Source organism: Somniosus microcephalus, chromosome 24 (assembly GCF_052327205.1).
Source record: "Somniosus microcephalus isolate GS21.2 chromosome 24, FLI_Smic_1.0, whole genome shotgun sequence".
Classification (NCBI taxonomy): Eukaryota; Metazoa; Chordata; class Chondrichthyes; order Squaliformes; family Somniosidae; genus Somniosus; species Somniosus microcephalus.
The window spans coordinates 18,824,129-18,945,772 of record NC_141010.1 but is presented as its reverse complement, the minus strand read 5'-3'; the positions used below and the strand labels follow the sequence as shown (position 1 = coordinate 18,945,772).

Here is a 121,644-nt window from a genome sequence, read left to right as displayed (position 1 = left end):
TAATCTGTGGAGAGGAGCTTGGTCACAGCTGGGAGTCCGGGCTGGCCAGGGTGGAGCGGGGAGGCTGCGCTGGCGGACAAAGAGACTAGGGAGAGGGGTGGGGAAGGGAAGGGGGCTGATGTGTTGCAGCAGTGCTCCGTGGGGGGAGGAGGAGGAGATCGAGTGTTTAACCCCGGCCAACAGCAACAGGGGAAAGAAAAAGAGACGGTGACAAAAAGACAAGGGCGAGGAGCGCCTCTCTTCCCTCCTTCCACCTCCCTCCCAGCCCTCCGGCGCTCTCTGCAAACCGCCCCAATGCACCAAGCACCAGACCGCGGGGGCTCCAAGCTCAGCCTCCGCCCGAGTCTCCCTCTGCAACCCCCCCTCCCTCCCCGGCTCCAGCCCCCGCGGCTCGGCGGACCGACTCGTGTCTCGGCAGCTTGTCCCAGACATGGCGCCCGGGTTCCGGCTGCCCTGGGATCCGCACGGCCATATTACAAGCGAGAGCTCGCTCGGGCTTTCCCCGCACAGCCGAGCCGTCGACAATTAGGAAAAGAAAAGAAAAAGATTTTTTTAATTTTTTTTTTTTTAAATGCAAACAAATGTGAGGAGAAAAAAAAATGCAATTTAAAAAAAAAAAAAAAAAAAAAAAAATTTTCCTCTCCGGATTTTAGAATGCTGCCCGAATTAGGTTACTCTTCGCCCCCTCCCCAAATTGTCCTCGGCCGACTGGCGATGGTATTTTCCCGGAGGCTCCGGCCTGGGTGAAGGACTCGGATCCGCCATGTGAGCGCCGCAGCCCGGGTTACAACGCGGCACAAAACCCCGGCGTAAACACCAAAAAACCCCAGCAAACCACCCGGTTATATATATTTTTTTTTTTTAAAGCAGAAAATGCCTCCGGATACTTAAAAAAATGTACTCACCATTAATAATTTAAAAAAAAAATTTACTCACCACCTTTTTATTTAAAAAAATTCTGGGCGAGCCGAGTTAAAGACGATCCGCAGAGAAAGAAAGAAAGGGAGGTAGAGAGGAAGAGTGGTGGAAGGGGGAAAAAAATAAGATTTTCCTTGCAGCCGAGGGTTGATTGAACGAGCGGCCAAGAAGTCGAAGTCAGCCCCAGCCTTGGACAGCCTTTCGCTCGGAGACAGACAGAGCGAGAGAGAGAGCGAGAGAGAAAATGGGAGCCGAGCTGAGAAGAGCGAGAGAGAGACAAAAGGGGCCGGAACCCAGAGAGAGTGAATCCGACACAAGGAGCCCCTGCACTGGCGCGGCTACTCGAGCCAACCAGCTTCCTGCTGCTGGCGACAAGAGGCGGCTCCACGGCGCAATCGTCTCGGCACAGCCCAGCGCCGAGCCCCCGCTCTCTCTCTCTCTCTCACTCACTCGCTAACCTCTTTCGGGAGGATCTCACGCACTCGGCTCCCTTTGCAATTTTTCTCCCTCCTCCTGCACTTTAATTTTTTTTTTGCAATCATTTATTTTACCCCATTTTTTTTGGTGTCTTACCTTCTAGGAGGTGTCTTTACACACACACAAAAAACACAAGGAGAGTTGAGACTGAACCTTCGCCAGATCCACGGCGCTGGCCCCGGGCGTGGACGCTTTCTAGTCCCCGTTGAGAGCCGGCATGCTTCGCGATACTTCCGACCTCTCCAATCCCCTTTTTCCGGATCAGCTCCTTCCCCCATCCCCCTGCCCGCTCCTCCGACTTTTGCTGTTGGCCAGCCGGCTTGCAGTCAAGCCCGTCTCTCTCCTCCTCTCTCTCGCAAACAGTGTCCCAACCGAGGGTAGCAATTTTTAAGCAGCCGATAAGCAATGCACATTTTATAGGAGGAGGAGACAAGGGGGAAAAAAAAGCAACAAAATATCTTCTGCAAAGTTTGCAGGGGAAGTTTGTTATTCGCGTAGAAAAGTTGCAGTTAAAAATAATTCTTGAAAAGCCGGTGCTTCTCGCCCCGAGAGCGGCGGGCAGACAGTGCTGGTTGTCCTCGGACTAATTGCTAGTGTTGGATAGTTAGTTAGTTGCAGTGAAGTGCGGCTGTTACACATAGAACAGCCAGCCGCAGCTTTCTTCTATAGCTACATTTTTATTTAATTTCCAACTCCACCTTTGTTGTCCTGCACGTCATCCCCTGTCCAACCAATCGAGAGGAAAATTGCCTGAAATAAATTAATGAATTTCTACAGTATGGGGCGGGAAATTTTAAAAGGAGCAATCGGAAGGGGAGTGCTTTTAGCTTCGGGCTGCCTAGGGAGGAGGAGGAAAGAAGGGGGGGAGACACTGACATTGGAATTTACCTCCCTCCCTTTTCAGCTGTACTTAACCTGGGTAATACCCAGTCTATTGACCTGGGAATCCCCCTCACCCCAAGCAAAACTCGGTTTGTAAGTCATCAAGTCCCAGGGCAAGGAGGAGGAGATAGAGCCAGACTGGGTCGTGGTGACCTCCTCCATGGATTTGTGATGCGGACAATTTCAGACTGCAATGTAAAGGGTAAATCATCCCAGCGAAATCCTTTATTTATTTATTTATTTAGTCGAGTTGGGGCAAGTCTTCAGGCTGGGTCTGGTGCACTGATGGCGGTGTCACAGTGTAACCACATCGACAGAACAAGGTGGTGTTGCAATAGTGAACAGAGACCGGGGGGGGGGCGGGGGAATCATGAAACAGGCCTGGGTGTGAGCGGCGGAGGGGGAGTTTCCAGGCACCCGTCCATCACAGTCTTGCTGCCTCCTGCCGTTGTTTAGTGGCTGGGATTCGACTGCTGGTCGACCCCGTGTAAATCTAGTACGCAGTTGACACAATAATGCGTTTTAACCACACAGTTTTACTTCTGAGTTTATTAAATATGCAATGTCAACAATCGAGCCGGATTTACTGCGCGCCAGTGAAAAATAAAAGATTTAATTATTTATTGCTAATTGCGCACTTTCCATGTCGTCAGCAATTTCCGCATGCGATTTTCCGCCGTGCAGACCTAAGAGTCAGCAACCGAGAGAGAGAGGCATTTTAGATAGAGAATGGAGCAGCTTGCATGGAGACAATTGTATTTAATAATCGAGGAGCCGCCAGCAAATTCGTTGCGATGTTAAAATGGTCTGGTTTAAATGTGGTTAAAACAAAAAAAATAATCTTAAGCAGTGTATTTCCTCTTCTCGTGGCGCCTGGAGAAGGCGGGGGCGCAACCTGTTCCTCGGCCTCTGGCAACTGCGGAAGAACAGCCCAGGCTGAGCCGAGCCGAGCTCCACATTTTCCTTCCCAGTGCAGCACCATCTCAAACTCGGTCTCTCTGCCCTTCCCTCCGCCGCCACATTGCGAGCTCTAATATTCTCAAGTGTGGCGTGTCGAAGGAGCTCTTCTGCAGCGCAACCCCAGACTTTGGCCCTTTTCTCCCAACGAAAACAAAATTACATTTTGCCAGTCCCTCAATTTAAGAAGTTTACAATCCAACAACCACCCCTTTAATGCTGTTTTCCGAATCCTCTCCGCTGCATTCAATTATGTTTGACTGTGACGGGTGATCACTGCAGGGTGGAGCATTACAAAGCACAAAACAATTCGTGATTTACTGTGAAAGTTCTCTTAATGTCATGATTTCGTCAGCAACTCCTGACACGGGCTTTTGCTTCCATTACATCCCTTGTACACAGCAGTGGACTTCTCTTAAGAGTTAGCTATGCTCATTCCTATCTGGAAGTGTCCACCCCACTCACTAGGCTCCCTCTTCTCAGCGTTTACATTGCTAACCTCATTTGGAGAATTGTTCCTCCTTGCCACAGTATGTTGGTCCTCTTTTTATTGAGCCAAATTAACTGAAAATTAACAACTTTAAATTAAAATTAAATTAAAATTTGATTGGCTGGGGTGACGATGCACTCCAGTCCCCACGGCGCCCACCGGTCGCGGAGTGCCGGCGGACACCGCGTGTTCCATCTCCAGGGCCACCCGGGCACGAACATGGCCGCGGAAGAGAGGCGGGCAAACGGGCCGGACGAGCGCCTGGACCTATTAATGGTCACTTTGGCCAGGCCCAGGAGCAGTCCTACGAGGAGGTCCTCCGACCCGCCCGCTCCCCTCTGCACCGGGTGACCGAAGATCAGGAGCATAGGCACAATATGTTGGTGCTGCCATTCCATGGCACAGTGTGTTGGTGCCGCCACTCCATGGCACAGTGTGCGGATACTCTTCCTAATCAGTGCAGTGTTTTAATCTTTTAACAAACGTTTTGTTAAATATAGCTGCTTGTAAACTTATGAGGTCAATCAGAGTGCAATTTAACTGATAGTTCTTCTGGCAGGGCCAGAAATGTACACATTTTGAAATGGTTGCCTTAAAATAGTCTTTAATAGAATATATGCAGCTAATAGGATTATTGATTGAGGCATTTAATTTTGCATCTTGTGTGTGTCTGTTATGCTCCAGATGTCACATTTCAAGTGTTACACTTTGTTTTGGATCTTTTTTTAACCGAGGAAGGCGACCATTTCAAAATGAGTTGTTCTGGCGGGGGCCAGAAATTTACAGTCAGTTAAATTGCACTCTGATTGACTTCATAAGTTTACGAGAAGTTATAACCACTGGGGTTCACCTGTTTAAATCAGAGTGCTGACAGGATCACTTGAGCAATGCTTTTCAAAGGATAGGCCAAGATAGCAGTGTTGTGGAGTATTTTAAACCAACACTCGACACAAGGTTTTAGATCGATAGTCAAGTTGTCTTTATTGCACCGGTGGGGAAATAGTCTGCTCTGTCTTAGCCAGATCTTTCCAAATTGTTACAGAAAACACTACATTTTTATACATTACAATAAGCATGGCCACCTCATGTTAAATTAATTCCTGCCACTTGATTGGATCTTGGCCCACATGCACCTTCACGGATTGGTTACGAATCTTAATATAAACATGTATAAGCTGCCTCCTCAGTCAATCACTCAAACTGCTGAATGCTAATTAAAAGATACCTTGGAATGTAACCTAGGTAATAAAGTTCTTCTGGGCAGTTGAAATGCTGGACAGCCTGTCTCCATTTAATTGTTTTATATCTCTCCAAAGGTCAGCTATCTTTGACCGCATCTTTATGGATGTGGTCTTTCATGTTAGTCCCTGTCCTTACACTATTCAGTGAAACTGCCAGCGATGTCAGTTTAACTCTTTCCCCACTGCAGCAGCTACAAATTCCAACCATGTTCCAAACCCCATTCGCACTACCCGAGAGCACTGCCGTGGGAGATTTGCTAATCTATATCTTAGATCTTCTGATAACTGACTGTGAATGGTCACAAAAATCTAGCCCTCTACATGGTTACTATATTTAAAATGGCAGTCTAGTACACTCAGATGTTACACTCCAGATGCAAAACGATCTTAAAATTATGGGGTAGTTCTGAGCTGCTCCCCTGAAACTGACAAGCACATTTCAATCTGTAAAATTACCTGATCAAACAAACAATTTAACTCTGAGCCTATGTTTCCTTAACACCAATTTTACTTTGCGGCCATAGCAGAATAATTTATTAAATATCAGCTTTAATTCAGTGACGGCACTCTTGCCTCTGAGTTAGAAGGTCATCGGTTCAAGCCGCACTCCAGAGACTTAGGCTGCGATTTTCCCGGCACTCAGAGATGGGCCAGGAGTTAAAATCCAAATGATTGATGGTGGGATGCGAACCCGCCGCCATCCCGCCTCCACGCAACTTTACAAAGTGTCGGGTCTGCGAGTCCCGATCAGACCCGACACCAAACGGCGGAGAGGCACTTAAGGCAGTTAACAGCTTGTTAACTGCATGGATAATCCCATTTTAAGAGGCTGTTCCAATTTTAGTACATTTTCAGCGTGTTGCCCATCATGCGACAAACACGCCAGCTGATTGTGCTGGGTTCACAACTAGCTGAATTCTTGACAGCTGCACCTGCAACATAAAAGTGGACCTGTAACATGGTTGACTTAAATGCCAGAACTTTGTGTTTTGAGGTTTTGGAACACATTTTGCAGGTCTATTGAGCTTGCAAGTGTTTAAGCTGAGATCCATATGCACTGTGATCTCCTTGGAAAAACCTCTCCCCACATTGACTGAGCGCTTATAACATCTGTTCCTCAATTGAGATATATACCAACGGAATGGGAACCATTTATATCCTCTCATCCTGGTCCTCAGAATCGGAGGAAGAGCAGCCGCGGCAGCAGCAGAACCAGGCCCAACAGCAGCAACAACAACAGGAGCGCCAACCTTCTCCTCAGCCACCTGATGCTGCACAGGGCAGAGGGTGTCTGTGCAGGGCTGCACCGTGCCGCAGGAGATACCCCCAACACAGGGTTTACAGGCCGAGGATGAGCTTCCTCAACATGACTGAGCAGCAGTGCCAAATGAGACTTCTGCGAGAGGTAGTCGCTGACATCTGCACAATGCTGCACCAACACCTGGAGCCCAGAGGAGCGGGTGGACACTCCTTACCAGTGGCTGTCAAAGTCACCATCGCACTCAACTTCTTTGCTTCAGGGTCCTTCCAGGGATCAGCAGCAGACATCAGCGGCATCTCCCAGTCGGCCGCACATACTTGCATCACGCAGGTTACCGATGCCTTATTTGCAAAGTCGCACAATTATATCCACTTCTCCATGGATGAAGCAAGTGTAACTGCGCGTGTGGTTGGCTTTGCAAATATGGCAGGCTTCCCAAGGGTGCAGGGCATTGTAGACTGCACACATGTGGCCATTAGGGCACCCCATCACAACCCAGTTGTATTTGTCACCCGCAAGGGCTTCCACTCCTTTAACGTCCAGCTGGTGTGTAACCACAGGAAGAACATTATGCATGTTTGCGCCAAGTTCCTTGGCAGTTGCCATGACACGTTCATCTTGCAGCAGTCTACTGTGCCTCAGCTTTCAATCCACCAACCCAACTTTCCAGATGGCTACTTGGAAACAAGGGCTATCCCCTGAAAACGTGGCTAATGACACCGATGAGGAGGCCATTAAACGAAGTTGAGGAGCGCGACAATGTGAGCCACGTTTCCACCAGAAGCATCATAGAGCAAACCATCAGCTTGCTCAAAATGCGATTCAGATGCCTCGTCAGATCTGGTGAAGCCCTACAGTACTCACCAGCCAGGCTCTCCAGAATCATCATGGTCTGCTGTGCCCTGCACAACATCGCACAGCAGCGTGGTTTAGCGCTGCCTGAGGAACAAGTGGCTTAGCGCACAGCCTCCTCCTCCGAGGAGGAGGAGCCAAATGTGGCAGCAGATGAGGAAGACCTTGCGGAGGCGGATGTGCCAGTTTCACCAGCACATGACCACATTGCTGGCCGTGAGGCAAGGGATACACTAATCCATGCCAGATTCGTGTATGTTTACGCAGCAAACACATGTGGCTGGCACATGGAAATGAGTGTCTGGCCAACCTTCTTAACACACCATACAGTATCTGTACAATAAACTGTGGGTTCCTATCACTCTCACCATCATCATTACAGATGAAAAGCGTCCTGACCCCTCACTGTGCAACTTCCTATTCTGAGCAAACATAGGCCAACGCTTTGAATCTTTGCCATTGCATTTCTTTATTACAATTGAAATAATTGCACCTGCTTTGACATCTTTGGCGGGCGTCCTCTGGGTTTGGGAGCCTGGGAGGGCTCGGCAACAGACTGCTCCTCCTGCAGCTGTGCAGGGGCTGAGACGGCCATCTCAGTTGGGTGAGGAATCTGGGGCTCTGACTGAGGGCTCCGCGGTGGCATGGGAGTGTGAGCGCTTGGAGAGGAGCCCACACTTCCTTGTTGTCGACCACCAACATCCCTCTCATGGGTCGCCCGCACTTCACTGCTAGCAAGTGGCTGGAGAACACCTTGCTGCATATCAGTGGGGCCATGAGGACCCATCTCTGTACTGACAGTCCTCATAACGGGGACGTCCATGTACCTCTGGTTCCTCACCTCAATAGCTGCTCATCTATCCTCCATAGCAGACCATCTATTTAGAAGAGTCACCATGTTCTGCTGTGTCTGGCGATTTATGTCCTCCATTGAGGTTGTCATCCTTTCTATGACGGCACCTACATTCGCCATTGCGTCCACCACGGCATTGCTCATGTTTGAGATGGACTCCTCCATTCTCTGCACACTCGCAGTTACAGTAGTTGTAAACCCTGTCAGAGCCTCCTGCACTTGTTCCTGAAGTTCCAGCACTGCTCTCTTTCTGGATGGCCCCAGAGGCATAGCGTCTACATGCAGCTGAGCAGAGCTAGGAGCGTCCAGTGCCCTCCAACGAGGACTCTCCTCTGCTGTCCCTGTCTCCACCATCTGCTGATGCTCACTTGTGAGCTGTGATACACCAGGTGACAACACTAATCTATCTCACAAATGAACCACTGAGGTGTGCGTCTCTGCGCTGGTGCTGGGTGCGCTCAATTCTGCTGACACTGCACCCTCAGAGGCTGAAGCTTCCTTTGAGGAGTCTTCCGGCTCTTCCTCCTGGACAGTGGGGAGGGGGGCTCTCAATGGTCCTGTGGGGAAGTAAAAGCATGAGTTAGACATGTGATATTAACACAGACACATCCCATTGTACAGATGATCAGAACTCAATCTGTATGAACAACAGATGCCATATCAGTCACTCATGAAATCTAAATGAGAGGGTTGCAAATCTATTCTGTCACCAGCTTGTTCTACTACGCCCGTCTCTCCGTCCCCCACTTCCAGCTCCTCAGCACCTCCGACAATGTCGATAGCAGCCTCCTCAGCGGTAGTTAAATGTGCCATGGAAGGTGGTCCTCCTGCAGTCCTCCCCCTCTCCCTCTTATTGTGGGCTCTCTTTTCCTGCAATGAGGGACACAAGTGGAGTTTCAGTGAGAATGTTGGAGTGAATGTAGAGAATCCATAGCATAGATGCTTAGAGGGAGACAAAGATGGAGTGAGGTGCCAATACCAAGGGCCCTCCCTGTGCGTTGTTAGTTGTTGTCATTGCATAACAATGATAGTGAGTGTGAGGGGTGCATAGTAGAATGGTGGAGTGATTCTGTACATAGAGAGAGGGATGGTTAAGGGTGCAAGGGATGTAAGGGTAGTTGGGATATGCAGGAGTAGGTTGACAATGCAGAGTGCTGGTGATGAGAGGAGATGGGAAGCAGATTGAAGGTAAGTGTGATGTTATATTTACTTTTGCTGTGCGTAGCAGGTCATTGAACCTTTTGCGGCACTGAACCCAGATGCGTGCACACAAAGACCTGGCACTAACCTCCTCAGCAATTTTCAGCCTGGCTGCCTTGGTTTGCTGAGGAAGCTTCCTCCGTCCATTGGAGGGGAACAGAACCTCCCTGTGCCCTCTCACTGCCTCCACAAGAGCATGGAGGGAGTCATCATCGAATCTTGGAGAAGCCCTGGCTCTTGAAGCATAGAAACGTAGAAGATAGGAGCAGGAGTAGGCTATTCAGCCCCTCGAGCCTGCTCCGCCATTCAATGCGATCATGGCTGATCATCCAAGTTCAGTACCCTGTCCCTGCTTTCTCCCCATATCCCTTGATCCCTTTAGCCTTAAGAAATATATCCAACTCCTTCTTGAATATATTTAATGAATTGGCCTCAACTGCCTTCTGTGGTAGAGAATTCCACAGGTTCACCACTCTCTGGGTGAAGAAATTCCTCCTCATTTCTGTCCTAAAAGGCCTACCCCTTATCCTTAGACTGTGACCCCTGGTTCTGGATTCCCCGACCATCGGGAACATCCGCCCTGCATCTAGTCTGTCCAGTCCTGCCAGAATTTTATAAGTTTGAATGAGCAGTCATCTCACTATCAGTAACACTGAGTAGCAGCAGAATGTGAATGAAACACCATAAGGCTGCGTGGGCCCCTTAAATGCAACTGAATGGAAGACGTCAGCAGGGGCGAGCAGCAGACCCGAACCCACTGATTGGGCCGGGTAACGCGCACGGCGGGCTTAATAAGCCCAGTTAAGGCAAAATAGTTATTTCAGAGCGGCTGAAACCGGCAGCGGGACCGGAACCCACCGACCAGCCAACCCGACTCCAACTCACCGCCCATGGTAAAATCACGGCCTTAGGAACTGCAAATTGAAGTGGTGGGAAGGCCTGCGTGCTCCTAACAACATTGAAGGCTTTGCTGGTGGGACTATAACTCCTGGTATGGCCACCCAAGCCAGGCAGGTCAAAAGGCAGGAGCCGAACTAAAGGTAGTCCACCAGTTCTCCTGGTAAGGTTAATGACCTATCCACATAAAATGCCTTTATGTATTTTTTAAATGTCTTTTTATGTTACAGATCTTATTTTAACATGAGAAATTTCAGGTACAGGTACTAAAGAAAAATGCCAATACTTGTTCAAAGAGCGTTTCAAATGTATCAATCAGTTTACTTTCTTTTATTGGTAGGTTCTCCTACTTGGTCATGAAAGATTGCTTATTTTCATAAGTCCTTGGTAGTTTCTCATTGACAGTTTCCTAGCCCCCTTCCTTGCTTTTAATTTGTATATTCCTTACCTCTTCAGTTCTGAAGAACTGCTGCCTTACTATGAGCCAATTAACAAAATGTGACTGGAAAAGTCAGGAATGAGTGTGACATTTACAGGAAGTGCTTGTTCTAAGAGAGGCTTTTAATCTATTATATAGATGATGAATAGTCTCAGATGTAGTGCCTGCCACACTTTAAATGTGTCTATGGCACACAAAAAAAACTGTCACTTCCAATTGGTTCTAATCTTCCAAGAGCCAATCAAAAAACACTTCAATACTGACTTCACTGTCTCTGAGCGCATCTCTCAGAATAGACTTTCCAAATCACAGGTCTGAGCAGCACCTCTGATCTCTTTTTATTTCTGTGTACAACATTTGCTGAACTTACACCATATTGCGTGACTTGCAATGAGTTAATACCAAAGATCCACTGTATTTTATTGTTATATCAAGGGGGAATAAAGGATTTCAAAAATACATTTTCAAGATGCGGGCATCACTGGCAAGGCCGGTATTTATTGCCCATTCCCTCGTTGCTCTGAGAAAGTGATGGACTGATGATGGGCCACCTTCTGGAACCGCTGTTTTCCTTTGTATCGGTTTGATGCAAGTAAGCGGCTTGCTAGATCACTTCAGTGGATAGAAACATAGAAACATAGAAATATAGAAGATAGGAGCAGGAGTAGGTCATTCGGCCCCTCGAGCCTGCTCCGCCATTCAATGAGATCATGGCTGATCGTCCAAATTCAGTATCCTGTCCCTGCCTTCTCCCCATATCCCTTGATCCCTTTAGTCTTAAGAAATATATCCAACTCCTTCTTGAATATATTTAATGAATTGGCCTCCACTGCCTTCTGTGGTAGAGAATTCCACAGGTTCACCTCTCTCTGGGTGAAGAAATTCCTCCTCATCTCTGTCCTAAATGGCTTACCCCTTATCCTTAGACTATGACCCCTGGTTCTGGACTCCCCCGCCATCGGGAACATCCTTCTTGCATCTAGTCTGTCTAGTCCTGTTAGAATTTTATAAGTTTCGATGAGATCCCCTCTCAATCTTCTAAACTCCAGTGAGTGTAAGCCCAATCGACCCAATCTCTCCTCATATGTCATTCCTGCCATCCCAGGTATCAGCCTGGTGAATCTTCGCTGCACTCCCTCCATGGCAAGAACATCCTTCCTCGGATAAGACGACCAAAACTGCACACAATACTCAAGATGTGGTCTCACCAAGGCCCTGTACAACTGCAGCAAGACATCCTTGTTCCTGTACTCCAACCCTCTCGCTACGAAGGCCAACATACCATTTGCAGTTAAGAGTCAACCACTTCCGTGCAGGACTGGAGTCACAGAGTGGGTACGACGGCAGGTTTCCTTTCCCACAGGACATGAGTGAACCAGTTGGGTTTTTAGAACAATCTGATAGCTTTTTTTATTTCCAGATTTTTAAAAAAACTGAATTCAAATTCTCAAATAGCCATGGTGGGATTATTAGTCCAGGCCTCCAGATTACAGGGTGTTGTGTCTGTGTATAATAAGACACAGACTGCAGGAGAACGGTACAACAGGTGTTTACTCAACGTGGCTCACACTGGAACTGATCTGTACAGATTACTACTCAGTGCTATATAGAGGTGTGGTCACTGCTGGCACTGCAGTATACATGAGCTGTAAAAGATAGTTCCCCCCTTAAAGGTATATACATTACAATTCCTCCCCTTTTAGATTAACAGTACCATAACACTCATTTAACAATTAAATATCAAACTAATTACAATTAACACTTTTAACACGCAACTTTAGCTGAAAATAGTCTATTTATATATTCAGTCTTTGGGGAGGCTTCCTGATCCTTTCTGGATCGCGCCTTTCCCGAGTGTCTTGCTCTTGGTGCGGAGGCGATTCTGGCCCCCTGTCGTCGGTTGGTTCATCAGCTTCCGATGCTACTGTTTCTGGGGTAGATGCGACCTGTACGTCGGGTTCATCACCAGGTACGTATGGGCGAGGCATGGGGTTGACTTGTTCGTGTGACTCTAGGATCTGGTCAGCATGGCATCTCACGATGCTCTCCCCAACATCCACTGTGTACATTAGTGGGCCCTGCTGTGTGCATATCGTTCCTGGCTGCCATTTTTCTGTTCGGTAGTTGCGGGCCAAGACCGGTTGCCCTACATTGAAGGTCCTTGTTGGCTTCTCATGGATGTGCTGGAATTGCTTACTCTCAACATCTCTTCGTACATTTGGTCTGAGCAAATCCAGGCGAGATCTTAACCTTCGGTTAAAGAACATCATGGCTGGGGCCTGGTTGGTGACTGCATGTGTCGCATTCCGGTAGGCGAACAGAAAATTGTCCACCTTGTGCTGCAGCGGAATGTTGTCATTGTACATAGCCTTTATTGCCTTCTTAAAGGTTTGTACGAACCTCTCAGCCAATCCATTTGTGGCTGGATGATACGGGGCGGATGTGTAATGCCTTACCCCATTCTTTTTCAAGAACCTCCGGAACTCTTCGGACACAAACTGTGGTCCGTTGTCGGAGCAAATCTGTTCTGGCAAGCCATTCCTGGCAAAAATGGTCCGTAGGACTGCAATAGTTTTCTCCGTGGTGGTGGAGGACATTTTGATGACCTCAGGCCATTTCGAGTGCGCATCCACGGCTATTAAAAACATTGAGTCCATGAATGGACCAGCAAAATCAATATGCACCCGTTGCCATGGAGATGAGGGCCACTCCCATGGGTGTAGAGGGGCCTGTGGTGGTGCATTTTGGACTTTCTGGCATCCTGAGCAGCTCTTGGTCAGGTCCTCGATTTGTTTATCGATTCCCAACCACCACACATAAGCCCTGGCTAGGCTTTTCATTTTTACCCCTCCCAGATGACCCTCATGAAGCTCATTGAGCACTCTATCCCTTAACTTGGGTGGAATTACCACTCGGGATCCACACATCAAGGTCCCCCGGCACACTGACAGCTGTTCTCTCCTTGTCGAGAATGCTGGCAACAGTGAGTCGCCATGTGCTGGCCATCCCTTCACCGTCAAATCATATACCCGAGACAGTGTCGGGTCATTTCGGGTTTCCTTTTCAATACAAGCATTAGTTACCGGTAGGTATTCAACTATAGTCGAATGGAATATTTCGACAGGATCCACTGCTGGTGCTTCCTCCGCAGTAGGCAGTGGCAGGCATGATAGCCCATCAGCATTTCCATGCTGTTTCGTGCCCTTATATTCAATCTCATAGTGGTGCGCCCCTAGAAAAAGTGACCATCTTTGTAGTCGTTGCGCAGTCATCACCAGAACGCCCTTCTTCGGATTAAAAATGGAGACAAGAGGCTGGTGATCAGTCAGCAAGGTGAATTTCTGCCCGTGCAGATAGTGATTGAACTTTTTCACTCCCCACACTAGGCTGAGGGCCTCCCTGTCAATCTGGGCGTAGTTACGCTCGGCTGAGGTTAGTGATCGTGACGCAAAGGCTATTGGCCTCTCTGAGCCATCCGAGAATTTGTGCGACAGCACCACTCCAATGCCGTAGGGTGATGCATCACATGCCAACCGAATTGGTAATGCTGGGTTGTAATGGGCCAATACCTCTTTCGATGTGATTAGTGTTTTGCTCTTCTGGAAAGCTCGTCTACATTCGTCACTCCACTTCCATGGCACCCCAGTTTGCAGTAGGGTGTTCAGTGGGTGTAGTATTGTAGACAAATTTGGCAAGAACTTATGGTAGTAGTTTACCAGCCCAAGGAACGACCTCAGTTGTGACACATTTTCCGGTGCTGGAGCCTTGACTACTGCCTCAATCTTCTCTGGGGACTTATGTAACCCCTCTTTATCGATAACGTGGCCACAATACGAGATCTGTTTTCTAAAAAACTCGCATTTGGGGCGGTTAGCTCGGAGTCCATATTCCTGCAATCTCGTGAGCACTTGCTCCAGGTTGGCAAGGTGATCACTGTCATTTTCGCCCGTGACCAGGATGTCGTCCAAATAACACTGGGTCCCTGGGATCCCTTGCAGGACTTGTTCCATTGCCCTCTGCCAAATAGCCGGAGCTGATGCTACCCTGAATACCAGCCGGTTGTATTGGTAGAGACCTTTATGGGTGTTGATTGTGAGGTATTTTTTTGATGCTTCTTCTACCTCCATTTGCAGATACGCCTGGGCCAGATCAATCTTAGTGAAGCGTTTCCCTCCAGATAGCGAGGCGAAAATAGCTTCAATCCGCGGAAGTGGATATTGTACGATGTGAAGGACCGGGTTCACTGTTACCTTAAAGTCCCCACAGATGCGAACCTTCCTTGGTTCCCCAGGCGTGCTGCTCAACGACTTTTTCATCACAGGGACGATGGGTGTAGCCCACTCGCTCCAGTCTACCTTGGACAGTACACCTGAACGTTCCAGACTCTCCAGCTCTGCTTCGACGGCTGGGCGGATCACATAAGGTACCGGTCTGGCCTTAAAAAATTTTGGGCTTGCGTTTTCTTCCATTTTAATCATCGCTGTCATGCCTTTTAGTGTTCCAAGTCCTTGCTGGAACACTTCTTTCGCGTCAGTTAGGATCTTTGACAGTCGCCCAGGTGTGACGTCATCATCCTTTTTGTCAGCCACAGTCAGTGCCTGTATGGAATGCCAATCCAGTTGTATTTTTCGGATCCATTCACGTCCCAGTAATGGTGGTCCTCCATCTTGCAATACATACAGGTCTAGTTTTGGTGTTTCCTTACCGTTATATATAACGGTCACCCTTATTTTTCCTTTGGGGTAGACTTTTTGCCCCGTGTACGTCTTCAAAATAATTTTTGTGTCTCTCAAGGGTATGTGTGAGAATAACCGCTCATAGTCCCGTCGGTTTATGACTGTTAGGGCTGATCCTGTGTCCAAATCCATCTTTACCTGGACTCCTGCTATCTTGAGAGTGACCCAAATGGTTCGGTGATCCTCCGTTGTGATCACATTATGTAGTTTCAGACAACTCAGTTCCCTGCTTTCGGAGTCGTTATCACTCTTTTGTTCATCTGAACTATTCTCCTTCATCTTATGTACCTTCTTGTACTTTTCTTTGGTAGGTTTCTTATTGCTGGTTTTCTTTCCCGACCTGCAGACTCGTGCTATGTGTCCTACTTTTCCACACTGTCTGCACACTTTGTCTTTGAACCAGCAATCATTCTGGTCGTGTGTTGTTCTGCCGCAGCGATAGCACTTCTCTGTTCTATATGACATTTCATTTGTGCCATATTCTTGTGGTCTCTGTTGTATCTCTGCAGCGCCCCGTGCTGCTGCTTCATATGATACCGCAATGCTGAAAGCCTTTTCCAGCGTAAGGTCCTTTTCAGATAAAAGCCGTTTCTGGGTTCCTTCACTTTGAAGCCCACACACAAACTTGTCCCTTAAGGTATCTGCTAGTCCCGCTCCAAACTGGCAGTGTTTCGATAGTTTGCGCAGTTCTGTTAAATAACAGCATTGCTTTCATCCTTATGCTGGTTCCGTTTGTGAAACTTGAATCTTTCTGCTATCAGCAGCGGTGTGGGGTTTAAATGTTCCTGTAGTATCGTTACTATGTCTTCAAAACTCTTTTCCATTGGCTTTGTTGGGGTTACTAGATTTCGTAATAAACCATATGTCTTTGCACCCATTAAATTTAACAATACCGACGCTTTCTTGTCATCTGACACCTCATTTGCCTTGCAGTATACCTCTATTCGTTCGACATATGTAGTCCAATCTTTGACTTCATTGTCAAATGCGGTGATACTGCCACTCTTCGGCATTTTGGGTGTGGTTTAAAATGGCGTCTCCCAATGGCTTAAAATGGTGTCTCCCGCGCTTTCCTTCCTCCCCCGCTGCTGCCAACGCCACTCCCGGCGGTTCTCGTGGCAATGGCGGTGCCCTGTAGGTTTCGCGCGCTTTTCCTGCGCTGCTGCCAACGCCGCTCTCGGCGGTCCTCGTGGCAATGGCGGCGCCTCGCGGATTTCTGCGCGTCTCTCTCTCCCTCTCTTCGACGCTGCTCGGCCCCTGAACACTGGCTGCGCCCTGTGCGCTCTGTCCTCTCGCTCTCTCTCCCCCATCGACGCTGCTCGGCCCTTTGCTGTGCCGCTCGGTCGGGCTCTAGCCCGCCGCTGTCCGGGAAGGGTCTGCGCACTACCTGTTGCCAGCCCGTTTCGCTGGACCACCTCGACTGGAAAGCCAAGCCTGGCTCTCGACAGCCTCCCCCGCAATTCTCAAGTCACTGCTGGATGACTGGGCGGTTGCCCGTGGTCGACGCCCGAGCCTCTGGCCTTGACCTCCAATCCACTGATCTCCAGGAACGAATCCCCGGGAGGTGATGCAGAGTTGCAGGTCGGTTCGCACTTGCCTTGTCGCCAATGTTGTGTCTGTGTATAATAAGACACAGACTGCAGGAGAACGGTACAACAGGTGTTTACTCAACGTGGCTCACACTGGAACTGATCTGTACAGATTACTACTCAGTGCTATATACAGGTGTGGTCACTGCCGGTACTGCAGTATACATGAGCTGTAAAAGATAATTCCCCCCCTTAAAGGTATATACATTACACAGGGAACTTTCGATTTACTGGTACCCAAATAACCGGAAATCTCGGTTAACCAGCAAAATTCAGGAGTAGGTTCAGGTAAGTTTTACTTCATATTGTACTTGCCTTCCTCGATCTGTTGCTGTGCAAGGGTGTGGCTGCAGCTGACAGGGTTTGTTGCTTTATACGGAGCTCTCAGCTCTCCGTACCTTTTACAATAGCTTTCGGTTATCCGGAATTTTTGATGAACCGGCACCACGTCGGTCCCGTCGGTGCTGGATAAAAAAAGGTTTCCTGTACTAGTTTAGCAATGTAACAATTACAATACCATACCCTTATAAAGTATTATTAAGGTAAATGAGGTATATTATGATATAAAGATTCATGTATTGTGACAGAAGTCATGTAATTTGTATGTTAGTATTTGTGCACTGTTTTCTTTTAATTTAAAAGAGTATAGCTATGAGAATAAACTTACTTTATTCTACATATTGTGTACAGTGCTGATAGTGAGAAAGAAAGACTCTACGAGAAGGGTGAACCATCCGTGGCTAACTAAGGAAGTTAAGGAGGGTATCAAATTGAAAGAAAAGCCATACAATGTTGCGAAGATTAGTGGTAGGTAGGGTTGCAAAATTCTGGGAATTTTTAAAAGAGGAAACTTTCCATGGGAATTTTCGGGAATTTATGGGAATTTTGAGTTTTTTTGCACACTGATGGTTTTTGTCTCTGACCCTTATATTATCTTTGTCGTCAAAATAGACATACTGTTCCATACAAATAAAAACAGGCTTTCAAAACTTTATTTAGGTTATAATTTTGAACTTTATTGAACCCCCACAAAAAAGACCCATCTAAAATAAAATAAAAAGAGCGTCAGCTTATTTAGCCTGTAATTTGTCCTTATTTTGTCCCTTTGAGTCTTCTACTCATGAGTCTTCTGAGTCTTCTACTCCTCATTGCTCCTCCTGATTCTCTGACTCTGGCTCTGACGTGTCCATTTCCTCCTCTGTGTCAGTGTCTAGCTGTGTGGTGGACACTTCTGTATCTGGCTCAATAAGTTGTAGGTTCGCCCGGATAGCCACCAGTTTCTCCACTCTCTTGTTAGTCAGCCTGTTGCGCACCTTTGTATGCGTATTCCCAAAAAGTGACCAGTTTCGTTCAGAGGCCGCTGATGAAGGTGGGATTTGGAGTATCACCGATGCAATAGGTGACAGGGCCTCAGATGCACAAAGTCCCTTCCACCAGGTATGTGCACTGATATGCTTGCATGATTCCCATATCCTATCCCCATTCCAAAGACCTTGCTTGGTAGAGAACTTTGCCAGACTTCCCAGAACTTTGCCCACATCCAGATTGAGATGGTGTGAGAGGGTAGAAATCACACTGTAAGCGCTGTTGATCTGTTCTCCAGAAAGTATTGGTCTCCCAACATGCTTTGGGTCCAGCATGTATGCTGCAGCATGAATCGGCTTGACACAAAATTCTTGACGCGTCTGTATGAATTGAACAATTGCCTTCTCCTCTGCTTTGAGCAGCAGGGATGTGGGTAGGGCAATGCTGATTTGTTCTTTTAAATCAGTAAAAAGCCTGAGAACATCTGACAAGACAGCGTCATCTCCTTCAATCTGAGCAATTGCAGATGCTACTGGTGAGAGTAGTTTAAGGCTGCTAACCACTCTCTCCCAAAACACATCATCCAGCAGTATTTTCTTGATGGTGGTTTCCATATCCCCAGACTGGGATATTGCCATTTCTTGCAGCGACTCCTTACCCTCCAGAAGGCTGTTGTACATTATGACAACACCACCCCATCTAGTGTTGCTGGGCAGCTTCAGTGTGGTGTTCTTGTTCTTTGTCATTTGCTTGGAGTTGTAGGTTGCTGCAACTACCTGTTTTCCCCTGACATACTTAACAACTTGCTTGGCTCTCTTGTACAGTGCTTCCATGGTTCTCAAACCCATGATGTCCTTGAGGAGCAGGTTAAGCCCATGAGCTGCGCACCCAATAGACGTAATATGAGGGTAGGCCTCCTCCACTTGAGCCCAAGCAGCCTTCATATTCGCAGCATTGTCAGTAACTACTGCAAAGACCTTTTGTGATCCAAAATCGTTGATGACTGCTTTCAGCTCATCAGCAATGTATGTGCCTGTGTGTCTGTTGTCCTTCGTGTCTGTGCTCTTGAAGAACACTGGGAGAGGAGTGGAGACGATGTAGTTTATGATGCCCTCCCCTCGTACATTTGACCACCCATCTGAGATAACTGCAACACAGTCTGCCATCGCTATCGTTTCTTTGAGCTTTCCTTGGACTCTGTTATACTCAGCCTCCAGCAAATAAGTAGACAAAGCATGTCTGGTGGGAGGACAGTATGCAGGGCGAATAACATTGAAAAATCTCTTCCAGTACACATTGGCTGTGAGCATGAGGGGTGAGCCTGTTGCATATACAGCTCGAGCAAGGCACTCATCTGCATTCTTCTGGCTATGGTTATCCATTGTATCAAAGAACCTTCCAAGTGGGCCAGGAGCTGCTGATGATAAGGAGCCTGATGCTGAATGAGAACCATCATCTTCTTGAATGGAAGCAGAGGAACTCTGGGCTGACTGCTTTGAGTGAAGTTGTTGCATTTGGATAAATGCTGCTGCATCTTTGTGGCATTCTTTACATATGGCTTTCTACAGTGTTTGCACATGTACACAGTCTTTCCATCTTTAATGCCTGGGGTAAAATCCTTCCACACATCCGACGGTAAACGTGGCATTGTTCTATGCAGAGAAATAAAGGGCATTCATCTCTGTGTCGAACTGCGGTCGATCAGCACGATTGCAACAGGGTGAGTACATTTTTGCTGATGCTCCATGTGATAAGTCACACAACACCAGGTTATAGTCCAACAGCTTTATTTGAAATCACAAGCTTTCGGAGCGCTGCTCCTTCTTCAGGTGAAGAAGGAGCAGCGCTCCGAAAGCTTGTGATTTCAAATAAAGCTGTTGGACTATAACCTGGTGTTGTGTGACTTCTTACATTTGTCCACCCCAGTCCAACTCCGGCATCTCCACACCATGGCTCCATGTGATGGAAGCATGACCTGTACACACACGACGCTACATCACCAATAGTGTATTATTTTGTATATTTTAAATTGAAGGACAACAGAGTTCAACAAGTAACTGGTTTATTTGGTATAAAGTCTGATTTACTTACTGCATCATCACAACATCAGCAGAAAACAAAATGACTTCCCTCAGGACCCCTAACCTGGATCTTAAAAAAACTATAGCAGTCTTACAGATGCCTGCAGGCCAATCACAATTCGATATGCAAATATTACAAATAGAGGGAGCTAATCGCTCATCCACTCATCCAACCAATCAGGACACATTTGTTCACAGTCACACACAAAATTTGTAATTATTAAAACAAGCCAAGTAAGAAGATAAACATATATTGATTAAGAAATTCCTTAATAATTAAGATTCCATCTCTGTTAGTAATTTTAAGAGAGGACCTGTGGAAAAAAAAAGAAATACAAAAAAAACAATATTATGCTAGCATGTGCTTTTTTGGGCAAAATTCCCAAGCTAAACTTCCCGTGGAAAATTTCTGGAAATTTACCGGAAACTTTCCACCCCTTTGCAACCCTAGTGGTAGGCCAGAAGATTGGGAAATTTTTAGAAACTTGCAAAGGATGACTAAAAGAAAATAAAGAGGGAGAAAATAGATTATGAGAGTAAACTAGCAAGAAATATAAAAACAGGCAGTAAGTGCTTCTACAGGTATATAAAAAGGAAGAGAGTAGCTAAAGTAAACGTTGGTCTCTTAGAGGATGAGACTGGGGAATTAATAATGGGAAACAAGGAAATGGCAGAGACTTTGAACAAATATTTGGTATCTGTCTTCATGGCAGAAGACACTAAAAGCGTCTCAATAATAGTGGAAAAACAAGGGGCAAAAGGGAGGGAGGAACTTAAAACAATCACTATCATTAGAGAAAAAGTACTAGGCAAACTAATGAGACTAAAGCCCGACAAGTCCTATGGACCTGTAGGCCTGCATCCTAGGGTCTTAGAAGAAGTGGCTGCAGAGATAGTGGATGCATTGGTTGTAATCTTCCAAAATTCCCTAGATTCTGGAAAGGTCCCAGTGGATTGGAAAACCACAAATGTAACGCCCATATTCAAGAAAGGAGGGAGACAGAAAGCAGGAAACTATAGGCCAGTTCGCCTAACATCTGTCATTGGGAAAATGCTGGAATCCATTATTAAGGAAGTAGTAGCAGGACATTTAGAAAATCGTAATACAATCAAGTAGGTTAAGTGAGTGGGCAAAAATTTGGCAGATGAAGTACAATGTAGGAAAATGTGAGGTCATCTACTTTGGTAGGAAGAATAGAAAAGCAAAATGTTATTTAAATGGAGAGAGACTACAGAATGCTGTGGTACAGAGGGATCTGGGTGGCCTCATACATGAAACACAAAAAGTTAGTTTGCAGGTACAGCAAGTAATTAGGAAGGCAAATGGAATGTTGGCCTTTATTGCAAAGGGAATGGAGTATAAAAGTAGGGAAGTCTTGCTACAACTATACAGGACATTGGTGAGACCACACCTAGAGTACTATGTACAGTTTTGATCTCCTTATTTAAGGAGGGACATACTTGCATTGGAGGCAGCTCAGAGAAGGTTCACTAGGTTGATTCCTGGGATGAAGGGGTTGTCTTATGAGGAAAGATTGAGCAGGTTGGGCCTATACTCATTGGAGTTTAGAAGAATGAGAGGTGATCTTATTGAAACACATAAGATTCTGAGGGGGCTTGACAGGGTAGATGCAGAGAGGATGTTTCCCCTTGTGGGGGAATCTAGAGCTAGGGGGCATAGTTTCAGAATAAGGGGTCGCCCATTTAAGACGGAGATGAGGAGGAATTTCTTCTCTCAGAGGATCGTGAATCTTTGCAATTCTCTACCCGAGAGCTGTGGAGGCGGAGTCATTAAATCTATTCAAGGCGGAGATAGACAGATTTTTGAACTACAGGGGAGTCGAGGGGTATGGGGAACAGGCAGAAAAGTGGAGTTGAGGCCAAGATCAGATCAGCCATGATCCTATTGAATGGTGGAGCAGGCTCGAGGGGCCGAATGGCCTACTCCTGCTCCTATTTCTTATGTTTTTATGTTCTTATATCAGTAATTGTGACACATCTTCCAAATAGTTAGTTGGATTCTTTTTCAAAAAAAGTTACGTTGAATTATTTTTTTTGGTTTTGTCTTCAATTTTGTCCCATTTCCCTCCTTCGTCAATGGAAGGCATGTTCTTTTGCTGGGATACTGTTCCAGAGAAGTCAGCAGCCCTCCTGTACCATGTCCAAGTGCCCATTCTTTATATCAGAGTCCAGAGACTTGAGGCCCCGATAACAATATGAAGGCGGCTTCCGAGCGGGGAGTTGGAATTGTGTGGGTGAAACCCGGAGGTCAACTGAGCAGGTCGGAAACTGCGATCTCAACTCAATTGTACCAATTAATTTTGTCTTCCAGGTTTTGCATCTCCAAGCTGCACCGCGGGCGTGATGCACACTCGCATGACGCGATCTCAGCTGTGTTTAAAGAGACAGTGCCCAAATGTAAACTGGAGGTGTTCAGGATGGATGGCGGACAGAGAGCAAGGGCAGCACCCAGATTCAATGATGCACCACTGGAATTACTGCTGGGTGCAGTCAGGAGCAGGAGGGACATACGTTTGCCCATTAAGGGGAGGAAGAAATAAAAACAGAAAATGGTAGAAATATTCAGCAGGTCAATCCGCTCTGGACCCAGAAGACCTAGTTGGAGCTTACAGGACATTATTGACATAAGAAAACTACTAAGCACTTGGTTTGAGTGGAAAACAAGGCTTTAATCAACTGTTTCACAACCATGAGATTCTAGTTACATCACTAGTTCCTGGTTACAAAAACGTCCTGAGCAAGCTGGGCCCACGCCCGAGTATTTATACTTTCTTTGGACGGCGCCACTAGCAGGCCGCCCAGTGTTATCTCATGAGTCATTTCTACATGAATGGTAAGATTCATGACAGTTATTACACATCGCGATCCTACAATCCATAGAACCCCAATTTGAACAACCAAATCAGCTGTCTGTTTCAGGCGGGCACCCTGGGCGAGTGAAAGTTGCCTGATTCAATTTCGTATGAGGCGCACTCCTGGGGTCAATCGGGTGCGGCAGATCATGACCCAATTTTGGACCCCATGTTACCCATTTTACATCTGAATAACAGGCATAGCAATGTCCAATTTTTCGCCCATTGGGTCTGGTGGTGACAAAAGTATGAATGAGGATTTCAGGTGGTGGGATGAAGGTGGAAGGCGTGATGATGGATTGAGTGTGGGATTTGAAGCTCATCTTCGGATTCAGCACCTGTTAGGTTGAGCAGGCATCCGGGAAAGAGGATGAGATCAGGGACTAAGACATGGGGAACTGAACAGAAGGGCTTCAGTCTTGTTACTGATGAGCTGCAGAAAGTTTACATCCACGACTTGATGTCAGATCGACAGTATAGCAACAGCCATAGAGTCAAGGGTGGTGATGAAGAGGTGAAACTGTCAGCATATAGATGAGAGCTGATTGCGTGCTAATGGATAATGCAAACAGCAAATAGATTGAGGAATAGAAGGAGCCAGAGATGGAACCTTGAGCCATACTGGACGTGACCATGTAGGCATGGGAGGAGAAGCCATTGCAGGAGATGCACTGGCTACATTACATAGGATTACACAGGATATACGGCACAGAAACAGGCCATTTGGCCCAACAAGTCCATGCCAGCGTTTATGCTCCACTCGAGCCTCCTCCCGCCTTTCCTCATCTAAATCTATCAGCATTACCCTCTATTCCCTTCTCCCTCATATGCTTGTCTAGCCTCCCCTTAAATGCATCTATACTTTTTCGCTTCAACCACTCCCCTGTGGTAGCGAGTTCCACATTCTCACCACTCTCTGGGTAAAGAAGTTTCTTCTGAATTCCCTGTTAGATTTCTTAGATAGGGATGGAATTAGTTGAGGGAAGTATCGTAGAGGTGGATCATGAAGAAAAGGTGGTGACAGGTCAAAGAAGAGGATAACACAGAATAACCACAGGCATACAGAATGTTGTTGGTGGCTTTGATCACAGTGGTTTCAGTGTTGTGAGTTTCAACTAGGAATGGTGGGAGAGGTAGGCATGGTGACTAGTGATGACACATTCCAGAACCTTAGGGTGGACAGATAGATTGGAGATGTGGTGGTGGTTAGAGGGATCATGGATTTTTTTTTTAGGAACAGTATCATGAGGTGTGCCTGAGGAAAGTAAAGTTAACAATGTCAGTGAGCATTGGGCTGAAGACAGGTGGGGTTGAATGGAGAGAATGAGTTGGGAGGGAGTTAAAGGAACAGGAGATAGGTCTCGTGGAGGAGATGAGTCTGATGAGGGCGAGGGTGGAGAGAACAGAGATGCTATAGAGTGTTGTGTGGTTGGAGCTTGGGTAGTCGATGACATGGGAAAATTAGGAATGGCAGGGGGTGCTGGAGGAAGCTGAGTGGATAGTCTCAATTTTGGATTGAAAAAAATTAAATGATGTCACTCCCTCATTCTGCCCTTGTTTAAATCCTTCTGCTGTGTTGCTGGTGGGACTCTGTGGCAGGGCAAACTGCATATCCAGGCCTTTGTTATTGAGTTGGCTTCTAACTTTGGAAAGTGGCAAGTAACATTCGCACCACACAAGTGCCAGGCAATGACCATCTCCAACAAGCGAGACTCTAACCATCTCCCCTTGACATTCAATGGCATTACCATCGCTGAATCCCCCACTATCAACATCCTGGAGGTTACCATTGATCAGAAACTGAACTGGACCAGCCATATAAATACTGTGGCTACAAGAGCAGGCCAGAGGCTGGGAATTCTGCGGCGAGTGTCTCACCTCCTGACTCCCCAAAGCCTTTCCACCATCTACAAGGCACAAGTCAGGAGTGTGATGGAATACTCTCCACTTGCCTGGATGAGTGCAGCTCCAACAACACTCAAGAAGCTCGACACCATTCAGGATAAAGCAGCCTGCTTGATTGGCACTCCCTCCACCACCGGCGCACTGTGGCTGCAGTGTGTACCATCTACAAGATGCACTGCAGCAACTCACCAAAGCTCCTTCAACAGCACCTTCCAAACCCGCGACCTCTACCACTTAGAAGGACAAGGGCAGCAGACGCATGGGAACATCACCACCTCCAAGTTCCCCTCCAAGCCACACACCATCCTGACTTGGACCTGTATCGCCGTTCCTTCACTGTCGCTGGGCCAAAATCCTGGAACTCCCTTCCTAACAGCATTGTGGGTGTACCTACACCATATGGACTGCTGCGGTTCAAGAAGGCGGCTCACCACCATCTTCTCAAGGACAATTAGGGATGGGCACTAAATGCAGGCCTAGCCAGCCAGCGACGCCCACATTCCATCAATGAATAAAAACGTTATCTTAAAGTAAGCTGGTTGTGATTTTGTGTCAGCTATGTTTGGCTCATCATCTGCTGGCATTTGACCTCAAGACTTACATTTTTCTTTCCAGGATCTTATTCTCAAGACCAGTCTCCTTAATGCCCCCCCAGTGTTGCACCGTTTTCAAAAGTGCACAGTCCTACAGGTCTTATTGCAAAAGTTTAAAATTGTGAAAGGTGATCCTTGAAGATCCCACAGTATTTCTGGATAACAAACATGTCAACAGTTTTGGGGTCTGGCTTTTCCTTGAAGATTAAAAAAAAAAGCTCCAGAGAATATAAGAATCAAATTCAAGGCATTGCAAGAAGCAAACCAAATCTAAAGCACTTGAGAAGTCACATTCCACGTCCATTCTGAGGGCCAAGGAGAAGGTTCCGGGCCCTTTGAGAATCTCCCAGTCTCTTCTAGTCATCTATCTCTCTCGGTTTGCATCATCAATTGAACTGGTATTGGGGAGTTTAACAATTTGATTTTGTCTTCTGTAATTTTTGACAAAGCTGTGCTATTTTCTTCTTGTATTAAATCCTTCTAACACTGTATTGACACTTTTCCAAAGAAAAACACAGATGCTATCTGGCAACTAGTGATTTATCCAGGTCCCAACAGAAGGGACTACTGAGAGGACCTTGAGGGTGAAGGCAGCCAAGCAAGCCCATGGAACCACGGGGACAGTCGCGGATCAGATAATCAAACCTGCAGCAGTCTTGCACTGCGGGGATTAACTATTGAGGGAGTGAAAAGGTAAAAAATCAAATCCCATCACTTGGTCATCTGAATGAGAGAGAGCGAAATGAAAAGCTGTTGGTTTGCATTTTCACCAGACATTGAGCAATCCCAGATTTGGTCAGTGGCGAGCGATCGATCCAGCCACATTCTTGGGTGGAGCAAGACAGCTTGGAAGCCTTATGTGACTATTCCAGGCCCTGAAGCAACAAACTCCTATGCCTTCCCCAGCCATTCACTGAAGGTAGAATTAAAACAAAACAAAGGCACAATAGGATCTCATCCCTCTTCTCCTACACTCCAAAATGATCCAGTTGGTTCACTGTTACCAAAACAAGCGCTCTACTCAGAGCTCCGACACGGCAAGCGAGCCCCAGGTGGGCAGAGGAAACGCTTCAAGGACACCCTCAAAGCCTCCGTGAAAAAGTGCAACATCCCCACCAGCACCTGGGAATCCCTGGCCCAAGGCCGCACAAAATGGAGGAGAAGCATCCGGGAAGGCGCCGAACACCTCAAGTCTCTTTGCCGGGAGCAAGCGGAAGCCAAGCGCAAACAGCGGAAGGAGCGCACGTCAACCCAAGCACCCCACCCACCCCTTCAACCACCGTCTGCCCCACCTGTGACAGAGACTGTAGGTCCCGCATTGGACTCATCAGTCAGCTGAGAACTCATTTTTAATGTGGAAGCAAGTCATCTTCGGTTCCGAGGGACTGCCTAAGAAGAAGAAGACAGAACATTGTCTTACATCTCACTCAAGATAACCCTTTTCCAACTGTCACCTTGGAAACCAGAAAGAGCCTAAGGAAGGAATCTCCTCCCCAATAAGGAGCATATACAAATCAAATCCCACACCACACATTGACCTCATGACCAAAGTAACCTCCATAGTCGGGAGACGCAGATAAATGATCCAACTACAAAAGAAAAAATACTGCGGATGCTGGAAATCTGAAATAAAAACAGAAAATGCTGGAAATACTCAGCAGGTCAGGCAGCACCTGTGGAGAGAGAAACAGAGTTAACGTTTCAGGTTGATGAACTTTCGTCGGAACTGGAAAAGGTTAGAGATGTTAGACGGTTACATCTCTAACCTTTTCCCGTTCTGACGAAAGGAAGAGGGGGAAGGGAGGGAAGAGGAAGGAAGCAGTTAGAACGAAGAATAAGTCAACAGCACCCTCGTGTGGCAAGTACTTGTTTTGGACAACTGTTGTGGTGTTCCTCACCTCCACAACAAAAAAATCAGGACGCTTCATGCAGTCTGTGTTGGAAGCCTGTAAGCAGGGAACTATAAAAAAAACTGTCTGAAATATATATATATATATGGTTGCATTGAATAAACCTATTGGTGCAGGTATTAAACAGTTTGGAAACTTGTCCAGTCTGAAGAAAGTAGGCCATAAACTGGAGGAACGTTTGACGTTTTCAGAGATATTGGATTACCGGGCTGGCAAAAAATGGCAGTTAAAGATTGTTTGAAGGTTTATTTAAATCTTTATTTAAAAAAGACATTGCAAACTGAAAAAAATAATCACATCATTTAGTAATCACAGGATTATCAATTTATCATCAAGAAGATGTCTTCATCTCATCATCTCTTAGCACCACAATATTTTTCACAATATTCACTATGCAATGTGATGGGGGAAATCCTGAACAGTACCATGTCAACAGTGCCTGTATAAATGTTGAACAATTCCAAATTGAACTTTTTAAAGAGTGATGGAACTTTTCTTTGGTTTTTATGGCATGTGTTTTTATTTCTCTGATATGCCATTGTGCAAAGCCGGAAAGTAAATATCATGGATCCAATCAGAAATGAAGTCTAGATATACAAGAGGTGTTTCTATCTTATATATAGTCCAATAACTGGAAGAATGAAATTGTGTTATTTCAATGATGATATTTTGATGTGTGAAGAAGTAGTATTGACCAATCAAAATGTGGGATGAATCATCAAAGCAAATGTGTTGAATGGATTCAGCAGTGGAATGGATAGGTGTCAGTAAGTACACCACAAAATATAAAAAAAACACACCAGGGAATCAGGCAGCTTAACTGGATCTCGACCGAAGCAACTATTTTTTTTAAAAAAAGCATCTCACTTGGTTAAAATATTTGACAGAAAAAAGAAACTGCTTTCCTTTTGAGTCTAGCCACTTATTTAAAACATTATTCAGCATTTCATTCTGTTGAAGGAAGCCCTTCAAAGCAAGGAGGATAGAGTCTGCAATTGGATCTAGGAATAAATCAGTTACTAAACTACCCAGAACGATACAGGTTGAAACCCAGAGAAACTAAGGGGGGGGGGGGGGGGGGGGATTTTAACCCCTCACCCCACGACGGGCGGAAGAGGGCCGGGAAATTTGCAAAAACCCGACCTTAACCATGCCGTGACCATACCTGCTTCCATTTTAACTGCAGCAAGTTTGGGGGCATCCAATTAACCCGCTTTGAAGAGGCGGGCCCGTGATTATAATCTGTAAATGAGGCTCCATTCCTACTATTTTGGCAGCCGTTTAAATTTAACGCTGGTCGGCCGGGTTTCCCTGAGGCGGGAGCAGCTGGATCCAGCAGGAAGGTACTTTTTACAGCACTGCTCGTGGGCCAGGAGGGGCAGCAGTGTGTCTCCTCCAAGCAAATCTTCTGCTGCGATCGCCCCCCCCTCCAAACCCACGTTGTTTCCAGGTCCCCCCTCCCTCCCGATTGCCGTCCGTCTTCTCCCCCCTATACCAACCTTCGATATGTCTGATTACCCCCCATCTCCCCTCCTGATGGCCAGGCCGACTGCTTCCACCACACCAACCTGCGATGTTCCCGGTTGCCAGGGGGACCGTCACCAATGGTTACCCGGCTGCGGCCTTCTACTGGTGGCTTCCCCACTACTGTCAATCTGCCCAGCTACCAGGCGGGAAACAGGGTAAAGAAATAATGAGATCTTGCCATTAAATTCGGCAGGACCTCCATGTTCCCGGCATTGCTGGTTTGCCCCCCACCCCCATAAACAGGCGCCCCCAACTATGGAGGCCTAAGAAACCCTTAAAGGAGTTTCCATCATGCCCTTGAGCACCACCAATCCCCAAACTATAAATTTCACCTGATTTCTCTAAAGTCAAATTTGTAAAATAATTAAGAACAAAATAAAATTATTTTACAAGGTATATGTGATTTCATTGTCCAAAACTTGCAATGGAGAGAATAATTCTACGTTTTGAACTTACCTGATAAAATTATATTGGATGATGTAAAAAGAAATGAACATTCTGCCAGATTTACAATTGTACATTGGAATGTAATGTAATTGGTTTGAGAAGAAGGGGTTAGCAATGTGATCTCTTTAGTATTACTACCTGGAGCTGCAGTAACATTACTCGCTACAGAACTGGAATCAAAATGGGCAATGGCATTATTAGTTTGACTCAAAAGGAGCCAGAAATGAATGTCTTGTAAGTTTAACATTTCATTTGTACCCTTGTCTAAAGACAGAAAACTCTGGGATCTTTGGCAAAAGAGCATAAAGTTGTCCTGCTTGTCAATTAGTCCCTTTTAAACTCAAGGAAGTCTGGTCAAATTTCTGAATCAGGTTACTATGGCCACAATGTGATTTCATTTAGCCCCAACTACTGGGCTGCATCGTATTTTGACAATTGTACATCTCCAAAGCTAAAACTAAGCAACGATTACATAATTACATATATTAGATTAGAGGCACTCATCCTCCCTTTTGGCTATTGCGCAGATTTTTTCATTACTTAACAAAGAGAAATAAGTAAGACACAGGTGAATGTTTCTGTTGTCTCTTAAGCTGCTGCTTGCAAACAGTTATGTCCTGTATATGGGTCTGAGGTCCTTAGGGTGGCATTGCTGTCTCATCGTAAACATCCTGACCTTCCTTCTCCTCAAAGGTAGGCTCCGCCTCGTCGCCATCCAGCTTTATAAAACAAATCAAAGCATTGTTACTTCACTGAATTCCTGGATGGGTATAAATGCCACCATCTTGATGATGGGACTGTGAGTCTATAACATTTACATAGAAACATAGAAGATAGGAGCAGGAGTAGGCCATTCAGCCCCTCGAGCCTGCTCCACCATTCAATGAGATCATGGCTGATCATCCAAATTCAGTACCCTGTCCCTGCTTTCTCCCCATATCCCTTGATCCTTTTAGCCTTAAGAAATATATCCAACTCCTTCTTGAATATATTTAATGAATTGGCCTCTACTGCCTTTTGTGGTAGAGAATTCCACAGGTTCACCACTCTCTGGGTGAAGAAATTCCTCCTCATCTCTGTCCTAAATGGCTTACTCCTTAGACTGTGTCCCCTGGTTCTGGACACCCCCGCCATCAGGAACACCCTTCCTGCATCTAGTCTGTCTAGTCCTGTTAGAATTTTATAAGTTTCAATGAGATCCCCTCACATTCTTCTAAACTCCAGCGAATATAAGCCTAATCAACTCAATCTCTCCTCATATGTCATTCCTGCCATCCCAGGTATCAGTCTGGTGAATCTTCGCTGCACTTTCTCCATGGTAAGAACATCCTTCCTCAGATAAGGCGACCCCTTCCTCAGATAAGGCGACCTTATTTGATTGAAAGACTAATTATTGACTTGTGTTTTACATTAAAAAATATCAAGGGTACATTTTGACGAACATTGATGTCATTCTAAACAACGAGCAGGATAATGCAGTTGCTGGAAATCGAAAATGAAAAACAGAAAACGCTGAAAATACTAACATTTCAGGTGTTAGGCCCTACGTCAGGACCGGAAGATATTACAGATGAACAGCCTTTAAAAAGGAACGGAACAAGGGAAAAGTGAAAGGCAAAGGAGAAGAAAAATACGCGCACAGCAAAAGAAATAAAAATGGTCTGTCAAGTGCTTGTGTGAAGAACAGGAGATGTTTAAATGGCAGAAGGGATATTAGCAGCAGACAAAGGAGGCATAATGAGGCAAAGCAAAGAAATAAAAGACATATACGACACACAAAAAGTGTGTGACTAACTAAAGGGGGATAGGTAGAAAGGGAAGAATGAAAAACTGGTGGATGAGAAAAAGCAGATCGACACCAAGGGTGCAGACCACCGCACCAATAATGTTGCAGCAGGAGGCCCCTATCCCAAGTACCACCTGCTCTCTCCCCAATCCCTAAAAACACTGGCACACCTATCTCTCATTGTCAGCACCTACTGCCAGAGAGACAATGGGAGCTATAGTTAAGGTCCGAAGCTGTAAAAGTCAATGTTAAGGAAAGAGGCTAGAAGGATGACGTGCTGTTCCTTGAACTTGCGTTGAGTTTCTTTGGAACAGTGTTGAAGGGCAAAGGCAGAAGGGTCAGACTAGGAGTGGGATGGTGAATTGAAATGGGAAGTGAACAGGGAGCTCGGGGAGAGGCGGGTGGGGGGCTGCGGGCATTACCCTTGTGGATCGAATGGAGATGTTCAGCAAAACAATCAGCCAACCTGCATTTGGTTTCCTCGATGTAGAAGAAGAGCGTGTGGCGAAGGTGATGGAAGAGTGAGCCAGAGTGTCATGGAGGGAACAGTCCCTTCAAAATGCCCAGAGGGGTGGGGAAGAGGGAAGACGTGTTTGGTGGTAACATTGTGATGGAGGTGGCAGAAATGGTAGAAGATGATCTGCCTATTGCGGAGACCAGTGGGGTGGAAGGCACCCTATCATGATTCTGAGAGGGGAGAGAAGGGAAGAGGGCAGAAGCACGAGAAATGGAGCTAACTTGGTCGAGTATCCTCAGTTGAAGAAAAGGTAGGACATTTCGGAAATTCTGGTGTATAAGACGGCATCATTAGAGCAGATGCAGTGGAGGCAGAGAAACTGGAGATGGGAATGGAGTCCTTGCAGGAAGCAGGGTGGGAAGAAGTATAATCCCGTTAGCTGTGGGAGTCCGTGAACTTGTAATAGACAGCAGTGGATAGCCTATCCCCAGAGATAGAGATAGAGAAGTCTAGGAAAGGAAGGAAAGATTCAGAGATGGACCAAATTAGGTCCTTTGCACACGCAAATGCGGAGCCTTATGCCTGCCTGAGGCCCCCCTCTGCAATATTTGTTTGCCCTGAGGCAGCCAGCACCGGCGGCATTCAGGAAAAAGAGGTCTACATCGGGCCTAGCAGATGGTTCTTAAAGGGACCGCTGAAGGCCGCCACCAAAAATGTAAGTTTGTTAAAAATACTTATCTGAATGTGGAGCTGGGAGAAGCAGCAGCACTCTGTACAAACAGTAATTGGTGAAAGACAGCCTCCTAGAGGGAGCCTCAACATCATAGCTTTAGCACACTTCTAGTCTCCTAAGTTACATTACCACTTTTGTGTAACTTGGACCCCAAACCATTTCATCACATTGAAACAAAAGTGGCCAAAGACATTGCAAATAGCAGATTTGAATCCAATTCAATTAATATTTCTGATAATCGAATGGGATGTCAGTGACTGAATATTTACATGGCAATGTACTGATATGTTAACATTGCCTGCATTTCCAGAACGTCTCTGTATCTGGGCCCGAAAGTTGTTTCAGTTTTATTAATGTCAGCGGTGAATTTTTTTACACGGACTCCAACAGATTGCCAATACTAAAAATAAGTTTTACAAATTAACCTACTTGATAGCCATCACTTAAATACCGCTATGCTGACATTTTGGTTCTCTGACAGTACAGTGACGAGTTGATGTATTGTGTCAAAAACCTGAATGGACCTTGGTAGGAGAAAAAGTGGATAATCCTGTAATATCACTTTATCAGATACACTGACGTTCAGCAAGTTCGTGGATTCTGGGATGATGTACAGGAAACTTTTTTTTATCTGGCACTGACGGGACCGACGTGGTGCCGGTTCATCAAAAATTCCGGATAACCGAACGCTATAGTAAAAGATACAGAGAGCTGAGAGCTCCGTATAAAGCAACAAACCCTGTTGCTTAGCAACAGGTTCAGAACAATGGCCACAAGTTGCAAGCGTCTCTGTAGCTTAGCAACAGCTGCAGCCACACTCTTGCACAGCAACACATGGAGGAAGGCAAGTAATAAAAGTTACCTGAACCTACTCCTGAATTTTGCCGGTTAACCGAGATTTCCGGTTATTTAGGTGCCGGTAAATCGAAAGTTTCCTGTAACAAGGGTTTTATCAACAAGCAAAAGACATTTTCAGGCCATAAAATTGTTATCTTTTAATTATGGAACCATAACATTGAACAACAGTCTCAATGAGAACAAATAGGAGAAGACTGAAGTACTTTCTCCATAAAAAAAGAGACAGAAGGCATGTCTCCATAAGAGCAGACAACAACAGCCAATGGAGGCCTGCCTCATAAACAATGGACAGGAGAGACCTGTCTCCTAGCATTGCCAACTCTGGTTGGACGGGCTCCTGGAAGTTTCATCACATGACCTCCCATCTCCATTTGCCCCACCCCCACGCTCCCGTCATTGGTCGACTGACGTGTCTATCCTCATGGCCCAGCGTCTCCCCACACTAATTGGAAAGCAAACAGACTCTTTGTTACCCAATTAGATGATTCTTATCTGTCAGCTTTTTTCCCATCTCCAATATTTTTATAACTAACAAAGTGTTCAAGGAATTTTTTTTTTAAACTCACATTTTTTTAATGCCCCAATGATTTTTGTCCCTGGTTGCTCTTAATGGTGTCCTGGAGTTTAACCTGGATACTCCAGAACAATCCTGGAGGTTTGGCAAACCTCTGTGTCTCCATGAAAGCAGATACCAAAGTACCGTTATTATGGAGTTAGGCTCAACTTATAATTTCTTATGGAAGAAAAGTTCAGAAAGATTTCTTACTTAGGTATTTAGATACTTACACTTTTCATCTCTAGTGCTGAGAAGATCTTGGTGAGCACAAACATTCTGAGGGGAACAGTAAGAATCAGCACGAAGGGGAAAGCCAAGGATGCAACAGACATGTTGACCGCCCACAGGATCGCAATACATACAAGCTGAATGAAAGTAAAGATGTGCATACGCAAGGTGCGGACCTAGATAAAAAACAGAGAAACCTTCAAAAGTTGTGTTCTGGAAGGATTTAAACACTTTACATTCAGTCTTGGGAGGAATGATCACGCACAAAAGAATATATCTTCTTTTCATTACGTTTTTCTTTCTCTGTTATGCTATGTCAGATTTGCCAATCAGAAAATCATCCCTGCTGGTGACCTACTGCACCTCGAAAGGCGAGGCAATATTCTTTGGGCTGGAGTTTGCTCTCAGCCAGTGAACGAATGGCACCAGCCGTTCATTACACTTACACTTGCCCATAGACTTTCTATGGGATTTTGCACCAGAACTTACTAGTGGGCCAGAAATTCGGGTCGGAGGCTTCCCGCGGGCACAAGCCCCCGACCTGCACTTACCTAGCGCGCCGGCCGTTGTGCTGTGGGCCCGTGTGGGATTCCGATCCTGGGCCTCCTCCAGTTGCCAGCGCGCAGTGCTTGCGTATCCAGGGGCGCAGTTAGTTCGAAGCGTCCCCTGGGATCATTTAGGCCATGGGGAGCCAATCGTAGCAGGGAATCTCTATTCATAGATTTGACAGGAAGACCTGTCAAATCTATGATTAGAGTTCAGCCCCAAAATATAACTAAAACTTCAAATAAATTTTAAAAAAACATCACATTTTAAAAATAACTATAATTTACATAAAATAACTATTTCAAACAATAATTTAAATTTTTGAAAAAATTAATTACTGTTTTTAACGGGGCTAAAAATAAACTTACCTTTCTTTAAAGTATTTAAAAATAATAAACCTGTGGAAAAAATGTTTTAATTTTACTTAATTCACCACTTACCTTGTTAAAAGCAGGCCTTGCGGCTGCTTCTTAAAAGCATAGCTCCTGGAGACTTACCCTCCCGGAGAAACCTGGAAAAAAAACGGAAGTTCCAGGCGTACGCGCTGCCTCTCTGGCGCACGTGTTCGACCTGTGAACCCCTTCCTTCAAGGGAATGGAAGTTCCGGTTTCCAGCGCATGCACAGTGCATGCACGAAACCGGCACTTTCATTGGCCCTACGCGTGAGTACCCAGCGCGTACTCACCCGTGGGGACCTGAATTTCTGGCCCACTGTAATTAGAGAGCCATTTCAGTGCAGAGCACTCTACAGAAGCTGTGGGACCTGTGTGAACTTAACAAATCAGATTGAAGAATCGTTACTGAGGCGTGCAGAGTCTGAATCAGAAAGTGTAAGTTAGAATATTTAATTCAATGACAAATCTTGTACAGAAATCGAAATAGAGAGGGAAAGAAAGATGGAATTAAGAGCGAGAGATAAAAGAGAAAGAAAAAGTAAAAACAAATTTATTTACTGTTTATATTTTTTAAATGGAATGAGACTCCACAATTGTAAAAGTTAATTTTCAGTGTCAGAAAGGTTGTTTAGCAGTAACTAAGACTTATCATGCCATTAAAATTGTACTTACACTGGAATGGACAAGCCCTAGCTTTTTCTGGTGAGTTTAGTGGGTATCTATCACGTAAGTACCGCAACTTCACGCCATTCCATCTATTTTAATGCTGAGTCTTTTGGCGAGATACCCGGTATAGAGCAGCTTGTGGAGGAGCAGGGCAACTCGGACAGCTAGTTCCTGATTTCGGCGTTTAACTGCACATGTGTGGTCGCTGGAAGTTGCTGTCCAATTTACACTTTAATAACAGTGAGCGCTGTTAGCCTCACTGTTATTTCTGCAGCAAAAATCCGGCCCATTGTGACTAACCACTCGCCTCTTCAGTAGATCATACTGTCTCAATGCAAGTTCTTACCTTGCGAACGTAGACACAGTCTGGGTGGTGCTTGGGTGGGATCAGCATTAGGAGTAAACGATCAAACAGCTGGATTCCATTCAAAGATGTCACTCCCATGTACAAGAAGATTCCAAACAGGACAGCAAGTGGGATCATACGCAAAACTTTTCCGATCACAATCGACAGGCCTGGAAAATTAATCCATGCAAATTATTGAGAGGATGGTAATTCAGATGCAATTACAACCAAGCTATGAACAGGTCAGACCTGAGATTGTATTCACAATTCACAATGAATGGTCAGATGATGGAGCTAGACTGCAGGTGTAATGTGAGGGTAGCATTGAGCTATACTGCTGACTCACAGCTCTGGCCAGTCACAGGAAAGTAGTCTTTGTTATGGGGCACTTAGACACGTACATGTTCCCTGCTTGTTGGCGTCTGAATACTGGCAACATTTCTAATATTAGAAAACAGCTATTGGGACTGTTGACTATTTTCTAAGATTAGAAGCTTAAAGGAGATTCAGTAGACTGCCTGGGCTATTATTCATTTTCTAACTTTTTTAAATGCATTAGGCTTAAGTGGGATGTGGTTTCACATCCAATGCAAGGTGCCAAACTGGTGCTGAATGAGCTTGCCTCACTGGATCGCATTCTTGCCTCTAAGTCAGAAGGTTGTAATACTAAGGGAATGCTGCCTGCCGTGAGATGCTAAATTGATGTCTCATCTGCCTGTTTTGGTATTTCAGGTGAATGTTAATGATGTGCTCAAGTCCAGAGATTGAGCACAAAATCTAGGCTGGCACTCCAGCGCAGTACTGAGGGAGTGCTGCACTGTTGGAGGTGCCATCTTTCGGATGAGACGTTACACCGTGGTTCTATTATGAAGAAGTGCAATGGAGTTCTCCCCGGGGTCCTGGGCCAATGTTGATTCCTCAACCAACATCACTAAAACAGATGATCTGGTCATTATCACATTGCTGTTTGTGGGACTTTGCTGTGTGGAAATTTGCTGCCGTGTTTCCTACAGTACAACAGCGACTACACTTCAAAAGTACTTCACTGACTGTAAAGCGCTCTGGAACGTCTTGAGGACATGAACGGTGCTACAGAAATGCAAGTCTTTCTTTCTATTGCACTATGTGAGGAGGAGCATAGTATTCCTCTGGTGCTCTAGCCAACAGTCCTCCTTCACCCAACACAACCATCATCGCACTGCTGATTTTGGCATCATTGCTGTGTGCAAACTGGCTGCCATTTTCACCTACAAGACAACAGCAACTGCAGGCTGAAGCAATTAATTGGATGTGAAGTGCTTTGGATGGTTCTGAGAGATATGATAAGGCACTGCTGTGATGCAAGATGTGCAGCAGAATACTACTATCAGGGTTTGAAACTGGACTGAGAAAGACATTCCTTCGCTTGTTCACAGCTTCCTGTGGAACCCTCTCCCAGGGCAGCTGAAGTTTGCCATAACTCATTAATACATTGAGTTTCCAAATCAATTCTGTTAAACCTTTCTTGAATTTCATCGGTTTTACATATTTTGCACAATATTTCACAGATATATGTTATTAATTAAAAATGTCGAAGCATTCAATGCAAGCTGAAACAAGCATAATATCATCCTGAAAAAAAACTTTGCATCACCACAAAGATGTCAGTTAATTATGGAGCAGCAGTGGGTGAGATTGAGAGGGACAGGGAGGGAGAGAAGGCCAAGGAGAGACTTGGATTCTATCCCATTCTGAGATGCGCAGGGTCACAAACAAATGGCAAACCTCATCAGGAACGCATTTGGGAAAATAAATTTAAAAACGTACAACAAATGTAACGTAAGTATTCCAATGGTTATTAACCATATACTGTTGTGTTATTCATCATACATTAATCAAATTATTACCAAGGAGCCACTGACTGACCTCCCAGGGCATATATGTCTGAGAGTGCTTCTAAGTGATTGTCAATCTGGGATACAACTTACTGAAGAATGCGCCTGAGCGACAGGCTTACTGTACTAAATATCCTTTACCTAAAGTATATCCTTTACCAAAGTATCAAGTATGCAGCCCTACACTGTACACTGACTATTCCGTCCTTACTCACCCACTAGAATAGCGACCGCTAGTCCAGTTATTCTCTGCTCCTTTACTTCTTGAATCTGGGGCTTGTCGCCTGGTGCAACAGATTTGCTCATCACAGTCAGGGCATTGCAATGGGTGACGGTCCTCACAGTGGTGGCACTGAGCCAAGGCACGCCAAAAAGGGCACTGATTCCACCCATTACCACAATCAGCAGCAAGTCCATGTGGAATCCAGAGCCTTTCACCATCTTCCGGTCTGCCTTACTGACAATAAGCCTGAAAGAAACAAAGAACAGGTTAGGCTAATAACAGTTGCACTTTTATTAACAGCAATTTGGGGTCATTATTCACTCCTTTGTTTCATTTATATAGTGACTTTAACATAGATAAACATCCCAAGATACTTACCAGAGGTCTATGTGATGGGACAAAAATGGACCCTGAGATAAAGGAGATAGTAGGAAGGGTGATCAAAAGCTTGGTCAAAGAGTCAGGTTTAGAGAGGTCCTTTGAGGAGGAGAGGAAGGTAAAGAGGTGGAGGGGTTTAGGGAGAGAATTCCAGAGCGTGATGCAAAGTTGAAGACTTAGCTGCCAATGGCAAGGTGAAGAGAGGGGGAGAATGCACAAAAGTACAGAGTCAAGGAACGGAGAGTTCTGGGGTGGTTGGTTGTAAGGCTCTAAGAGCTTACAACAATAGGAAGGTACAAGGCCATGGAGGAATTTACAAACAAGGATAAGAATTTTAAAGTTGAGGCATTAGGGACCTGGGAGTCGATGAAGGTCAGCAAAGGGGTGATGAGTGAGTGGGAATTGTTGGAGGATGGAGTAAGAGCAGAAGAGTTTTGGATGAGCTGAAGTTTACGGAGGATAGAGGATGGGAGACTGGCCAGGAGAGTATTGGAATAGTTGAGTCTGGAGGTGACAAAGGCAGGAATGTAAATCGGATGTGCGACAGAAGTGGGGGGAATTGATAGATAATACCAGATTTTTCATTGGTTACAAACTTTGATTTAAATTACCAATTAATAAACTAGTAGTGCCCAATAAATAATACCTTTGTAATTCTGACTTGTGTACAGGAAACTCTTTTTTATCCGGCACCGACGGGACCGGCGTGGTGCCGGTTTATCAAAAAGTCCGGATTACAGAGAGTTATAGTTAAAAGGTACGAGAGCTCCGTACACAGCAACAAATCCAGGCTTCCCTGTTGCTTAGCAACAGGTGCAAGAAGCCCGGCCACAGACCAAGCGTCCCTGTTGCTTAGCAACAAGTGCAGGAACCCCGATTACACAGCCACAGATCCAGGAACGGCCACTAATATGAAGAAAAACTTACCTGAACCTACTCCTGAATTTTGCCGGTTAACAGAGATTTCCAGTTATTTAGGTGCCGGTAAATCGGAGAGTTTCCTGTACCTCTGTAGATAGTGAGGAGGATAGCCAATCTTCAGGTCTCAGGAAACAACCCTCACAGTACAAAGACATTTGAAAGAAAAGTATATATACTGGATAATTCTCAGCCTGGGTTTCAGCCCTAGAAGGTTCCTCAAAGAACTTTAGAGCTGTGTTTTAAGCAATAGATCATTCAACATGAATACTGCTTTACCAGCACCTCAGGCCTCAGATATTGTCTTCAAAGCACTTACGTTGTGATTTGAGATTCCATGAAGACCAGGATAAAAACCAGGATGGCTGGAACAATTGAGGCAGCCATCATCCAATAGGGGAAGCCTTTAAGAGGGTGGATAAACCAGCCTCTCTTACTGGGGCTCGTCACTTGAAGACCGTCAGGAACAAAGAGTTTCTACAATGAAAAGAATTAGATTGAGATTAAATAGCTTTGTGTAAAATAGACACATAATACCCAACATTATTGACTACATTTTGTTTTTGGTCAGCTGGGTGCCTGACCTGTGCAAAAAGCAACACCATGTTTAAGAGGCTCTGAACCAAATTACTGACAAATTCACCTAAGTATAGCTTTTCTTTGCCTCATATGATGTGCAGACTCTCACCCTATAGAGATATAACACACCTATCTAATGTCAGACAATTTGGGCAAGAACCAAAGCTTAGGATTTCCCCAGGTGTGCACAGGGGTATTGCTGGAGTGTACCTGGCCAAGACCATGCAACTTACAGCACTGGTAACCTTCCAGCTGCTAGTTCAGCTAGGATAATTCTATCTTTAGGGCATTATTTTTTGAAGGTATCTTGAGTCTAGTGGAAGGAACACCAACAGCCTGTAACCGACCTACCCTTCACAGTCCCATCAATAAGCCAGGATATCTGATCAATCATCAATAACATCCTGGAGTGTTGCGGACCTTCCAGCCATCTAGAATCAGATCACCGAGTCTGTCACAGAGCCAAGCTCAGTTTCAATCTCCGACTGCCAGACACGCCATCTGGGAGCCAACCTGCCTCTAGAGAAATCTTGCTTCCCTCCCCTCCAAGGAAGAGAGTCATTATTGACCAGATGGTAATCAGTGAACCTACTAACCTGTGTGTAGGTGTCTTTAATGAAGAAATCTATCAGCACCATGATAAGGATGGCAATGGGAACACCAAAGTCACCAATCACACGCCGGATCTAAAAGGAGGAGAAAGGGGCAGCTTTCACCATAAGGTTCACAACAAATGATAAAATGCCCAGTTAAGCATGTAGTTATCTAAGTGGAGCAATAGCACTGCCTTCGGGTGCAGATGGGAGATTTCTCAGTGAGAGTTTTCTCTATGTATTGTTATGGGGGGCGGGGTGCTCAATGAGTGGCAGAGTTCTTTATGGACTGTCACAGAGGGTGTGGTTGGGGGTGGGGGGCAGTGGTTACAGAATGAGACATCTTAATTCTGTCATTGGGAGGTAGAGTTACCATGTAACAAAGTCCTCAGCAACTGCCACTGGAGCACGTGGTATATCCAATAGTTAGTCATGTGAGTCAAACCCATGACTGAGAGGATACAAAGCATTCATAACAATCCATTATTACCAATCCTTACTGAAACTATAGTAAACATAGGCATGCATTTTTCATTTATCCAGCATGGATGTTGTACAAATCGGGACTGACAGACTACATATACCATATGGTGACACTAATCAAATGCATGTTGTCTAATTCAATCGATGAATTACAGGAGCCCGAAGAATGAATTTGAGCTGCGTCAGGGAGGCTCGGAGAGACAGACTGAATAGGGGAGGCCTGGAAAGTTGACTAGACCAGGAAGATTTAGAGAGTCTAGTCAGGTTGAGATGGGCCAGGGAGACCTGAGAGATCAGCTGGGATCAGACGGGTTTGGAGAATTGGGTTTATACGGGAGGCCTGAAGAGTTGGGTTGGGTGATGTGGCCTGGAGATATGGGTTGGGTCAGGTCAGGAAGCCTGGAGAAACCTGCTTGCATTGTGAGGTACCAAAGGTATTAACATGTATAAAAGATTTGTTGGTTTGTCTGGTGATAGTAATGAACTTTGTATGCATGTTACCATGTTTCATTTGGGCAGACACAGTTTATTTAGTTTACCGTATTGTTCAGTAACAAACCTTGACCGGATAAATGGAGTTGACTATAAACATTTCCCTGAGAAATGTAAAGTTTGTTCAAATTGCAAAAGGTTAATTATTAATAGCATTACTCACGGATCCTGGAAGGAAGCGACTGGTTTTCAATTTTCTTAAGAAAAAGGCAATCAAGAAGGTTCCAAACATTAGCACAAGGGACAGCAGAGCGGTGTTGGGCTGTGCTTGCTTCTCATTTACACTTGTGCCAGTCACAGTTGCGTTGTAAGTCCCAAGCAAGGGGTGTGTCTTAAAAATCTGTTTAAAAGAAAGCAGCAATGAGTGGAAAAAAAACTTCCTTCCATTAAATGTATCTTTTCTTTTCTGAATGGAACATATGTCATCTTTTCAATCATTTTTCCCACCAACCACCGGAGAAGAGGATGGGCGAGTCAATCAGAAGGGAGAATGCTGACGATTGTTGCAACTTACCCCTAATTTCTTCAACTGCGTGCCCTTGCTGACGCCAACAGAGACAATCTAAACCAAGCATTACTTGGAATATGCTGTAATCCTCTCACGGCCTGCACACCAACGCAATCGCATTCTGTGTAGAACAAGACTGCGGGGTACGTATGTGAAAAAGAAAAGATGGACCAAGCAGCTCTATTATCGAACTTCTTCGGCGATGCTTACAGTGGCCAATCCAAAAGATGAAAAGTGTTCTGTACAGGCTTGGTGAACTAATCTGAATGGTTTGGCAATTAGAAACTATGGTGTGGAGATGCTGGAGTTGGACTGGGGTGGACAAATGTAAGAAGTCACACAACACCAGGTTATAGTCCAACAGTTTTATTTGAAATCACATGCTTTCGGAGCGCTGCTCCTTCGTCAGGTGAAGTGGAGAGATGCATAAAGACACAGCTTATATAGTCAGAGAATAATGCCAGATGATTACAGGTAATCTTTCTAACTGCCATTTATCACACCTCGGCAGAGAGATAATCACAGCGATCAAAGGTGTGAATGGTGTCCAAACAGGTTAGTCAGGAAAACATTACATCAAAGAACAATGAGGTGGGGTCACAAGGGGTCAAATGTTGCAGATGATGGGGTCTGTATGAAAAACAAAAAACAGACCAAAAAAAAAAAGTTTTTTTGTCTGTTTTTTGTTTTTCATACAGACCCCAGCATCTGCAACATTTGACCCCTTGTGACCCCACCTCATTGTTCTTTGATGTAATGTTTTCCTGACTAACCTGTTTGGACACCATTCACACCTTTGATCGCTGTGATTATCTCTCTGCCGAGGTATGATAAATGGCAGTTAGAAAGATTACCTGTAATCATCTGACATTATTCTCTGACTATATAAGCTGTGTCTTTATGCATCTCTCCACTTCACCTGACAAAGGAGCAGCGCTCCGAAAGCATGTGATTTCAAATAAAACTGTTGGACTATAACTTGGTGTTGTGTGAATTAGAAACTAGGTCACGATTTTAACTTGGGGCGGGAATTGGGTGAGTGGGGGCCGACGAGGGTGGCAAACCGTCCTGACCTTGGCAACGCGAGTCCCGGGAGATTTTACCACCCGGGCCTCATCTGCATGCCCAAAACCAGCGGGAAGCGCTAGCTGGCCCCACAAGGAAAGTAAAATAAATTAAAATAACGTACCTTTTAGCGCCTCTACTGGCCCTGGCTCCGCATCCCACTAGGTTGGCCTGGCGGGAAAGCCAAAATTAAAGTAACAGTCGGGCCTTGATGATCTGCAGATTTAAAGCAGGACCCCACCGGTTTCCAGCGGGTGTCCTTCTTACCTACTCAGAAGAGTAGGTTAAAATCGTAGCCTGTGGGATTGGTGGGGGATGTCACTGGGTGAGTCAACATGGGCGATTAGAACTGCCCGCTAGCCCAGTCTCTGCCAGATTGGGCCAGATTAAAATCACCCCTAAATATTTCATAGAACATTATTAACCGTTTTTAAAAAATGAAAACAAAGATTAAATTACTCAGTGTTCTTCGATTATTGCCATATCTTCATTCTTATTTGCTCAGGCTATCCTCAATCCATTATTAAATTGTCTCATCTTTAGCTCCTTACTGCTAACGCTATACAAGGATCACAAGCCAGTTATGATTTCAGATCCTCAAAGTATCATAAATCATTGCTGAGTAGGTTCATCACCCCAGCCTCCTCCCAACCTCCTGCTCATTCTTCAGTTTCCTCTCTGTAAAACACCTTGGGATGTTTCACTATGTTAAAGGTGCCACATAAGTTGCTGGTTCTATTGATATCAACAGCAACAGCATTCAGAAATATATCTAACCTGTCAATGGCTGGCCTTTCCATCTGGTTATACAGTCTCATATCTGCGACAACAGGATTGGTGATGTTCAGACTCCAGCAGGATCAGCAATCCCAGTACATGCACTCTCTGTTAGAGTTTCTCCCATGCTTTCCATTAGCGTCCCTCTCATATCACTCCAACACACACTCTGTCAATGTCTTTCTCACACACTCTGTTAATGTTGCTCGCAAGCTCATTCTCTGTTATGTTCCCCCCCTCGGGCTCCCCCTTTGTTACTGTCCCTCTCCGACTCGTCTGTTAGTGCCAGGCTCATTGACTCAGTTAGCCTCTGTCTCACATGGTTGAGTTTGTTTGTACACACCTTGATCAGTTTGAAGAAGGTTTCAAAGATGAAAATGAGGGAGATTAAGATGGAGAAAATTTCCTGCGTGAATCGGGAAATGAACCGAACCAAGAAGCTGCCTTCAAAGGCAACGAGAAGGATGACGATGATAATCAACCAGAATCCGATCCAAACCCGGCCAGTCAGGTAATTCATCTCAATGCTTTTACAGAACTGGAAGAGAAGGATGTAGAGTGACGATTTCAGAGTAACACATTTACTGTTCAATACAGGCACTTTGTGATTAAGCGTCATTCAGTGTAACACAGACGCTGTCTAAGTAACGTGATAGTAACATTCGCTCACTTTAACAGTTAATGTATAGGTGTGCACACCACCTGGCTGAGACTCGATGTTGTACATATTTGCCCATGTGGCGAGGGCTTGATATTTAAGTGCTCACTCTGCACAGCTGTGGCTTGATGTGAATATAGCAACATTATCTGACCGTTCAGTCCGTAAGGGTGGCCCCGAGCTTCCGGTCGCCTGTCACTTTAATTCTCCACTCCTCTCCCACTCTGACCTCTCCGTCCTCGGCCTCTTGCACTGTTCCAATGAAGCTCAACGTAAGCTCGAGGAACAGCACCTCATCTTTCGATTAGGCACTTTACAGCCTTCTGGACTCAACATAGAGTTCAACAATTTCAGACCATAACCTCGGCCTCTATCCTTTTTTTCCTATTTTTTTTTCTCTCTCCCACATGGCAGCTGTCTTTCATTCTGCCAGTGTCATTTACACTTCATCTAGAGCCATCTTTTGTTTCTTAACTTGTCCCATTACCATCTCCTATTGCCTTGCACCATCTCTTAATCTCTCGTAATGGGGGAGAAATTGGGTGAGTAGTGCCACTTATTAGCGCCTAAAGAGGCAGGCAGTGGCTGTAGCGCCACTGGCTGCGCCTCCCGCGATATTGAGTTGGGGCGATAATGGTGGCGTTAGCCTTTTGCGCTGCGCCGCCACCGATGACGTCATCGGTGTGCGCAGTGCCCCATTCGCGCCCCGTTCACGATATTTGGTTGCGAACACCGCAGTTGCGCCATTCGCTACCCGCGCCCGGTTCACGGGGCCTTACTGTGCCGGCAGCGGCGCAAGTTAAGGTGAAGGTGCAGGGTGGCCGCCTTTTTCGGCGGCCGCCTGCCAGCACCTCCGTCCCCGGCCTCCTGACCCCCCCCCCCACCCCCCGCGGCATTGCCGGCTGTTTCCCGAGAGCCCGGCACTTCTCCTCGGTGCTGGGCTCTTTTGCCGGCATTCACGAGCGGGGATCGCGCTGTTGCAGGCCCCTCCCCCTTAACAATGGGAGGAAGGCCTGCAGTACCGCAGTGTGCCGTGCCGCAGCGTGTGGCACTGCGGCACGTTGCGCTGCGATATTCAGTTTCAGCACCCTAAGAGGGACGCAGAGCGCCTTGAGCCTCACCCCGTCTCCCTCTAGGGGCAATGAAACTGAATATCGGATGATCGCTGAAGACTCGAACGCTGCGCTAAATCCTGCGCTCAGGCGAACTTGGCGCCAGTTTGGCGCCTCAACCCAATTTCTAGGCCAATGTCTCTTAATCTCTCCTGCCTTCCATCCTATCACAGACCTTCCTTTTTGTTCTTTCCTCCCCTCACCCCTTTCCCTGCCCCTACACTTGCTTAAAAACCTGTTCCATCTCCAGCTTTTTCCAGTTCTGACGAAAGGTCATCGACCTAAACCATTAACTCTGTTTCTCTCTCCACAGATGCTGCCTGACCTGCTGAGCATTTCCAGCATCTTCTGTTTTTATTTCAGATTTCCAGCATCCGCAGTATTTTGCTTTTGTTTAACATTATACGACAGGTAGCTGGTATCCATTGCACCCTTTCAGGAGCTGGAAGTGTTTACATGTCCACGGTGTGCAGCAGTGTAAGCAATAATGAGGCGCAGAGCTCAATGTTAGCAGTTGGAGTTTCCAAAGTATACATCCCTGGATTGTGACCCAGGCCCCACCAAATAGACAGTGGGACCTGTGCACAGGATATCCTGCTAGCAGTGCCAAAGAGAATGTTTTTTTTTGTCCATCTACATTTCCAATACTGTTTAAGCTGTTAAAGTACTTTTTTTTATCAACATTATCCAATCAAATCGGTTTATAAATAGTTAATTAATGTGCAAGATTGGGCAGCAGACACTGCACGATAAGGTGGAACGGTATTCTGGGTTCAACATAGCTGTGACCCTTTCTCAACTCTTTTGAAAACTGGGGCCTAATGTCACAACAAAAAGAAGACTTAAGACTTACTCTAAAATAAGCTTCTTCAAACACTAATAGAGGACCTGAGAAACCCAATATGAGGAGGGGCTGAGCACCGATTAGGCAGAAGATGATTCCTTGAATTGCCGTAGAAACAATCAGCTCAGAAACGCCCATGTCACCCTCCGTCTTCTCCTCTGGAAACAAAAATGACAGCAGTTAGGCATAGTAACACTGAGTGGCTGGAAAATACAGTTAGAATCACCCAGGAACTGAGCAAGGAACAAGCGTTTGACATCAATATTATGCACAGCTGAATCAAATGCCATCTAGGTGCAATACCTAGTTTCACCCCTCCTACTCAGAGTTTGCGAAACAATTCTTGCTCTTTTTATAAGGTAGATCCCATTCACATTTAAGGTGGTAAGTCTAATCTTAGCATCCCTCATCATATTTCAATCAACTGGAATATATAATTAGTGAACTCCAATAACACCTAGTTCATGTAACAAAACTAAGAGCATACACTATTTTATGAGAGTCTGTGACTCTGGGTGGATATAGTTGGGCTCTATGTGCCACTTTAGTCGATGGTAGTTTGTGATCTATGTTTTTTAGATTGAGAAAGCAAGGTAATGGGCCAAGTCCACAGTGCAGGGAACCAGCAACATGGGGAAAAAAATGTTGCAGGAAGACAAGGTAAATCAAGAAGCAGGTGATGCCAAGCTTGTAATGGAGCCAGAGAGGATAGAGGCTAAAGGTAAAGAAATGGATAGCTTATCGTACAAGCCTCTTCGGGTCCAGGAATGAGAGAGGGGTATTAGAGGAAGCTCCACAGATATAGGAGCAGTATTCAAGTCCTTGACACACTTGGACTTTGTAGAAAGTTAGGACTTGTTGAGGGGAAAAAAGATGCAATCGAGTTCTTAGAAGCACGAGGAGATGTTGGAGTTCCATTTGAGATCAGAGTTATCCTGCTTAGAGGTCGCCTGTGTCATTCTGCGCTGAGACAGTCCATACGTTACTACTTGGAGATTTTTCGTGATACTTCACATTGCATTCTACTTTGATATGCTAGGCCACTTTGCTTTAGGAGACTTCTTTTCCTGTTAACACTTTTGAAGCTCAGTTGGCTGAAACGTTAGGCTTCTCTGCTCTGTTTCATCCTAGGCCACATTCTACAATCACACAGTTATTTGGGGGTGATATGCATAGTTACTCAATCCAACATCATTAAGGGAGTTATCGGTTGAATACATCACCACCAGATGCTTTAAGTAAAGCGCATTCACAAAAATTCATTTGCTTCCATGATTATATATATTTGTTTTTTGAATTCCTGAAGGGATGAAAAGTAATTCTCATGATAACTTCATACCAAGGAGGCCTCCAAAGGTGATGGCAGGAGACAAGGCAGCAAAATAAATGAAAATAATTGCAGCCAGACACTGAGTATTCAGGGCATCCTTGATGTCACTCAGATATTTGGGATAGCGACGCTTGATATCCCGGATGAAACCTCCAAATGGTTTCCCGGTTCTTCTCAGAGGATCATCCTTGTCAGCAGGTGCTGGTTTTCTTGTAGCTGGAATGATAGACACATTGACATCAGTAGAGTTGGACCCAATATCTAAATCAACCCACTTCCCAAGACCATTTTCATGAGCTCTTGGGGTCTATGTGGGATAAAGTCCCACATAAGAGACTGTTATCTAAGGTAGAAGCTGGGTGGCAGGTGACAGGCAGTAGGGATAATGGGTAGGCACTCAAACTGGCAGGATGTGACTAGTGGTGTCCCACAGGGATCTGTGTTGGGGCCTCAACTATTCACAATATTTATTAACGACTTAGATGATGGCATAGAAAGATCATATATCCAAATTTGCCGATGGCACAAAGATAGGCGGCATTAAATTGAAAGCATAAAATTACAAAGGGATATCACCAGATTAAGTGAATGGGCAAAACTGTGGCAAATGGATTTCAATGTAAGCAAATGTGAGGTCATCCACTTTGGACCTAAAAAGTATAGAACAGGGTACTTTCTAAATGGTGAAAAGCTAAAAACAGTGGATGTTCAAAGAGATTTGGGGGTTCAGGTACATAGATCATTAACATGTCATGAACAGGTGCAGAAAATAATCAAAAAGGCTAATGGAATGCTGGCCTTTATATCTAGAGGACTAGAGTACAAGGGGGTAGAAGTTATGCTGCAGCTGTACAAAACTCTGGTTAGACCACACCTGGAGTACTGTGAGCAGTTCTGGGCACCACACCTTAGGAAGGATATACTGGCCTTGGAGAGAGTGCAGCGAAGGTTTACCAGAATGATACCCGGACTTCAAGGGTTACGTTACAAGGAGAGATTACACAAATTAGGGTTGTATTCCCTAGAATTTAGAAGGTTAAGGGGTGATCTGATCGAAGTTTTCAGGATATTAAGGGGAACAGATAAGGTAGATAGAGAGAAACTATTTCTGCTGGTTGGGGATTCAAGGACTCGGAGGGCAAAGTCTAAATTTAGAGCCAGACCTTTCAGGAGTGAAATTAGGAAACACTTCTGCACACAAAGGGTGGTAGAAGTTTGGAACTCTCTTCCGCAAACGGCAACTGATGCTGGATCAATTGTTAATTTTAAATCGGAGATTAATAGATTTTTGTTAACTAAATGTATTAAGGGATATGGGCCAAAGGCGTGTATATGGAGTTAGATCATAGATCAGCCATGATCTCATTGAATGGCGGAACAGGCTTGAGGGACTGAATGGTCTACTCCATATTCTTATGTTCCTATGTTTCTTCAGTAACTGCCCTTGCTCTCCTGGATTAGATTAAATATGATTCTAATCCTTACCCACACTACCTCACAATTAAATCTGTCTACATCACCTCATGCTGTCTACTACCCGCAACATTTTGTTTTCAACATTGTCTCATAGTTCACTCCTCAGTAGTACCTCACACTACCTGCTACACACACTCTCCAATACTGACTGCCATGCCCACTATCTCGCTATCCGCAGCAACTGGCACTGACTGCTAACCGCACCATCCTGTTATCTACACCTCCTTGTAACTGACAGCTTTCTGCCCATCTCAGGTTGAGCACAATCCATATAATCTCATACTTCTTCTACATTCTCTACTACCACTTACTACGCACTATTTACACAGTTCACTGTCCATGCTGCCCAGTATCCATACCGCCTGATGTTCATGCTGTGTGGTATCTGCGCTGACTGTTGTCCCACATTGTCTGCTATCCCCAATGACTGTTGATCAAACTCCCTTGTACTGTCTGTGCCAACTCTTACTGCCGTTCATCTACACCACCCGTACAACAGCATAAAACCGTGGCCGTGTCTCCAGTTGCTGAAGCACAGCTTCAAGAAAGTTTTCTACCGAGAAACCCTCTGGCACAAAGCTGCTGTGACCGCCTGTGTTCATTTTGGATTACTGTATAAATCCTAAAGGTGTCTGGAAGCAGCTGGTAATATAGAAATTAATTGCCACAGTCTTGCTCACAATATCCGCTGCCAAAGTAATCAATACATCTCTAGTAAGCCTGTCTGTAGTCAGCGTGGTGAAGCTGCTTGCTAAAGCAGTGCTATCCAAACTGAGCGAACATTGGTCGCAATCTCAGCCAGATTTAAAACTGGAATTTGTGCTGCAACGTTATACAATCATATGGAACATACGAACAATGACAGACAGGAAAAGGCCCACTGGTCCATCCAGCCTTTCCCACACAACTGCGATGCCTTGTGCATCACAATATAACCAGATACCAGTGAGGATGTCCAGCCTCTCAATTACCAGTTTATTTCTGATTTACTCGGACGGGATATTTTCACCCGTGACTCACAACGCAAAATGCAAAAACAATGCTAAATTTGTCCAAAATGTAAGTACTGCCTCCAGATTCCATTTTTGCATCTGGCCACTGTAAAATACACCATTTATCTGTGCTGATCTTAATCTACGCTGTCTGGACCTATAATTCTTTCCAGCCAATCGCCTTGTTGATATTCTGAGCACTCGCTGTTTAAGCAACATTCAAACAAATCTACAGAAATGGAGAGGAGAAAAAAAATGGATGTTAAGAAGAATTCTTTGCAACTTTTTGATTTCAGAAGGGGTTCCTAATAGTGAGACACCTTGCAGACCAGTCAATTTTGGCTTATACATGTACGGTACATGGCATGGGTTGTGGTTTAGGGATCTTTGGAAAATGCATTTATAGTACATAACATAGAAACATAGAAGATAGGAGCAGGAGTAGGCCATTCGGCCCCTTGAGCCTGCTCCACCATTTAATGAGATCATGGCTGATCATCCAAATTCAGTACCCTGTCCCTGCTTTCTCCCCATATCCCTTGATCCCTTTAGCCTTAAGAAATATATCTAACTCCTTCTTGAATATATTTAATGAATTGGCCTCAACTGCCTTTTATGGTAGAGAATTCCACAGGTGTACTATACCAAGGATGAGACATAAGACATAAGAAATAGGAGCAGGAATAGGCCACTTGACCCCTTGAGCCTGCTCAGCCATTCAATAAGATCATGGCTGATCTTGGGCTCAAAGCAACTTCCCTGCCCGCTCCCCATAACCCTTCACTCCCTTATCTTGCAAAAATCTGTCTATCTGAGAGGCTTTAGTTATGTGGAGAGACTAGAGAAGCTGGGACACTTCCCCTTAGAGTAGAGAAGGTTAAGGGGAGCTTTAATAAAGGTGTTCAAAATCATGAAGGTTTTGATAGAGTAAATAAGGAGAAACTGTTTCCACTGGCAAGAGGGTCAGTAACCAGAGGACCCAAATTTAAGATAATTGGCAAAAGAACCAGAGGTGAGATGAGGAGAATGTTTTTTTACACAGCGAGTTGTGGAATGCGCTGCCTGAAAGGGCGGTGGAAGCAGATTCAATAGTAACTTTCAAAAGGGTCTTGGATACATACTTGAAAAGGAAAACATTTCAGGGCTATGGGAAAAGAGCAGGGTGTGGGACTAAATTGGATAGCTCTTTCAAAGAGCCGGCACAGGCATGATGGGCTGAACGGCCTCCCTCTGTGCAGCAAGGTTCTATGTTTTCTTTGGTGCTCCGGGGATTTTTAAGTGTGGTTGTGGGGTATTTGACTGGGACTGTGTTCCTGGAATTTGTAGGATATGTCGGTTATGTGTCGGGGCAGAGACCAAAACTCCCTTTTCTGCCAGCCTGCTCTTATTAGCTTAGTGCATGAATGTAAAGAGACTCTGGCTTACCTGTCTGGGAATGTTCGTGTTCTTTGGCCAACTTTTCTTCCTGCTGCTTCTGCCTCTTCAACAACAGCTCACGTTGAAAGGGCACCAGAGATCTTAGCAGTTCCTCATTCTGAACCTCCAATGGGGGAATGACAATACTGCAGTCTAGGAACTCACTGATACCGTTCAGCAAATCACCGCGGTCCTCTGCTTCATATGCCACATTGTGAAATGTCTGGAGAAACATGAGAATTGATCCAGAAAGTCATTAAAGCACCTCATGAAGATTTTGCACCACCAAGGAAATATCTGTCTCCAGGCACCCTTAACAATGAACAGCTGAGAGATCCTACTCGGCACTGGAACTGTAGACTCTTTGGAGGAGAAATTCAGTGGTGCCCCACTAACTTTGCCGGGGCGCTACTTTTAGTGCCCCGAAAAAGTTCGCGCCCCCGCGCCATAAATTCAGTGTTAGTGCCCCAAGCAGGAGGCAGGGCGCTACTGGAAATGCTCCCCCTCCTTCCTGGGTCGCTACAACTGAATATCGTGGCGCTACGTGCAACAGCACCACGCACGTCGGCACCTAGCGGCCTCCCTCCCCTGATTAAAGGGGAGGGGCCTAGTGCTGCGCGCACAGGGGCCCCGCTGGATCACCGGGGAGCGGGGTGCTGGGAAAACAGCCTGGCACTCAAGAGGAGTGCTGGGCTGAGCGATCACGGATGGCACCCCAAATAAAAAAGGGGAAGGGGGCAGGTGATGGCAGTCAGCCCCCCAAAAAATGTCCGCCCGACACCTGCCCTTTAAGTAGCGCCGCCGCGGCTGCAAAAGCGCCGCCCTGACCCTGTCGGACATATCGTCCGGCGATAGGTCAGGGGGCGCAACCGAAGTTTGCGGCCGGGTCGCGAGCGGGGTGCTGTGCACGGCAATTATGTCATCACCGGCGGTGCAGCGCCGCGGGGCACTACCGGCTACCGCCGGCGCTAACCTTCCGCTGAATTTCGCAGGAGGAATCAGCGGTGCCGCCTCAGGGGCACTAACGGGAGGTGAAAAAGCAACCAACATATTTTTCCCCATTTCAATTCTAAGGATTTATTAGTATTTCTAGACTGTTTAATAGAGGAGTTTATACCTAGTGGTAACCAAGTAACAAAGGGTTCTCACTATTAATTTCCATTGGGAGACACTGCTGATAGTTGAACTTGGATACTATAATTTTGCCATGCACTGCACTATTTGTGTCTTCAGTATACTATGAAATGGCTTTAAACATATTTGACAATTTCCCGGAGCCAGCAGGGATTCACAAGACTGTCGCAATATAATTATCCGCCAATGGTTAAAGTGTATGTGGAAACCTTTACCCCTCTCGCAAAGGTTTTCCAGTGATGGTGATTGCAATGAACTAGCTCCACATGTGTTTGATGATATTAAGAACATGACCACAGAAATGCTGAGGACTGACTTTTAATTGGAACGTCGATACATTAAGCAGATGTTATTCAGTGTGCCGTTTGGGTACGTCACACCTGACGTTGCACAGCTACCTGGATTACACTTCCTCCCACCCCGCTTCCTGTAAGGACTCTATTCCATTCTCCCAGTTTCTCCGTCTCCGCTGCGTCTGTTCTGACGATGCCACCTTCCATACTAGTGCTTCCGACATGTCTTCCTTTTTCCTCAACCGAGGATTCCCCTCTACCGTGGTTGACACGGCCCTTGACCGTGTCCATTCTATTTCCCGCACTTCTGCCCTCACCCCTGCCCCTCCCTCCCGGAACCACGATAGAGTTCCCCTTGTCCTCACCTTTCACCCCACCAGCCTCCACATTCAACGGATCATCCTCCGCCATTTCCGCCACCTCCAACGTGATCCCACCACCAAACACATCTTCCCCTCACCTCCCCTTTCAGCATTCCGAGGGGACCGCTCCCTCCGCGACACCCTGGTCCACTCCTCAATCACCCCCAACAGCCCTTCTCCTTCACCTGGCACCTTCCCGTGCAAGCGCAGGAGATGCAACACATGCCCTTTTACCTCCTCCCTTCCCACTGTCCAGGGCCCCAAACACCCCTTCCAGGTGAAACAGCGATTTACGTGTACTTCTTGCAATTTAATATACTGTATTCGCTGCTCACGATGCGGTCTCCTCTACATTGGGGAGACCAAACGCAGATTGGGTGACCGCTTTGTGGAACACCTCCGTTCAGTCCGTAAGGGTGACCCTGAGCTTCCGGTCGCCTGTCACTTTAATTCACCGCTTCACTCCCACTCTGATCTCTCTGTCCTTGGGCTATTGCATTGCTGCAATGAAGCTCAACGTAATCTCGAGGAACAGCACCTCATCTTTCGATTGGGCACTTTGCAGCCTGCCGGACTCAACATTGAGTTTAACAATTTCAGATAATTATCCCTGCCCCCATTTTTCATGCAGTATGATTTTTTGCCATTCCCATTTGCAACATTTTATCTTTCCTGCCTCTTACAAAAGCACAGGGTGTTCTTTCTATTCCTTCCTCCCCTCCTAACCACCCCCCCTCTGTCTCTGCACCTGCTTAATATCTGTTACATCTCCAGCTTTTTCCAGTTCTAATGAAGGGTCCCAGACCTGAAACGTTAACTCTGTTTCTCTCTCCATGGATGCTGCCTGGCCTGCTGAGTATTTCCAGCATTTTCTGTTGTTACTTCAGATTTCCAGCATCCGCAGTATTTTGCTATTACAAATCAATTAATCACTGTCAATGGTTGAAACTGACTGAATCCAGATACAACCTGAATCCCTACATATTGGGCCAGTATTCCAGATTTACTTTAGATCTGCAGCAGGAGATATATTGCTGTAGACATTTCTAAACTCACTCGGAGTGAATCTTGTCCAACGTGAATGTCAGTGGCAAGGTAAATCAAAAGGAAAATGAACCATACGATTCTTTAAGAAAATTCCATTGATAGGAGGTGCAGACCTAACGGAATGATTCAGCGAAAGCTATTCCAGCCGATGGCAAATTAGTAGCACGCTGCAGTGTAGCCATGCTTGGCTTGCGGCACTATAGTCTGCTAACCTTGTTTATCATCTACCACATGCAGCAGAAAGCAAGATGTCATCCTGACTGTGCAGATCTTCTATTACTGTAATTAATACAAAACAATTTAATACCTGGCTCTGTAAGACGGTTAAAGCTGCGAATGAATAGAACGGTTGCTCACTCTGCCTTGGTCCCTGCTAAGCTGACCTAGGATAAGCTGACAAGCGCAGGAGATGTAAAACCTGCCCCTATACCTCCCCCCTTCCCACTGTCCAGGGCCCCAAACACCCCTTCCAGGTGAAACAGCGATTTACTTGTACTTCTTGCAATCTAGTATACTGTATTCGCTGCTCATGATGCGGTCTCCTCTACATTGGGGAGACCAAACGCAGATTGGGTGACCGCTTTGTGGAACACCTCCGTTCAGTCCGTAAGGGTGACCCCGAGCTTCCGGTCGCCTGTCATTTTAATTCACCGCTCCATTCCCACTCGGACCTCACCGTCCTTGGCCTCTTGCATTGTTCCACGGAAGCTCAATGTAAACTCGAGGAACAGCACCTCATCTTCCGATTAGGCACTTTGCAGCCTTCCGGACTCAATATCGAGTTCAACAATTTCAGATCATAACCTCGGCCCCTATTACATTTTTACTTATATTTTTTCCCCACCCCTTTGTTTTGGATCTTCTCTTCCCCCCTTTCCTTTTTTGTTCTCTCTCCCACACGGCAGCTGTCTCCCATCCTGCCAGTACACTTCACACCTAATCTTGCCATCATTTGTCTCCACTGTCCTATTACCATCTCGTCTGGTTTTGAATACAGGTACCTCTTAATGTCTCTTTTACTTCTTTTACTTCTTTTGTTCTATCGCAGCCCTGCCTTTGATCTATTTTATTTCCTTTCCAGTTTGAAAAAGGGTTAGACCCGAAACGTCGACTCTAATTTCTCTCCATGGATGTTGCCTGGCCTGCTGAGTTTTTCCAGCATTTTCTGTTGTTATCTAGGAAAAGAAATGTTCATTTGCGGCAGGGTCACCCTTCACCCAGGTAAGCATGTGGATTCAATATTACAAACCCTGATATTACAAACTTCTCAGTGCAACAAGCTCTCTGATTCTGATGGAAGCTCCATCATGGCCAGTAATTGAGCCTCAGTCTTGCTAAGAAGTGCTTTGTTGGTTTCCATGAGCTTGTAACAATAAGGTGTGAATTGTATGTGCTAGAAGTCTCAAAGATTCAGAAAGTTTTCATACCCTGTCTGACATTAAAGTTGAAATTGAACGTCCAATTTCATGGTAGTCCATGCCCGAAGTGCTGGGTCCCAGGAGCACAAAAATAAATCGGATAGGGATGGAAATTTCTAGGATTGACTCCAGCTGAACAGCCTTCTTCAGCCGCACAAAGGCCATAGCTGGACAATGCAGAGACTCCACACAACCTGTCAAAAGGAAAGCATTGAGTGTTCTTCGAGTATTTTCGGTACCTCATTCACATACATTTCAATTCATATCTAAACTAAATCTTGGCAACAAGCTAGGTCAGAGGATCAAGCCTCAACATTGGTCAGCGCATTCACCCATACTACTGGGCCACCGTAGCTTGATGGCATATCTTTTTGTTGCAAGTAATTCCATTTAAAACAGCTTCCTGCAATTTCTTGTAGGTTGAATCCAGTGGTGTTTGGGGCATGGAGAAAATGAGCATTGACAGATAGCGATCTATGGTGAAGATCCAAAACATAAAACTTGAATCACTTTAAATCAGTTTGGTGAACATAAATGATATTGGTGACAGTAAGACTGGAGGAAATAATGGTGGTTCAGAGTTAAGAGAAATGTTTAACAGTAACAAAAGCCCAAGTATAAAGAGTTGGAGTGCAAGATTAAAGACTTTCAATGTAACAGACTGAGTATTAAAAATAAGGTACTGGGATCAGGGGCATGCACAATTGGCAAACATAATGACATTGCAGAAACGTGGCTGTAAACAGGAGATGAATAAAAGAGAAAAATACTTACATTTATGTTATCAAATGCAGCAGCCAGTCTGCGCCAGCAACATCACACAAATAGCAATGAGATGAATGACAAGTTAATTTGTTTTGGTGGTTTTAGTGAAGTGCTGGATATTGGCCAAGACACGGGGAAAACTCTCTGCTTTCCTTTGAATAGTGCCAGCAGATGGGGCCTTGGCTTAACCTCTCTTCCAAGGGATGGCTTCTCCGACAATCCAGCGCTCACTCAATATTTCACTGGGGTGTCGGCCTAGATTATGAGCTCCAGTTCCAGAGAATGGTTTGCAGAGATAGGCCTATCACATTGGCCAAGGGGTGCAAGGGTGGCCATCAAAATAGGGGACAGAAGGGCAGGAAAGGAGATGGCAGAAATAGATTTGGTAGAAATTGGGTAACAAATAACTGACAATGCACTCCCGATGCACCCACCTCAAACTCCATGGTATAGCATGAGACTGACCCGCACACTGCCTATGCAGATCACTCTCACAGGTTGCTACCTTTTTATCAAAACATTTCTACTTATGGTTGGTGTGTGATGGCACAATTTGTCAACCCTCCCCCCCTCCCCCCACCCCGCTCTCAGAAAGATGGAAGGTGACAGTCAACACCGAGGCTTTGTGATTCTAATTCAAACAATTTTCTTTGTTGCTACCTGCATTAGAACACACTGCAAGGAAACACCACACTTACCAACAAGAACTATGGTGGCTTCTGTGTTTTCTGGGATTTTATCCATTATTTCTGAGTGATGCTTCTTCCGGTGCTGTCCCTGTGTCACAATCATAAAGCATCACAATTTACTTATAGGCAAACCTTTTTCCAACTTTCTGGCAAAAAGAAACCCAAGCCCCTTAAAAAAAAATCTGGAGAGAAATTCTCATAAGAACATAAGAAATAGGAGCAGGAGTAGGCCATTTGGTCCTTTGCACCTGCTCCGCCATTCAATAAGATCATGGCTGATCTTCTACCTCAAATCCAACTTCCTGCACTATCCCCATATCCCTTGATTCCCTTAATATCCAAAAATCTATCGCTCTGTGTCTTGAATATACTCAAAGATTGAACATCCACAATCCTCTGGGGTGGAGAATTCCAAAGATTCACCACCCTTGCAGGAAGAAATTTCTCCTCATCTTAGTCCTAAATGGCTGACAGAGACTGTGACCCCTAGTTCCATACTCTCCAGTCAGGGGAAACATCCTCCCAACATGTACCCTGCCAAGCCCCTTAAGAATTTTATGCATTTCAATTAGATCATCTCTCATTCATCTAAACTCTAAGGAATATAGGCCTAGTCTACTCAATCTCTCCTCATAGGACAATCCCCCCATCCCAGGAATCAGTCTAGTGAACCTTCGTTTCACTCCCTCCATGGCAAGTATATCCTTCCTTGGGTAAGGAGACCAAAACTGTGCACAATACTCCAGGTGTGGTCTCACCAAACCCTGTATAATTGCAGTAAGACTTCTTTACTCTTATACTCCAAACATTTCGAAATAAAGGCTAACATGTCATTTGTTTTCCTAATTGTTTGCTGCACCTCCATGTTAACTTTCAGTGATCCGTGTACAAGGACACCCAGGTCCCTCTGAATACCAACATTTCCCAATCTCTCACCATTTAAAAAATATTCTGCTTTTCTATTTTTCCTACCAAAGTGGATAACTTCACATTTCTCCACATTACATCCCATCTGCTATGTTCTTGCCCAATCACTTAACCTGTCTTTGCAGCCTCTTTGCGTCCTCCTCACAACTCACTTTCCCACCTAGCTTTGTATTGTCAGCAAACCCGGATATATTACACTCGGTCCCCTCATCTAAGTCATTGATATTGATTGTAAATAGATAAGGCCCAAGCACTGATGCTTACGGTACCTCACTAGTTACAGCCTGCCAACCCGAAAATGGCCCGTTTATTCCTACTCTCTGTTTTCTAACCAATCCTCAATCCAAACTAATATATTACCCCCATTCCCATGAGCCCTAATTTTGTGTAATAACCTCTTGTGTGGCACCTTATCGAATGCCTTTTGAAAATCCAAATACATTACATCCACTAGGACCATTCTAGAATCTAGCAAATTCTGGAAGAGCAAAACCAATGCATCCACTGTCTCTGTAGTTACTTCTTTTAAGACTCTAGGATGTAGGCCATCAGGTCTAGGGGATTTATTGGCTTTTAGTCCCATTAATTTCTCCAGTACTAGTTCTTTACTAATACTAATTTCTTTAAGCTCCTCATTCGCACTAGACCCTTGGTTCCCCACTATTTCAGGAATGTTTTTTGTGTCTTCTTCTGTGAAGACAGATACAAAGTATTTGTTTAGTATCTCTGCCATTTCCTCCCCATTATAATTTCTCCTGTTTCTTCCTGTAAGGGACATACATTTACTTTCACTAATCTCTTTCTTTTTACATACCTATAGAAGCTTTTACCATCTGTTTTATATCTCTTGCTAGTTTACTCTCATATTCTATTTTCTCTCTCCTTACCAATTTCTTGGTCATCTTTTGCTGAATTCTAAAATCCTTCCCGTCCTCAGGCTTACTACTCATTTTGGCAACATTATAAGCCTCTTCCTTTAACCTAATACTATCTTTAACTTGTCTTGTTAGCCACGGTTGGTCCACTTTTCCCGTGGGGTTTTTATTCCTTAAGGGAATGTATATTCATTCTGAATTAAGATTTATTTATTAAAATTTTTGCCATTGCTTATCTACCATCATATTTTTTAATCTAGTTTCCCAATCTACCTTAGCCAATTCACTTCTCACATCTACATAGTTTGCTTTATACAGATTTAAGACCCTAGTTTCAGACTTAACTAAATCACTCTCAAAATCAATATAAAAGACTATCATATTATGGTCACTCTTCCCCAGAGACTCCTTTAATACAAGGTTGTTAATTAACCCTGTCTCATTGCACAATTCTAGATCTAAAATAGCTTGTTCCCTAGTTGGTTCATTGACATACTGATCTAGAAAACTATCTTGAATGCATTCCATGAACTTGTCCTCTGCACTATTACTGCAAATTTGATTTGCCCAGTCTATATGAAGATTAAAGTCCCCATGATTACTGTATTATGTTTGTTATGTGCACCTCTAATTTCTTGATTTATACTGTGCCCGACACTACAACTACTGTTAGGGGGCCTATAAACTACTCCCACCAATGTGATCATAAATGGATCCTTGTATGGTTGTGTACACCAACACTGTGACTGTCACACCCAATAGCATACATCAACATCATTACCACACAGATCCTGTACAATAGTGTACATCAGCATTATGATTGTGTAGGCTACATATAATAGCTGCACGATCACAGTACTCATGTTCAGTAATGTACATTAGTTCTGCAAAACTCGTATAAGACAGTGTACCTCAGCACAGTGATCAGTTAGATCACCTTCCATAATATATATGTTAATGGAAACAAAATTTACAAACTATTTAGTCACAATATCCCTGATTAACATTTCAAAGCTCTGTTCCCCACCCGCAGCCAGCCAGATGGAGAGGCTGGTTGGCTGCGGGCAGGTAGGCCTGCGGCACTAGGCCGCAGAGAGGAGGGAGGGAGGGATCGGGGAGGTGGTTGGGGGCTGGAGGACGATTGGGACAGGACAATCGGGGGCCAGAGGAGCATCAGGGTGGGGGGATGGTCGGGGGCCAGAGGATGATCAAAGCCGGGTGCGGGGTGGGGGTTGGGGTTGGGGGTGGGGGGAGAGCGGAGGAGCATCAGGGGGGGGGCATGAAGCTTGGTCAAAGGAAGATCGGGCATCGGGGGGGGGAGGGTGAATCGGGGCTGGTGGATGATCTGGGGGTTGGTCAGGGGCCAAAGGAGCATTGGGGGATGTGGCTGGAAGGGGATCGGGGTGGGGGGCAGCGGTGGTCAGGGGCCGGAGGAGAATCGGGGCCAGAGGGCAGAGGTCGGTTCCATTTCCATCTCAAGTATAAAATGCGTTAGCAGTAAGTTATTGCTTTCTCTACACTGCCCCACCAACTTTCCCAATTGTGCCATACCACTGGGACCTAGGTTGAGGCTGTGCCTTTATCTCTGAGTTTTGATTGAGTTTTGACCCATACTTCAATGATGAACCCATTGGTCCATTCATTCTCCCATTGATAAATAGCTCTGAATGTTATTGACTAATGGCTGTGACACCAAAATAGAATCCATCATTTCAATTAGCATAATAACATTTTCTGTTCCTGTTTATTGTTAAGGTCCTTTGGAATGAACTCCATAGGGGAGTTGTGAACATTTCAAAGCACCTGATGAAATGTTGACTTGCCTCTTTGATAAAGGAGTGGAGCTGTATTTCAGCATCTAGGTCACCCGCTAAGTGCTGAGTTCCATCGTCTTCATCAAACTGATAGCTGTGACGATAAAAAATTCAAATCATTTCATTTACATTGATGTATGACGTTGAACAGGAAACCCCCAGAACAACTGGCAGTCACATTTATATTTGCAAAAGCTGTTTCCCATTGTTTGCTATTTGCCATGCTTTCAGATGGAGAATTCCACTCGCCCCTGGTAAGAACCTCCAGATCCTGTACACTGATTTGCTCCATGTTTTGGGAGCATAGCCCCTGCTACTCCATTTCACTCTCTCCCCAGGATGGGGCGCAATGTAGACAGTCCACCTGCTTTACACTTAAACAGTGAAAGGTACAAATGACACTTCTAATCTACTTCCACCTTCCACATGAACACCACACCCATTATTATGTTAAACATTTCTAATATATTATAAACTGTCTTTCTCCCTGCTTATATTCCTTTATAATCTTCCTTTTTCAAGAACACCTGTCTTTATAACTTCACTCCAATAAGGATGGCTTGTGTTCATTCCTTGATTCTGATATTCTTTTCTTTTCACCTTGTAGTTCTATAGTATGTGAGGTGGGTCACATTGTCCCATACATGTTCCATTGAAATTTAACAAATTTATAATGGAGACATAATGGGAAATGTGTACCAGATATGTACCAACGAGCATTTACCAGTGATATATTGGAGATATATAGCCAGAAATACCAGAAGATGCTACAAGAGTAATCTACATTGTGCAAAGAAGATATAACTGTTATAATTGTTTTTAATGGATGTAATTGTAATAAGATCAATAAAAAGTTAATTCAGAAAGAAAAACAATAAATGTATAAAATTTTATTTCAATGTTTATTTTTTTCTGGTGTCTGAATGGCACACAATCAGAAGTTGGATGGGACCATTCAGTGGAGTGTCAGATCTTCCTACCTCCATGTAGTTTTGGCCATTTAATTAACCAGCTCATGGTGGGGTGGCAGTTTTACTGGAGGGAGGGGGGAGTTACCAGAGGGGGAGGGGGAGTTACCGGTAAGCGGTGGTCGGGGTGGTGGGGGGGGGGGGCGGGAGTAGGGGAAATCGCCAAGGTGTTAACAGGGCCCATTATGAAACCGCATTTCCAAAACGTGTGCTGGGGCAGCATGCTGGAGCATCAAGACAGCACTATAGAGTGGGAGAACAGAGGTTTAATTACACACCCCAATGAGTTAAAGTTCTCAGCTATGCTGCTGTGGGGAGGAACTGAATGGAGCCAAACACTGGTCCAAGGGTGTGGGGAATCATGGAGAAAATTACCAACAGGCTAATCGCATGCACCTGCCATTATCCTATTCAGAAGTGTCACCAACAAAGGTCAGTGGGTGGGCCGCTGGCTAATTCTGTTGGCTTCAAGGGACCCATGGTTTGGAGAGGACAAAAAGGCACACAAAATGGAGGAAATATTAGCAGATAATATACGCCCAATAACAAAACTTCTTTCCTAACGTTTCTTGCAAATAACTCAAATATAATAGATGAAGCATGCTGATATCTTTATAAAGAAGCGAGGAGATCCAGCTCGCAAACAATACAGTTCTTCAGTTTTAATAAACGTGTCTACTTAGTCAGTCAGACATGTTACCTAATAGATAGGAGAGCTTAAAACGGATCTTTTCGCCATTGCAGTAATTTTTTTCAGCTTTCACGATACTGGATTCTCCAGCAACTTCCTTATAATGAACCTGCAGGAACCTTATCCTGTATCTGAAGAGATGACAGGGCACACGGTCATTTTACCTGTGTTTCTGGAGCAAGGTATTCAACACACTGGCTCTATTTTCTGCCCTGATCTGATCATCGGCTGCCATCTGTTCGACTACCTGAACACTAATGCCAGGCAATGTGTCATCCTCCAGGTCAAGTAAGATGGTACCTGATAGAGGAAAAAAATCAGTTTTTAATTGGCTTTTGTAAACAACTCTGGTAACTGCATCAGGAATACATCAGTTTTGCAATATTATTATTGGACTCGGGGATTACATTGGCAGTACTGTAGTGTATGTACCTTTAAGAGGAACTATGTTTTTGAAGCCCCTGTATACTGTAGTACCAGTAGTGACCACTCGGGTATATAAGCCTGTGTAGCGTCTTGTGTTGTTAGTTCACCTCCAGACTTTGTTCAGTAAACACTTGTTAAATCAACTCCTGCATTCCGTGTCTCCATTAACACACGGATCTAACAAGTACAATCCCCGATCTTCCAAATTTCTGAAGGATTGAAAAATAGGCACTATACTCACCATTGCTGATGGCCCTTCTGAGTTCCAGGAGACTCCTGAAGGTGAGAGAAGGGACATGTGGTTTACTCCAGCGCTTTGTCTCCTTGTCCAGATCCTCTTCATACTTTAACCATCGTCCAACTTCCTTCCAGTAATAACGTTTCTCTTCGTCCATTCTCAGCTCATTCAGTTCAACAAATACCTGAGGCCAGACCCAGCAAGAAGGGTTGAAGTGACTGTACAATGGCTAACATCATCAACTCCAGGGGCTAAAAATTGAGTAGCGCCCTGGAAAAAGTAGCGACCCGCGCCGGAAATTGAGTGGTTGCGCTCCAAGAGGGAAGCGGGGTGGTACTGGAAGCGCCCCGCATCCCTCTTGGGGCGCTGCGAGTCAATATCCCGGCGCTACGTGCCACGGTATTGCAGGCCTTCCTCCCCTTCTTAAAGGGGAGGGGCCTTGCGCAGCACGACCTGGGGCCCAGCTGGGCCCCCGGGAATTGGGAGTGCCGGCAAAAGAGCCCGGCACTCAAGAGAAGTGCCGGGCTCTTGGAGCACAGCCGGCACTCTGCAGGTGGTGGCGGGGGGGGGGGGGTTCAGGAGGCCGGGGACAGGAGCGCAGGCAGGTGCTGGCAGGCGGCCAGTAACAAAAATGGCCACCCCGCACCTCGCCTTTAAATTGCACCTCCCCGGCCGCAGGTAGGCCCCCCTGACCCCGTCGGACATAGCGTCCAGTGGTAAGTCAGGGGCACTCCCGAGGGTCGCGGCCAGGCCGCTGTGCACGGCGATGACGTCATCGCAGGTGGCGTAGCGCCTCAGGGCACTACCGGTTAGTGCCGCCGCTAACCTCCCACTGAATTTCGCGGGAGGCGTGGGCGGTGCCGCACCCAGGCGCTAGTTGCTTTGTGGCCTCTTAGGGCGCTAACAGGAGGTGCAAAGCAACCCAATGTTTCCCCCCAGGTGTTTTTTTTTCTGAAGTCACATTGATCCTATGAATGCACACAGACACTTATGGGTAGACGAACTCTCATCCCTTTTGGGATGGTTCTCATAATTTTATTGAAAATATTCCAAATCTCTGTTATTTTAAAATCTCCAAGAGATGCTCTAGTCTGTGCTTGAAATGCTGTGCTACATGGATGTATTTTATGATTTTAAGAACATAAAAATTAGGAGCAGGAGTAGGTCGTACGGCCCCTCGAGCCTGCTCCGCCATTCAATAAGATCATGGCTGATCTTCGACCTCATCTCCACTTTACTGCCCGATCCCCATATCACCCGATTCCCCTAAAGTCCATAAATCTATCTATCTCAGCCTTGAATATATTCAATGACTCAGCATCCACAGCCCTTTGGGGCAGAGAATTCCAAAGATTTACAACCCTCTGAGCAAAGAAATTCCTCCTCATCTCAGTCTTAAATGGCTGACCCCTTATTCTGAGACTATGCCCCCTAGTTCTAGACTATTCAGACAGGGGAAACAACTTCTCAGCATCTATCCTGTCAATCCCCCTCAGAATCTTATATGTTTCAATTAGATCACCTCTCATTCTTCTAAGCTCCAGAGAGTACAGGCCCAATCTACTCAATCTCTCCTCATAGGACAATCCTATCATCCCAGGGATCAATCTAGTGAACCTTAGTTGCACCACCTCTAAGGCATGTATGTCCTTTCTCAGATAAGAAGACCAAAACTGTGCACAGTACTCCAGGTTTGGTCTCACCAAGGTCCTGTACAATTGTAGCAAGTCTTTCTTACTCTGGTACTCCAACCCCTGGCAATAAAGGCCAACATGCCATTTGCCTTCCTAATTGAATGGCAGAGCAGGCTCGAGGGGCTGAATGGCCTACTCCTGTTCCTATGTTCTTAACTATGATTGCTGGTGAAAAAGGGAACAATTAATGGAGAATCAGAGGAACCTTGCTAATTGGGAGATAATGGAATTCCTGCACTGGGAGAACAGGAGAACATCTTCAGCAAGAATGGTATAGATGCTGAAACAAAAAAATCAAATTCTGACTGGGCTGTAGACTGTTTCCTTTAAAGGTCAGGCAGTGACAGGAAGTTTGCTGAATAGACAAAACTGCCTGACATTAATTTGCATAATAATTAAAATCCCCACCCACCCCAATCCTAAAGTAGTTATATTTCCCATTTAAGGTCAACTGTTACAGCAATTATGAGGAGACTTTACATTGCTTAATTTTTCCATAAAACTGTACCGTGTCGGGATTGGCTTTTCCTTGCCCGTTGTGATATTTGTCAGATTGAACTGGATGCTCTCTAGGACCTATTGACAAACAGAATTAATATCAGGAGAACAATTTAAAAAAATTGGCAAAATGTTTTTACAATTTTTAATTTCCATTTTTTCCCCGGTTTTATTAGTCAGCTCTCAAACCATAGCGTCCCCCCATATCATGGGCCCAGTACCAAAAGAGGTTTCTCCCAGGTCATGAGCCATTCCACTATACCACACACCACTCTTCCAGGTAGTCCACATGGTGCCAGGTAGCTCTGCACACCATCAGTCAGGTTAAAACATTAGTAAGAATTAAACTTGTGTATAATCAGTGTAAATTACAGAGAGGCTTCACTTCTGCTAAACAGCATTTATTAAAATGAATGGGTTTGGTGGGCCCAATGATTTGTTCCTGTTCCTATAATTCTTCTATTCTTAACATGTTTAGGTATTCAGAATTCTCATCCTTGTTTTCAAATCCCTCCATGGCCTTGCCCCTCCCTATCTCTGTAATCTCCTCCAGCCCCACAACGCCCGCCCCCAACCCCGGGATATCTGCGCTCCTCTAATTCTGCCCTCTTGAGCATCCCTGATTATAATCACTCAACCTTTGGTGGCCGTGCCTTCTGTTGCCTAGGCCCTAAGCTCTGGAATTCCCTGCCTAAACCTCCCCGCCTCGCTACCTCTCTTTCCTCCTTTAAGACGCTCCTTAAAACCTACCTCTTTGACCAAGCTTTTGGTCACCTGCCCTAATTTATCCTTATGTGGCTTGGTGTCAATTTTTTTTGTCTTAAAACACATCTGTGCAGCGCCTTGGGGTGTTTTACTATGTCAGAGGCGCTATATAAATACAAGTTGTTGTTGTTGTATTCCATTTACCATTCTGTTTCCAGTCCAGTAATTATCTGATTGAAATATTCCCATAGGTTGTATTTGGAATTCAAATTCCTGACCTCTGCCCTAATTCTGTCCTCTCCTGTGTATGGTTTTGTGAACATCCCACATTCTCCTCAATCTCAAACAATCCATTCTGTAATGTGTTTGTTTTTCCAGTTTATTGCCGTTCCTTATAGTTAATTAACTGACTAAACAACCAAATAAGCAAATGCTAAGTACTGGATATATCTTAAGTACTTTTGCTGCTTTTCCTCTTTTTTCTCTCATTTTAGTTATCTTCTTGGATTGTTTCCCTTAAATTCTCTGCTCCTTTTCCTTATTAATCATCATCCCTCCCCACATTAACCAGAATATTATTGAGCAGAGACTCCGCAGCTAGAAATAATTGTAACCGATATTAGCAGATGAGAGATTGACTCATTCGCCTGCCGTTCCTTTGTCCACTATTTTAATGCAGGTGTTAGCCCTTTATTTTAATGCCTCTCTGTAGGGATTTCGCAATAATTTCGACATTTCCTACAGTTCCGAAGATTGAATGTTGATTAAAGAATACCTGGGTAATATACCTTTAAAAATCCAGGAATCAAAATGGCCGCCAGACTGCGTGGCAGAAGACAAAAAAAGGACTTGAAAAGGCAGCCTGCTGTGTCTGTGAAAAAGGTTCAATGGAGCAGTCAAACTGCCAATCAATGGCAGTTCAGGGAGTTCCCCTCCCTGCAGCAGACAATCGATGTGTTTACAGAAACTGCTACAATGTTTACCCAAAGGATTACTGCGGTTTCAGTCTGACCACGAGGACAATTACTTTTGTTTACTCAAGCAATCAAGGAAATAGACATGCTTTTTTTCAAACCACGGCAGCTTTATTCAAAGCCCATCACAGACAATGAGGACACATTTAAACTGAAACTTTATTCAAAGCCCATCACAGACAATGAGGACACATTTAAACTACAGCTTTATTCAAAGCCCATCACAGACAATGAGGACACATTTAAACTGAAAAAAACCCCAGTTTAAACAAATGGGTAATTCATCCAAACCCATTACAGACAATGGGGGCAGTTTGGATCCCTTTTGTTCAGCCCAGATGAACCTGGATCTGGGCGGAAAGGTTTCGGCCCCAAATGGGGTATAAAAGATAGCTTCTCAGAAGCCTCTCTCTCTCTGTGGCCTCGCCTCCGTGCCCTCTACAATGTGGGAGCCTGCCTAAAGGAGTGGAACACCAGCAGTTTACTTTTAAAATACTGGGGTGTTTTTACTTCGGGGTAGTGAAGATCAAAGATCGCAGGGCATGGAGCAGGCATTTTTCATTGGTGAGCATATATTTTTCTGGCCCATTACAAGGCAACATAGAATAGGTATAGGGGTGGGAATTAAGTGGGAACTTTGTTAGAACTGTGCTTTTAGTTGATTTTCCCTCGTTGTGTCCATTCTCTCCTCCCCTATTTAAGTAACAGTGTTGCACGAGCAGTTAAGGCTGTGGTGAACACTGAGAGTAGCTGTATTAAAGTGCTGTTTTTAAGTACAAGCCACTAAGCAAAGGTGCTGTAGTGAGCAAGGTGTTTCTATATTGAAAGGGCTATTAAAAAGGGTGTTGCACTAAGCAGCGAAGTGCTTCAGTGGACACTACGGGTTCTGTATTAAAGTGCTGTTTTTAAGTAAAAGCCACTAAGCAAAGGTGCTGTAGTGAGCAAGGTGTTTTTATATTAAAAGTGCTATTAAAAAGGGTGTTGCACTAAGCAGAGAGGTGCTTCAGTGGACACTAAGTAGCTGTATTTAAAAGTGCTGTATTTAAATAAAGGAGTGCTGCACTGAGCAAAGAGCGCTCTAGTGGACACTAAGTGTACTGCGTTACGCAAAAGTGCTGTACCAGGCACAGGTGTGCTGTGTCGATTATTTTAAGTTGTTTCTTTCTTTTTGTTTCAATAAATGCTGGTCTGTTTTGCACCCAAACCATGAGTCACGTTTTCTGTCTACATCGCTACCGAGTAAGTCCGGCGGGCAGAACCAGGAATGGGGAGCGCTTTGAAACTGCACGGGAGTCCCAGGAGCAGCTCAGAGGCTTCTGACTGGCCAGAGACAATAACCCCAACCTCGCTAGCATGTGTGTGTGCTAATTCCTTACAAAATGGCGACCGCGGCAGGACCGTCGGCAACGGTGTGCGATGTGGCAGGCAGTGGCTTGAGTCTGGAGAGAGCAGCAGTTATTGGGTTTCTTTTTATCCCTCTGGTTTGTTTGTGGTTGGGTTGCCGCAGGCTTGGGGAAGTCACCCGCAGGCTTAGGGAAGCCAGGGCAGAGAGTTGGGATAAGGGAAAGGAGGTTGAGGAATACCAGGCCAAGGTAGAGCGCCTGGTAGTTCAGTTTAGTGAGGGCAAAAGCCACACGAGGCACGAGTCAGAGCACCTGAAGTGCCTAGTTGCAGAGGCCAAGAGCAATGAGATGAGGGTGCGGGAGGAGAACGCTCGCCTCATACAAGAAATAAAAGAGCAGGAGGAAAAGTTTAGGGAAGTAAAGGCAGCATATAAGCTGGCCTGTGAGCAAAGGTTTGAGGAAGCAGATCATGGCCCCTGTAGGGCAGAGATAGAAAGCCTGAGTATGGCTTTAAAAAGAGCAAAGGGGATGATATGTCTGATCAGCCCGAAGGCAGGTCAGTCGGATTTTACTGGCAGCCCAAGTAAAACCGCCCCACAGGCAACACCCAGGGAAGGTTGGTCAGGGAATCAGAGGTCCCACGACCACCACCCACAGCTCCGAGAAACAGGAGGGGTATCGAGACGCCCCAACCCAAGGGAAAAGTCCATGAGGTTAAACCTGGGAGCCAGAGTAAGAAAGAGTGGCACCAGGAGGGGAACCATCCCTCCCAGGCTAGGTTAAATTGCTGTGGGTGTGGGAAAGATGGTCACTGGAGAAAAGACTGTAAGAATCCCTGGAAGGATAGCAAGGGAAAGATTACCACAGCCCCAGTCCAAAGGGTAGAGACAGGAATTTCCCCCGCCTCAGTCGAGTCACTACTGGAGGCAGTGCGGTCTCTTCTGACCAACCAGGGAAAAATAGCAGCCACCGTTCCCTCGGCCCTCTCTGCCGCCCCACTATGACTAGAGCCAGCGCAGCCTGTTGACCAGTGTCCCCGCGAAAATGCTGAGGGGAGCAGGCCCTATGTTGAGATGGGGGTGGAGATGGTGCAGGGGAGATATTCAGTGGACACTGGAGCCTCCAGCACGGTGGTCCACTTAGAAGACCTAACCAATTCATCCCGGTCTAATGGGGTCCCATCTAGCTTAATGGGACCCACAGGGAAACAGGCAGCTGGGAGTGAACCTGAGAATAGAAATCCCCAGCCCACAGCAGGTACAAGTTCACAGGCTGCACAGGCAGGCGCTGTGGCTTGTGTTAGGGGAAGAGCTATTCATGATTTTGAACAGGATTACTGGCAGGCAGCCAGTTATATCAAACAATGCGGGTTGTTTAGGCAGGGGGCAGGGGAACAGGCAGCTGGGATTGTAGAAGCTCCCCAGCACTTGGCCTGAGCGATTCCCCCTCTCTTGTGGGACACTGGGGAGGAGCCTGAACCAGGTTTTAGACCTGAAGGGGAAGGCTCTCAGCCACCGGCAGCTGGTGGCAAGGGATTTCCTGTCCCCAGCCCAGGTTTGGGAAGGGAGGAACCCGAAGGAGGAGGTCCCCAGCCAGCAGGGAATGTGACCCGAGCTAAGGGCCTGCTCGCCAGGGTAGCCCCACCAGCGATACTCCCTAGGAGATCTCTTCGGGTACCCCAGCCCAAGAAAGTATGGTTACCCACTTTCCAGTGGAGTAGGGCGGCCTCCCAAGTCAGGGAGAAGCCGAAATGCAGAGGTCCCCAACCAGCAGCCATAAGCTGCGAGGGACTAGAAGCTGGAATCAGTCCAGCCATGCCACAGGAAGCAGCCTGTGGCAGCCCAACCAGGGTTAGGCTGGCCGCCCGGTTGATGGGCGGCGCTTGTATATAGTACTGTGCAAGTAATGTGTGTATAATGTATTAAGGTAGAACGTGTATTAAGGTAGAATGTATTCATTTTGTTTTTATATTGCAATTAATATTAGTGTATAAGTTTTAAGTGTGGTACCGTCCCAGAATTAAATTGTGGATCGAGGTCACGAGACCTGATTACACCCCCCCGAGCCAGGGGACCTGGCGAGATGTTTTTTTTTCAGAGTTCTGGAAGGCACAGAGGACCAGCATGTTGAGGAGTGCTCAAGGAAGGAGCACTCCCAGCCCGCGAAGAAAGGGGTCTGCAGGAAGCGGATGCCCACAACATTTAAACTGTTACTGATAATCCCATTAAGATTAAGAATTTAATTTTACTGCTTGTTTGGAGTTAAGGGAATAAATTGCATATGCCTAGGAATTGTTGTGTTTGCATTGTGAAAATTTAAAATACATTTATGGCTGAAGAATAGTGCCATTCAATAAAGTGCCAGGCAATTGCAATGTAATAAAAAAAAGGGGAAGCTCGTTGTCTTCCATGTGTATTTTTAAGCAGATATGTTGGCTGGGTGACAATCCCATTAAAGATGTTGTAAAATTATGTTACAAGCGGTGCAGGGGCGTCGGACCCCCTCCATGCTTGAGTTATTGTGAATATAAGTGGTGCAGGGGCATTGGACCCCCTCCGTGTATTGATTATTTAATTAACTTTGGTTTTCTGTCGATAGATGCCTACCGTACTGCGATTCTCTCTGGGCAGGGGAGATGGAGGTGTCGGGGGATCAAAGATAGATTTAGATAAGTATAAGGGAAGGTTGTTTGTGGGGGGTCAGAAATTATTGCTCACTTTTGGACAGGATACTACAAGCAAGTTTTAGTATCCGATGGGGGACTGTAGGGATTTCACAATAATTTCAAAATTTCCTACAGTTCCGAAGATTGAATGTTGATTAAAGAATACCTGGGTAATATACCTTTAAAAATCCAGGGATCAAAATGGCTGCCAGACCACGTGGCAGAAGACAAAAAAAGGAATTGAAATGGCAGCCTGCTGTGTCTGTGAAAAAGGTTCAATGGAGCAGTCAAACTGCCAATCAACGGTAGTTCAGGGAGTTCCCCTCCCTGCAGCAGACAATCGATGTGTTTACAGAAACTGCTACAATGTTTACCCAAAGGATTACTGCGGTTTCAGTCTGACCACAAGGACAATGACTTTTGTTTACTCAAGCGATTAAGGAAATAGACATGCTTTTTTTCAAACCACGGCAGCTTTATTGAAAGCCCATCACAGACAATGAGGACACATTTAAACTGAAACTTTATTCAAAGCCCATCACAGACAATGAGGACACATTTAAACTACAGCTTTATTCAAAGCCCATCACAGACAATGAGGACACATTTAAACTGAAAAAAACCCCAGTTTAAACAAATGGGTAATTCATCCAAACCCATTACAGACAATGGGGGCAGTTTGGATCCCTTTTGTTCAGCCCAGATGAACCTGGATCTGGGCGGAAAGGTTTCGGCCCCAAATGGGGTATAAAAGATAGCTTCTCAGAAACCTCTCTCACTCTGTGGCCTCGCCTCCGTGCCCTCTACAATGTGGGTGCCTGCCTAAAGGAGTGGAACACCAGCAGTTTACTTTTAAAATACTGGGGTGTTTTTACTTCGGGGCAGTGAAGATCAAAGATCGCAGGGCACGGAGCAGGTGTTTTTCATTGGTGAGCATATATTTTTCTGGCCCATTACAAAGCAACTTAGAATAGGTATAGGGGTGGGAATTAAGTGGGTACTTTGTTAGAACTGTGCTTTTAGTCGATTTTCCCTCATTGTGTCCGTTCTCTCCTCCCCTATTTAAGTAACAGTGTTACACTAGCAGTTAAGGCTGTAGTGAACACTGAGAGTAGCTGTATTAAAGTGCTGTTTTTAAGTAAAAGCCACTAAGCAAAGGTGCTGTAGTGAGCAAGGTGTTTCTATATTAAAAGTGCTATTAAAAAGGGTGTTGCACTAAGCAGAGAGGTGCTTCAGTGGACACTAAGTGTACTGCGTTAAGTAAAAGTGCTGTACCAGGCACAGGTGTGCTGTGTCGATTATTTTAAGTTGTTTCTTTCTTTTTGTTTCAATAAATGCTGGTCTGTTTTGCACCCAAACCACGAGTCACGTTTTCTGTCTACATCGCTACCGAATAAGTCCGGCGGTCAGAACCAGGAATAGGGGAGCGCTTCGAAACCGCACGGGGGTCCCTGGAGCAGCTCAGAGGCTTCTGTCTGGCCAGAGACAATAACCCCAACCCCGCTAGCGTGTGTGTGTGCTAATTCCTTACATCTCCCAAAATAACGGGCAATGGCATTTCATAAGAACATGTAAGTTCTTGTCAGCTGAAATCGCTGATGGCAATTTCTAGGCTGGTCTGTCGTTAAATGTTACTGAGTGGAGTCTCCCCATAGAGCATTACTGAATGCAGTGTATCTTAATGGAGCTCACCATTATTGACTGGTCTCTCTACAGTGAGTGGCCAAGTGTCCCAGGATTGCTGGCGTCCGTATTTGGATTAGAAAGTTACTGAATGTGAGAAAAACTGTATGGAATAGACCAACACTGTGTGTGCAGCAACTGTAATTGCTCCACACGAAGCAGTCCAATATGGAGAATAAACTCTTTATAGGGAGGCAACTTACTGAGTGTCGTGTTGCAGTCCATAACTAGATTAGGGTATTTTGGTTAATAACTCAATGGATGTTTTCTGTTTCATTTAAATTGTTTTGTGGCAGATATTTTGCTTAAAAGTAAAATAAAAAAAATGTATCTACCAAATCTGGTCTGTTCTCTTTAGCTAAACAGAGAAACATAGAAGATAGGAGCAGGAGTAGGCCATTCAGCCCCTCAAGCCTGTTCCACCATTTACTGAGATCATGGCTGATCATCCAAATTCAGTACCCTGTCCCTGCTTTCTCCCCATATCCCTTGATCCCTTTAGTCTTAAGAAATATATCTAACTCCTTCTTGAATATATTTTAATGTAAAGTAACTCACAGTCAAATTAAACATAGTATACACTAAATAAGTACAAATTACATAGATTACAGCCACATTTAAGATACGTTACGCAAGTTGAGTAGTGCACACCTCTTACCATTCACACAGAGAGATGACCACTATCAAGACTGTCCTGCATGAGAAATAATCTCACTATCAGAACTGTCCTGGGACAAACAAGTTCATAATCCAGACTGAATCAGGAGAAATCCATTTGCAATTGAAATGATCCAGTCTGAGGACAAAGACACTCACAATCCAAAACTGAGGTCCGTCTCTCTCTGCAACTTCACTCTTCATGACTGTGTCAGTTCAGATATTAATGAATTTTCTATCCTGACTGCCCAGGAGAAGTATACTTGGTATCTTGGGCAATCCTGGGAGGTGACACCCTTGGTATCCAGTCTGTCTCGGGAGAGCAAACCATCCTATTCAAACTGATTCTGCTCCACCATCACAGCCAGCTTATGCCCCTGTGCTGTCTTCACTGCGAGGTTGCTGCTGCTGCATTGTTACTGCCAGTTCTGCGCCCTCCTCCTAAGCCATTGTCACAGTCAGCTCTGTGTCCTACTCCATCACCACAGCTCATTTTGCACCTCTGCCTTTGCTTGCTCCGCGTTGCTGCTTCTGCCCATTATCACCGGCAGCTTTTCAGACAAACAGGCAGGGAAAAAGGGGGAAGATTTCTTCTGTGCGCCATGTGTAGTGAAATCGTAAACGTGTTCATTATAAACACATTCATGATTTTGCTGCACATACCTGCACAGAGGCAATCTGCCCCCCTAAGTGTTTCCTGTAAATAGGTTCCATGTTTCCATAAAACAATGCCAATGGCAGAAACTAGTTAAAGAAAGTCAATCAATCAAGAAAGTCCAAAGATGTGCGGGTTAGGATGATTGGCTATGATAAATTGACCCTTAGTGTTAGGGGGATTAAATACGTGGGGTTACGGGGATAGGGTGGGATATGTGTTGGTGTAGGGGTTACGGGGATCGGGTGGGATATGTGTCGGTGCAGGCTCGATGGGCCGAAATGGCCTCTATCTGCACTGTGGGGTTTCTGTGATTCTGTGATTCTGTGAATCAGTGGGATTTTGCCTGAGTTGCTTGCTAAACAGCTTAATTATTGGATTGTTCAAAACACCATATAAAGTGGATTGATACGAAATCATTAAATATAAGCCCTTGATCGTTCTGTTTTACTCACATGGTGGAGAGGTCCCAGTGGATTGGAAAACCGCAAATGTAACACCCCTATTTAAGAAAGGAGGGAGACAGAAAGCAGGAAACTATAGACCAGTTAGCCTAATATCTGTCGTTGGGAAAATGCTGGAGTCCTTCATTAAGGAAGCAGTAGCAGGGCATTTGGAAAATCATAATGCAGTCAAGCAGAGTCAGCATGTTATTATGAAAGGGAAATCATGTTTAACAAATTTGCTGGAGTTCTTTGAGGAGGTAACGAGCAGGGTGGACAAAGGTGAACCAGTGGATGTGGTGTATTTGGATTTCCAGAAGGCATTCGATAAGGTGCCACATAAAAGGTTACTGCATAAGATAAGAGCTCACGGAATTGGGGGTAATATATTAGCATGGATAGAGAATTGGCTAACCAACAGAAAGCAGATAGTCGAGATAAATGGGCCATATTCCAGTGGGCAAACGGTAACTAGTGGGGTGCCACAGGGATTGGTGCTGGGGCCTCAACTATTTACAATCTACATTAATGACTTGGATGAAAGGACCGAGTGTAATGTAGCCAAGTTTGCGGATGATACAAAGATGGGTGGGAAAGCAAGTTGTGCAGAGGACTCAAAGAACCTGCAAAGGGATATAGACAGGCTAAGTGAGTGGGCAAACATTTGGCAGATGGAGTATAATGTGGGAAAATGCGAGGTTATACGCTTTGGCAGGAAAAATAAAAAAGCAAATTATTATTTAAATGAAGAGAGATTACAAAATGCTACAGTTCAGAGGGGGTCCTTGTGCATGAAACACAAAAAGTTAGCATGCAGGTACAGCAAGTAATCAAAAAGGCAAATGGAATGTTGGCCTTTATTTCAATGGGGTTGGAGTATAAAAGCAGGGAAGTCCTGCTACAACTGTACAGGGCATTGGTGAGACCACACCTGGAGTACTGCGTACAGTTTTGGTCTCCTTATTTAAGGAAGGATATACTTGCATTGGAGGCAGTTCAGAGACAATTCACTAGGTTAATTCCTGATGCGCTATCAATTACTCATAAAAGACTGAGAGTTAGAAGAGTAACTAAAGGCTTTTATTAACAACAGAATGGAGGTCTGCCTCGAGTGGTCGACCGGTCCAGGATACTAAGGGCTGGGGAGCAGTCACCTTTATACTAGGACCTGTGGGAGGAGTCAGCCGAGGCATGTCCAGGCATGTACACAGTGGAATACAAACAGGACAAACAGGAATACAAACAGTGGTTTACCACAATTCCAGAGATGAGGGGGTTGACTTATGAGGAAAGGTTGAGCAGGCTGGGCCTATACTCATTGGAGTTTAGAAGAATGAGTGGTGATCTTATTGAAACATATAAGATACTGAGGGGGCACGACAAGGTAGATGCAGAGAGGATATTTCCCCTTGTGGGGAAATCTAGAATGCAGGGGCACAGTTTCAGAATAAAGGGTCGCCCTTGTAGAACTGAGATGAGGAGGAATTTCTTCTCTCAGAGGGTTGTAAATCTGTGGAATTCTCTGCCCCAGAGAGCTGTGGAGGCTGGGTCATTAAATACATTTAAGGTGGAGATAGACAGATTTTTGCAAGATAAGGAAGTGAAGGGTTATGGGGAGTGGGCAGGGAAGTGGCTTTGAGCCCAAGATCAGCTACGATCTTATTGAATGGCAGAGCAGGCTCGAGGGGCCAAGTGGCCTATTCCTGCTCCTATTTCTTATGTTCTTATGTTCTCACCAGCTGGATCTGACACATTGGTGTCACAGCAGACATCACAGCAAGCCTCCACACACAGTCCTTCCAATAGTAGACCTCACAGGAGTAGTGGTATAGAAATGCCTTTGTGTATTAGTGTGCATATACAAGTGGTAGGCACAGCAACACATCATGTTAAACGCACACTGCATCTTGCTATAATCTTCAATAGAGAAACATCAAATCATCTTAAAGTTTCCAGCCATTGAGATGAATTTTGTGAGACCTCATGCCATTGGCACTCAGGGCATATTGGAAAATTGTAGATGTGCTGACTGAGATTTTCGCGTAATTGATTTCAATGGATGTAAAATTGCAGGAGAGGACCTGCGGTTTTCTAATATGGGCTGACCGTGTGAAGTCTTGACAGTGGCACAGAGCCATGTAAAATTTACTGTGTTGGTTACCTTTGGATGTCATGTAAACAACACTATTGATGAATGATTCTTTATATAAAAAAATGAGTCTTAATGAAATATAAAGGCAGCCTCAAGGAAAGAATTGATTCACCAGAGCCTGGTGAGCCTGTGCTGCCCCCTACAGTGGCTGTTGTACTTCTGGTAATACTCATCATCAATCCCTGGCTGCTCCTCTTCCTTCTCCTCCTTTCTGCACCTTGTGGCTGCTCATGTTCCAAGAACATGTGTAAGGCTCTTTTGATAGCTATGTTGTGCAGCATGCAGCACATCACTAGTCTACTACCAGTTCTCTCCAGGGCATGTTGTAGAGCCTGCCTTGCGTATCCAAACATTGGAACCATTGTTTGAACACGACTGTGTGTGAGGTCTTGACAGTGGCACAGAGCCTTGTAAGGAAACAAAACACCGGTTAGGCCTCAGCTGGAAGATTTTGTTCAATCCTGGGCTCCGCACTTTGGGAAGGATGCCAAGGCCTTGGAGAGGGTGCAGAAGAGACTTACTACAACACTACCAGGGATGAGGGACTTCAGTTATGTAGAGAGACTGGAGGAGCTGGGGTTCAATGTGTGTCATTACATGCTGTTTGCTGGGGGCATCCAGGGATTCCATACTGAAGTCATCACCCACATTTTGAGCAGGTGATACATGCCTCCAAGGAGCCAACCATCTAACTTGTCATCACCCTGGAATAAGTGGGGAATCCATGATTCCCTTAACATGGGCATCGTGGGCACTGTTAAGCCTCACACATGAACAGTGGTCACTTGGGCAAATATCAAAGGGTGTCCCAAGCCCGTAGAACCATACCACAGCACGGAATCCATATCTTCAGTTATACTGTGGCGACATTGTTTCGCTCACACCATACCATCCGTATCATATTAACCTTATTCATGGTAAGCCCACCAACTCACTTGTACTCAAGGCATGAACAGAAAGCAGGTTCAGGACCCATTGGATATTGTATTTTAGGAAAACCCACCAGTACACATTCACATCTTACATAAGTTTACCCGCAAAATAAATAATGTGCCAAACAGATCCCCCAATGTATTTCCTCAACATATTTATACAACATCAGCCATTCTATTCTTGTAGTCTGTAGTAATGTAGACACAACATTTGTCAGGGCTCATTGAAGAAATGGCCTTACCTGAAGTAGCCAAAGTGGCTCCTGTAGCTCTTTCTTGTACAGCTAAGAGATCGTTTCAATCTACATTGCTGTTTTCCTAGTGTCATTTTGACTGAAGACAAAAAGTGAGGCCTTGGAGAGGGTGCAGAAGAGACTTACTACAACACTACCAGGGATGAGGGACTTCAGTTATGTAGAGAGACTGGAGAAGTGTATCGGGAATGTGAGTGTAGTCACCATAAACTGAAGGAGTTCAGTCTTTCCATTGTAATTTGTTTACAGTAAAGAGGCCAGGAGTTGAGACTGGTGACATCCCATTTACACTAGACCATGTACCATCAAATTGCCACAGATGGCAATATGAAATCAAAAGCCATTTTGTGAGATTTTGAAGGCACCAACATGGCAAGTTTATTCAGACAATGAATTAAACTAGAGGAATAGTGCCCTGTACTAAGCACTTAGGCATACGTTGGTCCTTTCTGATTATCTAGCGTACAGTGTGATAGTCACGCAGCCCACTATCAACAGACATTGATAGTTGATGTAAAATACACTGCAGAGCATCAGCATGATGTCAATCCTTTTCCAATTTTTCCCCCCTCGTCTCCTGACAGCGCTCACTGTTGCTAAAGTTCTCTCTGGTACCTTAGCCAAGTCCCCAAGTATCAGCAAGCTAAGTGTTACCAGTTTTGGATCAGTCTACACAAGGGAGGTGCACTTGAGGCCATTATATAACATTTCCTAATTACAGGTACAGACATTATATACAGCATTACCCAGTTACATGTGTATGTAATGCAATTATGTACAGCTTTTTTCAGTTAAAGGCATGTACTGAGATTTATTTAATATATGTGTGTTGTTATACCAAATCTTAATAACTGACACGTGCAATCAAAATAGGCATCTGCAGAGGGTGGTGAATCTTTGGAATTCTCTGCCACAGAGGGCTGTGGAAGCTCAGTCATTGGGTATATTTAAGACAGAGATTGATAGACTTTTGAATTTTAAGGGAATTAAGGGATATGGGGATAGTGCAGGAAAGTGGAGATGAGGTAGAAGATCAGCCATGATCTTATTGAATGGCGGAGCAGGCTCGAGGGGCCGAATGGTCTGCACCTGCTCCTATTTCTTATGTAGTGTCAGTATTTAACTAACCTTCAATTACACAGGGCATTATTACCAATCCACAGTTACACAATGCAGTATATTACTAACCCATTCTTATGTAAGCTGTTATTAAGGACCTAGATATATTTCAGAAACCTGCTTACACACTGTACTATGTTACTAACTTTAACACTGTATTATATTGCTAACCCACTGTTACATGGGCTGTTACATTACCAACTCTCGCTTACAAACCTGCAGCTGACATTACTAAACATTTCTATTTGAAAAAGCATGTCTTGCCATGAATGTGGAAAGTTGTGTTTTTGGTGTTTTAATAGCCAGTTTATTTGAAATGTCTGACGAGTTGACAACGTTAGAGGTAATGAGGTATGATGTCACTTACCCACTTCCCCAGCTTCATCTTCTGCGGAGGTTTTTCGGGGAGCTGGCTGGATTTTGGGAAGCTTTATGTCTTTGCTACAAAATAAAGGACAATAACAGCATTAGAATCCAGCTCAGGGTGTAGTGGTAATGATGGGCAGTCAACGGTACCGATGGACTGGTGGGAATTTCACCCATGCAGAACTTTTTACAAGTCTTCATTAGGAATGAATGACTGGATATTTTTTGACTATGTTATTTGGGCCTCTTCCTCTTCCAAACTTTGGATTTCCTGAAATTGTATCCATAAGTCAAAAACAACATGTTGAAATGCTAGATTTATATTAAAGAAAATGCAGACATGTGCAACAGGTTAGATACTGGCCTTTATACTACAGAGCAATGGGTTCAATCCAAGCCACATCTGCATGTATCCAGCACTCCTGAACACAGGAACAGACGAAAATGACGGGCAGGAAAAGACCAGCTGGTCCATCAAGCCTGCCCCACACTCATATAGACGGGAGCATCATGTTTAAACGCTTCCTACCTCCCCGGAGCCATATAATCTACTGGGAGAGGCAAAAAAAACCAGAGAAAAAACCAGGGCCAACAAGGGAAAAAATACTTTGGAAGATTTCTCGCCGGCCCCGTCAGCCGATCAAAACCAGTCCAGGAGATCGCATGGACCATGTGTTATGGAATAATCAGAGAATGATACAGCACAGAAGGAGGTCATTCAGCCCATCATGCCCATGCCGGCCCTTTGAAAGAGTTTTCTGTTGGCATATGGAACTCGGTTAATTCAGCTTCCGAAAGGTGTTCATGTTTAGTTCATTCAATATGGGAAAAAAAGTGGTTGGCATCATGAGAGAGAGAGAGATACAGATTTCACTCAGCAACAGCCAGTGTTGAAGGTTGAAGCAGGGCCTTGGGATGTTTGTAGTATTGCCATACTGTAAACCTCCCATCACACACCATTGCAATCTTTGCGAGAGGGTGTTGAAGTACGAGCCGGTTGAAGGACGGTACATTGAATGTAAACACCGAATGTTGATGGATGAGAAATGTAAACATGTGCGTGTTGGCTGAAGGATGGTGCTCTGTAAAGCCGCTTACCTTCTATACCATGTGATCTCTGCCTCAGTCAAGAACCGGCCCAGTTCCCTCTTGAAGGCAATGCAGGGAGTCCGCACCAGGCGGCCACGCATTCCAGAGGTTCACTGCTCTCTGGGATAAGAAGAACTGCCTAACATCCAGTCTATTCCTGCTCTGGCGTAGTTTAAACACCTGTCCCCTGGTGCTCCCCAATGTGTCAAACTGGAATAATCTAATAGGCACGCTATCTAGCTTTTTCATTATTTTAGATCCCCAGCATCGAAGCTTTGACCACGCTCGATCAGCTCCGATGGACGAGCCACATCATCCGCATGCCCGATACGAGACTCCCAAAGCAAGCGCTCTACTCGGAGCTCTGACATGGCAAGAGAGCCCCAGGTGGGCAGAGGAAACGCTTCAAGGACACCCTCAAAGCCTCCTTGAAAAAGTGCAACATCCCCACCGACACCTGGGAATCCCTGACCCAAGACCGCACAAAGTGGAGGAGAGGCATCCAGGAAGGCGCCGAACACCTCGAGTCTCTTCGCCGGGAGCAAGCAGAAGCCAAGCACAGGCAGCACAAGGAGCGCACATCAACCCAAGCACCCCACCCACCCGCCCCTTCCACCACCGTCTGCCCCACCTGTGACAGAGACTGTAGGTCCTGCATTGGACTCATCAGTCACCTGAGAACTCATTTCTAGTGTGGAAGCAAGTCATCCTCGGTTCCGAGGGACTGCCTAAGAAGAAGAAGGAGAAGTATTTTAGAAACCTCTATCAGGTTTGAACCTGAGCTTGATAAAAAAGAGAATTTTTATTTTATGTGGTCTGGCAATTGTAAACTAATGGGCTGAACGTGGGTGGGGAATTTCACAGGCTCAGAAGATTGACGGGAGACAGCATTCAGATTTTTAAAATCCTGAGGGGCATAACTGATGTGGATGCAAGTAGCTAATTTGACTGAGACAGGGTCTAGGGACTGTAATATCACCAGCTAGATGGGGGCCTAGGGTGTTTAGCATCATGGACTGAATGGATAAAGTATTGGAGAACTGCTGGACCCAGTGGACCATAACCCATTTAGGGTCACCACCTTAGGCAAGAAGGATAAGCGGAGAAAAATGAGCGGGAGGGGGTGGGGTCAAAGCCAGGTATAAGAAAGTCCCATGCTGGCGTGAGTCAACAGCTCTCCATCAAACACAGATAAAGAAGCTCCGAGGCGTCGCTTACTCAAGGGCAGCAGCTCCCTTTCCTGGTGGGCTGGATTTGATCCTGGTATGAGGCTTCGGACTTCCTTCACCTTCGGATAGCTGAAGGGCGAAAGGAAAGAGCAGAGAAAAGTGAGTAATTACCCGTTTCCACAATAAAAGCCGTCAATCAGTTACATACATCAAAACTCAACTGCCAAGAAGTCAACAGTCAAAGACATTGAGAGCAGGTGAACACCGCTCAACTCCCATGGTTTCACCACATGTTTTCATTTCTTAATGATTAATGTCTTAGACAAAAACAGACATATTAACCCACAGCCCCTTGTAACCCACTGACATACACCTTGCCCCTCAAAGTAGACACTGATATATACCTCACTGTAAACACACGAATATATATCCTTCTCCCATTATAGCACAACAGTATAGACCACACTGTAACACAGTAACCCAATAATATACCACTCACTACAAGTTACAGAATTTCAAACTTGGGACCCTATACCTTATGGGGTCTGCGAGATAATCAGATTTCTCTCTGTCCATTGTCATATTTCTGTATTTTTCTGTATTTGTTGATTTACTTGTCTGGCATTTCTGTTGCTGAATTATAATACTTTCAAAAGGCTTTTGATGAGGTAATTTGAATGGCCATATCTCCGCACTCCCGCGTCAGAGCCAAGCCGTTTTTACACCGTTCGACGCGGCTTCCCGTGCCCGTTCGAATGTGGTGTTCTACCCCGTGTTTGGTGGCGGCGGACGAGAACGTGGGTCTCGTAAGGTCCGGGAACTGGGTGAGGAGACGGGAAAACTCGTCGGAGGCCGCGAGTGCGCTGGACAACAGCATCGTGCTGGACCTACTGAGAGAACACGGGAGCGAGCTGAAGGTTTCAGCGTTGATGAGATGTCGGTTCTTAACGTCCACCAAAAGGCCATTGGCGCAGAGGAAGTCAGCGCCGAGGAGGGGGGTGGACACTTTTGCTGTGACAAAGTCCCAGGTGAACCGTTGCCCGCCCAAACAAAGCGCCACGTTCCGTGTCCCGAAGGTGCGGATGGAACTGCCGTTGGCGGCTTCGAGGACGGGGCCGTGGTTCCCCCCTTGGATGTCTATGGATGACGCGGGCAGGATGCTCACCTGGGCGCCCGTGTCGCAAAGGAAACGGCGCCCGGAGTCGGAGTCAGTAACAAACAACAAGCTGCCTGAACGGCCGACAGCCATAGCAACCGACGAGTGGTCTTTAGTTTGCTTCGACGCGGGAAAACTGCATGGGTGCCGGCACCTCCGGGCATTGGGGCCGAACTGCGCATGGTAGAAGCAGAGGCCTGAGGGTTGCCACCGTTGGGCTGTATCAGTGGGGGTAGGGCTCCGCGTGGCCGCGCAGTACTGTTGCCCGGCGGAAAAAATTGGTCGGCCTCCTTGGCCAAGTCGCGGAAATCGGTAATAGAAGAGTTGGCTAGCGCCGACCGTACCTGACCTGGTAGCTGCTGGAGGAACAGTTCCTTGAAGAGGAAACGCGGCGTGTGTGTGCCCAGGAGGGCCAACATGTGGTCCATCAGCTCCGAGGGCTTGGAGTCGCCAAGCCCGGGCAGGGAGAGGAGCCGGCGAGCGTGTTCGGCTTCGGTGAGGCCGAAAGTCCATAGAAGGTGCCGTATTTGCTGTGCTCCAGGGGGTTTTCGAGCAGGTTCACGACTCTGGCCGCGGTGGAGCTGCCGAGAGCGGAGACGACGTAGTAGTACCTCGTGTCGTCCACGGTGATGTTCCGGATTGCAAATTGAGCTTCGGCCTGGGCGAACCAAGCGGCAGCCTGTTGTTCCCAAAACTCGGGTAGTTTGATGGAAACGGCGTTCGTCGCCATTTCAGAAGAGGCCTTTGGAATCGTCCAAAGGAGCAGCGGGGTCACCAATGTTGGGATCGACAGAAATCAACAGGCTGAGAATTTCTTTTGGTAAAGGACAAAATGTGTCCTGCTTTTATCACATCTTCACATGGACTGCCAAACCTCAGCCCCGTGTAGGGCTACAAGCAGGAGCTATGACTCATCATGTAACCCGACACTCTTCAAGGGCCCGACACTCTTAAAGGGGCCCTGCACCAAAAACCCAACCCAGCAAGTACATACCACAGCATTGCTATACAAAGTGAATTGTTTTAGGTACATATAACAGCATTGGGTACACATTGTGTTATTGTCCCCTTGTGGCCTCCGCCACAACGTTATGTTAAACTTGTATAGGACCCTGGTCAGGCCGTACTTAGAGTACTGTGCACAGTTCTGGTGTCCATACTATAAAAAGGATATAGAAGTACTGGAGAAAGTGCAAAAAGGTTTACAAGGATGGCACCAGAAGTGAGAGATTACAGCTATCGGGAAAGATTGAACAGGTTGTGGCTTTTTTCTTTAGAAAAGAGAAGACTTAGAGGTGACCTGATAGCGGTCTTTAAAATTATGAATGGGTTGGACAGGATAGATGTGGAGAGAATGTTTCCACTAGTGGAAGAATCCAAAACCAGAGGCCATAAATACAAGATACTTACTAATAAATCCAACAGGGAAATAAGGATAAATATCTTTACTCAGAGAGTGGTTAGAATGTGGACCTCACTACCACAGGAAGCAGTTGAGGCAAATAGCATAGATGCTTTCAAAAGGAAACTGGACGAGTACATGAGAGAAAAGAGAATAGAAAGATAGGCTGAAAGGCTGAGATGCAGCAGGTGGAATGGGAGGAGAGTCGTGGGGAGTGTAAACACCAGCACAAACTAGTTGGGCCGAATGGCCTGTTTCTGTGCTGTATATTCTATATCATTCTATGTAATATCGGCACTGTTTTTCATTTACTATCTTTGGGAAGTTAGGACAGGGAGTACCTGGGAATGGCAGGGATCCCTGGCAGTCTTTTAAATATTTTTTGGGGGGTCCCTCACACAGCAAAGTTTGAAAACCATCATAATCCATCGAGTTACTTATTGTAACACTAACACAGAATGCCCACCCCCACTTAAACACACTGATACACCTCTCACCCCTTACTCTACCACTTGCTGCTGACAGAAATAGTTCTACATACTTTACTGCTGCACACAGATATACCCCACCCTCTCTCTACGTACTGTGTATACATCTTATTCCCGTCGATGTCTCTCACTGTAATGCATCACCCAATGCACTTTGAGAAAGCACACTGATATATGCCTCATTTTAACCTCTCCAATTATAATATACTGATATAACATTCTTACTACAATATATTAATATACTCCTTGTGCATTGCTATATCCTTATTGTAACCTACTGATCCAGCTTTTGATGGGTTACTTATAAGTTATTGCAAACCAACACCAAAGTTCATTAAGTTCATCTTACCAGTCTCATAGGTTTTTGCAGGTTCTCATGTCACCATGAAATATAGGCTCAGTAAATGCTTATCGCTGCAACTCTGTCAAGAATGCAAAGATAACCGTGGCGCCATCAGTGCCACAAGTAATGGTTACACAATTGGCTCTGTCTGGTTTGACCGTACCCCATATTGTCCTCTTTATGCCCTGCCGCAGGTCACCCAACCTTTCTCCGGTGCTTGTATTACATCAATGTTGACACTGACGTTTAGTGAGTTTTGCCGATATTATATCAGCCTCCCAGGCTTCTATGAAGGGGAAGGAGCTAGTCCTGGTCTGGTGACCTCAGAAAATTTACAACCTCGCTTTAAAAAATGAATTATTTGCAAATGCACTTTAATGTCGGCGACTATATTTTAATACATGAGACACAACAATTTCAAATCAGCTACCTCAGACATTGCAAAAAAACAAACAAACAGATAAACAAAAAGTAATTTAAAAGGAATGGGCCCTTAAATGAACAAGACAAACTTCTGGACATTGGAATAAGAATATAAGAAAGTATAGAATAAAAAAAGGCTATTTGCCCATCAGGCCTACTCTTTCCACAGGCCACGTACAATCTTTCTATCCTATCGCGGACTCTACCTCACTAATTTATCTCCTTCAGATAAAATTCTGCGTAAGTACTCCCCAATGTTAATCAAGTGAAACTCCAGACTAATCGATCGATCTTTCTGTGCATCTCTGTAATTAAACCCTTTCCTCCACAGATTGCTTTTCTTTTCCCTTCATCCAGCACATCATACCTGATGGAATATTTGATCAGCTCAGCCTAGAACCTTTAATCTTGTTCCTAACCAGTTATATAATAAAATATGTTAAATGTAAGGCAACGCTTGGGGTTATAGTGAGGTACAATTGCAGAAGAATGGAAAAACTTGAGAGCTAAATGCTTTCATCTATTGCTTGATACTGGCCTCAATGAAGTATGGAGGTAATTGTGGTATGTGAACAGATGCATTGCTCTCTCTAAATTGGCAGCACACACCACACCAGTGCCATTCAGTCACTTTCCAACCTCAGTCTGAGCTAGGCAGGAGCTTAGTTCTGTTTTTTTTTGCTGAATCATACAACACGTTAAATTTTGAAAAAACCGATGCATCAGTTACATTCCATGTACCAAAAGCAATTTTGAATTTTTGTTCCAGGTGAGTCCGGCATACAGTCGCCAGGGTATATTGATGATAAGTGAAAGCAACGTCGTGGCAGATAGGTTACTCACTGATCAGGAACACACTGTGGTACACACAGCAACAGAACACTTTACCTGAGCCCCAGGTGCTGTCTTCTTTTCCTGACTATCAGTGGAGAGTACTTGGGGGCTGTGAGAGAATGACTCGTGAAGGTCTGTGAGAGATTTTTTAAAAGGAACATTAACAAGAATGTATTTTGACTCTATGAAATTGTTTTGCTCAATACTAGTATTTGCTCTATTACCCTAAATAATGCTGTATACTCTGAGCAACCCATTTTAATTGACTCATTGAGAATAATTTACAGACTTAGGTGAATGGGGGAAACAATTGTAAAAATACAATTAGCTCTGACGTAAAATGTGATAAAAAAGACGGCAATCCATTCCTTAAGCCTGATCTTACTGATCCTGGAGTTTAATATTACTCACTCCTCCATCCTGCAGTTTAATATTACTAACTCTCCTAAATATGCTGTACCCTCAATCCTGGAGTCTGAGCTTGCTGAACCCTCAGTTACGAATATAAGAAATAGGAGCAGGAGTCGGCCATTCGGCCCCTCGAGCCTGCTCATCATTCAATAAGATCTTGGCTGACCTTCGACCTCAACTCCACTTTCCCGCCCTATCTCCATAGCCCTTGATTCCCTTCGTGTCCAACAATCTATCGATCTCTGTCTTGAATATACTCAATGACTGAGCCTCCACAGCCCTCTGGGGAAGAGAATTCCAAAGATTCGCCACCCTCGGAGTGAAGAAATTTCTCCTCCTCTCAGTCCTAAATGGCCGACCCCTTATACTGAGATTATGCCCCCCAGTGCTAGACTCTCCAGCCAGGGGAAACAGCCTCTCAGTATCTTCCCTGTCAAGCCCTTTAAGAAGTTTATATGTTTCAATGAGATCACCTCTCATTCTTCTAAACTCCAGAGAGTATCGGCCCAATCTACTCAATCTTTCCTCATGGGACAACCCTCTCATCCCAGGAACCAATCTAGTGAACCTTTGTTGCACTCCCTCTAAGGCAAGTATATCTTTCCTTAAACAAGGAGACCAAAAACTGTACACAGTACTCCAGCTGTGGTCTCACCAAAGCCCTCTATAATTGCAGCAAAACTTCCTTACTCTTATACTCCAACCCCCTTGCGATTGTTGTGGAGTCGGAACTCGCTGAACCCTCAGCCCTGAAGTTGCTAACTCCGTTAAGCTCTAAAAGTGAAATGGTTTAAAATTTTGAAAGTTCATCCAAGTTGCAGCGGATGATAATTTATCTGATTTTTCATTTGGCTGCATCTGCCTCATAACAATTGACTAAATTACTGGACATGGGCAAGCACTTCCGTTAAGAAACATTTTTTTGCCCAAAACATCTTAAATTTTTCTCTTAATGGGGCGAGGTTTTACCAACACTTGGACGATTGCCCCCTTCCTTGCTACACAGTGTGTTATTTGCTAACTTCAATATTAAAGCAGATTTTTCTTTTCCTGTTACAATGGATTGTAAAATGGTATTCTTGTGTTAAATGTTAACTAGCCGTTATCTGCAATGTGGTCACTAGTTGAACTTACTTTGAGAACATTAGACTACATTGAGTCTACTCACAATCAAAATCGCTATCATCACTCCATCTAGCATCTGCAGAGTCAAAGTCAACGTCCTCAAAACTCGCCACTTCCAAAGTTCTGTTCAAGTCATCTGCCTCTTCCTCATTGAAGTACCCTTTAATGGCTCTGGGAGAATAAGGGTCCTGTTTGGCCTTAAGCAGAACAATGAACATCTTTTACTGTACAGAGGGGGGGCACAGGTGGAGAGACATTAGGATTTGAGAATTGGAATGTGAAGAAGTTGCCCCCCCCCCCCCAAACTAATACATGTGTTTCCTCACTTGAGCCGCAGATATTCTGAGCCATTTTGGTATTCTTGTTTGGGTGTTGCAGACTGGCATTGACACAGCCTCTGACCAGGGTCACTTTTCTATCATTGTAGCTTCAGTTCAATAATCTTGAAAGCAAATTGAGATTAGCCTGCTTTTTTTCGGACAATTATCAATCGGGTTAATTATTTTATAATCCTTGCTCAGGCTGATCAGCTTTGGAGGTAACTTTCCACAACTTGAAACTGATCCTGCAGTGTTCAGTCGAAATTTCCAAACTGGATGCCAATTCTATGCCATCGCATGAGGTTGGATTTTGCCAAATTATCAGCATGGTAATGCGATTTTAGTTAAAGATGAAAAAAAAAGATGATTTCCTACAATCCTCCAAATTCCAACACTCAAAACATTAAAAGAGACCAAATATTCTGAGTGCCACCTTCATGCTAGTCTAGTGAATGATGTACGTCGCTGCAGTTTGTGTGAGGTGTCTGTTCTGTCTGTCTTCTACATACTTGGGTATGCCAACTTAAACATAGCATCAATGGGCTGTCACTGCTTATAAAACCTGCTTCTCGGTACTGGAAGAATTGTACAGTCTATATTGATGAGTCAAACAGTCAGTGTTTTTGAGTATTGTACAGTAGCTATGCTCGAGTACGTACACTACATGATGCTGAACACTATACTGCAGATATTCTTGCGTGTCAGACAGTGTAAGGGGGAGAAATTCGGTATCGCCCCATTTGGGGCGCAATTATCGGCCAGACGCAAAGTTTAGCGCCTGCCGCTAATTATCGCCTCCGACTGCAAACTTGACTTCTAACTCCCCTGGTGGTGATTGGAGTGCTAAATCAGGTGCTACACACCTCTCTTAAGGCGCTAACGCTGAGGAGCGAGGCGCTACCTCAGAGCACTGGCAAAGCTCATGTGATGTCAGTCAGCAATGGAACACAGACACACTGGCGCCGGCCAGTTCTTAAAGGGGATTGGGTCGATCTTGTTCTCCATCCACATCCTGCTCATTGCAGCCTTGAATCTCGGCTGGAAAGAACAACGGAGAGGCCCAGGGAAAGAGCTCAGAGTGCAGCCCCCATAGTCTCTTCTAAATCGATGCAAGGAAGGTCAAATCAAAATGCACGTGCAAAGTGCTGCTTAGTACCCAAAACTCCTCAACACAGCGTTGAATCTCTCCAGAAGTCTCTCTCTCTCTCTGTCTCTCTCTCAGAATGCGTGGTGCAAAAATGTCGCCGACAAAAAAAGGCAGGAAGCGGTCGCCTTTAAATAGCGCTCCCCCAGTCCCTTCCCGACTGCAAAATGCTCCCCTCAAACTGTCGTTGGTAGCGGCAGGCGTTAAGGCAGGGGGCGCCACTCAATATCCAGTCTGGGGCACAACCGGGGCATTGCATGCTCGACTGACGTCATGATCTGCAGGCACAAGAGATCGTGGCGGTAATGATTAGCGCCGCCGCAAAGTGTCTGATCAATTTCATGAGCGCCGCAAACATTGCCGCGCCCAGGGGCTAATTGCTTTGCGCTCTGTTAGCGCCCTCTTAGGGAGGTGCAAAGCAACCGAATTTTCCCCCCTAAATATCAGTGAGGATCATAGGGTCCATATCTTATTGTCTCTCAGAGGTCTGTTCTTGCTGCCCACGGCACCCCCCCCCCCCATATTTACACTATTTCTAAATAGAATCAAAGAATGGTTACAGCACAGAAGGAGGCCATTTGGCCCATCAAGCCCGTGCCGGCTCTCTGCAAGAGCACTTCAGCTAGTCCCGCTCCCCCACCCTTTCCCCGTAACCCTGCAAGTTTTTTTCCTTCAGGTACTTTCCCTTTTGAAAGCCACGATTGAGACTGCCTCCACCACCCTCTCAGGCAGTGCATTACAGATCCTAACCACTCGCTGCGTAAAAAAGTTTTTCCTCATGTCGCCTTTGGTTCTTTTGCCAATCACCTTAAATCTGTGTCCTCTGGTTCTCAACCCTTCTGCCAATGGGAACAGTTTCTCTCTATCTACTCGGTCTAGATCCCTCATGATTTTGAACACCTCTCTCAAATCTCCTCTCAAACTTCTCTGCTCCAAGGAGAACAGCCTCAGCTTCTCCAGTCTATCCACGTAACTGAAGTTATTAAGGTAATAAATATCTGCTGTTATATTTGCTACTGATAACAAGCCATGTGGCCAGCTGAATAGTATAAGGGCGACTGACGCTATTCAAAGGGATCTGGTCAAATTAAGTGATGGGCCAACTAAAGGCAGTCGGATTAAAAATGGATAAATACAGGGTAAATACACATTGGTACATGAAACATCAGTACACAAAAGAATGGATCCTATTTTCAGTTGGGCTGCTGGGACTGTTCCATTGGGCTAAACCTAACCTCAGTAGATATGACAAATGTCTCTTGTGCCACACCATGCTCACATTCAAACTGTGCCACATCATTCTCACACTTATGCCTCCGCCATAGCTGTGCTTGCAGCGCACTATGTTCCCACTTGAGCCTATGTTCCCATCGTGCTCACAACTGTAGTGCTTATACGTACCATATTTTACTGACACCTGCTCTTCTTTTGACACGGTGTCCTCACATGAGCTGTGACCTGTGGTACGATTCTCTTCCATAAATTGTGACACTAAGTGCTTGCACTTGCTCCCTTTGTATCTTTTTACATAGAAACATAGAAACATAGAAGATAGGAGCAGGAGTAGGCCATTCAGCCCCTCAAGCCCGCTCCGCCATTTAATGAGATCATGGCTGATCATCCAAATTCAGTACCCTGTCCCTGCCTTCTCCCCATATCCCTTGATCCCTTTAGCCTTAAGAAATATATCTAACTCCTTCTTGAATATATTTAATAAGTTGGCTTCAACAATCTTCTGTGGTAGAGAATTCCACAGGTTCACCACTCTCTGGGTGAAGAAATTTCTCCTCATCTCTGTCCTAAATGGCTTACCCCTTATCCTTAGACTGTGACCCCTGGTTCTGGACTCCCCCGCCATCGGGAACATCCTTCCTGCATCTAGTCTGTCTAGTCCTGTTAGAATTTTATAAGTTTCAATGAGATCCCCTCTCATTCTTCTAAACTCTAGCGAATATAAGCCCAATCGACCCAATCTCTCCTCATACATCATTCTCCCCTCTCTCAGGAACCAGAACATTTTATCACTCCAAGGTGTTTAAATTTGCTCCTCAGGCAAAAGCAGACTATTGCCATCAAACTGGGAGGTCGCTGTTACAACCACAAGGAATCAAATTCTTGATGTCTACATCACCCGACAAGCAGTCAGTACCCTGGACTATAGGCTTGCTCCCCAGAATACTGCCTTGGGCATTACTCCCGAAAAGGATCCGAAATACATGGAAGAACGTCTCGGAGATCTCTTCAAAGACATGTTGACATCTCCTTTCTCCTTTCAAATGCAGCGTATTCCTATTGTCAGTGAGCCATTCATCATTATTTGAATTTGTGGCCCTGTTAGTATCTTGAATGTGCCTCGTATTACACAGATTACTCCTATTATCACTTACCCTTTGGAGATCGTAGGAGCCTCTGTTTGTCATGTCTCTCACTTCCTAAACACTATCTCAGCTTATTACTGTTATCCTTCTCCTCTCAGACGGTGTTCGGTGACAGCATGTCCTAAAAATACAAAAATGTATTAAATTAAATTAAATCAAAAATTAAAATACTCAGACTACAACAACAACAACTTGCATTTATATAACACCCCTACCACAGTAAAACGTCCCAAAGTGCTTCACAGGAGCGTTGTCAAACAAAATTTGACACCAAGCCACAGAAGGAGATATCAGGACAGGTGGTCACAGAAGTAGGTTTTAAGGAGTGTCTTCGAGGAGGAGAGGTAGAAAGGTGGAGGGAATTCCAAAACTTCTGCTACATCAATTGGTATAATTAACTGAGCAGAGATTTGCTGTAATGTGTCTGTATCCGAGCAAAGGCAGTCCAAACATCAAACCTCCAACAATTGACTTTCCCCAACACTACACAGACAAGCAGAAATGGAGCAACCTGTAACCAATGTGGACTTGACCACTGACATCAGAATCTAGCAAACAGATTTATGTGTTTCCCTTATCATCATTTCACCGCAGGGAGAAAGGTTGTAAAAGTAGGTTGTAAAGCCTGCAAGCTAGAATAACCCAGCTGGAGTCATCCGCCCCAAAATTATTCCAATTATAACCAGCCCATCTAATGTCAACCCACCAAAGCTTGAAGTGATCTTAGTTCGAATTAACCCAGCTGAGGTTTACATAACTACACCCGTTCCAGTTAGGGCCACCTCAGGCACAGTTACCCAACCAGTTAGTGTTGTCCTAATTGGAGTGATCCAAGATAGACCAAGTAAGCTAGAGTTCATCCACTTAGAGTCAACCCAGCTACAGTCAACCCTTATGGATATGCCCCAATCAGAATCATTCCAAGTAGATACACCTTTTTTTTGATATTCATTCTCGGTATGCGGGGATCACTGGCAAGGTCGGCATTGAGAAGGTGGCGGTGGCCGTTCTTCTTGAGCCTCGGCAGTCTGTGTGCTGAAGGTTATCCCACAGTGCTGTTCGATAGGCAGTTCCAGGATCTTCACCCAGTGATGATGAAGCAACAGCGATATATGCCAAATTCAGGATAGTGCGTGACATTACCGGGGAACTTGGAAGTGACGGTGTTCCCGTGTACCTTTTTAAAAAATTCATTCCTGGGATGTGGGCGTCGCTGGCAAGGCCAGCATTTATTGCCCACCCCTAATTGCCCTCAAGGTGGTGAGCCGCCTTCTTGGACAGTAGAGGGCAGTTAAGAGTCAACCACATTGCTGTGGGTCTGGAGTCACATATCAGCCAGACCAGGAAAGGACAGCAGATTTCCTTCCCTAAAGGACATTAGTGAACCAGATGGGTTTTTACAACAATCCGATAGTTTTATGGTCACTATTACTGATACTAACTTTTTATTCCAGATTTATTTAATTAACTGAAGTTAAATTCCCCAGCTGCCATGGTGGGATTATGAACTCATGTCTCCGGATCATTAGGCCAGACTTCTCGATTACTATTCCAGCAACATAACCACTATGCTACCGTAACCCTGCTGTCTTTGTCCTTCTAGGTAGTGCATGTCATGGGTTTGGGAGGTGCTGTCGAAGAAGCCTTGATGACTTGCTGCAATGCCTCCGAAAGAATCAACTCAATTAGAGCCGCCCTAACTCCAGGCAACCCCGTTTGACTCGTTGCAGCTAGAGTACACCTAACTGGAGCCACCCCTCATAAAGTCATCTTAGCAAGTATCAAATCAGGTAGAGTCATCTCTGTGGAGTCTGCCAAAATAGAGTTAACTATCTCGTCACCTCAGCTACATTCACTTGAGCTAGACTTCATCACAAAGCAGTCACTCCAGCTATGCTCACCCCATTTTTAACAAAGTGTCCTGAGACGGAGTTTCTTGCCGTGCAGTATCCTGATAGCAGGTTTCCTGGAGCATATTCTTAATGGTGATTAGACATTCTGAAAGCAAGTGTCTTTATCTGAATTCTTCTAATACTGATTGCTGATAATTAGTTTCCTGAGGCAGGGGCCTAGAAATTCAGTTGGCGCCGCGCCAGGGCTTTAGCGCCGGAAAGTTAGCGCCGGCGCTAAGTCCCCCTGCGCGCGCCAAAAATTCAGTAGCGCCGCGCCCAAACAGCTGCCGGCGCTACTGAAGGGTGTTTGCGCCTGAAAATGGGCGCTACCTGCCGCATTGCGGCGCTATTCCGGCGCTGCGGCGCCCGATGCGGTGCGGCAGGCTCGGGAAGTGCAGGCCTCCTCCTTCAGTTAAGGAGGAGCTGCCTGCACCCGCCCGCTGGCCGGTAAAATCTTCACAAAAATGAGCCTGGCACCTCGGGGAAGTGCCGGGCTCGCAGCCCAGAAGCATCTGTTCCGCGGGGGGGGGTGGAGGAGTCCGGGGAGGGAGGTGCGGGCTGGCGGCCGGCGGGAAAGCGGCCGGCCGCCGCGCGACCTTAATGCGCTGGCGCAAACTCCTGTAAGACTCGGTTGCCAGAGTCTTAGTTGCGGCTGCCACGGGCGAGGCGGCCGCAACTCAATTTCGGCGCTGGGGCCCATCACCACGGCAACCGGGACGCTGCGCACACCGATGACGTCATCGGTGCCGGCGCAGCGCAACCGGTCTACCGCCGATGGTAGGGCCCCAGGGAATTTCTGAACCGGCTGTAAGTCCAGCGCAATGACCTCTAGCGCCGCAAAATGGGCGCAAAGCCCACTCAATTTCTAGGCCAGGGTCTTTACACTGAATGTTCCATCACCAACTGCCCTGATACAGATTGCCCTGGTCTAGGGTGCATTGTTGCAAGTGTCTTGATAACCAGTGTTCTGAGGTGGTGTGTCCTGTATCAGGTACCTTGTTTCAGATTTTCCAGATAATAGTATATAGGACAGGACTCTGGAGTACAGTGTCAGCTGTGGCTCAGTGGGTAGCACCCTTATCTCTGAGTCTGAAGGTTGTGGGTTCAAGTCCCACTCCACAGACTTTGACCACATAATCTAGGCTGACTTTCCAGTGGAATGCTGCACTGTCGGAGGTGCCGTCTTTTGGATGAGACATTAAACCGAGGCCCCGTCTGTTTTCTCAGGTGGATGTAAAAGATCCCATGGCACTATTTTGAAGAGGAGCAGGGGAGTTCATCCCCGGTGTCCTGGCTAATATTTATCCCTCAATCAGCATCACTAAAAACAGATTATCTAGTCATTATCACATTGCTGTTTGTGGGAGCTTGCTGTGTGCAAATTGGCTGCCGCGTTTCCTACATTACAACAGTGACTACACTTCAAAAAGTACTTCATTGGCTGTAAAGCACTTTGGGATGTCCGGTAGTCGTGAAAGGCGCTATATAAATGCAAGTCTTTCTTTCTTACAGTGTATAGATATGGGGTGTCCCACTATCAAATGCCCTCACATCGAGTGCTCTGATATATTATCCTGATGCTTAGTGTACCCGTGCCACATGCGCCAAGTGTTTCCAATGTTGGTACACAGTGTCCCAATATCAAGTGCCCTAATATACTGGACCCTAATGCTGAATATCCTGATATTCTGTACTTATGTACGGTGTCCTACGGTGCTGTGCCTGAGTGTGTGTCTTGATGCCATGTTTCAATACCATGTGTCTTTATACCAAGTGTTCTGGTGGAGAGTATCCCAGGGTCATTTGTCCTAATACAGAATGCCTTGACGGTGAATGTCCTGAAAGAGCATGCTCCTCGTTCAAGCGCCCTCATACTGTGTGCCTTTATACTGAGTGTCCAAATTTGGAAAACTGCTTGAATTGACCGATGAGGATCATTATCATTTCTCCAATAAAAAGTCAGCATGTTGCCTTTTCAGAAACCTTCTGCCCAAGAATTGCATTTTAACCATAGTTGTCAGGTTAGCAATACAACACTGCAAACATTAAATTCAATTGGCATCAAACACCCTCAGGAAACTTAAAAGGGTGAAATGCCCACAATGCCTAGATTTCATTCGACTGCATTTACTCTATTGTACAAGTCACTTGTAGTTATGGCAGACTGGCCCACCGCTACTTAGTTAGAAGTGACTAATTTGGATTTAAAGATTGTGAGCTGTGGTGGCTCTCTCTACAGATAAATGCACCGTGAGATGTGGCTTTGAGCCACAGAGACAAGGAAGATCCCAGGCCAAATAGCCTGCCAACACATATCACCTAAGCTGACACAATGGCTTCTTGTGTAAAGGCCCCAGGGTTGCTGGCAATGCCACGGACCTGTATTGCAGCACGCGCCATTGCCTTCAGGACAGGAAGGAAGAAAAAAAAGAAAAAATTGCTAGAAAAACGTAGCCTATTGTGACATGTGCCACGCTCAACAATAAACACAGCTCCATCGGGTAGATTTTAAACATTTTAATTATGCATTAAAATTAAAGGATTCATAATTCCCGCAGAGCCCCACCCCAACCAAAATTGCAGATAATGGATAGAGCACTGATTGGTTTGCAAGCTATGACAATCTTATGATCATATCTGTCAATCCTAACACTTCTCCAATGTTAACAGATTTCCAGTGACAGTGCAGGGTTTTCAGAACTTAAATGCTTCAGTATTTTTGTGTTTGTAGCAAAGCATGGCCACTGGAGGGCAGTGTGGCACCAGGTTTGAGGGATGGGTTCTTGCTGTTCAGACCTCCCTCAAACATCGCTGAGCCACATACAACAGCACTTCAACACATTTAGTTTAAATTGTTCTTATTATTCAATATAAACCTATAGGGTTTTTTTTTTATTGAGAAAGGCCCATGAGTAGGGAACTGAAGTGAGAAACAGGAATTCAAATCAGAAGAGCACAAATTATGGGACCAAAAAAGCCACTGGCTCATTGAGACGGCCTCTTCCAACAAACCACACATAAGCCTAGAAATGACCATTGGCAATATTAGTGGTCAGACACATAATGCATTTACATGACATTCCTCTGGCTGTTATTTTAAATCAGACATTATAGAATCATAGAATGGTACAGCACAGAAGGAGGCCATTCGGCCCATCGTGCCTGTGCCAGCTCTTTGGTAGAGCTATCCGATTAGTCCCATTCCCCCCAGCTCTATTTTTTCCCTTCAAGTGTTTATCCAATTCCCTTTTGAAAGTTACTGTTGAATCTGCTTCCACCGCCTTGTCAGGCAGCGCGTTCCAGGCCGCTGTGTAAAATGACCTTTGTTTATTTTAACTGTGTTAATGCATCTGCTGAAATATTATACAAAGTATATATAAAAAGTATACAATATGAACATGCTCAGTTAATATCGCAACCAGTAACTTCTGGACTGTAATTTCCACTGTCATGGACTCTAACCAATTTATTTAGTTTCCAGAGAGAGAGATGAAAAAAACAAAGTTAAACTTCCAAGAAGATAATACTCTCTAACTTTTCTCCTCGACCTTCAAAAGTAGTTGAGCAAAATGTCCAGGATTTTAATTTGGCGTTACAATGTAAATTCTTCAATCCGGCCCAGTTGCGTTCTACAGGTGGCCCCAGCAGTGCAGAATTCAGCAATCCGTGGAGTATCTGATGATGCGTTAAATCTCCATCCCATTCTCATCTACATATTGTTCCAGTTCTTGTTGGAGTAATTAATCAGCACAGTATTAATTGGTTTTGATAGAAATCTAACTGGAAATATCCACTATTGTGTGAGAAAACAAAATTCTTACAATCTCTCGCCCCTCTTAAAGCCTTGTTCATTTTGTATTGCCCCTAAGGTGCTCACAGTTTGAATCAAATCAGCTGCTTGCATATATATTATCCATGCCTTTCAGAATGTTAAATACCTACATTAAGTTCCCAGTCAATCATCGTTCCTTCACTGAAAACACATAACATTTTCTAAGTCTCTCTCTTCCTAACTAAGTGCTGGAGTAATTCTCGTTGCTCTCCTTTGATTCCTCAGGGCAATCGGTTACACGGGGTTAAACCAACATGCTTTAGAATCAGGGGCTGTCAAAGACACATTCCGCCGCTGAATTCACTTTGTTGGTAAACACTTTACGTTGACCGGATAATTTCAGGCATCACACACAGGTCCTCCCTTTCCACCATTGTGAATGGACACCCATTCATTCGGTGTCTGTGTTTCATGTTTCTGTTCCAATGTGGATTAGCTGCATAACCCACATTACTTTCCTTGCTACCCGGTAACGTTACTGCCTGGAACACCGAGCCATCCTGTATAAAGGGATACTTAGAACACAATCCCGCACACGGAGCTGCCTGGTACTGAGGAGACCACATTTGGAATGTGAGCGGTTTTTGGGTAGTCTACTTCAAAAGGATTTTGAGAAGAACGGCAAGGGAGATACCAGAACATAAAACTCCAAAATTAGCTGTGCTTTCATTAGGGAAACGAGATTAAGAGACGTGACCCAGGTTTTTAAATACTGAGACAATACACAAGGGAAGCAGATTGAAAGCCACTAGAAGACATGGATCTAATATCACAGAATCACAGAATCACAGAAACCCCACAGTGCAGATAGAGGCCATTTCGGCCCATCGAGCCTGCACCGACACATCCCACCCGATCCCCGTAACCCGTACACCAACACATATCCCACCCTATCCCCGTAACCCCACGTATTTAATCCCCCTAACACTAAGGGTCAATTTTATCATAGCCAATCAACCTAACCCGCACATCTTTGGACTGTGGGAGGAAACCGGAGCACCCGGAGGAAACCCACGCAAACACGGGGAGAATGTGCAAACTCCACACAGACAGTCACCCGAGGCCAGAGGCTGTGAGGCAACAGTGCTAACCACTATGCCACCGTGCTGCCCTGGCCGCCGAGCCTCAAGCAAGGATTTATTCCACCACCACCCCACTCCACCCCCACCCCCCCAGAATATGTGGACTCGATTTCCAGCAAAAGCAGTTAACACTGTGTTGAACAATACCTTTTAAAAAGAGTTTCAGAATTACATTCTGACGAAAGGTCATCGACCTGAAACGTTAACTCTGTCTTTCTCTCTCTTGCCACAGATGCTGTCAGACCTGCTGAGTATTCCCACGCATTTTTGTTTTTTATTTCATAAAATACCTGCTTAGGAATGTGACAGAAACATTATAAGGAAAAGTATAGATAGAGATGGTTGAATGGTGTGTGGAATATAATGATTTCTAAACTGCTGGGAACATGGTGGTTTAAAGTTCAGGAAGGCAGCTGGCCAGGGTTTAATAATGTAGGATGGAAGGGTGGATGGATATTCTGGAGTTTTATGTGGTCTACCTTGAGAAGCAAGGAGATATTTTGCAGAACCTTTTTGAAGGCGATGCAATAGTTTGAGTCCATAACTTATAGAGGGTCTGTGGAAGGGATAAGCTTTTCAACTTATCTATGTCCCTTTGAAGTAGACTACCCAAAAACCGCTCACAACATTCCAAATGTGGTCTCACCAGTACCAGGCAGCTCTGTGTGCAGGATTGTGTTCTACGTATTCCTTTATACAGGATGGGTCAAAATGCCTTTTATTAATACAGATTGTCTACAAAGCTATCAAATGTATAAACTTGGGGTGGTGGTGGGGGGTTCATTTCCAAGTACCAGACATCCTAGTACAGTGGAAGTAGTATCAGGATATGTACAGGCATGCAAGAGTCACACAGAGGATCGAAAGGCATGAGTGAAGTCCTGAGGGGAGTGGGGGGTCCATACTGTAGTATTGCTTCTGATTATGTGCTTTACGCTTTGAAGAAACAGCCTCGGAGCAGGCACTTTTACAGAGAAGGTGACCTCACAAAGATGTGCTCCTGTGACATCACTTGTGGGCAGCCCTACCTGTTCCTGATACCACATCAGAGGGAGTTCTATAAAAAGCATGTGCTTCCAGGCTCTCCCTGACCAGCAACTCCAAATCATACAGCATGGCAATAAAAGTATTTGACAGGAGCCACTAAGTATACAGGTATCTCCTTTTAATAATAACCTCTAGTAATCACAGATTAAGGGGCAATTTAGCAATTTATGTTTCCCCTTAACATGAGGCTGAAGACATGAAGCAAGTGACACAAGATTTCAAGGATAACAATGAAATTAGTTTAATTTATTTGTCCTGGGGTGTGGGAGACCCTGACAATCCAGCAGCTTTCATGATCATTTTAGTCAAAAAAATTCAAGTGATTATTTGTTTCTTATAGCCAGTGAAGTATTTATCAAAATGACTATGCTTTCAAATTCAACATTATTTTAATATTCATTTATCATTAAACTCCAATTTCTAGTTATGTATTAAGTCACTAATTGTATTTTTGCTAAGTCCCAATTACTTCTTATATAAACATAACCGATTCAATGGTTGATTAAAACTCAGTAGTCTGAAAGATTTTAAATGCAGGCAATAATAATTTACTTATTTGCTGGATAATCAGTAAGCCCAGTGTCCTGGTCACCACTTATCCCTCAACCATCACTTAAAAACAGATTATCTGGTCATTATCACATTGCTGTTTGTGGGAGCTTGCTGAGCGCAAATTGGTCGCTGCATTTCCTACATTACAACAGTGAACTACACTTCAAAAAAGTACTTCATTTGCTGTAAAGCGCTTTGAGACATCCTGAGGTTGTGAAAGGTGCTAAATAAATGCAATTCTTTCTTTTTTTATTAGGTCACGTATTTATTAAAATCCAGTTAGTACTTGTTCATTTAATCGGGCGGGGAGGGATCAGCTATTGGCAGAGACCATTTAATCCAGGCGGGTGTTCTGTCTTTGTACATTCTTACCAGGGCATACCAGGACATATAATGGTACCAATTCTGAGTTTCATGTATGAACACTCAGCACACTTGCGTTATATTCTTGTTGCCACTATTCTGATTTTAAATTTCAAAATATATTTACCATTCATTTGGAACATGTTAACGTCTGCAAAAAATAGCACACGGGAATATAGCATGTCTTAATTGTACCGTTTTCCCAATTGGAATCTCTACTCTATAAAGTAACTTATTGTGTGAAGACCAAAGATATCCACGGTACTGATCTGAATGACAGAGAGATTGTGCTGGTGAGGAGTTGGAAAAGAATCGCCAAGAAAGTTTCCCAAGTAAAGGATCATTAACACTCAGACACTAGGAGAACGAACCGAAAGCGTCTTCAACCATTTGCAGTGGCAGATCCCCATACTGATATTATGGGGACATAGCCCGAATCAGAATGCTCAACGCGAATTATTATTTATTAACTTATTGATTACATTGCTCTAATGAATCATTAGCCAGTCGTTGGGTTTTCTATTGAGAACGATAAAGGGTTAAATCTTCCATCATACCAGTCATTGTTGCGTCTATGTGTCCTCATGCAGAGTTAATTGAGACAAGTCAAAATAATTAGTGACTCCAGAAGAAACAGGTATGGGACCTGCACAAGCAACTGACCTGGACCTGAGCAAGTTGCACAGCTCGAAGCCATAACTCAAACCCCACAAGGGAGCAGTGGGCTGAGAGGGAGCATGGAAAAGTAGTACACAAAACCATCCAGCACACATATTCATCCAAGTAGGCAAAGTTGTACAGTACAGAGTAATCCAGTACATAGAATTATCCAATACACAGAGGTACAGAATTATTGAGTACACAGACCAATGCCATTTGGTTTTGTGGTGCTTTCCAAGACAGCGGCTGGGTGACTCATTTACTGCTTGTTACAGAATTGTTTCAGGCTCTACACTATGTTCAAAACACGGGCAAGATGGGTTTTGACTCTGAAACGACAAGACCACAGAGGAAAGTGTCCGATGCTCTGAATTCCAAGTCAACAGGAAGGGCTGCATTTACCTCCTCCCAGCAGAAGTAGCGGGGCTAATTTGCAATCTGTTCCTACCCTTGGAATTTCTGCTGCTTTAAGCAGCGTCCTGCATTCCCGATGAAAATGAAAGGAATGACAGGAATTTGGGTTGACACTTTACATTGCCTTTAGAAGAAAACATGATCAGATCTGTGACACACTTCATTTTCATTATTCAACAAGCCTGAAAGATTGAAAATGATCTATTCAGCCTGGTCGAATTAATGCTTACCTTTTGGAAAAAAATGTAGCCCTCTAGGTATCCAACGGCACCTTCAGTTCTCCAAGGTTACACTGCAGCGGCAATGAGGTCTGTCAGTTGTGGAACCTGTAGCTGTTTCGAGCCCAGCGCCTTTGGTGTGGTGTGTGTGACACCCTTCAGCAAGTAGCCTGGGACAGCAGAAAACTACCTCGTAGGCATTCTGCACCAAATATCTGAGTCACTGTGATATCCACAATCTCAAATTCTCATCGCGTCCCAAGTGCCCCCCTCATACTGACTGGGGTAGATTATGGGCCTGACCCCCGGCAGTAACCTAGAAACACCATTATCTGTGTGAAACATTTCAGGACTGTGGGCTTTTCTGTCGTCAACTGCTCCCCACCCCTGCTCAGCACCTCTCTCGATCTGGCTGCAATGTCATTGCATGATGCAAGCGGGCCAGCACTTAAAAAGCGATTTACAAACAAACAAACTCTCGACTCATGATAGCAGTGGGAATCCCCATTCTTCCCTGAAAAATACAACAGCAGCACCCCTGTTAAAGGGAACATTTACTCATTGCATTGGCCAACATAGGACATCGCCAAATGTTCTATTTATATCTCAGTGTGTTTAGTTCTGCTATGTACAAGGACTGGGAATACCAGGACAGAGTACTTTTTTTAAATTCGTTTTTATGAGATGTGGGCATCGCTGGCAAGGCCAGCATTTATTGCCCATCCCTAGTTGCCCTTGAGAAGGTGGTGGTGAGCCGCCTTCTTGAACTGCTGCAGTCCGTGTGGCGAAGGTACTCCCACAGTGCTGTTCGGGAGGGAGTTCCAGGATTTTGACCCAGCGACGATGAAGGAACGGCGATATACTATAAGTCAGGATGGTGTGTAACTTGGAGGGGAACTTGGAGGTGTAATATACAAAGACTGGGAATACCAGGACAGAGTACTACAATGTGCAAGAACTGGGAATATTGAGATAGAGCAGTACAGCATATAAGGACTGGAATATATGGATGCAGATCTATAATATATAAGAACGGTGGACAGCAGGATGAAGCACTTTAACATGCAAGGGCTGGGGATACCAGGATAGAGTGCAACAGCATCTAAAGAATGGGATCGAGGGATATAGCACTGTTACATTAAAAGAACTGAGATGATAATAATGCAGCCCAGCAGCAGTTTTACACCAAGTGTTCAGATGCACCATGTCCTGGTACTGAGTGTTCTGCTACCAAAAGGGATTCTCTTGTGAGTTACCATTTATTTTTGGGTGAATTTGAGGCAATAAAGCGAGCAGAATGGATTCTGAAGTTACCACATCAAATATGCCCCCCAAAAATCTGCAGCTGCAATCTCCTCCCAAAAAAACTGCCGGAGTCCTTTATGATCCAGCAGAAGTTGTTACTGTCTGTCTGACCCATTCCCTTCCATTCTTGCTCCAGATAATTAATGCCGCGATCATTGTGGCAGTAGAGGCTGCAGCAGGTATCTCTGAGGCGGATACAGCTTGCAGGAGGCCATTTTGTGTGCTCGTACTGAAGGTTGGCGTTTCTTTTCCTGCACGGTGTTCTTTAAAGTACCTTGGGGGGTTGAGTCACGTCTTTTACTCGTACTTTTACTCAGCTCTGCTCAAAGAACTAGTTAGCACTCTAGACATGGATTTCCCAAAGGGAATACCTTTATTCTTCAAGGAGGAGGAGGATGAGGACATGCAACAAGCCAAATTAGAGGCTCTTATAGTCAGGCATTATAGAATGGGCTGGAAAAATAACAGCGTGTGAATGACGCTCACCGTTATTTATGTGCAAATCGACCAGCAACTGATGGCGCGGAAGAGATACCCCGTGAATTGCTAATCGCCACACGTTGCTGGCCGATTTACATGCTCCACTGTTAGCCTCGCAAAAACGGCATCTCGTGCTTAACCTCCTGGTGATTTTCATGAAGTTGTTGCATTTGCACATTAACTGCCCATTAAACTTGTCACAGAAAGTTAAGTCTAGTAATTAATAATGTAAGTACCTTTTTAATGGTGTGATAATAGTTAATGACTGCCAATCAACTTCTCTTGGCCAGAAAGTAAACCATTTTAAGTGTGGAGTCTCATTCCTTCAAGTTGTGAATTGTTTTTGGAGATTCTAAAAATGTCAAACTTTTATTTTTACTTTTTTTTTCTTTACTTTTGCATTGTCTCTTTTTTGTCTCTCTCTTAATCCAATCTTTCTTTCCCTCTCTTTATTTCTCTTTCTGTACCTGATTTGACATTGAATGCACCCACTCTAATTCACCGTCCTTCTCAGTCCTTCCTCTATTTATATCGCAATCCTTAAATCTCATTGGTTAAGGAGTTGCGCTGTTTGTCCCGTTGTTCACCAAGGTCCCAGATGCCCTGTTGCCCTCACTGTGCCGTTATCAGCTCGCACTTCCAGCAAAAAATGTGGGCAAAAATTGTTAAAACCTAAACATGCACGAACAAGTCTAACTAATGGGGCACGCCGTGAGATACCCCACTCCAGCAAAATCTGACCCAAAGTACCTCTTCCCTACACATAGTCACCAGTGTCTAGATGCCAATAAGGTCTTACTTAGACTTCTGTGAATGTCAGTGCCTCAAAGGGCTATGCAAAACCCCATGGCGATTGGGGAAATATGTCAACAGCCATCTCCCAGGCTGGGACTATCTCCAGGGTGTTCTGCAGGTAATGAGATGCTTCCTGCAATGGATTGCAGATGCAGGAAGTGTACTCCTCCCACTTAGCCATCATCTCAATTGTATGTCTGGACGTTGTCTCCACTGCCTCCACAGGACATCTATGCTCCCTAATCATTGTTCTTTTGAAGACTGGTCCCTGATATCTGGGTCTCTTGGCTACTCAGCTGAGAGTGGTCGTCTCTCCTCCATCCATAGAGAAGTGGCTCTCTCCCTTTCTTCCACTCCCAGGTCCTCAGTCTCATTAGTGTTTTACCCAACAACAACCCTTCTGATTCACTAAGTAATTCTTGGCATGGATTAGGAATATTCTGCTGCAAACCCGCCGATGGGAGAAGAATCCAGGTCCAAGCGCCCACATGTGCATAGTGTTGATAATCATGAATCCTGAATGTCCTTACACTAAATATTCTATTAAGGGTGTTAATAGATACCAAGTATCCCCAGTGTATGCCCTGGAGGTGTAGTTTGCAGGTGAGGACAGCACACCTCAGAGGTAAAGCAAATACTCTTTTGGTACAGTTTAGGGATGGAATGTGGTACAACTGATGAACTTAGGAATAGCTTAAAAAGCACTAGTCGGAAGATATTTGGGTAGATTTTCAACCTACCACCATCGAACGGAAAGGGAAGGAACATTGGGTAGTCGCTATAATTGGCGACCAATCCGCAAAGCCAGTTTTAGGCCCACACGGCAAGTTAAAAATCTACCCAAATATTTTCCAATTTTGTGCTTCTTAACCCACTACCAGCTGTAAATTAAGCTTCCCAATGAGCATGTTGTTGGAACTATTCAACATTCTCGCTTCAATAACCAGAACAGAGAGCTTCTCAACGCTCTAGCCAAGAAAACCACCACTTGTTGGAGCGCTAAGCCATAGGTACCAGAAGGTCCAAAGTTCCCTGCTGAGTTGGCCTATATCAGCTGGAGCAGCTTTGGGCGATATAATTGGCCTCAGCGCCCCTATGCCAGAGAGGGCAAAAAAAAATCAGCCAGGGTTCCGATCCTCATTGCTGCTCCATAACCCCTGCTGGAAAGTGGGTGTGCGCCGGCTGAGAACAGGATTGGATACAATTTTATTTACCTTCCACAATCAAATAGCTGCTGGCAATAAAGCAACGAGTTATTATGATCTGGAATGCACTGCGAAAGGGTGGCAGAAGTAAATTCAATAGTACTAGAGGCCTGTTTCTCCCTGTGGAACCATACTCCAGCAAAGGTTAGTACATCAAGAGAGGGTGATAGAAAAAGGGGGAAAATTGGGAAAGAAAACAATGAGAAAAGAACCACTTGACCTATGCAAATGACTGTCACATATCATACTTGGACAGTAAGACATAAAATAGCTACTAAGAACATAAGAATTAGGAGCAGGAGTAGGCCATACGACCCCTCGAGCCTGCTCCGCCATTCAATAAGATCATGGCTGATCTTTGACCTCAACTCCACTTTCCCGCCTGATCTCCATATCCCTTAATTCCCTTATATTCCAAAAATCTACCTACTAAGAGCAATAAACATCCTTTGAGCACAGCTTAGAGACACAGAAATTTACATTCTAGGCAAAGGATATATTGGGTAAAGATGTATATTTTTGCACAAAAGAAAAATGGTTGTATCGGTCAATCACATAAATAAAATTTCAGGCGCAGTACTGAAATTGAATTCTATAAATCTGGTTATATATGGGTTAGTACCAGGAAAAATGTGGTTAAAAACCCAACTGGTTCACTAAGGGAAGGAAATCTTGCCTCCTCTACCTAGTCTGCCCTAGCGGTGACCCCAGTCTCACAACACGTGGTTGTCTCAACGCCCTCAGGTAAACTAGCAATGGGCACTCAATGCTGCCATTTCAGTGCTGCCCACATCCCCAAAACAAATGAACAAAAAAGATAATGTAGAGAACTTCAGAAAATAAGAACCAACATTGTAAATGTACTGTATTAAACAAAATTAGAACGATTTTAAAAAATGACTAACGCTGGTGACTGATACCTGGGATGGCAGGAATGACGTATGAGGAGAGATTGGGTTGATTGGGCTTATATTCGCTGGAGTTTAGAAAAATGAGAGGGGATCTCATTGAAACTTATAGGGCTAGATTTTCAGTATAGACAGTTTTGGGGCGCTAACCTTAGCGCCCGCCCGAAGTTAGCGCTCGCCCCAAAGTAGCGCCCCGTTGCCGGAAATTCAGTGGCTTCGCCCTAAGAGGTTGGTGGAGCGCTAAAAGAGGCGTTCCACTACTATCTTTAGGCGCTAAGCCGGCGGTGCAGAGCGCAGCGCCCGAGCTCGGGCGCAGCGCACGGCAGACACTCTGGTGCCAGTGAGCTCTTAAAGGGGAAGGGTGCATGTGTTTTTTTAGGAGGATGATGAGGATGAGGATGAGGAGGAGGAGGAGGAGGAGGAGGAGGAGGTGGTGGTGGTGGTGGCCGGAAACATAAATACACCGTTCACAACAACACACTGGATCCTTCCACACAACACATGCAGACTGCCGTTTATAGTGCAGGAGGAGTGCCCTTTAATTTGCGCTCCCCAGGGTGTGTTGCGTTCCATTTTACAAACGCTCTGGACGCCAGCCGCACAATGGGGCGGTCCGACTGAAGTTTGGAATCGGGGCGGCCAAAGGGCGTTGCACGAGGATGTGACGTCATTTTCTGCGCGCGCATCCGGGCGGCCGCTAAACTTTGCACCGGCGCTAACGGCCAACTTAATTTGGGGCGGGGCGCAAACTGCGCTGCGCCCGGGCGCTACACGAATAGCGCCCGAAAATCACTTCTCTTAAGGCGCTAACTGCTGGCGCAAGCAACTGAAAATCTAGCCCATAAAATTCTAACAGGACTGGACAGACTAGATGCAGGAAGGATGTTCCCGATGGTGGGGGAGTCCAGAACCAGGGGTCACAGTCTAAAAATAAGGGGTAAGCCATTTAGGACAGAGATGAGGAGGAATTTCTTCACCCAGAGAGTGGTGAACCTGTGGAATTCTCTACCACAGAAGGCAGTTGAGGCCAATTCATTAAATATATTCAAGAAGGAGTTGGATATATTTCTTAAGGCTAAAGGGATCAAGGGATATGGGGAGAAGGCAGGGACAGGGTACTGAATTTGGATGATCAGCCATGATCTCATTGAATGGCGGAGCAGGCTCGAGGGGCCGAATGGCCTACTCCTGATCCTATCTTCTATGTTTCTATGACATGCTGCTGTTCCTCAGTCCCCCTCAAACTAAAAGGCTCACCAGCAGAAAAAAGGCCACCAGTTTGCATAATATTCTGGGCAAAAACTGGGCAGACTCTTCAGATTCTGGTAAGTGTTTATTAATAAGTAAGAATAATCATAGCAACTTTCATAATTTCTTCTATTTTTGGCAGTAAATGTCTGCAAATCCAATGCGTAATGTTCTTTGTCCCTAATCATTTGCTGTACATGAAGTAAATTAGTGTTTACTTCTTGAAAGACTTGCTGTAAAAATATCTCCAGTTCGTGGATAGTCCAAAGTCACTTAACGAAAGTTATCTTTCCATGTTGCCACTGATAATTCATCCACAGTCACAATCTGGCAGCCATTCACCAGATGATGAAACAATTGGTTGCAGGGAAGTACATCCAAACCTCAGAGACAAGCATGCACTCTGGTAGAACTTCACACCTGGGGCAGGATATCCCACAAGGACATCTCGGAATTCCTCCAGCCAGCTGACAATCCTAGTAAAATAAAGGACATTATAAACACATAGCTCGACAACCTCCTGTAGGTCAGCGACCAACCTGCCTCTCTCACATGACATACCTTTTGGACTGTAACCTAAAATCTGATGATCTTAATCCTGAACTTTATTTTTTTTAAATCTTGCTTTGCTTTCTGAGGGTCTTTTTTAAGCTGTGTATGATCAAGCATTAACATCAAGGTGCCCGTCAAGTAGAAAGGAAAGCAGATCGTTTCATTCGTGACATTGTTTGATATTTAGCTTTAGATTCAGAAGTTGCAGATAAGGCACGCTGATGGTCTGGAGCTGAAGGCTCCAATTCGCACGGGCTTGGATCACCGTGCTGAACACCTTTGCAGGCTTTGAGGTAATTTCAAAAGTTAACTTAATATTGTGGTTAGCCCCTAGGCTGCAAGATGCAACGTTAGCATGAAGTTTACTGGGGGATATCGTTTTCAGAATATGACGACGGTAATAGGAAGCTTCCCTTCAAACCTCTGCGTCCAAGGTTGTGGATTCGACTCCCACTCCAGAGATTTGAGCACACAATCTAAACACCAACATATTTTGGAACAAGTGCTCAAGTCCAAGGATTGCATGGGAAGCAAGCCTGACGGCTCCTCACCGTACATCTGCTGGCCCCTGATCAACCCCCCCAATCTTCTGCTCCTTCCCCTTCATTGTTGGGCAACATCTAGTGGTTCCACCTGCCTCTCACTCTCTGTGAAGCCTGAAATTCCAGTGTCTGGGCTGGCACTTAGTGCAAAAATACATGGTGATGTAGGGTGTTGTTGTGCAGGAAAGAAAGACTTGCATTTATATAGCGCCTTTCGCGACCACTGGATGTCGCAAAGTGTTTTACAGCCAATGAAGTACTTTTTTTTTTTGGAAGTGTAGTCACTGTTGTAATATAGAAAACAGGGCAGCCAATTTGCACACAGCAAGCTCCCACAAACAGCAATGTGATAATGACCCAGACATTCTGTTTTAGTGATGTTGATTGAGGGATAAATATTGGCCCTGGACACTGGGGAATAACCCCCCTGCTCTTCTTCGAAATAGTGCCATGGGATCTTTTACGTCCACCTGAGAGGGCAGACGGGGCCTCGGTTTAACGTCTCATCCGAAAGAGGTTAAGGGCAGTTTTGGTGTCGGTATGGGCTATTAGTTCCTGTATCATCATCTTGAAAAGAGCAGAGGGTATGTATAGGGGTGCCGAGCATAATTCTCCAATTCACTATTACATTTGAACGTAATGAGCTACAAAACCTTTGTTCTCAGTGAGAGAGTTTAGATCAGTGCATGTTAAGTGTTATGGAAATCAAGAAAAGATGGAATCAGCTTGGTACATACCAGCTAGTGTGCCCATCCTTCCCACCTCAAGAAACACACCTGCTTATACAAGATGAAGCATGGCTTTCAATGACAAAATCTGAAATACAAGTTGCCACATTTAAATATATACATATAGTACATAGTAAAGGCTGCAGCATTTCCATTCCTGCATTACATTGGTGGCCATCCTTAAGTCATGGTACCTCTTCCTAACTTCCTTCCAGGACTCTCTGGGATGATGCACTCAGCAATCCACATCCAGGGAGCTTGAACTTAATCTATTTGTGTGGGCCACCCTCTGTCCGACATATAGTTCTGGATGAGCAAACATTTTCTCCAATTAAATATTGGGAAGACCGAAGCCATTGTTTCCGGTCCCGGCCACAAACTCTGTTCCCTAGCCACTGACTCCATCACTCTCCCTAACATCTGTCTGAGGCTGAGCCACACTGTTCGCAACCTTGGTGTCGTATTTGACCCTGAAATTAGCTTCCGACCACATATCCGCAGCATAACAAAGACCGCCTAACATCACCCGTCTCCGCCCTTGCCTCAGCTCATCTGCTGCTGAAACCCTCATCCATGCCTTTGTTACCTGTAGACTTGACTATTCCAATGCACTCCTGGCTGGCCTCCCGCATTTCACCCTACGTAAACTCGAGGTCATCCAAAACTCGGCTGCTCGTGTCCTAACTCACACCAAGTCCCGTTCGTCCATCACCCCTGTGCTCGCTGACCTACATTGGCTCCCGGTTAAGCAGCGCCTCGATTTCAAAATTCTCATCCTTGTTTTCAAGCCCCTTCCTATCTCTGTAATCTCCTACAGCCCCACAACCTCCCGAGATATCTGCGCTCCTCTAATTCTGCCCTCTTGAGCATTCCTGATTATAATCGCTCAACCATTGGTGGCCGTGCCTTCTGTTGCCTAGGCCCTAATCTCTGGAATTCCCTGCCTAAAGCTCTCTGCCTCGTTACCTCTCTTTCCTTCTTTAAAACGCTCCTTAAAACCTACCTCTTTGAACAAGCTTTTGGTCACCTGCCCAAATTTATCCTTGTGTGGATCGCTGTCAAATTCTTTGTCTTAAAATACTCCTGTGCAGCGCCGTGGGATGTTTCACTACGTTAAAGGCGCTATATAAATACAAGTTGTTGTTGGTACTGAAAACATCATCCTGATTTAATCCCATTAAGGAGGATGCTGAGATCACGGTTAGAAATCCAGGGTTTTTGAACAGTGCACGCAGCCATTGCTTGAACATTCCAATTTCCTCCTGGCAGAGCTGTATTTATGGGTTGTTCAGAAAAGAATTGACAATTAAACAGCTCATTAACAGTTGGAGAAGTGTGAAAATGACCAGCAATGCAGGTTGGTGCTTATTGGCCAGTTTCTGCTGGGCAAAAGTATCAAGCTCAGCAGATGCAATTGCAACCCAGACGCACCTGCCATTTAGAAGCACTGACGATATAAGCAGAAAGGGGTGAACTTTAACCATTATTTTTAAAAGGAGGAAAATATGGTCATCAGAGTAGGGAGAATTCTGGCCAGCAGTGCACATCTGCAACACCACAGACTGGCTCCCTTTGCACTGTGCTACTCTTTGGGAGCCACTTTTGAAAATTGGAACAGATTGTGCAATTCAACAGTGTGAAATGCAGGTGTAATTTCTTTCACGCACACCTAAAGATGAAAGACAAACATGTGGACTATTGCTGCAAGGTGCATTGAACTAGCTCGGTGAGTTCTATGCTGTGGAATGTTTCTAAATTAGATTAGGATCTGACCTTTGTCCTAATAGTGCCCCCAATAATAGCCTTCCCCATGGTGTCTCCGCTATTCTGGTTTTGGACCAGATTGTCTGGTTTTTAAGCAAGCTGATCAAAAATATCTCAATTGTAAATCAGGCACCTAGTCTTTTTTTTAAAAACAGGTCCAGTTTTTCCACTTATTTCTACGCCCTTATGGTATCGAGGCATTAGTTAGCAAGGTTTCAAACTAGTTTTAAATCACAACAAAGGAACCATAACACTGTCCTTGTTCAATTCTAGGGTTAGCTCAAGCAGGAGTCTTTTTGTAGTTAAAAATGAATGGAGCCGAGAGCCCCTCACTCTTCCGACTCAACTTTCTGGGTAATTGATACCTTACTTGCCTTTCGGCAAAGTTACCATATGTGAAAGAGCAGTAGAAGGTGGTGCTTGTTTCATCAGAAATGGTGCGGATGACCAAACGAGGTAGTGTTAGCTTATGCCTCAATGGCAACATGAAGAAAGGCAACCATTTGGACATAGCAGCTAGACAATGAAGTATTCACATCTTCCTTATACAGGGGAGGTGAAATGGCTTTGATTCCACTGACTTGTACAGTAACTTTTCCAGTTCCCGTTCGCCCATCTCCCCTGTGCCCGCTGACCTACATTGGCTCCCGGTTAAGCAGCGCCTCGATTTTAAAATTCTCATCCTTGTTTTCAAATCCCTCCATGGCCTCGCCCCTCCCTATCTCTGTAATCTCCTCCAGCCCCACAACCCCCACCCCGAGATATCTGTGCTCCTCTAATTCTGGCCTCTTGAGCATCCCTGATTTTAATCTGTCCACCATTGGTGGCCATGGCTTCAGCTGCCTAGGCCCCAAGCTCTGGAATTCCCTCCCTAAATCTCTCCACCTCTCTTTCCTCCTTTAAGATGCTCATTAAAACCGACTTCTTTGGCCAAGTTTTTGGTCACCTGCCCTAATATCTCCTTATGTGGCTCAGTGAAAATTTTGTTTCAACGCTCCCGTGAAGTGCCTTGGGACTTTTCACTACGTTAAAGGCACGATATAAAGACAAGTTGTTGTATCAAAAGGTCAAACAGTGACATTAAAACAACTACACATGCTTAAAGTTTACATGTTGACCCAATGGTGCAGAAACAGTCCCTCACTAAAATTACAGGGGGCTCCTTAGCTCATGTTGTGTAACGGTTTCTTGAAGTACTTTCCAAGTTCTAGTTGTATTACAGGGATGTAGCTAGAGGAGACAAATCGAGGCTGTTACCTGATTAATTGTATCCCAATTAACGACCGAGCTCACCGAATTTGTGTGCACTCAATCTGCACAGCACCCAGGAGCATCAGCCCAATTGTCGGTAACAACACACAACCTCCAACATCGAAGCTGCAGGATTGTCTGTGCATTTTATGCATACCGGCAAAAGTGAGAGAGAGAAAGACAGAGGCAAACAGTAAGTACGAGGAGAAACAGGCAGAGACACACAAATAGCTGGAGTGAATGATTAAAAAATAAAGCTGATGAAGAGAATCAATTCAAAGAGAGGAAATGTAATTTTTGTTTTTCCAAACTTGTCACACCAGATTGTTCTTGTTTGCTAGCCGCTACTCTGTCACTCATTCCCATCAGAAATTTTTGCATCATTTAAACATGCCACCTTCAGCCTAATGCTTACCAGGATAAGGAGCTGCAAATATGAGATTAAGGACAGCAAGTTTTACGCTACATTTCAAATAGCCTTATCAAAAGAAGCGCCCAGCCCATCTGCAGCTTTGTGTAACCAGCCAGGCCGCCTGGATCCACCCCAAGGCCCTTTAGACAATTTACTTACATCACTGTTCAATTTAAAAAATTCAAACCAGCTGGAGGATAATTTGTTCGTGTTTCTCATTATACTTGAGAAAGTACTTGGTGAAAGTTTATTCAGTTAACAGGAACCAGGTGTAGTCTTTTTTTGTTGGTGTACTCTTTTGTGTGGACCATAAACAAATAAACTGTAACTTAAAAAAAAAACCTTAAATGAAACTTAACAAGTTAAATTAAAATTTGGTTGCCGGGGGTGATGGTGCACTCCAGTCCCTGCGGTGCCCGCCGGTCGCGGAAGGCCTCAAGCATGCCAGCGGACACCGCGCGCTCCATCTCCAGGGCCACCCGGGCGCGAACGTGGCCGCGGAAGAGAGGCGGGCAGTCGGGCCGAACAACCCCCCTCGACCGCCCGCTGCCCTGACCAGTTGATGGCCACTTTGGCCAGGTCCAGGAGCAGTCCTACGAGGAGGTCCCCCGATCTTCCCACTCCCCTCCGCACCAGGTGAGCAAAGATCAGGAGCGTGGGACAGAAGTGCCCCCAAAAATCTTCAAATAATGGAAGAGGGGCTGCAAACTCTCACATTCTATATACACACATGAAAAACAGACTCCTCCAGGCCGCAGAAAAGGCAGGCGGCCTGGGAGTCTGTGAACTTGTTCAAAACTTTATTGCATGAGACTGCTCCGTGCAAAACCCTCCAGGCCAAGTCCCCAATAGATAAAGGGAGGACTCCCACGTAGAGAGCCCTCCATTGGGGATCCCCGCCTCCTCCAGATGGCAGGATGTTGCGCCAAGGCGTGTCTGGACGGCAGACGAGGATGACAAAGCGGCAGGTGTGCAAGAGCAGCCCATACAGGAAACCTCTCCATGCAGAATGGAAAGACACGGAAGGGATTTAGGAACCAGGTGTATACAGAGACATCACATCCACTCAACGATGCCCAACTCAATGTTCACATGCACACACAGTTGAAGGAATGTTCACACAACAATGTATAGCTAAGTGTTCATGACATTTAAGACTCATACCAATTAGGTCTGGGTAGTACTGAGTGTGTGGGGTCTTTTCCTTCAGACCAGAACATTAAGAAAAATTGGGGCCGGTTATGTTTGTCAACCTTATCAAAAAGTAGAGGTGAGCAACGCACCATTGGGGAATTAATCCATATTTGAGTAAGGATTTAAAAAGGCCAATTGGACTTATTAAGGGTCATTTTTTTTTTCTTTTAAAATGTGAACATTTTACAGTGAATGACATTACAGAGCTCAAGTCTCAGCTCTTTGTACAGTCACAAGCCCTCATGCCTACAAGGCAGGGGTCCCAGTCTCTACAAATTGGTGATGTGATCTCCAAGCTTCTAGGTGTCTTCACTTGTTCATCCAGATAGTGGGTCTCCAGGAATTCACACAGATGAGGGTCGGCGCTCCCAGTGGAGGGTTTGTGCAGATCCGGCAGACTCTGGTTGACATTCTTCTCCATCCACAGAGCTCTCTGCATCGCCGAGCGGAGACTCCCGCACTCGCGACCGAACAAGTGGACTGTAAAAAAGCTTAAAAACCCTAGATTAATATTTAAAACTTATCAAATTAAATTAAAATCACCCCGGCCGGTGACGATGCACTCCAGTCCCCGCGGTGCCCACCTGTCTCGGAAGGCCTCGAGTGTGCCGGCGGACACCACGTGCTCCATCGCCAGGGCCACCCGGGCGCGAACATAGCCGCGGAAGAGAGGCAGGCAATCGGGCCGAATGACCCCCTCGACTGCCCGCTGCCTGGACCTATTAATGAGCACTTGGGCCAGGCCCAGGAGCAGTCCTATGAGGAGGTCTTCCGACCCGCCCTCTCCCCTCCGCACCGCGTGGCCGTAGATCAGGAGCGTGGGACTGAAGTGCAGCCAAAAATCGAGGAGCAGCCCCTTCAAAAAATGGAACAGGGGTTGCAGCCTCTCACACTCCAAGTAAATATAAAACATGGACTCCTCTAGGCCGCAAAAATAGCAAGCGGCCTGGGAGTCCGTGAACTTGTTTAAAATCTTATTGTACGGGACTGCTCCATGCAACACCCTCCAGGCCAAGTCCCCAATAGATAAAGGGAGGACTCCCACATAGAGAGCCCTCCATTGGGGACCCCCGCCTCCTCCGGACGGCAGGATGGTGCACCAAGGCGTGTCTGGACGGCAGACGAGGATGACAAAGTGGCAGGTGTGCAAGAGCAGCCCGTGCAGGAAACCCCTCCATGCAGAATGGAAAGACACGGAAGGGATTTAGGAACCAGGTGTATACAGAGACATCACATCCACTCAACGATGCCCAACTCAATGTTCACACACACACACAGTCGAAGGAGTGTTCACACAACAATGTATAGCTAAGTGTTCATGACATTTAAGACTCATACCAATTAGGTCTGGGTAGTACTGAGTGTGTGGGGTCTTTTCCTTCAGACCAGAACATTAAGAAAAATTGGGGCCGGTTATGTTTGTCAACCTTATCAAAAAGTAGAGGTGAGCAACGCACCATTGGGGAATTAATCCATATTTGAGTAAGGATTTAAAAAGGCCAATTGGACTTATTTACGGTCATTAATGACAAATTTGTGCAACATTCCACAGCTGCAGACCTTCCATAACCGGTGAGCACCGCAGGGACTGGAGTGCATCATCACCCCTGCGAATAGAATTTTAATTTAAGTTAAGTTTCCTTTAATGTGTTTTTGTTAAGTTACAGTTTTTTTGGTTACACCAGAAGAGTCCACAGCTGCAGAATTACAACACAAAGGGTTCAATAACAACAATGACCAGAAACTTAACTGGACCAGCCACAGAAATACTGTGGCAACAAGAGCAGGTCAGAGGCTGGGTATTCTGTGGTGAATGTCTCACCTCCTGACTCCCCAAAGCCTTTCCACCATCTACAAGGCACAAGTAAGGGGTGCGTTGGAATACTCGCCACTTGCCTGGATGAGTGCAGCTCCAACAACACTCAAGAAGCTCGACACCATCCAGGACAAAGCAGCCCGCTTAATTGGCGCCCCATCCACCACCTTAAACATTCACTCCCTCCACCACTGGCGCACCGTGGCTGCAGTGTGTACCATCTACAAGATGCACTGCAGCAACTCGCCAAGGCTTCTTCGGCAGCATCTCCCAAACCCATGACCTCTACCACCTAGAAGGACAAGGACAGCAGGCGCATGGGAACACCAACACCTGCAAGATCCCCTCCGAGTCACACACCATCCTGACTTAGAAATATATCGCTGTTCCTTCATCATCATTGGGTCAAAATCCTGGAACTCCCTCCCTAACAGCACTGTGGGAGCACCTTCACCGCACGGACTGCAGCGGTTCAAGAAGGCGGCTCACTACCACCTTCTCAAGGGCAATTCGGGATGGGCAATAAATGCTGGCTTTGCCAACGGCACCCACATCCCAGAATGAATTTTTAAAAATCAGAGAATTGAGTAATGCAGAGGAGTTTCTTATCCCAGAGCATGGATGTAGCAGCAATAGGCAGGCATGTTATGCAGCATCAGGAGGGAGAAGGAGGAGAGAGTGGGCTGGGAGCATAGAAGTCATAGAAGGTGCACAGCCCAGGCATCAAGTGTATTATAGCAGATTCATTACCTGGTGGAGACGTTTCATGGAGGCTGCGATCTTGGTGTGCCACTTGGCTCATGATGACCTACAGAGGCAGTTAACCATTGCAAAGCACTACCAGTGGAAGCCAAAATTAGCACTGCATTTAGCTTTTATTCCGCCAGGGACATCAGAAGAGTCAAATAACTGCTCCTGGGCCTGGCCAAAGTGGCCATTAATAGGTCCGGGCAGCGGGCGGTCGAGGGGGTCATCCGGCCCGATTGCCTGCCTCTCTTCCGTGGCTATGTTCGCGCCCAGGTGGCCCTGGGGATGGAGCACGCGGTGTCCGCCGGCACGCTTGAGGCCTTCCGAGACCGGTGGGCGCCGCGGGGACTGGAGTGCATCATCACCCCGGCCAATCAAATTTTAATTTGATTTGATAAGTTTTATTTAAAGTTCTATTTAATTACAGTTAAGTTACAGCTAATTGGGTCTAACCAAAAGAGAAGAGTCAAATAAAATGGTAAAAAAAATGCAAATCTGAAATGAAAACAGAAAATGGTAGAAACACACAGTAGGTCAGTCAGCATCTGTAAAGAGAAAAGGCAGGGGTTATAGCGTTGTGGGTGAGTACTCTTCAGGTGTGTATCCTTAGAGATGGAGTTATCGGGCTGGATTTTGCCAATGGGGAGCTTTTGGAGGCGGGACTCCCACTTGTCGGGTTTTAGTCCCGCCTCCATCAACTTCTGGCCAACCCATGCTATTTTCCCTTGATTGCCCAGCGGGCTCAGCAGGCCAATTAAGGGAAAGCCGGCTACAGAGAACGTCAGCGTATGACGTTTCATCTGTCAAAAATTTTTGACAGATGAATTGTCATCGTTTGACAGCTCTGTGAAGCTGTCAAACAGTGACATTCTCTGTAGTTTGATGAGTTCTTGAATTCAAGACTCATCAAACCTCTTTCATTAGCAGAAATTAGATGGTTGTTGCGTTGGAGAATGCAGCAGCCATCTGTCATCTCTGCCGCGGAGGTGCGAGACTCTCCGCATCCCCAACTCTTGAAGCCTGCAGGAAGAAACAAAGGTAAGTAAACTTTTTCTAACATTTTCCACTTACTTCACATGCTCACCTCTCCACACTTGCACCCATCACTTACCTTCACAGCGCACTTTTGCACCCCTCCGACCCCCGCAGACCCACTATTCGCCTCGGTGACCCTGGCGGGGTTCGCAGCCTTCGGGAAGCCCACACTTGTGTGGGTAAAATGGGGATAATCCTCTTATCTACCTGTTAACTACCTGTTAACAGGCAGTTAAGTGGCTGTAATCCCCTTCGCACCTCCAGGAGACGGGACCTGGCGCGGGTCGACTACCCGCCTCCCGGGAAGATGGCACGGAGGCGGGGCAAGGGCAGGATGTGCACCCGCCCCCAGATTCTGCCATTTTCCCAGCAGTCCCGCCTCCAAAACTGCCTCCCCAGGGCTGGCAAGATCGCGCCCACCGTGTTATAGACTGATTTCCGACTTGCTCTCCTGACCAGCGAGTCTCTGCTCTGGGAGTGCAGCCTTGCTGAATTTGCCCTCTTAAAAGAGAATCCATTTTATTAAGCTGTGCGGTGCCTGTGGTGTACAAATGTCATGTGTGTTGTTGCTGTGTTTGCATATTGTAAACCCTACTACTGTCCACGATACCGAATACTAAATATTCCCCTGGTACAATGAGTAGCGATAGTGGATGGCTGCATATCCAGCTTATGGGCGAGAGGTGATTAAGAAGGCCCGTTTACCTACGATTAACCCCAGTGGACCTGAATCATTGCCCAGCAGTGTCAGAGGGGGAATTGTTACGATTCAGCCTTTTTCCCAGTAGATCTGGTCATGTTTATGGTAAAAGGCAGTTTCCACAAGCAGGTTAAATCTCCTCTCATTTGAACCATATGTCATTATATGTGTGGTGAATTGGCTCGTGAACCCAGCTTTAACAATTAGCCTTTGGTTACAGTATATTGAGAATCAGTGGGATTTCACCACGCTGCCATATCCTTTCTGAAAGACAAACAATCACAGGGCATTAGGTGAATGCGTAAAGGCTAAAAGAATTTAGTCGGATATTAATGTAGTGGTTAAATTATACGCAAAAGCTAAATGATACAGTGAGCTACTGAATCAGTACAATATTTTTTAAATTAATAAGATGAGAATTGGTCCAGATGTTGTTAATATATCCTTTCAGAACATATTTTGTTGCTTGTGCTCCAACAGCTACAACACTGGCATCTACCCGACAATGTGGAAAACTGCCCAGGTATGTCCTGTCCACAAAATTCAGGACAAATCCAACCCGGCCAATTACCGCCCCATCAGTCTACTCTCAATCATCAGCAAAATGATGGAAAGTGTCATTGACAGTGCTATCAAGTGGCACATACTCACCAATAACCTGCTCACTGATGCCCAGTTTGGGTTCTGCCAAGACCACCCAGTTCCCGACCTAATAACAGCCTTGGTCCAAACATGGACAAAGGAGCTGAATTCCAGAGGTGAGGTGAGAGTGACTGCCCTTGACATCAAGGCAGCATTTGACCGAGTGTGGCATCAAGGAGCCCTAGTAAAACTGAAGTCAATGGGAATCAGGGGGCAAATGCTCCACTGGCTGGAGTCATACCTAGCACAAAGGAAGATGGTTGTGGTGGTTGAAGGTCAATCATCACAGCCCCAGGACATCGCTGCAGGAGTTCCTCAGGGCAGTGTCCTCGGCCCAACCGTCTTCAGCTGCTTCCCTCCAACATAAGGTCAGAAATGGGGATGTTCGCTGATGACTGCACAGTGTTCAGCGCCATTCGCAACTCCACAGATAATGAAGCAGTCCATGCCTGGACGACGTTCAGGCTTGGGCTGATAAGTGGCAGGTAACATTCGCGCCATAGAAGTGCCAGGCAATGACTATCTCCAACAAGTGAGAGTCTAACCACCTCCCCTTGACATTCAATGGCATTACCATCGCCGAATCCCCCACGATCAACAACCTGGGGGGTCACCATTAACCAGAAACTTAACTGGACCAGCCACATAAATACTGTGGCAACAAGAGCAGGTCAGAGGCTAGGTATTCTGTGGCGAGTGTCTCACCTCCTGACTCCCCAAAGCCTTTCCACCATCTACAAGGCACAAGTAAGGAGTGTGATGGAATACTCTCCACTTGCCTGGATGAGTGCAGCTCCAACAACACTCAACTAGCTCGACACCATCCAGGACAAAGCAGCCCGCTTGATTGGCACCCCATCCATCACCTTAAACATTCACTCCCTCCACCATCGGTGTACCATGGCTGCAGTGTGTACCATCTACAAGATGCACCACAGCAACTCGCCAAGGCTTCTTCGGCAGCACCTCCCAAACCCGCGACCTCTTCCACCTAGAAGGACAAGGGCAGCAGGCGCATGGGAACACCACCACCTCCCAGTTCCCCTCCAAGTCACACACCATCCTGACTTAGAAGTATATCGCTGATCCATCATCGTCGCTGGGTCAAAATCCTGGAACTCCCTACCTAACAGCACTGTGGGAGTACCATCGCCACACGGACTGCAGCGGTTCAAGAAGGCGGCTTACCACCGCCTTCTCAAGGGCAACTAGGGTTGGGCAATAAATGCTGGCATTGCCAGCGACGCCCTGATCCCATAAATGAATAAAAAAAATATATTTCTCATGGAGTCTGATAAATGACAAGACTGTTAGATGAAAACGTTAAGTTTATCCATTGGTAGACCTTTCAAATGTCATGTACCCAGTTCATTCACAGGGTTCACATCTCCTGTGAGAGCTAAAGCTTACAGCCAGAACAATGATTTATACCATAATATACCCTTCATGTTTCATGTTCCCATAGTGTTTTATGCTGATGCCTCCTTCAAGTGGGGTGGGCACAGTTGTTTCTCAGGTGTGTGGTGCTCGTTGACTGATGGTCCACTGGGTTCCCCTTGCTCTGTAAAGAGAACATATTCTACATGAGTATATAGGCACACTTAATAAATCAACAACAACTTGCATTTATATAGCACCTTTAATGTAAAAAAAAGTCCCAATGCGTTTCACAGGAGCGTGTCATACAAAATTTGACACTGAGCCACATTAGATATTAGGACAGGTGACCAAAAGCTTGGTCAATATCAGCCACCGCTTCCTCATATAGACTGAGTTCTATAAGGTCTGAGCATCCATTCTGTTCGAGTCTAGTAATAGAATGGATACTATTCTAGTAAGCTCCAGTTTTGCTTTTCAACATACAATCTGTGGGAATGATATATGGTGATTTGGCTCTTTAAAAATTCCTTCCTGCAGTATATTCTCTCTCCCATCATGGCATATATAATTATAATTTGTATAATCCAGGACAAAGCAGCCCGCTTGATTGGCACCCCATCGACCACCTTAAACATTCACTCCCTCCACCACCGGCGTACCGTGGCTGCAGTGTGTACCATCGACAAGATGCCCTGCAGCAACTCACCAAGGCTTCTTCGGCAGCACCTCCCAAACCCGCGACCTCTTCCACCTAGAAGGACAAGGACAGCAGGCGCATGGGAACACCATCACCTCCAAGTTCCCCTCCAAGTTACACACCATCCTGACTTGGAAATATATCGCCGATCCTTCATCGTCACTGGGTCAAAATCCTGGAACTCCCTCCCTAACGGCACTGTGGGAGTACCTTCACCACACGGACTGCAGCGGTTCAAGAAGGCAGCTCACCATCACCTTCTCAAGGGCAACTAGGGATGGGCAATAAATGCTGGCCTTGCCAGCGACGCCCACATCCCATGAATGAATTTTTTAAAAACTGCTTTTTTATGTCTAACACCTTACTTGTTCTATCTTTGCATTCATTTGGCC

The 121,644-nt window shown here is 45.4% G+C and overlaps 1 protein-coding gene and 1 long non-coding RNA gene across 4 annotated transcripts; both read right to left on the bottom strand.

The window, feature by feature from the left end:
- Positions 1–30,014: 30,014 nt before the first annotated feature.
- LOC147101101 (anion exchange protein 2-like) lies at positions 30,015–102,068 on the bottom strand. Of its 3 annotated transcripts, XM_085966285.1 has the most exons (23): positions 101,864–102,068; positions 91,801–91,912; positions 87,993–88,146; positions 86,468–86,547; positions 81,817–81,896; positions 79,511–79,584; positions 65,572–65,639; positions 63,373–63,553; positions 62,870–63,005; positions 61,056–61,140; positions 57,440–57,518; positions 55,986–56,170; positions 51,732–51,945; positions 47,848–48,054; positions 46,518–46,666; positions 44,238–44,432; positions 41,708–41,884; positions 40,573–40,662; positions 39,717–39,874; positions 38,094–38,347; positions 36,005–36,174; positions 34,054–34,227; positions 30,015–30,152 (listed from the first exon to the last, which is right to left on the bottom strand). In XM_085966285.1, exons 2-23 carry the CDS (start codon positions 91,831–91,833, stop codon positions 30,072–30,074), a joined length of 3,024 nt encoding a protein of 1,007 aa, XP_085822411.1. In that variant the 5' UTR covers positions 91,834–91,912; positions 101,864–102,068; the 3' UTR covers positions 30,015–30,071. The 3 variants fall into 3 exon arrangements, with proteins under 3 accessions (XP_085822411.1, XP_085822412.1, XP_085822413.1); XM_085966286.1 differs by lacking the exons at positions 86,468–86,547; positions 87,993–88,146 and having other exon boundaries at positions 101,864–102,059; XM_085966287.1 differs by lacking the exons at positions 86,468–86,547; positions 91,801–91,912; positions 101,864–102,068 and having other exon boundaries at positions 87,993–88,128.
- Positions 102,069–107,882: 5,814 nt separating this feature from the next.
- LOC147101100 (uncharacterized) lies at positions 107,883–110,890 on the bottom strand. Its single transcript, XR_015073495.1, has 3 exons — positions 110,618–110,890; positions 109,624–109,702; positions 107,883–108,268 (listed from the first exon to the last, which is right to left on the bottom strand). It is a non-coding gene; the product is annotated as an uncharacterized LOC147101100 (long non-coding RNA).
- Positions 110,891–121,644: the final 10,754 nt, after the last annotated feature.

Coding starts and splice junctions, on each gene's coding strand:
- LOC147101101 (XM_085966285.1), bottom strand. CDS start 91,833: ATGACAAACAGAGGCTCCTACGATCTCCAAAGG. Junction 63,006..63,372: donor CAGAAGGGCCATCAGCAATG/GTGAGTATAGTG, acceptor TTCCTCTATCAG/GTACCATCTTACTTGACCTG. Junction 38,348..39,716: donor ATGGAATCTCAAATCACAAC/GTAAGTGCTTTG, acceptor TGTTTCTTTCAG/GCTTATTGTCAGTAAGGCAG.